The sequence below is a fragment of the Phytophthora ramorum genome (genome assembly GCF_020800215.1).
Source record: "Phytophthora ramorum isolate Pr-102 chromosome Unknown Phyram_PR-102_s0007, whole genome shotgun sequence".
NCBI classification, from domain to species: Eukaryota; Oomycota; class Peronosporomycetes; order Peronosporales; family Peronosporaceae; genus Phytophthora; species Phytophthora ramorum.
In genome coordinates this window covers 1-108,555 of record NW_027150653.1, presented here as the reverse complement: position 1 = coordinate 108,555, position 108,555 = coordinate 1, and the positions used below count along the sequence as shown (strand labels likewise).

Here is a 108,555-nt window from a genome sequence, read left to right as displayed (position 1 = left end):
TTGCGACGTCTGACTCCGTTCGCGTATGTGTCCGTGTAGGTCCAACCCAGCTCCCCATACGGAAGCAGAAGAGGGTACTGAAGAGGATCATACTCCGGGCGCGTCTCGAACAGTCGCAGAAGCTTGTGATCCCGAGTATACAGTAGTAGATCGCGAGGCCTATCCAGGTTGCCGTCCTCGATGAGTGTCGCGCCTACCACAGAAACGGTTGGCAAATGGTATGTCCTAGGATGCGCTATATTTTCATGGAGGCAGAACACCATATTCACGACGTCACTCGTGTTTCGCGAGCGCACTTACTCTCCGGAACTCAGGAACTGCTGAGCAAATAGGTTGTGCTGCTCCATCATTTGATCAATGTCCATCAACGCCACAGGATCCAAGTCAGCAAAACTTCCTCTGCGGCGTTGGGCGCGCTGCTCCATCATTTGATCAATGTCCATCAACGCCACAGGATCCAAGTCAGCAAAACTTCCTCTGCGGCGTTGGGCGCGCTGCTGCATGTCCGGGTCCACAATATAGATCTGCGCGAACTTAGGGTCTGTGCGCTCTCCGGTGGCGGGATCAATATAGGGGAGTAGAGATCCCAAGTAGTGGCCCATTGCACCCTGGATGCGGTACGTGTACACGCCCCCTGTCCCGCTACGCTTGTATCCTGGTTGACGTCCTGAAAGGATCGATTGGAGCACCAAGCACCAATGGACGTGAACGCAAAAGCTTGGTTATACGCTCGTACGTGCTGTCGAAACGCTGGATCCCGATATAGTTGCAACAATTTTGGAGGTGCAGGCCGTAAAGGGGGAAGACGAACCTTGTCTTCCAGACAACAGCTCACTTTTGATTCTCCAGGCCACTTCCAAGCGCCACAATGTTCACAAACAGTGGTGGGAGGAAGCCGATGGCGACCATTCACAACGTCTGCACCCTGGACGTAGGCCACGTCAAAATCCTCATGGTTTGCCAACGCCTCTCACCGGCGAACCGATATACGCCGAAATCGCTCTCTCTCTCGCGTTGCTCAAGTGCTTCTCCCTCAGTCTATTCTCTGCGGCGTTCCGCATATTGCTCTTGGTTTACCCTTCGTGCTTCAGCACGCTCCTCCTGCGTAAGCTGTGATCTGCGCTCCGCGTGTTGCTCTTGGTTTACCATTCGTTCTTCGGCGCAATCATGTAGACTCCTGTGAAGCGCGTGAGAAGCACTGTTGCGTTCACGCTCCGCGGCGTGGACCTCTTCGTTCAGATTATGCCGACGTTCCTGCTGTGCGATCCGGTTTCGTTCTCGTACGTCCTGAAGCTGCTCGGCACGGAGTTGGGCTCGCCGAGCTAGCTTTCGCTCCGCGTCACGCCGCCGCGCACTCTCCCGCTGAGAGTCGGTCATGTTACTTCTTCTGGATCGCGCTCGCTGCGCTTCTCTCATCCGACGTGGATTTTCTTGTGGGTCAGTTGCCCTCTGCCCTGTAGCACCTGCAGAGAGCTGTCTAGTCGCCCCTTGTCCAACGACCGTCGGCACAGGAGGGGCGGTTTTACCCGTTGCAACTGTGACGACGTCCCCCCCCACCTGCGGCCGCCTCTTGTAGACTCAGTTGTTCCATCTGCTTCATTGCCACCCGAAACCGCCTTTGAGCCGCGCGGCGGCGCCCCAACCGTCGCCTCTTAGACGCTGGAGACTCATATCTTTGTGGTGTCGCGTTAGCAGCGAGGGCCTGGGTATGACGCTGGTCCAGCTCATGACGCCGCTCATCACTAACAAAAGAGACCACTGTGCAAGGGACACTTGACAACAACCAAGAAACAGCCGTACCGCTCCCGCTTGCTGCCGACATTTACCATGGTGCTGTCCGCAACAACTGCAACAGCAAATGCAGCGTTAGCGGACTTCCCAATACATGCGTACGCGCATTGCAAAACAACCACCCAAAACTGCAGTCGTTAATAAAAGGACGGTTGGTACCTCGCAATACGCAAGGAGACGCCTTCTGGAGACACACCTGCAGGATACCCGTGTAGCCCCGCCAGTCTTGCACAGTCCTAGCCAGGAAGCCGAGTCCTGCACGGCTGTAAAGCACCTCATTAGCCTTGCCGCGTTTGCTTTTGTTTGTTTCTGGTCCCTTACATCCACCGTTATCCCTTTAAAGCACCCCCACATTGGTGCTGCGTCTCAATACATTTGGAGACACAGCTGCAGGTTCGAGGTGCTGAAGCGCGACTCGGTACCTCAATGTTTTTTTTTTTTTTTTTTTTTGGTAGCTTCCTTTGGCAACGGAGGTCTACAGGTCGCGCTCAATGCCACTGAGCTTTATCAGCTCAGGAAATTAACCGTTTTGGTTGTAAAGGGACACGTGTCAGCTTTTTGGGAATCTTTTTTAATATTTTTTTTTAGCAGCAAGGCATCATAGGCATTAAAGGGCCGTACAAACCCCGAGTTCGAGCGCAGACTGCACCAAACCAACGGTTTTCAACCAGTACCACTGCAAATGGCCACCGTCTAGCGGTCCTCACTTATCACAATAGTACCGACTCATCCTTTTGATTGGAAAGTGTCCGCCACAGCCGTAACTGCTCAGAAACCCAAATATCATGTTACCACACTACGGGCCGGTCCCATTACACGGCATCAAGCCCGGGGCTAGGATGGACGACCCGGCTAGGCCGGCTTTTATCGCCGTGTGTACCCATCCCAGTCCCCCGGATTGGTATGAGACTTCCCACTATGCCGGCGGGCATAAATGGGCGCCTCATCACCGCGGCTCCGAAGAGCAGGTTGGATGACGGACTGTCTTGGAACGCATTTCGGGCGCCAGCTGCAATCTTTGTATCGGACCTCAAACCCGGAATCATGCTTCTTCGAGGTGAAGAGTACCCCAAAAGAGAATGTTTACCAGAAAACCTGAAAATACGGGGTAACCGTCACGATTGCTTCGAGAGAGGTCGACCTGGCTCGCTGGGCCGGGATGCGATCCTCTGGGGACTGGCTAGGCCTCTTCAGTGTGGCCGTCATAGGGTACCCATCCGTCCGTGCAGTCGTGCCCTCCCCACACAATGCACGGCTCCGGTTTTATCCTCCTCTAACACACACGGTTACCCCTCGACTGCCCGGAAGGTACCAGTTATCCGCAACAGGCGGCACTCCCGAAATCGTTGTGTATTACATTTAAATAAGAGTAAGCTATACCTACCCTCCCTGCGGCGGAGACGACCTGCCTGCGTAGCTAGCGCGCCCGGTCCTCGGTCGAGTCCGTCCGTCGCCGGATCGCCGTTTTGAAAATGGGAAGGAAAAGAAACGTTTTTGAAAGCCGCTTTATTTTGTCCAATCATCGTCAGTGATTTCAGTCAGCTAGAGAGGTCGACCTGGCTCGCTGGGCCGGGATGCGATCCTCTGGGGACTGGCTAGGCCTCTTCAGTGTGGCCGTCATAAGGTACCCATCCGTCCGTGCAGTCGTGCCCTCCCCACACAATGCACGGCTCCGGTTTTATCCTCCTCTAACACACACGGTTACCCCTCGACTGCCCGGAAGGTACCAGTTATCCGCAACAGGCGGCACTCCCGAAATCGTTGTGTATTACATTTAAATAAGAGTAAGCTATACCTACCCTCCCTGCGGCGGAGACGACCTGCCTGCGTAGCTAGCGCGCCCGGTCCTCGGTCGAGTCCGTCCGTCGCCGGATCGCCGTTTTGAAAATGGGAAGGAAAAGAAACGTTTTTGAAAGCCGCTTTATTTTGTCCAATCATCGTCAGTGATTTCAGTCAGCTAGAGAGGTCGACCTGGCTCGCTGGGCCGGGATGCGATCCTCTGGGGACTGGCTAGGCCTCTTCAGTGTGGCCGTCATAGGGTACCCATCCGTCCGTGCAGTCGTGCCCTCCCCACACAATGCACGGCTCCGGTTTTATCCTCCTCTAACACACACGGTTACCCCTCGACTGCCCGGAAGGTACCAGTTATCCGCAACAGGCGGCACTCCCGAAATCGTTGTGTATTACATTTAAATAAGAGTAAGCTATACCTACCCTCCCTGCGGCGGAGACGACCTGCCTGCGTAGCTAGCGCGCCCGGTCCTCGGTCGAGTCCGTCCGTCGCCGGATCGCCGTTTTGAAAATGGGAAGGAAAAGAAACGTTTTTGAAAGCCGCTTTATTTTGTCCAATCATCGTCAGTGATTTCAGTCAGCTAGAGAGGTCGACCTGGCTCGCTGGGCCGGGATGCGATCCTCTGGGGACTGGCTAGGCCTCTTCAGTGTGGCCGTCATAGGGTACCCATCCGTCCGTGCAGTCGTGCCCTCCCCACACAATGCACGGCTCCGGTTTTATCCTCCTCTAACACACACGGTTACCCCTCGACTGCCCGGAAGGTACCAGTTATCCGCAACAGGCGGCACTCCCGAAATCGTTGTGTATTACATTTAAATAAGAGTAAGCTATACCTACCCTCCCTGCGGCGGAGACGACCTGCCTGCGTAGCTAGCGCGCCCGGTCCTCGGTCGAGTCCGTCCGTCGCCGGATCGCCGTTTTGAAAATGGGAAGGAAAAGAAACGTTTTTGAAAGCCGCTTTATTTTGTCCAATCATCGTCAGTGATTTCAGTCAGCTAGAGAGGTCGACCTGGCTCGCTGGGCCGGGATGCGATCCTCTGGGGACTGGCTAGGCCTCTTCAGTGTGGCCGTCATAGGGTACCCATCCGTCCGTGCAGTCGTGCCCTCCCCACACAATGCACGGCTCCGGTTTTATCCTCCTCTAACACACACGGTTACCCCTCGACTGCCCGGAAGGTACCAGTTATCCGCAACAGGCGGCACTCCCGAAATCGTTGTGTATTACATTTAAATAAGAGTAAGCTATACCTACCCTCCCTGCGGCGGAGACGACCTGCCTGCGTAGCTAGCGCGCCCGGTCCTCGGTCGAGTCCGTCCGTCGCCGGATCGCCGTTTTGAAAATGGGAAGGAAAAGAAACGTTTTTGAAAGCCGCTTTATTTTGTCCAATCATCGTCAGTGATTTCAGTCAGCTAGAGAGGTCGACCTGGCTCGCTGGGCCGGGATGCGATCCTCTGGGGACTGGCTAGGCCTCTTCAGTGTGGCCGTCATAGGGTACCCATCCGTCCGTGCAGTCGTGCCCTCCCCACACAATGCACGGCTCCGGTTTTATCCTCCTCTAACACACACGGTTACCCCTCGACTGCCCGGAAGGTACCAGTTATCCGCAACAGGCGGCACTCCCGAAATCGTTGTGTATTACATTTAAATAAGAGTAAGCTATACCTACCCTCCCTGCGGCGGAGACGACCTGCCTGCGTAGCTAGCGCGCCCGGTCCTCGGTCGAGTCCGTCCGTCGCCGGATCGCCGTTTTGAAAATGGGAAGGAAAAGAAACGTTTTTGAAAGCCGCTTTATTTTGTCCAATCATCGTCAGTGATTTCAGTCAGCTAGAGAGGTCGACCTGGCTCGCTGGGCCGGGATGCGATCCTCTGGGGACTGGCTAGGCCTCTTCAGTGTGGCCGTCATAGGGTACCCATCCGTCCGTGCAGTCGTGCCCTCCCCACACAATGCACGGCTCCGGTTTTATCCTCCTCTAACACACACGGTTACCCCTCGACTGCCCGGAAGGTACCAGTTATCCGCAACAGGCGGCACTCCCGAAATCGTTGTGTATTACATTTAAATAAGAGTAAGCTATACCTACCCTCCCTGCGGCGGAGACGACCTGCCTGCGTAGCTAGCGCGCCCGGTCCTCGGTCGAGTCCGTCCGTCGCCGGATCGCCGTTTTGAAAATGGGAAGGAAAAGAAACGTTTTTGAAAGCCGCTTTATTTTGTCCAATCATCGTCAGTGATTTCAGTCAGCTAGAGAGGTCGACCTGGCTCGCTGGGCCGGGATGCGATCCTCTGGGGACTGGCTAGGCCTCTTCAGTGTGGCCGTCATAGGGTACCCATCCGTCCGTGCAGTCGTGCCCTCCCCACACAATGCACGGCTCCGGTTTTATCCTCCTCTAACACACACGGTTACCCCTCGACTGCCCGGAAGGTACCAGTTATCCGCAACAGGCGGCACTCCCGAAATCGTTGTGTATTACATTTAAATAAGAGTAAGCTATACCTACCCTCCCTGCGGCGGAGACGACCTGCCTGCGTAGCTAGCGCGCCCGGTCCTCGGTCGAGTCCGTCCGTCGCCGGATCGCCGTTTTGAAAATGGGAAGGAAAAGAAACGTTTTTGAAAGCCGCTTTATTTTGTCCAATCATCGTCAGTGATTTCAGTCAGCTAGAGAGGTCGACCTGGCTCGCTGGGCCGGGATGCGATCCTCTGGGGACTGGCTAGGCCTCTTCAGTGTGGCCGTCATAGGGTACCCATCCGTCCGTGCAGTCGTGCCCTCCCCACACAATGCACGGCTCCGGTTTTATCCTCCTCTAACACACACGGTTACCCCTCGACTGCCCGGAAGGTACCAGTTATCCGCAACAGGCGGCACTCCCGAAATCGTTGTGTATTACATTTAAATAAGAGTAAGCTATACCTACCCTCCCTGCGGCGGAGACGACCTGCCTGCGTAGCTAGCGCGCCCGGTCCTCGGTCGAGTCCGTCCGTCGCCGGATCGCCGTTTTGAAAATGGGAAGGAAAAGAAACGTTTTTGAAAGCCGCTTTATTTTGTCCAATCATCGTCAGTGATTTCAGTCAGCTAGAGAGGTCGACCTGGCTCGCTGGGCCGGGATGCGATCCTCTGGGGACTGGCTAGGCCTCTTCAGTGTGGCCGTCATAGGGTACCCATCCGTCCGTGCAGTCGTGCCCTCCCCACACAATGCACGGCTCCGGTTTTATCCTCCTCTAACACACACGGTTACCCCTCGACTGCCCGGAAGGTACCAGTTATCCGCAACAGGCGGCACTCCCGAAATCGTTGTGTATTACATTTAAATAAGAGTAAGCTATACCTACCCTCCCTGCGGCGGAGACGACCTGCCTGCGTAGCTAGCGCGCCCGGTCCTCGGTCGAGTCCGTCCGTCGCCGGATCGCCGTTTTGAAAATGGGAAGGAAAAGAAACGTTTTTGAAAGCCGCTTTATTTTGTCCAATCATCGTCAGTGATTTCAGTCAGCTAGAGAGGTCGACCTGGCTCGCTGGGCCGGGATGCGATCCTCTGGGGACTGGCTAGGCCTCTTCAGTGTGGCCGTCATAGGGTACCCATCCGTCCGTGCAGTCGTGCCCTCCCCACACAATGCACGGCTCCGGTTTTATCCTCCTCTAACACACACGGTTACCCCTCGACTGCCCGGAAGGTACCAGTTATCCGCAACAGGCGGCACTCCCGAAATCGTTGTGTATTACATTTAAATAAGAGTAAGCTATACCTACCCTCCCTGCGGCGGAGACGACCTGCCTGCGTAGCTAGCGCGCCCGGTCCTCGGTCGAGTCCGTCCGTCGCCGGATCGCCGTTTTGAAAATGGGAAGGAAAAGAAACGTTTTTGAAAGCCGCTTTATTTTGTCCAATCATCGTCAGTGATTTCAGTCAGCTAGAGAGGTCGACCTGGCTCGCTGGGCCGGGATGCGATCCTCTGGGGACTGGCTAGGCCTCTTCAGTGTGGCCGTCATAGGGTACCCATCCGTCCGTGCAGTCGTGCCCTCCCCACACAATGCACGGCTCCGGTTTTATCCTCCTCTAACACACACGGTTACCCCTCGACTGCCCGGAAGGTACCAGTTATCCGCAACAGGCGGCACTCCCGAAATCGTTGTGTATTACATTTAAATAAGAGTAAGCTATACCTACCCTCCCTGCGGCGGAGACGACCTGCCTGCGTAGCTAGCGCGCCCGGTCCTCGGTCGAGTCCGTCCGTCGCCGGATCGCCGTTTTGAAAATGGGAAGGAAAAGAAACGTTTTTGAAAGCCGCTTTATTTTGTCCAATCATCGTCAGTGATTTCAGTCAGCTAGAGAGGTCGACCTGGCTCGCTGGGCCGGGATGCGATCCTCTGGGGACTGGCTAGGCCTCTTCAGTGTGGCCGTCATAGGGTACCCATCCGTCCGTGCAGTCGTGCCCTCCCCACACAATGCACGGCTCCGGTTTTATCCTCCTCTAACACACACGGTTACCCCTCGACTGCCCGGAAGGTACCAGTTATCCGCAACAGGCGGCACTCCCGAAATCGTTGTGTATTACATTTAAATAAGAGTAAGCTATACCTACCCTCCCTGCGGCGGAGACGACCTGCCTGCGTAGCTAGCGCGCCCGGTCCTCGGTCGAGTCCGTCCGTCGCCGGATCGCCGTTTTGAAAATGGGAAGGAAAAGAAACGTTTTTGAAAGCCGCTTTATTTTGTCCAATCATCGTCAGTGATTTCAGTCAGCTAGAGAGGTCGACCTGGCTCGCTGGGCCGGGATGCGATCCTCTGGGGACTGGCTAGGCCTCTTCAGTGTGGCCGTCATAGGGTACCCATCCGTCCGTGCAGTCGTGCCCTCCCCACACAATGCACGGCTCCGGTTTTATCCTCCTCTAACACACACGGTTACCCCTCGACTGCCCGGAAGGTACCAGTTATCCGCAACAGGCGGCACTCCCGAAATCGTTGTGTATTACATTTAAATAAGAGTAAGCTATACCTACCCTCCCTGCGGCGGAGACGACCTGCCTGCGTAGCTAGCGCGCCCGGTCCTCGGTCGAGTCCGTCCGTCGCCGGATCGCCGTTTTGAAAATGGGAAGGAAAAGAAACGTTTTTGAAAGCCGCTTTATTTTGTCCAATCATCGTCAGTGATTTCAGTCAGCTAGAGAGGTCGACCTGGCTCGCTGGGCCGGGATGCGATCCTCTGGGGACTGGCTAGGCCTCTTCAGTGTGGCCGTCATAGGGTACCCATCCGTCCGTGCAGTCGTGCCCTCCCCACACAATGCACGGCTCCGGTTTTATCCTCCTCTAACACACACGGTTACCCCTCGACTGCCCGGAAGGTACCAGTTATCCGCAACAGGCGGCACTCCCGAAATCGTTGTGTATTACATTTAAATAAGAGTAAGCTATACCTACCCTCCCTGCGGCGGAGACGACCTGCCTGCGTAGCTAGCGCGCCCGGTCCTCGGTCGAGTCCGTCCGTCGCCGGATCGCCGTTTTGAAAATGGGAAGGAAAAGAAACGTTTTTGAAAGCCGCTTTATTTTGTCCAATCATCGTCAGTGATTTCAGTCAGCTAGAGAGGTCGACCTGGCTCGCTGGGCCGGGATGCGATCCTCTGGGGACTGGCTAGGCCTCTTCAGTGTGGCCGTCATAGGGTACCCATCCGTCCGTGCAGTCGTGCCCTCCCCACACAATGCACGGCTCCGGTTTTATCCTCCTCTAACACACACGGTTACCCCTCGACTGCCCGGAAGGTACCAGTTATCCGCAACAGGCGGCACTCCCGAAATCGTTGTGTATTACATTTAAATAAGAGTAAGCTATACCTACCCTCCCTGCGGCGGAGACGACCTGCCTGCGTAGCTAGCGCGCCCGGTCCTCGGTCGAGTCCGTCCGTCGCCGGATCGCCGTTTTGAAAATGGGAAGGAAAAGAAACGTTTTTGAAAGCCGCTTTATTTTGTCCAATCATCGTCAGTGATTTCAGTCAGCTAGAGAGGTCGACCTGGCTCGCTGGGCCGGGATGCGATCCTCTGGGGACTGGCTAGGCCTCTTCAGTGTGGCCGTCATAGGGTACCCATCCGTCCGTGCAGTCGTGCCCTCCCCACACAATGCACGGCTCCGGTTTTATCCTCCTCTAACACACACGGTTACCCCTCGACTGCCCGGAAGGTACCAGTTATCCGCAACAGGCGGCACTCCCGAAATCGTTGTGTATTACATTTAAATAAGAGTAAGCTATACCTACCCTCCCTGCGGCGGAGACGACCTGCCTGCGTAGCTAGCGCGCCCGGTCCTCGGTCGAGTCCGTCCGTCGCCGGATCGCCGTTTTGAAAATGGGAAGGAAAAGAAACGTTTTTGAAAGCCGCTTTATTTTGTCCAATCATCGTCAGTGATTTCAGTCAGCTAGAGAGGTCGACCTGGCTCGCTGGGCCGGGATGCGATCCTCTGGGGACTGGCTAGGCCTCTTCAGTGTGGCCGTCATAGGGTACCCATCCGTCCGTGCAGTCGTGCCCTCCCCACACAATGCACGGCTCCGGTTTTATCCTCCTCTAACACACACGGTTACCCCTCGACTGCCCGGAAGGTACCAGTTATCCGCAACAGGCGGCACTCCCGAAATCGTTGTGTATTACATTTAAATAAGAGTAAGCTATACCTACCCTCCCTGCGGCGGAGACGACCTGCCTGCGTAGCTAGCGCGCCCGGTCCTCGGTCGAGTCCGTCCGTCGCCGGATCGCCGTTTTGAAAATGGGAAGGAAAAGAAACGTTTTTGAAAGCCGCTTTATTTTGTCCAATCATCGTCAGTGATTTCAGTCAGCTAGAGAGGTCGACCTGGCTCGCTGGGCCGGGATGCGATCCTCTGGGGACTGGCTAGGCCTCTTCAGTGTGGCCGTCATAGGGTACCCATCCGTCCGTGCAGTCGTGCCCTCCCCACACAATGCACGGCTCCGGTTTTATCCTCCTCTAACACACACGGTTACCCCTCGACTGCCCGGAAGGTACCAGTTATCCGCAACAGGCGGCACTCCCGAAATCGTTGTGTATTACATTTAAATAAGAGTAAGCTATACCTACCCTCCCTGCGGCGGAGACGACCTGCCTGCGTAGCTAGCGCGCCCGGTCCTCGGTCGAGTCCGTCCGTCGCCGGATCGCCGTTTTGAAAATGGGAAGGAAAAGAAACGTTTTTGAAAGCCGCTTTATTTTGTCCAATCATCGTCAGTGATTTCAGTCAGCTAGAGAGGTCGACCTGGCTCGCTGGGCCGGGATGCGATCCTCTGGGGACTGGCTAGGCCTCTTCAGTGTGGCCGTCATAGGGTACCCATCCGTCCGTGCAGTCGTGCCCTCCCCACACAATGCACGGCTCCGGTTTTATCCTCCTCTAACACACACGGTTACCCCTCGACTGCCCGGAAGGTACCAGTTATCCGCAACAGGCGGCACTCCCGAAATCGTTGTGTATTACATTTAAATAAGAGTAAGCTATACCTACCCTCCCTGCGGCGGAGACGACCTGCCTGCGTAGCTAGCGCGCCCGGTCCTCGGTCGAGTCCGTCCGTCGCCGGATCGCCGTTTTGAAAATGGGAAGGAAAAGAAACGTTTTTGAAAGCCGCTTTATTTTGTCCAATCATCGTCAGTGATTTCAGTCAGCTAGAGAGGTCGACCTGGCTCGCTGGGCCGGGATGCGATCCTCTGGGGACTGGCTAGGCCTCTTCAGTGTGGCCGTCATAGGGTACCCATCCGTCCGTGCAGTCGTGCCCTCCCCACACAATGCACGGCTCCGGTTTTATCCTCCTCTAACACACACGGTTACCCCTCGACTGCCCGGAAGGTACCAGTTATCCGCAACAGGCGGCACTCCCGAAATCGTTGTGTATTACATTTAAATAAGAGTAAGCTATACCTACCCTCCCTGCGGCGGAGACGACCTGCCTGCGTAGCTAGCGCGCCCGGTCCTCGGTCGAGTCCGTCCGTCGCCGGATCGCCGTTTTGAAAATGGGAAGGAAAAGAAACGTTTTTGAAAGCCGCTTTATTTTGTCCAATCATCGTCAGTGATTTCAGTCAGCTAGAGAGGTCGACCTGGCTCGCTGGGCCGGGATGCGATCCTCTGGGGACTGGCTAGGCCTCTTCAGTGTGGCCGTCATAGGGTACCCATCCGTCCGTGCAGTCGTGCCCTCCCCACACAATGCACGGCTCCGGTTTTATCCTCCTCTAACACACACGGTTACCCCTCGACTGCCCGGAAGGTACCAGTTATCCGCAACAGGCGGCACTCCCGAAATCGTTGTGTATTACATTTAAATAAGAGTAAGCTATACCTACCCTCCCTGCGGCGGAGACGACCTGCCTGCGTAGCTAGCGCGCCCGGTCCTCGGTCGAGTCCGTCCGTCGCCGGATCGCCGTTTTGAAAATGGGAAGGAAAAGAAACGTTTTTGAAAGCCGCTTTATTTTGTCCAATCATCGTCAGTGATTTCAGTCAGCTAGAGAGGTCGACCTGGCTCGCTGGGCCGGGATGCGATCCTCTGGGGACTGGCTAGGCCTCTTCAGTGTGGCCGTCATAGGGTACCCATCCGTCCGTGCAGTCGTGCCCTCCCCACACAATGCACGGCTCCGGTTTTATCCTCCTCTAACACACACGGTTACCCCTCGACTGCCCGGAAGGTACCAGTTATCCGCAACAGGCGGCACTCCCGAAATCGTTGTGTATTACATTTAAATAAGAGTAAGCTATACCTACCCTCCCTGCGGCGGAGACGACCTGCCTGCGTAGCTAGCGCGCCCGGTCCTCGGTCGAGTCCGTCCGTCGCCGGATCGCCGTTTTGAAAATGGGAAGGAAAAGAAACGTTTTTGAAAGCCGCTTTATTTTGTCCAATCATCGTCAGTGATTTCAGTCAGCTAGAGAGGTCGACCTGGCTCGCTGGGCCGGGATGCGATCCTCTGGGGACTGGCTAGGCCTCTTCAGTGTGGCCGTCATAGGGTACCCATCCGTCCGTGCAGTCGTGCCCTCCCCACACAATGCACGGCTCCGGTTTTATCCTCCTCTAACACACACGGTTACCCCTCGACTGCCCGGAAGGTACCAGTTATCCGCAACAGGCGGCACTCCCGAAATCGTTGTGTATTACATTTAAATAAGAGTAAGCTATACCTACCCTCCCTGCGGCGGAGACGACCTGCCTGCGTAGCTAGCGCGCCCGGTCCTCGGTCGAGTCCGTCCGTCGCCGGATCGCCGTTTTGAAAATGGGAAGGAAAAGAAACGTTTTTGAAAGCCGCTTTATTTTGTCCAATCATCGTCAGTGATTTCAGTCAGCTAGAGAGGTCGACCTGGCTCGCTGGGCCGGGATGCGATCCTCTGGGGACTGGCTAGGCCTCTTCAGTGTGGCCGTCATAGGGTACCCATCCGTCCGTGCAGTCGTGCCCTCCCCACACAATGCACGGCTCCGGTTTTATCCTCCTCTAACACACACGGTTACCCCTCGACTGCCCGGAAGGTACCAGTTATCCGCAACAGGCGGCACTCCCGAAATCGTTGTGTATTACATTTAAATAAGAGTAAGCTATACCTACCCTCCCTGCGGCGGAGACGACCTGCCTGCGTAGCTAGCGCGCCCGGTCCTCGGTCGAGTCCGTCCGTCGCCGGATCGCCGTTTTGAAAATGGGAAGGAAAAGAAACGTTTTTGAAAGCCGCTTTATTTTGTCCAATCATCGTCAGTGATTTCAGTCAGCTAGAGAGGTCGACCTGGCTCGCTGGGCCGGGATGCGATCCTCTGGGGACTGGCTAGGCCTCTTCAGTGTGGCCGTCATAGGGTACCCATCCGTCCGTGCAGTCGTGCCCTCCCCACACAATGCACGGCTCCGGTTTTATCCTCCTCTAACACACACGGTTACCCCTCGACTGCCCGGAAGGTACCAGTTATCCGCAACAGGCGGCACTCCCGAAATCGTTGTGTATTACATTTAAATAAGAGTAAGCTATACCTACCCTCCCTGCGGCGGAGACGACCTGCCTGCGTAGCTAGCGCGCCCGGTCCTCGGTCGAGTCCGTCCGTCGCCGGATCGCCGTTTTGAAAATGGGAAGGAAAAGAAACGTTTTTGAAAGCCGCTTTATTTTGTCCAATCATCGTCAGTGATTTCAGTCAGCTAGAGAGGTCGACCTGGCTCGCTGGGCCGGGATGCGATCCTCTGGGGACTGGCTAGGCCTCTTCAGTGTGGCCGTCATAGGGTACCCATCCGTCCGTGCAGTCGTGCCCTCCCCACACAATGCACGGCTCCGGTTTTATCCTCCTCTAACACACACGGTTACCCCTCGACTGCCCGGAAGGTACCAGTTATCCGCAACAGGCGGCACTCCCGAAATCGTTGTGTATTACATTTAAATAAGAGTAAGCTATACCTACCCTCCCTGCGGCGGAGACGACCTGCCTGCGTAGCTAGCGCGCCCGGTCCTCGGTCGAGTCCGTCCGTCGCCGGATCGCCGTTTTGAAAATGGGAAGGAAAAGAAACGTTTTTGAAAGCCGCTTTATTTTGTCCAATCATCGTCAGTGATTTCAGTCAGCTAGAGAGGTCGACCTGGCTCGCTGGGCCGGGATGCGATCCTCTGGGGACTGGCTAGGCCTCTTCAGTGTGGCCGTCATAGGGTACCCATCCGTCCGTGCAGTCGTGCCCTCCCCACACAATGCACGGCTCCGGTTTTATCCTCCTCTAACACACACGGTTACCCCTCGACTGCCCGGAAGGTACCAGTTATCCGCAACAGGCGGCACTCCCGAAATCGTTGTGTATTACATTTAAATAAGAGTAAGCTATACCTACCCTCCCTGCGGCGGAGACGACCTGCCTGCGTAGCTAGCGCGCCCGGTCCTCGGTCGAGTCCGTCCGTCGCCGGATCGCCGTTTTGAAAATGGGAAGGAAAAGAAACGTTTTTGAAAGCCGCTTTATTTTGTCCAATCATCGTCAGTGATTTCAGTCAGCTAGAGAGGTCGACCTGGCTCGCTGGGCCGGGATGCGATCCTCTGGGGACTGGCTAGGCCTCTTCAGTGTGGCCGTCATAGGGTACCCATCCGTCCGTGCAGTCGTGCCCTCCCCACACAATGCACGGCTCCGGTTTTATCCTCCTCTAACACACACGGTTACCCCTCGACTGCCCGGAAGGTACCAGTTATCCGCAACAGGCGGCACTCCCGAAATCGTTGTGTATTACATTTAAATAAGAGTAAGCTATACCTACCCTCCCTGCGGCGGAGACGACCTGCCTGCGTAGCTAGCGCGCCCGGTCCTCGGTCGAGTCCGTCCGTCGCCGGATCGCCGTTTTGAAAATGGGAAGGAAAAGAAACGTTTTTGAAAGCCGCTTTATTTTGTCCAATCATCGTCAGTGATTTCAGTCAGCTAGAGAGGTCGACCTGGCTCGCTGGGCCGGGATGCGATCCTCTGGGGACTGGCTAGGCCTCTTCAGTGTGGCCGTCATAGGGTACCCATCCGTCCGTGCAGTCGTGCCCTCCCCACACAATGCACGGCTCCGGTTTTATCCTCCTCTAACACACACGGTTACCCCTCGACTGCCCGGAAGGTACCAGTTATCCGCAACAGGCGGCACTCCCGAAATCGTTGTGTATTACATTTAAATAAGAGTAAGCTATACCTACCCTCCCTGCGGCGGAGACGACCTGCCTGCGTAGCTAGCGCGCCCGGTCCTCGGTCGAGTCCGTCCGTCGCCGGATCGCCGTTTTGAAAATGGGAAGGAAAAGAAACGTTTTTGAAAGCCGCTTTATTTTGTCCAATCATCGTCAGTGATTTCAGTCAGCTAGAGAGGTCGACCTGGCTCGCTGGGCCGGGATGCGATCCTCTGGGGACTGGCTAGGCCTCTTCAGTGTGGCCGTCATAGGGTACCCATCCGTCCGTGCAGTCGTGCCCTCCCCACACAATGCACGGCTCCGGTTTTATCCTCCTCTAACACACACGGTTACCCCTCGACTGCCCGGAAGGTACCAGTTATCCGCAACAGGCGGCACTCCCGAAATCGTTGTGTATTACATTTAAATAAGAGTAAGCTATACCTACCCTCCCTGCGGCGGAGACGACCTGCCTGCGTAGCTAGCGCGCCCGGTCCTCGGTCGAGTCCGTCCGTCGCCGGATCGCCGTTTTGAAAATGGGAAGGAAAAGAAACGTTTTTGAAAGCCGCTTTATTTTGTCCAATCATCGTCAGTGATTTCAGTCAGCTAGAGAGGTCGACCTGGCTCGCTGGGCCGGGATGCGATCCTCTGGGGACTGGCTAGGCCTCTTCAGTGTGGCCGTCATAGGGTACCCATCCGTCCGTGCAGTCGTGCCCTCCCCACACAATGCACGGCTCCGGTTTTATCCTCCTCTAACACACACGGTTACCCCTCGACTGCCCGGAAGGTACCAGTTATCCGCAACAGGCGGCACTCCCGAAATCGTTGTGTATTACATTTAAATAAGAGTAAGCTATACCTACCCTCCCTGCGGCGGAGACGACCTGCCTGCGTAGCTAGCGCGCCCGGTCCTCGGTCGAGTCCGTCCGTCGCCGGATCGCCGTTTTGAAAATGGGAAGGAAAAGAAACGTTTTTGAAAGCCGCTTTATTTTGTCCAATCATCGTCAGTGATTTCAGTCAGCTAGAGAGGTCGACCTGGCTCGCTGGGCCGGGATGCGATCCTCTGGGGACTGGCTAGGCCTCTTCAGTGTGGCCGTCATAGGGTACCCATCCGTCCGTGCAGTCGTGCCCTCCCCACACAATGCACGGCTCCGGTTTTATCCTCCTCTAACACACACGGTTACCCCTCGACTGCCCGGAAGGTACCAGTTATCCGCAACAGGCGGCACTCCCGAAATCGTTGTGTATTACATTTAAATAAGAGTAAGCTATACCTACCCTCCCTGCGGCGGAGACGACCTGCCTGCGTAGCTAGCGCGCCCGGTCCTCGGTCGAGTCCGTCCGTCGCCGGATCGCCGTTTTGAAAATGGGAAGGAAAAGAAACGTTTTTGAAAGCCGCTTTATTTTGTCCAATCATCGTCAGTGATTTCAGTCAGCTAGAGAGGTCGACCTGGCTCGCTGGGCCGGGATGCGATCCTCTGGGGACTGGCTAGGCCTCTTCAGTGTGGCCGTCATAGGGTACCCATCCGTCCGTGCAGTCGTGCCCTCCCCACACAATGCACGGCTCCGGTTTTATCCTCCTCTAACACACACGGTTACCCCTCGACTGCCCGGAAGGTACCAGTTATCCGCAACAGGCGGCACTCCCGAAATCGTTGTGTATTACATTTAAATAAGAGTAAGCTATACCTACCCTCCCTGCGGCGGAGACGACCTGCCTGCGTAGCTAGCGCGCCCGGTCCTCGGTCGAGTCCGTCCGTCGCCGGATCGCCGTTTTGAAAATGGGAAGGAAAAGAAACGTTTTTGAAAGCCGCTTTATTTTGTCCAATCATCGTCAGTGATTTCAGTCAGCTAGAGAGGTCGACCTGGCTCGCTGGGCCGGGATGCGATCCTCTGGGGACTGGCTAGGCCTCTTCAGTGTGGCCGTCATAGGGTACCCATCCGTCCGTGCAGTCGTGCCCTCCCCACACAATGCACGGCTCCGGTTTTATCCTCCTCTAACACACACGGTTACCCCTCGACTGCCCGGAAGGTACCAGTTATCCGCAACAGGCGGCACTCCCGAAATCGTTGTGTATTACATTTAAATAAGAGTAAGCTATACCTACCCTCCCTGCGGCGGAGACGACCTGCCTGCGTAGCTAGCGCGCCCGGTCCTCGGTCGAGTCCGTCCGTCGCCGGATCGCCGTTTTGAAAATGGGAAGGAAAAGAAACGTTTTTGAAAGCCGCTTTATTTTGTCCAATCATCGTCAGTGATTTCAGTCAGCTAGAGAGGTCGACCTGGCTCGCTGGGCCGGGATGCGATCCTCTGGGGACTGGCTAGGCCTCTTCAGTGTGGCCGTCATAGGGTACCCATCCGTCCGTGCAGTCGTGCCCTCCCCACACAATGCACGGCTCCGGTTTTATCCTCCTCTAACACACACGGTTACCCCTCGACTGCCCGGAAGGTACCAGTTATCCGCAACAGGCGGCACTCCCGAAATCGTTGTGTATTACATTTAAATAAGAGTAAGCTATACCTACCCTCCCTGCGGCGGAGACGACCTGCCTGCGTAGCTAGCGCGCCCGGTCCTCGGTCGAGTCCGTCCGTCGCCGGATCGCCGTTTTGAAAATGGGAAGGAAAAGAAACGTTTTTGAAAGCCGCTTTATTTTGTCCAATCATCGTCAGTGATTTCAGTCAGCTAGAGAGGTCGACCTGGCTCGCTGGGCCGGGATGCGATCCTCTGGGGACTGGCTAGGCCTCTTCAGTGTGGCCGTCATAGGGTACCCATCCGTCCGTGCAGTCGTGCCCTCCCCACACAATGCACGGCTCCGGTTTTATCCTCCTCTAACACACACGGTTACCCCTCGACTGCCCGGAAGGTACCAGTTATCCGCAACAGGCGGCACTCCCGAAATCGTTGTGTATTACATTTAAATAAGAGTAAGCTATACCTACCCTCCCTGCGGCGGAGACGACCTGCCTGCGTAGCTAGCGCGCCCGGTCCTCGGTCGAGTCCGTCCGTCGCCGGATCGCCGTTTTGAAAATGGGAAGGAAAAGAAACGTTTTTGAAAGCCGCTTTATTTTGTCCAATCATCGTCAGTGATTTCAGTCAGCTAGAGAGGTCGACCTGGCTCGCTGGGCCGGGATGCGATCCTCTGGGGACTGGCTAGGCCTCTTCAGTGTGGCCGTCATAGGGTACCCATCCGTCCGTGCAGTCGTGCCCTCCCCACACAATGCACGGCTCCGGTTTTATCCTCCTCTAACACACACGGTTACCCCTCGACTGCCCGGAAGGTACCAGTTATCCGCAACAGGCGGCACTCCCGAAATCGTTGTGTATTACATTTAAATAAGAGTAAGCTATACCTACCCTCCCTGCGGCGGAGACGACCTGCCTGCGTAGCTAGCGCGCCCGGTCCTCGGTCGAGTCCGTCCGTCGCCGGATCGCCGTTTTGAAAATGGGAAGGAAAAGAAACGTTTTTGAAAGCCGCTTTATTTTGTCCAATCATCGTCAGTGATTTCAGTCAGCTAGAGAGGTCGACCTGGCTCGCTGGGCCGGGATGCGATCCTCTGGGGACTGGCTAGGCCTCTTCAGTGTGGCCGTCATAGGGTACCCATCCGTCCGTGCAGTCGTGCCCTCCCCACACAATGCACGGCTCCGGTTTTATCCTCCTCTAACACACACGGTTACCCCTCGACTGCCCGGAAGGTACCAGTTATCCGCAACAGGCGGCACTCCCGAAATCGTTGTGTATTACATTTAAATAAGAGTAAGCTATACCTACCCTCCCTGCGGCGGAGACGACCTGCCTGCGTAGCTAGCGCGCCCGGTCCTCGGTCGAGTCCGTCCGTCGCCGGATCGCCGTTTTGAAAATGGGAAGGAAAAGAAACGTTTTTGAAAGCCGCTTTATTTTGTCCAATCATCGTCAGTGATTTCAGTCAGCTAGAGAGGTCGACCTGGCTCGCTGGGCCGGGATGCGATCCTCTGGGGACTGGCTAGGCCTCTTCAGTGTGGCCGTCATAGGGTACCCATCCGTCCGTGCAGTCGTGCCCTCCCCACACAATGCACGGCTCCGGTTTTATCCTCCTCTAACACACACGGTTACCCCTCGACTGCCCGGAAGGTACCAGTTATCCGCAACAGGCGGCACTCCCGAAATCGTTGTGTATTACATTTAAATAAGAGTAAGCTATACCTACCCTCCCTGCGGCGGAGACGACCTGCCTGCGTAGCTAGCGCGCCCGGTCCTCGGTCGAGTCCGTCCGTCGCCGGATCGCCGTTTTGAAAATGGGAAGGAAAAGAAACGTTTTTGAAAGCCGCTTTATTTTGTCCAATCATCGTCAGTGATTTCAGTCAGCTAGAGAGGTCGACCTGGCTCGCTGGGCCGGGATGCGATCCTCTGGGGACTGGCTAGGCCTCTTCAGTGTGGCCGTCATAGGGTACCCATCCGTCCGTGCAGTCGTGCCCTCCCCACACAATGCACGGCTCCGGTTTTATCCTCCTCTAACACACACGGTTACCCCTCGACTGCCCGGAAGGTACCAGTTATCCGCAACAGGCGGCACTCCCGAAATCGTTGTGTATTACATTTAAATAAGAGTAAGCTATACCTACCCTCCCTGCGGCGGAGACGACCTGCCTGCGTAGCTAGCGCGCCCGGTCCTCGGTCGAGTCCGTCCGTCGCCGGATCGCCGTTTTGAAAATGGGAAGGAAAAGAAACGTTTTTGAAAGCCGCTTTATTTTGTCCAATCATCGTCAGTGATTTCAGTCAGCTAGAGAGGTCGACCTGGCTCGCTGGGCCGGGATGCGATCCTCTGGGGACTGGCTAGGCCTCTTCAGTGTGGCCGTCATAGGGTACCCATCCGTCCGTGCAGTCGTGCCCTCCCCACACAATGCACGGCTCCGGTTTTATCCTCCTCTAACACACACGGTTACCCCTCGACTGCCCGGAAGGTACCAGTTATCCGCAACAGGCGGCACTCCCGAAATCGTTGTGTATTACATTTAAATAAGAGTAAGCTATACCTACCCTCCCTGCGGCGGAGACGACCTGCCTGCGTAGCTAGCGCGCCCGGTCCTCGGTCGAGTCCGTCCGTCGCCGGATCGCCGTTTTGAAAATGGGAAGGAAAAGAAACGTTTTTTGAAAGCCGCTTTATGTTGTCCAATCATCGTCAGTGATTTCAGTCAGCTAGAGAGGTCGACCTGGCTCGCTGGGCCGGGATGCGATCCTCTGGGGACTGGCTAGGCCTCTTCAGTGTGGCCGTCATAGGGTACCCATCCGTCCGTGCAGTCGTGCCCTCCCCACACAATGCACGGCTCCGGTTTTATCCTCCTCTAACACACACGGTTACCCCTCGACTGCCCGGAAGGTACCAGTTATCCGCAACAGGCGGCACTCCCGAAATCGTTGTGTATTACATTTAAATAAGAGTAAGCTATACCTACCCTCCCTGCGGCGGAGACGACCTGCCTGCGTAGCTAGCGCGCCCGGTCCTCGGTCGAGTCCGTCCGTCGCCGGATCGCCGTTTTGAAAATGGGAAGGAAAAGAAACGTTTTTGAAAGCCGCTTTGTGTTGTCCAATCATCGTCAGTGAGTTCAGACATCCAGTTCCGATGTGGGGTAGTCCACTCAACGCAATTTAATAACCAATAGTGCATAGTCTTCAATATGTAGATAATGAGAGGCCTCGTATTACAATATTAACAAATGGGAGGGGCAGCTATTTATAGTCAACCGAAAGTCCGGATTTGCGTTACTCTGGGGCTACGTACGGAATGATGGACAGATGGACGGACAGATTTCTCTGTTAGTTGTAGAGGATTAGCGCTCTAGGCACCCGCTACGCGGACGCTGTGGGCTTGGTTTGTTGGTGGGGGTAAGGCGATGCCTCCGCTTGCCTGCGGCGATTTATGTTGCTGCATTAAAATTATGTACGAAACCTTGAATATAAAATAATCTTACGTGATTTACTGCATGCTATAACGCTACACTGTGTAGCGCGTATTTACTCACTATCAAGATAGTCGAGTTCTTAGTTTATCTTAGCAACGCGAGTACCAAACAGTAATCTTTCACGGAATTTGTGACTCCGTGCATAACTTCTCTCGTGATCGATACGCCTGCCTTAGTCTTCGTTTGTCCCTGCGTTTAAGGAATTTGTATTATCATAGCGTACTTAATGCGGACGCTTGCGCAAGGTCTACGTGCGTGAGCAAATTGCGCGTGGTTTAATATAGATTACAGTAGCTGCACTCAATGTGCCCAACTACTCCTTAACTGCGTGCCTCGGTGCAGCTGTATAATGTGAAACTGGTAAAGCCATGCCGCCTCGGCACGATTACGGAAACCCACACTACGTGTTAGTCAATTTGACGCACCGTTAGCGCTTGCGCGATACATGACCTGAGCAAGCTTGCAGGACTCTCGTAGCCCGTATAGCTCATTGACCACTTACCTATGACACCTTGCAGGCTACGCCGTAGGTAACGCACAGATCACAGATCACTCGAGTTTATGTTGCCACCTATGTAAGGTCATAGTCCTTCATGACCGCACTGAGTGGCTTCTAAATCAATAGCTAAACCGCATATGCTACCCCAATCACAATGTATGATGCTATTGATGTGGCTTTCAATATGTTGTCGGCATGTATTTAAGAGCGCGTTAACTTCTTTAACGCGCCGTCGTCTGCGCGGTCAATAATATTTGTGCTCTACGCACGCGCGCAATGACGATGTCACCACCGCTTTTGTAGTACGTACAGCGCGCACGCAATGAACACACCACTTGTTACCATGGTCAGCGGTAAGCTAGTGAGTGGTACTTCAGCGTGTAGAAGCGCGCTCTTACAATATATCGCGCATGGCTATATCACACCCTGTCAATGAATAGTGCGCGGTAATGTGTGCAAAGCGGCCGTGACTGCAGTTGACTGCGCTCACACAACGCATACTCGTCGCTGAAGTGTAGGCTTCGTCAACATGTCCTAAGCGAGCGGTACTTCGTGTATACTGTATCGCGCGCGACCGTGTACAGTGAAAATTTGATGTATAGTAGCACTGTCAACATCGAGTTGTGTTCATGCAACTTGCGGGTGCGTCGGTGTATACTATATAAATCACAACGGGCTCGTCGCTGCTAAATATCAATGCGTAAGCAGCATGAAGGACTACAGATCATGGCAGCGTAGGTTTATAGTGTATAGTGCGCGGCCGTGTATAGTATAGGGTAGTCTCTGTTAGTGCTCATGCGTGCGTATAGCGCCCAACTTTGTAAAGTGTATATTGCGTAATGAATAGTGTATAGTGCGTAATCTGATAGTGTGTACTGTATAGCGCATTAATCGACAACGTACAATCACGTATAGTGTATAGCGCCTACAGTCTATAGCACACATCCGTGTATAGTGTATAGCGGACAAATATGTATAGTGTATAGTGGACGACCGTGTATAGAACACAGGCGTGTATAGTGTATAGTATGGTTTGTAGTGTATAGTATACGGGTAACGTTATATCGTTTATGTTGACCAATAGCGTGGCAGCAACGAACGTGAGAGTTCACACAATACTAATATGCGTATGCTGCCAAAATGCTGTACACATGTAGTACGTGCTCCGACTGCACGGTCCTAGCTGGTATCTTGCGCGCGTTAGTCAGCAGTCAGCAGCACCTATCTACTACTATCACTGCAAATAGGGCATTACAAAAAGCACTTGCTGCTGCGCCCGATTTGCAGTCTCCACAGAAGGTTCTGTTATACTTTTGTAATTTGTGTAATCACGGTGGGGTTGGCAGCGGTTATCAGCCAATCGGTTTGTTTGTGCTCCTCCAGAAATATTTGCCTTTTGTCCAATCGGATGCGCGGATACGGTCGGGATTGTGCTACCGATCGCAGTCCGTAAGGCAGTTGTTCGCGGTTAAGTCCGATTTTAAACCGTGACGCTCAACCATTTTTGGAATTTGGATAAGTTATTCGCAGTCAGGAAGGTGGTGGCAGGCGGTTGGGTGGGTGGACATTGTATGGGACAGGGCTGTCATAAAATATGCAAAAAGGCAGGAACAGGCAGGTAGATGGGCGGCGGACGGACACACGGACAGACAGACTGACAGGACTCTAGGTTAAGTGGCGGGAAACTATTAATAGAAGGGTAGATTGTATTCCCCACTTCGATCAACGATGAAGCTTCTGAGCGAATATTCACAGGCGGGTGTCCAGCGTGCACTGCTGAATGAGCCGGATGCCATAATAGTTGTCATGTGGACTCGGTGACGAGGCCGATTCGTATGCGCCTCAAATACGAATGCAAAACCTCTTTTTTTCCCGCAGAAATGACCTTCATACCGCCGGATAGGACGTCGTTGATGAGTTGATTCCATAGCTACCAATTGCCACTTCCACAGTGGCAGCGTCAATACCCGATCGCACAATAAAAAAACGATTGGCTCTACTGGTAGCCGCACTCAAATGCGTGAGCTCTCAACTTTAGTTCATTCCTCAATTTGCGAGATCAAGACCAAGGCCAATCCAAGATGGACGTCCGTCAAGTTCCCGTTGTCGACATTGGAGTCCTCATGACACTCCCCACCAACGCTGAAGTCGACGCCGCATTGCGTGACAACAAGGACCCTGCACTCCACAAAACCATCGAGGATGTTCATGCTGCTGCGACGGAGTGGGGCTTCTTTTACATCGCCAACCACGGGCTGCCAGAGCAGGACGTAGATCATCTCCAGACTGTCCTGCGGTCTTTCTTCCGGTTGCCAAAGGAGGTGAAGCGTACAGTCCGACGTACTCCCACCAATTCGCGTGGATACGTCGAGCATGAACTTACCAAAAACAAGACGGACTGCAAAGAGTGCTTTGACTTTGGTAACGCCAACGAGGACGGCCCACCCAACGCCAAGCATCAGCGACTTGGAGACGATGAGAACCAGTGGGTCGACGATGAAACGCTGCCAGGTTTCCGCAGCGAGATGGAGACATATTTTTCCAAGATGGAGTTCATTTCGCGTCGTCTCCTGAAGGTGTTTGCCGTTGCGTTGGGTGAGAATCCTGCGTTCTTTGACCAATTTTTCCACGAGGACAACTCGAACCACATGCGCTTGAACCACTACCCCGCAACTGAAAACCCGGAGGGCACAATGGGCGTCTACCACCACACGGATGCTGGTGCGCTTACCATTTTGCTGCAGGACGATGAAGTTGCGTCCTTACAGGCGTTCCATCGCGAGTCGCAGACGTGGACGCTGGTGCCTCCGCGCAAGGGCACGTACACGATCAACATCGGCGACATGGTGCAGGTGTGGTCCAACGACAAGTTCGTGGCGCCGCTGCACCGCGTGCTCGCCAACGGCGGCGCTGACCGATTCTCGGCGCCGTTCTTTTATAATCCGTCGTACAAGGCTCAGGTGGAGCCCATTGTGGTGAAGGAGGGTGAGGTGGCCAACTACCGTCCTCTCAGCTGGGGCGATTTCCGCCTGAGGCGCTACCAGGGCAACGTGGTCGACAAGGGGAAGGAGATCCAAATTGGCGACTTCAAGATCCACGGCCCCATCGACGTCGCTAACTTGTAGATGGCACTGTGAACAGTGGGAAATAGTGGCCGTGCGGTATGGGGTCATCGATCGATCAAGCGAGATAAACATGAAAAAACAAAAAAGCGGACGAAATGTCCTGCATATTTTCCTGCATACGAATTAAGCTTGGGCTCATGGTTTCAATTTGCCATTGACAAACAACACAAAGCGTCTGTAAGAATCTGCGAACAGCAAATGCAATGATATTTTTTTTCTTCTGACAAATACAAGGTGCCTATCGCTTTCTTCTGGACAAATAATTGCCCTGAGCGTGCGTCGGCTACGCATTGGCAACGTCGATGGGCCCGTGGATCTTGAAATCGCCAATCTGGTTCTCCTGGCCTGCATCTGCATAGTTGCCCTTGACACGAGCTAGAAGGAACTCACGCCAGCTGAATGGGCGGTAGTTAGCCACTTCATCTTCCTTCACCACAATGGGCTCAACCTGCACGTTGAACGCAGGGCAGTAAAAAAACGGAGCCGAGAATCGGCCAGCCTTGTTGCTTGCCAGCACGCGGTGCAGTGGCGCCATGAATTTATCGTTCGACCACACTTGCACGAGATCACCGATGTTGATAGTGTAGGTGCCCTTACGTGGCAACACATTGACCCACGTCTGAGACTCGCGGTGCAGCACCTGCAACGAAGCCACCTGGTCATCTTGAAGCAGGATAGTGAGCGCCCCAGAGTCCGTGTGGTGGTAGGCACCCATGGTCTTCTCGGGTTCAGGAGCCACCGGGTAGTGGTTCAGTCTCATGACACTGGAGTTGCCACCTTGGAAAAACTTGTCGAAGAACGCTGGTTCCTCGCCCAAGGCCACAGCAAACACCTTGAGAAGACGACGCGAAATGTACTCCATCTTGCTGTAGTAAGTTTGCATCTCGGTGCGAAATCCAGACAACGTAGTCTCATCCAGCCACCGATTCTGGTTATCTTCCAGACGCTCGTTCTTCTCGTTGACAGGACCATCTTCGTGGACACTGGTAAAGTCGAAGCACTCTTTCCAGTCCGTTTTGTTCTTGGTGAGTTCGCCCTCGACGTAGCCACGAGCGTTGGTAGCTGTGCGCTGGATAGTGCGTTTGGTTTCTGTTGGTAGGCGGAAGAAGGAGTGCATGGCAGCTTGGAACTGGTCTAGCTCTTGCTGAGGCAGGCTGTGGTTGGTGACGTAGAAGAATCCCCACTCAGTGGTGGCAGCGCGCACTTCTTCGACAATCTGACGCAAAGCGTCCTCCTTGGCATTGCTCAGTGCAGCGTCCACGCTGGCATCAGTTGGGAATGCCATGAGCGCTCCGATGTCGACGACTGGTACTTGGCGCACGTTCATCTTGACCGGGTTTGGGCTTGAGCTTGACGTGGCAAATTCAGGAATGAGCTAAGAGATCTCCTCGCACGACTGAAGTCGAGCATTGACGCCGCCCTGCATGCAGCAGTGATTGATTCGCTAGTGTTCTTCGGAAGAAGGTGCCAGCTGCTCAGTTAGTCGCACACGAAGGGTGACACGGAGACTCCTTTGCTAAGATTTCATTTTCACAGCATGCCACTATTCACCTTCGAGCTACGAGTTCGCTACATCAATCTGTCCATGGATCTTGAAGTCGCCAATCTGAATTTCCTTGCCGCTGTCGGCGTAGTCTCCCTGGAAGCGCGCCAGACGGAACTCACGCCAGCTGAGAGGGCGGTAGTTGGCCACCTCACCCTCCTTCACCACAATGGGCTCCACCTGAGCCTTGTACGACGGATTATAAAAGAACGGCGCCGAGAATCGGTCAGCGCCGCCGTTGGCGAGCACGCGGTGCAGCGGCGCCACGAACTTGTCGTTGGACCACACCTGCACCATGTCGCCGATGTTGATCGTGTACGTGCCCTTGCGCGGAGGCACCAGCGTCCACGTCTGCGACTCGCGATGGAACGCCTGCAAGGACGCAACTTCATCGTCCTGCAGCAAAATGGTAAGCGCACCAGCATCCGTGTGGTGGTTCACACCCATGGTCTTCTCCGGTTCTGGCGCAACGGGGTAGTGGTTTAATCTCAAGAAACTCGAGTTGTCACCATGGAAGAACTGGTCAAAGAACGCCGGTTCCTCACCCAACGCAACGGCGAACACCTTGAGCAGGCGGCGCGAAATGTACTCCATCTGGTGGTAGTACTGGACCATTTCGTCGCGGAATCCGGGCAGGTGCTTGTCCTGGATCCACTGGTTTTGATCGTGTCCCAACCGTTCGTGCTTGTCATTCACTGGGCCGTCCTCATTGGCCCCAGCAAAGTCGAGACACTCCTTCCAGTCCGTCTTGTTCTTGGTGAGCTCGTCGTCGAAATACCCTCGGGAGTTGGTGGCACTACGACGAATCGTGCGCTTGATCTCCATTGGCAACTGGAAAAAGGACCGCATGGCGGCCTGGAACTGGTCCACCTCCTGCTCCGGCAGCGCGTGGTTGGCCACGTAGAAGAACCCCCACTCTGTTGCAGCAGCGCGGACTTCGTCAATAGTTTTGCGGATTGCTGGGTTATTGGCGTCGCGCAGTGCGGCGTCCACTGCAGCGTCACTGGGGAACGCCATGAGCGCTCCAATGTCGACGACTGGCACTTGGCGTACGTCCATGTTGACCTTGAGCTCGCTCGTTTTGGAATGAGCCATGGCGAGCAGTTCAATGTGCGGTCAGCAGAGACCAACGCGTCTGAGTATTGACGCAGCGGAAATGGCGAGGGCGATTGGGCGGAACTCAGCTCCGATTTGCAGCTACTGTCACCGACGCATGTATACACCTGTATATGCGTATCCGACTGTATTGGAAAAAGTAAGAGACGGGTGCACTAGTATAACTAATGCCCACATCCTGTCGGGAGCATGGCGCGACATAAAAGCGCTGGCTGTCCAGCAAAATTGCCCCACAATAGGTTTCGCCCTGGCTTGAAGCTGCCAGCCTTTATTACTCCTTTTCGATGAACCATTTCCTCGAAGGATCTACTGCCACAGGGGTGGGTTTTGGTGATAGCTTTGTATATGGCCAGGAGCCCCGCGCGCAGTGTAGGTCGTGAGGGTGAAAGCCGCGCGGGTGAGTGGTGAGCTACCGTAATTTATTTTTGCCAGAAGTAGAACGTGTCCTATTATTTAGTGTGGACCACATACTCACCCGTGATAACAGCCAGTTGCATTTGCGAGCAACGTCCCTAATTGTTTACCCTTCTCGAGCGAGGTGAAAACGGCGTCGGCAGAGATAAACCCATCATTGTTGCACGCCTCACCTGTCGACAGTAAAGATTGGTCAGTTTGATTCGCGTTTCTACGTTTGAAATGGCCAAACAGTTTTTAACCAGGCATGCACTACTGTACGAGACGAATCAAGAATACAAAAAAAAAATTGAATGGCCTTCCCTTAGACCGTTTACGTATCCTCTGCCAAGATCTCTTTCACATTTTTCAGTTGTCGATTTTTGTGCCCGCAGATGCTGGCGCAGAAGGGATTAAAATTTGTCAGTGTCGGTCAGCGTCGTCCTTTCGGTCACTCCACCCTTCATTGGCGAGTGTCGAAATGCATTTTCTGTTCGCAGAGGCTGCAGATGAGCACTCTCCAATCGTAAACGTCTATCCCAGCGCTCTCTCTATCGTTGCTGCCAGCGCGTACGCTGTACCTGTAGTTACGACCAACCGCAATCACAATAGCATGTACAGCCGTAAAGTCTTCATTCTTCAGTTCTGCTGCTGTCTGCCAAACCGCAATGCGCCCACTCGGTCACTCGGTCAAAGTTGTTCTAATCATCGCAGCGCTTGCTGCTCTGTCAGTCTCCCACGCTTTCGTTATTGGAGACGCACCGGGCTTCGCCGCTGGCACTACGGGCGGTGGCACAGCTGAACCTGTATACCCCAAGACAATCGAAGAGCTCACGACGCTGCTAGGCGATGCAGAACCTCGCGTTGTTGTACTGGACAAGGGATTCGACTTCCGAGGTACAGAAGGAACCACAACGGAGCAAGGCTGTCGACCCAAGTCCAACGCCGATTGTCTTGCCAAGAACAACGGGTTCGCTGGTCAAGATGTGATCTTGTTCGAAGGAGACACGACGCTCACTCAGACCGGAGGATGCGATCAAGCCGTCCCTGTGGACGTAACTTACGACAATGCAGCCAAGAAAGCGCTCGTCGTCAAGAGCAACAAGACTTTACGGGGTATTGGCCAAGCTGGTGTTTTGACGGGAAAAGGGCTCTGGCTGGACGGAGACAACATCATCATCCAGAACATCCACATCACCGAGCTCAATCCTCAGTATGTCTGGGGCGGAGATGCCATTTACATTCAAGGCACCGAGGACCGAGCTATGAAGAACGTTTGGCTGGACCACGTTAAGGTCTCGCGAGTGGGCCGACAAATGTTCGTGAGTGGGTTTGCCGGAGTCGAGAGCCTGACAATCAGCAACTCGGACTTCGACGGTCGCACGGACTGGTCCAGCTCTTGCGATGGTCGTCACTATTGGACGTTTATTGTTGACGGCACCACAACCCGCGTGAGCTTGCTGAACAACTACATTCACTCGACATCAGGTCGGTCTCCGAAAGTTGTGGGGGCGTCTAGCGAGAGTGCGAACGTCGTGGCGCACATCGCCAACAACTACTGGGCCGACAACTCGGGTCACTCGATCGAGCCGGGAGCCAACGCTTTTGTGCTGGCTGAGGGCAACTTTATCCAAGACACTGCGATCCCAATCCAGGCAGACGACCCAGCGGCATCGAGCATTTCGACGACGGATGACTGTGCCACGGCACTGGGTCGGGCGTGCTCCGCAAATGTATTGGAGAAAAGCGGTACATTCGACTCGGTAAACGGTCCAACTGTTTTGGACACGGCCAAACAGTACAAGGAGATCTCGGGGTATGTTCCTGGCGCTGCCGCCAAACTGATGAAGACGCTCGACAACTTCGGCGTCGGTACGTTGCAGGATGGAGACGTATCGCAGCAACAACAAACTCCGGTTCAAGGGGAAGTGGCCCAAGACTTTGATTCATCAATGAACACGACCCAGGGTGGGAAATGTGCCGTCAGACGGCATTAAAAGTAGATGTGTACGTATGTGTTTGTATTCATGAGTGCTGTTACACGTGTACGTGCAACCAAACCAGTAAAAACGTTTTTGGGGAATTAACGATTTAGCAATCTGTTTCCCTAGTGATTGAAGTTCTCCACACTGCGGAAAACATGAAGCGGGAAGAGTTGTGTGTTCATTGCAACTCGGCAAAGCCTGTGAATACCAAAAAATTGGCGCCCTCGCGTCGTCAAAACGCCTTCGTTCGGGTGTGCATTGCATCAATCGACCGCAGTTGAAGTTTTGGGTGAGAAATAGATTTGGATACACCGGAGATTACTCTCTCGGTGGCGCTCATGAGGTACATGTGAACAGCGTGATGCGAGGATTTGACAGAACGCGTCACGCCATCGTAGAGTAATAATGCATGGGCATAGATAGCTGTCGCCCAAAACTAGGTAAGCGAGGCATTCGGTGCGGAAGTGTTGCGTATGTGCTGCTACAGATCCAGAGCGCACGTCATCACTGCTGTCCGAGCGAAAACAAAAGTACCATGTGACACCCGCGCCAAGCTGATCGTTTTACAGACTCAACTTAGCACGGTTGAGCACTGATCGCTTCTACTGTACAGTAGCACCATTCGTTGTGTGCATGTATTGCTGCCGCAGCAACATACGGTGTTTTGTTAGCCTATCCTATAAACATCTCGACATCAGAATGTGTCGTAGCTCAGCACACTGACGTAAATCCCGCAGTACTGAATTCTCCTGTGAGCACTCCAAGCTCGCTTTACTTGCACCGGGGACGGACAGCACACTCAAAATGATGAGCTCAAACCTCCTGGTTTGCATTTCAGTTGCCATTGCATTATCAACGCAACTAATCGTGAAGGCCTTCATCGTGGGCAAAGCTTCAGGTTTCGCCGCCGGCACAACGGGTGGAGGCTCCATCGAGTCGGTCTACCCTCAAAACCTTCAAGAACTGGAAACGTTTCTAGGAGATGACGAACCTCGCGTTATCATCCTCAACAAGGAGTTCGACTTCCTAGGGTCCAACGGCACGACCACCGAGCAAGGATGCAGACCCAAGATCATGGAACAGTGCATCGCCGAAAACAACGGGTTCAAGGGACAGGATGTCATCCTTCGAGAAGGAGACACGACGTTCACGCAGACCGGTGGCTGTGACCAAGCCGTCGGCGTCGAAGTGACGTACGACAACGCCGCCAAGAACCCACTCGTTGTCAAGGGGAACAAAACACTGCGCGGCATCGGCCAAGCTGGTGTGGTTAAAGGAAGAGGCCTCTGGCTCAACGGCGACAACATCATCATTCAGAACATCCACATCACGGAGCTCAACCCGCAGTATGTTTGGGGCGGAGACGCAATCTATCTCCAAGGCACGGAGAGCGGACCCATGAAGAACATTTGGCTCGACCACATCAAAATATCACGCGTCGGCAGGCAGATGCTGGTGATCGCATTCGGAGGCGCCGAGAGTCTCACGATCAGCAACTCCGACTTCGATGGTCGCACGGACTGGTCCAGCTCTTGCGACGGACGCCACTACTGGGCCTTCATCATCGGCGGAGAGCCCACGCACGTCACCTTCGTGAACAACTTCGTGCATTCGACGTCGGGGAGATCACCGAAGATCATCAGCGAAATGGGGACGAACCCTATCGTGGTGGGCCACATCGTCAACAACTACTGGGCCGACAACTCGGGTCACTCGTTCGAGCCCGGCTTGAACGCGTTTGTGCTGGCGGAGGGCAACCTCATCCAGGACACGGCTCAGCCCATCCTGGCCGACGACAAGGCCACGATTTTCACGGCTGCCGACTCGAACGATTGCACTTCGTATCTCGGGCGTGCTTGCGTGGCGAACGTGCTGGAGAACAGTGGTGCGCTCGACTCCGTGAATGGAGAGCGTGCGATGGAGACGGTGAAGGAGTTCAAGGAGATCTCGAGCTACGCTCCTGGAGCGGCGATGAAGTTAAGCGTTAACCTGGAAAACTTTGGCGTCGGTCTTCTTCAAGGAACGACAACGGAGCAAACACAGGAGAGCGTTACCCAGGAAGAAGTTGTGCAAGACTATGGCCAATCGGAAAGTGTGCTGAGGTCTTCAACGTGTAAGGCGAAGCGTCGAACCTAATCAGTAACCACTAGCCCATTCAGAGTAACTTGGCTCACCAGTACGAAATTGTATTGTGCTTTTCTGCCAAAACGCCCTCCTTTTTAAGGTCCTACGTAGGAGGAGGGGTTTTACGAAAGCTCTTCTAACTGACCTGGTGATAGCCACTAAAAATTACAGGCAGGACTGTTCATGTGGTAGAAATATGACCAAAAACAAATTGAAATGTAAGTATGCAAACTGGGTTACTGATTTGTACATACTGGTATTCGCGAACGAGATGTTGCACTTCCTGTGGCCACTTTGACGACCGCTCAGAAGCCAAATTGTCGTCGCCATCTTGAAAAGCAGGTACCAACGGCGAAGACTTCGGGTGGAAACTCCTAGTACCTCAGACACAACAGTAATTTCAATGTTGTATACGTACTATACAACAATGCCGCGCCAGCAGATATCGGTTGAGTAGCCCCTAGACGCTTTGATAATGCTAGTGGAGACCTCACGAAGGACGAAATGGCCGGTGGATTGTGGTCATTCGGTCATGAGTTTGTAAAAAAATGCTCTTTAGAAGCCTTTCGTAAGACTTGCTTTTCTAACATTCATTGGATGGTATTCACGAAGCTACTGTGATTTGATTGAGTAAATTTGTATTTTGTCTTGCCTCCAGCCATTAAATTTGCGGTGAGGTGTGATTGAGATATTAAAGTGTTCGGGACCATTCAATGCGGAATGGGATACATTACGTAGAGAACACACAGTATGACAAGGTAATGTCATACTTCCTCCGGGCGGGAATTATTGCAAGAATGTACTATCCACAGACCCAAGACTCTTGAAAGGAATTGCAGTAAAATATGATATTATGTAGGTACAACAGTAAGGAAGGCTCTCTGTATATTCGATCATACATCAATTACGACTCCTTCATGAAGAATGGCGTCAGCGTAGCGAAATGCCTCTAAATCGCATGGTAATGATTGGGGGAGCCCTCCTAGACGGCGCATCTTGTCCTTTCCGATGTGAGGAAGCTTGTACTCGTTCGAGCCACTGGCGCGCATTGTACACTCGAAAACCTTCTGCAAGGTGAGAAAGATATTGTCCAGCTTCTCATGTTCGAGTGCGTCGTACGATTTCCTTACCGCACGAATGAGCTGGTCGATGTTGTAGCAGTCCTCTCGATGCTGGAGAGCTTGTATCGAAGAGAAGTATCCCAAATCAAGGGTATTATAATCTGGAGAGTTTGCTGGCTGAAACTCGATCTGAATGTTCCATCCGTCAGCACGCCCAGCGGCGAGGATATCTGGATCATTGGGTTTGCAGTGAGGTGTAGCATTATCATGTTGGATGATGATTGGCATACCTTTCTCACAAATTGGCCACTTGGCCTTGATTGCTGGTATAACATGTTCAAGCAGGTAGCGCTTGTAGACTTTATCATTGACAGAATCCAAGTTCTCCGTCCTGATCGTTCCTGCCAGTCGGTTCTTGCTGGTGCGCTGCGCTGCTGTTTGCTTCGTAAAATCCCAGATGCCAATTTTCCCGTCAAATAAAACCTGTCCATTTGCATCATATCTGCGCATAATAACAACATTTAATATCAGAGACTGAACAAATTGACAAGTTGTGCAGGTTACGTTACTTTGGTCTAGCTATTGCAGCCAGGAAAATTGTCTTGCCGATGAATCGCTTGCTTTTACGCTCGCGATGAGGCACGGTCTCCCCTGGAAGAACGTAGAAGACCCTCTTGTTTGTGTCCTCGTTGAACCACTTCTCGTCCACATGCACGACGTTGTACGTGGGCGAGAAGTGGGAGCCATCAGATCCGTGGACCACGTGGCGAAGAGCGTGCCGAATTCGAGCATGCTTGTTCTCCTTCGTCAAGAGCGGGTGGATGGTGTTGGTGTGGCGCAGGAGCTGGCCCTGTGCGATCGCGTCCCACACCACAGAGCGCGCTACGCCCAGCTCATCTGCCAGACACTGTTGTGTCATGCGCCGACGAAACGGAATGGTGGTGATGTGCGCTAAAAGCGCTTGCCGGTCTTTCTTCTTGCGGCCGGCTGCCCCCGGCATCCTGCTAACCACGCCGTCGATCCCGTCGCTAGCAAATGCCGACTTAAACAGGCCCCAGACTCGGCTAATGGTGCTGATGTCCACACTAAATTTCTCAGCAGCATGGCTCATGGCTCCTGACCGTGCTCACCGTTCAGCAGTAGAAAAATCACAGCATCCGTTCGCTCTCTGTCGGTGAGGTTTGGCTGGGATGGCGTGGTTCGGGCGCTCATGCGGGGGGGGGGGGGGGGGGGGGGGCTGGTTGGTGGTGGTGTGCTTGCGAGATGGGTAGTTTGGGTAATGTGGATGCCCCATGCGTACACTTTCGCTCGTAACTTTCTTGTTTGAAGGAGTGTTTTGGCGCTCAAAAGACGTACGAAAAGTTGAGAGCAAATGGCGTCGATTCGCATATCAGCGGGCTCAAAGCGAGCTCATGAGGGAAAAAAAGATCGAACCGTCTGTTTTTCGTTGCAATTATTTTCACCCAGAGGAAGTATCAAGCTCTACACGAGGTTTATGTGAAGTACACGGAATACGGGAAAGCCAGAAAACAAGAGCACCTTGGGAGCAAGCTCGAAGTATTGTGCCTTTCCCGACTTTTGGACAATCTGACCCAAAAAGAGGGTCTTAAGAAAGAGGGGTTAGGTTATAGGTAGGATTTACCAAGTTGCCCAATTTACCCTCAGTTACATAAGCTGCCTCGCCTCTGCTCCTCCTCTTCCGACGACCTTGACAGGTTATGAGCCCAAATACTGACTCAAGCACCGACGACCACGATTTTCCGTGCCTCAATGACCGGAACTTCGTGATCTGGAACATTCGAGCGACCGCCGCCCTCGAAGACGACTATGCGGGCGACGAGGACTACGACTTCTCCTCGGATGAAGACCTCAACCCGGCATTGGCGGACGTGAGGGACATTAAGGCCACGCTAGACGCCGTTGGGGCACCCAAGGCCAACGACATGGACGACTCAAGTTCGGAGTCTGCCACCGTTGGAGACGACGGCGACGTGGAAATGGGGTAGATACAACCACCCTTGATCCAGTCATTCACTGCTAAAAAAACGTGATGATCTGAAGCGAGCTGAGAAGCTAAAGGCTAAGAGCCTAAAGCTGAGCTCGAGGAATCTACGGCTTGATGAAGCAAAGGCTAAAGCCTTCCTCATCAAAACCATCGATGATCAACACGTTCTCGTGGTGAAGGATAAGGAGTACGAAGTCGCTGCCATCCACAGTGACCCGTACTACATTTAGTCGTACCTGATGGTCCTCAAATACGAGGAAGGATCCGACCTCATGGCTTTCATCATTGACTTGGATGAATCTATGAAGGCAGCCGCGGAAGCCATGAACAGTGTGCTGAGCGACGACCAAAGGTCGCTCTATCTGTACCATTCCTTCCCAACGGAGTGGAAGCCTGAACTAGCAATCTGGAAAGGCAGTCGGAAGTTTATTCCGTACGAAGACCTGAAACGGCACGTCGAGACCAAGGTCCAGAATGAGCTAGCGCGCAATCGCTACATCCTCGGACAAGAAACCCCAGTCTAAGTAAACACGAGCTGAGAGATCTGTTCAAGCCATATCACCAATTCCGATGCCAGCGAATCTCCGAGTCCCCACCAAGATGAAAAAAGTTGTCGTGGCTTCAGTGAAGTTCACGTACTGTCAGCGCGACAACCACGGCACAGTCGACCGCTGCATCCTGCAGCGTCACCTATGTGATGGCGAAATCAAGACTGACACGGTTCTTCCTGCTCAAGGCAACACAAGGCACGCAAAGTCATTACCCTTGCAAAGGCAGCTACAAGGGAAACCATGCCAAAAACCTCGTGGACCAACTACCATGGTCGTGAAAACAACAATCGTTCTCCTAATGGAAACGCCATGATCGCCGTGGAAATCACAGCCGCAACAATCAAGGAAAACATAACGAAATTCACGATCGGCGCAACCAAGACGTCCATGGATCCGACAACAGCGAGTATGGCATAATTGCTATTACAACGCTCGATTGTTGAAGGTGGGTCTCACTGCTCATGTCGGGCACCAGGATCCAACACGGACGATCGATTCCGGTTGCACTCACTATATCACGTCCAACAGGGAATGGCTTATGACCCTAAAATCGACCGCAGGCAAGTCCATCACGGTGGGGGGCAATCACCAGATTCCATTGCAGGAACAGGTGACGTGAGGCTAACTATCAAAGACACGAAGGGAAGAGATCAAGTCTTAACCCTGACCAACGTGTTGTACGCACTTGGCCTCAAGTTTAATTTGCTCTCGGTTCGTCAAGCTGTCGAAACGGACTACAAGATCAACTTCCCGAACGCCAAGAAATGCGTCCTGTTCTACGACCGTGAAACCAAGTTCAAAGACAAGACTGGCAATGGCATTCGCCTCTACCAATTCGAAGCTCTCTCGGTGAACATCGACCTCGCAGCCCATGTGATCAAATCTGGTACGTCCGATAATATTTTACTCTGGCACAAACGAATGGGTCATCCTAACTTTCGCATTATGCAAGATCTGGCTAAGGTGGACATCGCCAAAGATATGGGGATGTCGAAATTCAACACAAGCAAATACAGACAACGACGGAGAAATCCGTCCGACATTAAAAAAAAATCCGGCATTTGAGAGTGGCACTATGTTCCCTCCATACTAAATTAAATCCTAATTTCGACCAATCCGATCGTATTTTAGAATTGTTTAGCCAATAGGTTACCAAAATAAAATGAAGGGCTCGCAGATAAACTTCCCAGGGCTATTGATAATTCGCCGACTCAGCCTGTGATGTGAAGCGCACCAAGCGAAGCCACAGTATCAGGACAAAGCGTGAGTCATTAACACTCCTGGAGTGCATTGGGGTCAAGGCTGCCTCGCAGCAACTCAATATCGCCTGTGGGACGATTTACGATTGGAAGAAACAGAAGGACGCAATTATCAACTTCAGGGGGCACGCCTCGTCGAAGACGTTGAAAGGTCAGGGGCGCAAGGAATTTTTTCCTGGCATCACTGACCTTGTGACGTACGTGAAGGACGTTTGCTGCGACGAAGCCGTAAGTTACGCTTTTAGTTATGCTATTGTTTTGTATTGTCACGCAGGTATAGCCAATTTATAATTTTACGGTTTGTGCTTTATATATTTAAATGCATAGGTTTTATCTACGGCTGGAATGATCAAGTTCATGTGGGAAATTCACCCAGACTAGATGAAGTCCTATTTTAACGGTAAAGAAAAAGGTAACGCTGCGCTCGAGCGTATGGTTCAGTGGAGCGATTGTTTTGGGTCAAATTGGGTCAACACCTTTTCTTGGGTCAACTGACGGGTTAATTTTGAGATTGGTCAAATTGGATCAAATTTTATCATGATAACAAGGGTGGATAGATAATGTTTATAATATATGTTAGAAAATAACGTGGCCAAAGCTCTTTTCTAGAATACACGCAAAACATTCCATTCCGCTGTCACAACATCGCAAAAGTGTTGGTCGGTTCCGGATATTTGCTGCCACCGCCTTCGAGGAAGACCACGCGAAGCTACAAGCAATGCGACAGTTGATGAGAAAGGGCACACGACGTTACGAGCAGTGTCACGATCAGCGTAGTAGCGAGCGATGTGACAGTAACGACAGCTTGTAACTATCATCAAGGAGGAGGGGGCACCTCATACTAGCTCGAGCGCGAATAAACTCACTTTCGAGTCGTCTTCGTACTTCGCAGGCACCAAGTTCAGGGCCTTCAATCCGCTAATCTTCAACTACACTGGCCAGCGACCTATCTCTGACCGATTGCCACTCCGACCAATTCAGTTACGACGGATCTGATTGGAGCGATGCCTCAGATGAGACGATCATCCCTGAGTTGACACCAGACGAAACGTTGCGCTCCACGGGGGGATAAGAGAATGGAGATCGCCATTGTCTGAGAGGAGGAGAGCTTCAACCGCCAGACGTGAACAAGTCCATCACCTATCAAGGGTATTCCTATGCCTGGTACTACACGGGCGCTTCTTCCACGAACTATCGGTGCAGTGTTTACCGGCTGACGGATTGCAAGGCCAAGCATTTTGTGAACGATGCTGGGACCAAGATGTCTGGCGAGCATGAACCAGATTGTCCACCGTCCGATAAGTTCAAGGTCGACTGTCGTCAACTGGAAGGAGCAAATGATGTTGGCGACTGATGAAATTGAATTGGCTGACGTGACGCTCACGCCTCAGGAAGTTTGGCTCACCATTCGCGACAAGTTCTACAACAATGACGATTTGATCGTTCAGGGTGCTTCAAAGAAGCAAATTTTGGGTCGGCTTTATCGCACGAGAACAACCCATTTTGGATGTGAAATATACGGCCGTATCGAGAGCGAACCACTTTGCGGCGTTCAAAACAACCCAGGTTTGAAATTCTTTCAGTTCCACTTCACTTACTACGAAGATGAGGTTTTGCATCGAGTTATCCTCAGCTTGTCGATAGCTAATCTCCCTTTTCTTCGATACCACGCACAGTTGTGTGCCGATGCAGTTCTACCAACTTGTGGTTATCATGGTGTATGACATCATTTCCGACCTGTACTTGCCGTGTTTTACGTTTTGACGACGGGCAAGACTACCGATATCTACGAACATTTGCTACACTTCGTGTTCATTGCAACCAAGAGAAAACTCAAGTCAGCTCACGTTGTCTGTGATTTCGAGTATGGAATGATCAAGGCTGTCAAGAATCAGTTTCCTGAAACCCGCACCATTGGCTGCCTTTTTCGTTTCAAACATGGAATTCGACGAAAAATGCTGAAACTTCACATTTCGGAAGAATAAGTTAACCTGGCAATGCGATAGGGATACTTCGACAGATTGACAGTGATCCGGCGTTTTGATATTACTGGTCAAGGGAAACGTGATGTCAGAGCTCGATTAAGGTAAGACTGCCTGGTAGCTGGCATTTCCTATTCTAAGGAGAACTGGAAGCAATTTTGGAAATATTTCAAGAGGACGTGGATCAAGAAGTTCAAGCCGGAATGGTGGAATGTGTCCGGTCTCCGTCAAGAATTAGCCCCCTCGAGCGCTACAGCAGATCGCTTAACGAGGCATTTTCCGTCGCGCACCCAAATGTCACTCAGTTTATTGGTGACATTGAAGAGCAAAGTCGCGAAAATGTCAGACTTTTAGCGGACATTTTAAACCGCCGTGCTCGCGCACCAAACCACGTTTCTGCACACACTCCGTCTCATCTCGAACCTGGCTTGAACTCAGATTCGGATACAGAGGATTTGAAGATTCAGAAGACGACAACATCTCCTGCACCTCGTCGATAGCGTCCGTCTCCCCGGAGTACTAGCTAAAATGCACTAACATCCGTAAATCCACAAATATACTTGAAAAATGTATGAAGAGCAAACTTCATACTAAAAGTCAATATCGCACTGCTACACGGATCAACCGGCAGCCGCATGCTAGTCTTTCACCCCTAACCACACACAGTCTTCCAACATTTCGCCGGTTTGCCTGTATGCCCACTTCACAAAGCGGGGGTACTATCATACTAATTTTGTATGCCAAAACAACCGTATGTATGCTTGCACTTGATCCAGACTTCCAAAACCACATCGACATTATTTATAAAAACCTGTTTCTTACCTCTATAATTTGATACTTTATCTCATATCAAATTATTGCAGTTGTATAAGAAACTGTTTTTAGAACCTTTGTATGGGTCAAATTTAGGGTCAACTTTTACTAGATACGACTAAGTTTTAGGCTTAAAAGAGTTGACCTTGACCCAATTTGACCTAAAAAAAATGGATATCGGCTCAGCGCATCGCTAATCGGTAATATTTGATAATAATTTATAATGGTTTTTTTAACTTTAAAACGTTTAATTGTTTTTTTCTGCTTGAAATAGCTACGGATATTCCTCTCAGAAGCCCCAAGCCGCCAAAACGTTGTACGCTGACCTAGAGGAAACGCGGGCGAAGTTTGCCCTAGAATTTTGGGCCCAACATGAAACCTTAGAGGGAGGTGGCATGTTGAATGTTGACGAAACTGCGATAATGTTCGACATGCCACCGATCAAGGCTTGGGCTGCGAAAGGGCGAAATGATTCGGCGCTCATTTTGGGTGCGAACAAGCACACCGGTCGCATAACAGCAGTGCTGACTGTACGTGACGATGGTAAGCGTTAATACGTGTGATGTTACGGATTGTTTTATGAACTTTAAAATTGGTTTCATAATTTATAGGAAAGAAATTGCCAATACTCTTCATCCTACGTGGTGTTTCGGGTGGACGAATCGAGAAAAATGAACTCGAGGAGTGCCCTGATGGACACTTCTACGCTGTTCAAGAGAATGCATGGATGAATAGCTCGGTATGGAAATTCTATGTAGAAAAACTATTAAAGTTTGAAATAGACGCACCCGCTGTCCTTCTTGTTGACAATTTCGAATGTCACGTATCGGAAGAAGGACAGCGGCTTGTGGCCGAAGAAGCCAATGCTACGGTGGTCCCATTACCCCCAAATAACACCGCTGTTTGTCAGCCACTAGATGTGGGGGTAATGAGACCACTTAAAGCTAAAATTAGAAACAGCGGGAGTCTACGGACTGGAGGAGCCTCTAAGGGAAAATGCGTCCGTGCTATCCAGTCTACCATTGCTGCTTGGGACGACTTAAAAGAAGCGACAATAATTCGTAGCTTCCAAAAGGCTATTCCTACATATTCGGAGGTAACAGTTTGAATTACAGTCTTTTTCTGCTCATTCATATGATCTTTTGATTTTTATGTGTGCTTTCAAATCATTTTTGATTTACCAATCACATGCACTGTCGGATTTTTTGTCGGGTTCGGTGATTTCTATTTTAGCATGAAGGATGCCAGTGGTGTCGGATTTCTCCGTCGTTGAGTGTACTACTTTTGCTCATCATGCACATACGCTAAAGCACATCGTAACCCATTCAATAAACGTACCGTTCGAAGGGCAAAATTCCCTCTTGGAAATGTTCACACAGATATGACTGGGCTCCTTCCTGCGCCTACACTATCAGGATGTCAATATTTCTTGACTTTTATTGACGACTACTCGCGCTATCTGTTTATCTATATCATAAGGCGCAAGTCAGACCTATACGTCTGCTACGAGGATTTCAGAAAGAAAGCACAGAACATGTTTCGCGCTGATGTGGGCCACTTAGCATACCATGCTAACATGCACGATGAAAAAATCCGGAACCTCCAAAGTGACAACGCTCGTGAATGACAAACTCGAGAAAATTTTCTTCGAAAAATATAATAGACATGCACAGCTCACTAATGTATACACACCACAACAGAATGTCGTGGCAGAGAGGCGTATGAGCACATTTCTTGAAAGAACGTGAGCACTTCTGATTGACGGAGGTCTTGCACAACTCCTTTGGGGCGAATGCATCACACACGTCGCTGATCTCCTCAACATGACCCAGAGCTCGGTCACAAACAACGCTACTCCCCATGAAAAATGGTTCAAAAAGAAACCATCAGCACATTACATTAAAGTGTTTGACTGCACGGCATGTGATCACATCCAGGAGCTATACACCAACAAACTCGAAAATGCGTCAAATAAAAAGGCGACGGCACAATAGATCGCTACAAAGCTCGCCTAGTTATTAAGGGTTTCCTTCTAAGATAGGGATTGACTACGACGAGATTTCCTCCCCTGCCATCCACATGGAAGTCCTACGACTGCATCTTACCATCGCTGCTCCATAAGATGAGGAAATATGCCTGGAACAACCTGAATGGTTCTTTCGCCGATGTAAAGAACACTTCGTATGCGATCTGGTGAAGAGTCTATCCGGCCTTAAACAAGCCCCTCGAATCTGGTACTTGACAACTTAGCTACGATGAAGTAGCATCTTTGTAGGGGAAAATGACGGATAGACATGTTACATTCCTACGACCTTCTCATCATTGCACCCACAGTCGACATTGTCACTTATATCAAGGACGCACTCAAACAGCGCTTCAAAATGTCCAACCTGGGCGAAGCCCATACCTCTTAGGGTGGTCCATTGTACGCCATCGTAAAACTCGCTCCATGTACCTAGAGAAATACGCTACCAAAGTCCTGGACCGCTTCTCCCATCTAAATTCATATCCAGTGGAAACACCCACTGATCTTACTATCAAACTCTCTCTAGATATGTGCCCACAAACTCCTTTGGAACACGATGAGATGAAGGCGATTCCGTACAGAAAGGCGGTTGGTAGCTTCATGTACCTGGTGATGGGCAGACCTAGCCTATTTTCTACGTGAAGCTAATCAATTTCTGGCTAATCCAGGAAAACAACACTGAAATGCGGTTTAGAGAAGCCGTGGATACCTAAATGGTACACGCAACCTCGGCATTATCCTTGGAGGAAAAGAAAACCTAGAGCAATATAACACAAACCGCTACTTCACAGCTTTTTCTGATGCAGACTATGATAACTGCGCCGACAAATGTCGATCTGTAGGAGGATATATTACCTACATATGTGGCAGTCCAATCTCATGGCAGTCTAGGAAACACCACACAGTCGTGCTATCCACAACTGAAGCAGAATACGTCGCACTATGCCACTGCATGCAGGAAGTCATCTTCTCAAAACTCCTACTGATAGTGCTAGACCACAGTAGCCCACAAGTCATCACTCTCTACGACGACAACCAGAGCTGTATTAAACTCTCATATGAGAGACATTTTTTCAAAAGTATCCTTATGGCCATTTTGAGGTTATTAAACCACCGGTATGGTGCGAAACGGATGCATCTTGGCTTCATATACGGCTATTTACTGCCTTCTGACTCGACGTGGAAGCAAAGTTATGCCGCGGTGGAGGCAGATGCCATGACCAGGTGACCAAAAATGCCGATTTGATTTTTTGATATTTTCTAAAACCTCAATTCCGGCGCTTTCGAATGAACCAATCCGCGCCTTCCGAATCGTCCGAAAACAATTTCAAAATGAAATTTGAAGTCGAAACTGACATGCGCAAAAAAAATTTTTGTTTATTCAAAAGTATCACTATCAATATGTCAACAGCCTAGACAACAGCTTCCTTCCCTTCGTCGTCGTCCACTGAAACGCCAACCTCTTCTCTCTCCTTTCGCTTTTTGTCGGCCTTGCTCCGCCTCGATCGTTTGATTTCTTGGGCCGTCTCAATCATTCTCGCTGAAGGCTTCATGTAAATGGGGTCGTCGGTAAACTGTGACGGCACAAAAGGTAGCACTTTACTGTAAATGTCAGAAACCTTTTCAGGATTGAGTGGCTTGTCGTTCGCTTTCGGGACCACACTCCATGCGCTCAGGAAGTCTGCCAGCGACTGTGTCTTCGGTTCCTTGTCTTTGTGAAGTCTTATCCATACGCCTTTTGAAGCAGGGGTTTCTTTGCACTCCACAAAACCCGACTTCTCTCGGGTGATCCTGAAAATGTGATACTTTTGTATACCGGCCACTTTACGGTACCTAGCTGCAAAGAAACTTTTAGACGCCCAGAACGGCTTTTCCTCCTCTTCAAGGTTCACAACGCTCACGTTCGCAGTAGCACGTTCCACAGCTTCCACTAGAGTATCCATGGTCCAGCATGATTCACGACGCATGTGGCGTTTGATAATTCCGAATCCACGATCACATGCATTTTTGGTATGTCCTTTGGTAAAGAATTTTAGATGCGCCTCGTTCAAAACTCCATACTCCACCAAAAACAGTATATACCAGATAACCTGCGAGTTTTTGTTCTGGCCTCCGCAATTATCAGCCCACACAGTGACGCTAGTGTCCATTGCATCCTTGTCTACAGGAGACTTGGTTACAGCATCAAAAACACTATACAGATCCAAAGAATGATGAAGCATACCCGTCACTTCGTTAGCTCCCTTGCCACCCTTTCTTTCCGTGTACATGAAGTGATTGTAACTAGAATCGTTAGCACAGTACACTCCAAACATCGAAACAGAAACGAGGGATAGGAAATACCAGCTCGAGGGCACATCGGGCACGTGCGGCAGCGTTAGATTTTGAGCAAAATCCATGATCAACACTATGTTGTCCTTGTCGCTTTTACTATCGTCGACTTGATAAGCAACTCTATACAAACCAAAGCATTAGTCAGCTCACAAAATTGTAGCACCTAATCAAAAGTAGCCTTTCTTACCGCATCGCTTTAGCCGTTGTCAAATGCACCCCAAAGACCTCTGTCTCCACAGCGTCAACCTCTGGGGTCATCTTATTGCGGTAGATAGCGCACACGTCACACACCTGGCTTCTGCCGGACCGAATGCCAATTTTTGGGCATCGTTTCCGTAGAATTCGCATGAACGCGCTCAGTGACGGACGCGGTGTATCTTCATACACCTCGTCAAGGTGCTTTTTGTATTCACTGCACAGTAAATCCCACGTAAATACAGGCGGTAGCAAAGTATGCATGGCGTACGAAACATAGCGCCGCTGCCTGGATGCGCCTAATGGTTTGCGCTGAACCCGAACTGGTACCACCTCTCTGTAAAGCTCACTAATTGACTCAAACCACCCAACCAATAGATCTTCATCAATTGCCGCTGCATTTTTATTCTCCGTGTTTCCATGCTCCTTAGCAGATATCCAGCCATCTTTCAACCGCTTGCGATGTATTGAAAGCGTCCTATGACTGACACCATAAGCTTTCTCGAATCCGGTCTTACATACAACACCCACAAACGGTAGATAGTAAGGGAAGCGATCGCGACTGCCGCTCGCTTTGTCAGATACTGCAGCAGAGACACTCAAGACGCTGAGCAGCGACACCTGCCGCTCGTTCTTCGTCATACGGGTCAGCGAGAGGAAGAAGTAGATCATTGCGTCGCGCTTGCCGGTGAAGCAACGCTTGGAGCAGCACTCTAGCTCCTCCAGCTCAGCAGCTTGGGTAGCCACGCCCTCCATCTCTTCGAGAAAAGGCCCGCCTCTGGGGAGAGACACTGCATCATCTTCCGCCGATCCTGTAGCGTCGCCACCGTCTGTCGGGGGGGGGGGGCTCCCAGCCGCCGATGCGTCGTCAACTGCGTCTTCCTCGCTGTCTGAAGGCATGCTTTTGAGGTGGGTCGAATTGTTTTTTGCGTTTTTCTCAGCTCGAGGAAAAGCGGTCCACGAACCATCCACCAACTTGTGAGGCCCATTACAAAAAACCTCAAAATGGTCATAAGGATACCTTTGAAAAAATGTCTCTCATATAATCCAGAACTTCATGATAGAAGCAATAATATCCATATTCGCTACTGCTTCGTACAAGAAAATGTAGAGCGAAGATGAAATATTGTAGCACTAAGGAAATGGTGGAAGATATATTCGCCAAGTCACCTGCATAGCCGACTTTTCTACGCCTGCGTAATGGCCTTTGTAAAAAGGTATTAACCCTTCTACAAAAATTGGCGTAATAATTATGTGCAATCACTCATCGTTTCATGTTAACCACACTACATTAATTGCAATAATCAAGAGTATTTAAACAAGCAATCAAGTGAAAGGAAATATATTGTACCAGTTATTGGGTACTCCGTACTGCACAATATCCTCGATAACGTACACGCCGACAACGTGCTCAAAGTATGAGCTAAGCTTCTCTACAGTATTAGGAAAATACATGTAGCTGTCGGACTCAATGAAGAGGTTTTTCTTACCGACAGTGGCTCTGTCAATACAATGCCAAGAACCCTCCTGCTGTCCAGGGCGCCGCCCAATAATGAAGAGAGCATACTTCTTGCACCTGATGGCATTCTTGACAAGCTTGTCGCTCTTGTACTTGAATCTCTTGTTCATGAACACAAGCTGTTTAAGTGCTTCTGCAAAGCTTGGTGCATAGCGTGGGTGGTGTAAGCGCCGTCCCTCTCGCTATCATGGTCCTCATTTGGTCTCTCAGCCTTGAGCTGCTCGAGAATTTGCTTCATCGCAATCCTGCGAAGCATGGCAATCCAAAGCACAGCGTCATCGGCGTCGAGATCTGAGTCCGGGTTGCCAGCTTCATCAAGAACAACCACAGGTGAATTTACAGGTGCGTGGGGAAGTGCCAGCTGAGCAGGAAACGTATCAGGTGGTGAGGCAGGCACAGCGGGCTCCACATCGTCTCGAGGAGGCGACGCCATTCCAGCACGAAGCATCGCAGGGAGAAGGCAACGTCAACCGAGAGACCTATTCAAGCCCTCAAGAATCGGCCGCCCGGTAAGCAGCATGGGGCAGGAGGGTCAGACGAATCCTCAGTAGCAGCGACGACGCGAAGCGATCTCAATGGGGAAATGCTGAAGCCAGAGGGGCGCGCGGTCAGATAGAAGGGTGGGTGCTAGCCGATTTGAAACAGTAGTGCAGACATTAAAGTTTAGTATGATATAGTAAACATACGTGAATACAAGTAGGCAGACGTACGGCAGCTGTGGAAGCTTCTAGAAGCTTCCACCTGCCCGAACCGCGGGGGGCGACACCTCTCTTCTAGCGCGCCTCCTCCACAAGACTCTTTGATCACGATAAACCGAAAGTACGGGTGCCACTAGCAGAACATATCGCCACCACGGGCAATACAGACACGAACAACTGAAGTCATCCAGCTCATTACTGCAAAAGTGAAGGACGTCACGGCCACAGGCCACACACGGGTCGTCACAGTCAGCTTGGCGTACGAGCAGGTGGGTTGGCTCACTTCATACGCCGAACAACAGAGGCTATTGCACTTAATGAAGGGCGTGGAGAATGAGCAAACTTACCGTGGTTTAAGGTGGACAAGTCTGTTGGTGGCCTTGTGCTACTAACTGAGCGCAAGGTACGGAAAATTGCTCAAGTGGTCCTATGTAATGTACCATTCACTCGTGGGGTGACCTCCACTATGGTCATTAGCAACTACGTAGCCTCTCATTCGAGTCAAAAACAAATGAGATAGTACTGATATTACAGTTTAGTAAAGTAACTTTAGGATGGAGCGAAACTGCTGTTTTTAAAATATTATAATATTTTCTGAAAATTACTTCAGAGTCTACCAGGAATTTCAAATAGACTCATTCACCGATGTCGGAGGGTACGACAAGTCTGACGTGAATGTCGGCTATTGTTTGATGAACTCTCGTATATTTCACAGTGTAGGCAAGTGTAAAACACTAGCGAGGGGAGCTGGCCCTGCTCCCGAGGGTTTCTTGCCGAAATGTATTGATCAAAATCAAAAGTGAGAGCTGCTGCCCAGTCCAGACATGGTGCAGTTCTGTCAAGTCTAACCATTGCTGGCCGCACGCATTGTCCTGCTGCATGTACGCACTCCAACATTGTTGTCATGATCCCAGCGCCTGCATCCAATTCGACGGTGTTCTCGACGGTGTTGTTGGGTACTTCACTGCTGCAGCAAGCTCTCACTTTTCATTTCGCTCCGTCAAGCGCACTCGTCCGCACAAGCGCCGTCCTCCGCGGGAGGCGAGGATGCGGAGGAGGAAGAAGATTGCTAAAGGAGTCCCGACAGCCCGCTGTTCGCTGCTGAGGAGCTACCCACCACATCTAAAAATGTTATTCTTGGTGGACCTCCCAGCGCGGACGTAAGGCTGGAGGAGAATGCTGCGTCGACTCGAGAGCTGCTCAACGGATGTCACGTCACGCGACCTGCATGACGAGGCTGAGCACCGTCCAAGTTTGCTTCAATACAAGACGTATCAGAAACGCCTTCTAGTGTCGCCGTGCGCCTATCTGGAGGTGGGGAAGGTTGCATGGTGATAGCCGGCTCAGGCATGAACCCTTTCGGACTCTGTAAGCTAAATACCTATAGGACGCCCTTCGGGGAATAATCTTTGCATGGTTGTGCGTAACTTCTTCGAAGACACGGCGGAACCCATGCTGGCCGAACCAGCCAAGGCGAGTATTTCGACGCGGACGACTGTAGTGCGTCGCTGGGCCGAGCTTGTTCGGCCAACGTCGTGGATACGAGTGGTCTGTTCGATTCGGTGAACGGCGATCGCGCATTGGCGACGGTGAAGCAGTACAAGGAGATAACGGGTTACACGCCTGGCAAGGCTGCTCAATCAGCACTATCATCAAATAACTTTGGTGTGGGGACGATACCAGGTGCGGCGGACGCTTAGAAGTACCATCCCTTTTGCTACACCGGTATCCGATAGCGAAGCACCGACCACAGAGTGCAAGACAACGCAAACGGTACTAGAAACTACGACTACCGCAGCAAAGGGGCTCAATCATTGTGCGGTTGATGTGATTCGAAGAGAGTAGTCAAAATCTCGTTGTATAGATATCAAGTTACGTGCGAGCTTCTAGCGAAAGAGAGACACCGCAATGACCGCCTCATCTATTAGTCGCAACCAGCGAGGGGCCATGCCACGGCACTGCAAACACACCACAGAGCTCAGCTTACGCGGCTACAGATGCCAGACACTTCGGAGCTGCTTAGCTCAGCAGGTTCTCGACGGAAGCGGACAGCCACGACGTCACCTGGTCGGCCGTCACGGCGTCCACGTCAAAGTCAAAGTCGTCGCCGCCCAGCTCGATGATCTTGATGGAACCATCGCTGGAGTTGTCGATGATGGTCACGTACGTCACAGCCGAGTCGGTGGGGCGCGAGGCGTAGTTGTCACCGCCCGCAGACACGCTGCCGTCGTAGAAGTAATAGTGGGTCGAGACCTTGTCCTTGTCCGTGTTGGTCTCAATGACCTCGGCGATGTCAAGCTCACCGCAGCCGCCCTCCGCGCCCTCGCCACGGCAGTTGCAGCCGTACTGGTTCGCACGCACAACCTGCGCGTTCAGCATCCAAATGGCCGGGCGGTTCACGGAATCGCCCGTGGGCATCTGCACCTTGGTCACGAACATCTTCATGCCGCCGTCCCAGCCGTGGAAGCCCATGTCGTCGTAGTAACCAATGCAGCCATCTTCATCGGCGCAGTTGGTCTCAGTCATGATGTTGACTTCACAACCCGTGGACACGCACGGACCGCCACCAGTCACCGACGAGTCCGACGCGTCGGCGAGGGAACCGCCGAACGCCGTGGAGCTCGTGGCAGTCCCAGAGCCGTCGTCCGTCGCGTAGCCCTGAGGACTCGAGTCAGCACCAGTGTAGTCGATGTTGAGGTTGTTCATGAACACCATGTTGTCCTGCGTGCCGTTCTGGCTGTAGGCCGACACCTTGCTCCAGTCGCTGCCAGAGCTGGCGTTGAACACGGCGATGTTGTAGATGCTCATGGGCCCACGGAAGACCAAACTCACCTCCTCGCTCATTGGGCCGACGGGGTCGGTCAGAGACACGTCCTCCGTAGTGCAGGAGGACATCTCCGTCACCTTGCCGTACGTGCCCGCAGCCGAACCAGCGTTGGTGCCGCTATACTCGAAGCTAGAGCTGATGGTCGCGCTCGAGAACGACGCGGCGGTGCCGGTCGACGTCGTGGTCGTCGACGTGGAAGTGGTCGAAGTCGACGTCTGCGTCTGGGTCTGACTGGTCGACGGAGCCGTGGTCGGAGCTGCCGTGGTGCTGGTCGGAGCCGTCGTGGTGCTACCCGACGACGTGATGACGGTGCCCGACTTGTAGTCGCTCTGCACCTCCGGGGTGGCGGTCGTGGCGGTAGGGGCCGACGTGGTGGTCGACTGACTCGACTGTTGCGCCGCAGACGACGACGTGGTTGTGGTTGTGGTTGTGCTGGAGCTTGAGCCGCCAGGGCAGAAGGTCACCGTGAAGGGCAGCGTGTCCGGGCAGCTGTGGGTCTTGCTGTCGTCCGATGGGTACAGGTAGGCGTCGGAGCACTCCTCGCTCTCACACGTGAGCGTGGCGCAGGAGCTCGAGACGGACTTGGTCGAGCTCGTGTCGGGCGCGATGCTCAGGGCCACGTTGTAGCCGGACTTGCCCGTGAGCTCCTTGCACGCGTCGTAGGACGAGCAGCTGCCGCTTCCGGGCGGGATGACGCTGATGTCGTACCACGTGTAGCCGCCCGTGACGGAGAACTCGGCCAGCGTGGCCTCGTCGCTGGTGCCGTCGCGGAACATGCCGTTGTAGCCGCTGGCCAAGTCGCGGCTCATTGAACTGCCGGCCGCGATGCTCTCGGTCTTGCTGTTGTCGTAGAGACTGATGGCGTATGAGCACGAGTTCACGAAGCTCACGGACACGGACGCGGCCACGGGGGCGGCCATCACCAGCGCGGCGCTCAGGGCGAGGAAGACCTTAACCATTGTGGGACGGAGGATGTGAGGCCAAGTCGGCAAATTGCAGAATGGGATCGTGTTGCGTTGCAGACTCGTGTGCCTGGATAAGTCCGCATCGGTTCGATCGGCAATGGAGACAGACGGATGCCATACACATCGTGGCGTGGGCCGAGGTGGCCAGCTTCATGACGACGGGCGCTTATCTCAGGCAATAGTCGCCCCTGGGCCATAGACGCCATCGCCAGCTGGTGGGCCCTGCAACGTCAGTGCAACTAGTTGTCTCGAAATGACTGCCCGCGGTTGACCTGCGAATTAGTATTTTTCATGATGGCAAGGGATTCTGAAGACATCAGAAATGACGGCTTCATAGACGTAGTAACTATTTGCATAATGTGGAGGTCACTTACCTTTGATATTGAATTAAAAGGGACAAAATTAGACGGGGTGGGTGGTCGTCCTGTCGCTGTGGTATTCGTGTTCAGGTGCCACTCTCGTGACTTGCCTTCGACATCTTGTTTTTTGTATGCCCACGCTGAATCGGTGCCCAGCCGATCCACATACTTTACGCCAGAGTCACACGCAGGCGCCGCAACACCAAAACGCCATGCCGAACTTGACTTGATTCGCCTGCGGATATTCGGCCAGCGTGTGTGTCTGCTGTAAGTATTATATGCTAATGGGGCTAACGCTGTGGCGCCTGCAAGTCTCTCGCGCTCTGCTTGATCAGCATGAATCCGTTTGGAGTGGTGCGCCGACATTGTGTGGCTACCTCGCTGTACGAAAGAGATCCCACGGGAGTCAGGAGTCTCATGTCATGCGGGACTGATTTGCCAGCGTTGCGAGCGCACCATGCTTCAGCCAGTAGGCTGTTGTTCGTGCGCCCGTACCCCAGTGGCGACAGCCCAACGTCTTCTGGGTGCATTGATGACTGCGAACCGAGAGCTGCAGGAATTGGTGTCCAGTAGAGTTCAATCCCTTGCAGGGAGCTGCAAACCGCTGCTGCAAACTGCTGGCCGACAGCGACGACCACGACAGATTCGTTTCACCATCGTCTAGCCGATCCAATCTTTCGCGCGCCATGGAGCACGGGGCGGACTGAAGGACCCTCATTGTGTCCACCGCTTCGTAGCGTTGCCGTCGGCTTCAACGCGGCTTTGCTCTCGCCTTGCCCTTCCTCCTCCTCCTGCACCGCGGATAGACTTCAGCGACGCGCGAGTGCCTGCACTGGTATCACCGCGCGTTGACGGCGGTGACTAAAAGCAGCTTTACAGGCATGCAACAACTGATGTACTGATAGTTGCAGCAGCTTCCCCACCGATAGATACAGTGCCACCAGCTTCACACTGCACAATGGCAGCGCTCGCTCGCTGCAAATGCATTAGACAACACAGTTGTATTGCTTGTACGGTTCCCAGTTCATGATGACCGATGAAAACATCGCATTATTTCGGGCACTACACAGCGAATGATACATTATTATCGGGCCAGCACCTTTCTAGAATAACACGGTTATATATTTTTGGGATCGGTTACCGGATTGAACTGGGTCTGGATCAGATTTTAAATAGTCCCAACTGTGATATAGGTGCACACAAAATGGTAAACTCTGATCAACCCTGACCCAAAAAATAATGCGCGGTTTGGCAGCTGACACAAATCATAAGCGGCTTTATGCTGACTTCAGCAATGCTGAGGGAGGCGGACACTCGCGCGTTGGCTCTCGTCTGCGGACTTATAGCCGTGGGCCCGCCCCTCTCTCGCTTCGCTCGGGGGGCGCCGCTGCGCGGCCTGCCCCACCCCGGCCTCTAAGTCCTCGACTCGGCCAGGCGCGGTGTCAAAAAAAAAATAACTCGTTGCAGCGCTCGCCTTGCTCGCTCGCTTAAACATCCCCGCCTGATCGGCGGGCGTTGGCAATCAATGAATGCACACAGTGAGGCTCGCGCTCGCATCCGCTCGCCCTTGCCAAATGCCCGTAAGCATAGTTCACGTTGAAGTCATCAGTGAAGCCATTTTCAATTGGCTAAAAACAATATTATATCCATCTCCTATTGGATAACACGATCCACATCCAAAAATTATGGACTATAATAAAGAACTAGTAAGACATATTATATGGCAACTGGGTGACTATTTTCTGGGTCAGGGTAGTTGATCAGAATATATTGGTTATATAACGGGGTAGTTTCTGATCCCTGATCCAGTTCAATCCGGTAACTGACCCCATATGGAATCTACCAATAACACTGCTATCGTATTATCTCCAGCGCGCGCAGAGAGCGATACTATCTGGTCTGATGCAATACCCATTCATTCCAACATCCAATGCAAAGTCGAGACTTGTCGGCAAGCCACTTAACTCAGCAGGTTCTCCACGGAGGCGGACAGCCACGTGGATACGGTGTCAGCAGAGACCGAGTCCACCGAGAAGTCGAAGTCGTCGCCGCCGATCTCGATGATCTTCACGACGCCCTCGCCGGAGTTGTCGTAGATGGTCACGTACGTCACGGCCGAGTCGGTCGGACGCGTGGCGTAGTTGTCGCCACCGGGGGACACGCTACCATCGTAGAAGTAGTAGTGAGTGGACACCTTGTCCTGGGCCGTGTTTGTCTCGATGACCTCAGCGACGTCAAGCTCACCACAGCCGCCCTCCGAGCCCTCACCACGGCAGTTGCAGCCGTATTGGCTGGCACGCACGACTTGGGCATTCAGCATCCAGATAGCAGGCAGGTTGGCAGACGAACCGGTTGGCATCTCCACCTTGGTCACGAACATCTTCATGCCGCCGTCCCAGCCGTGGAAGCCCATGTCATCGTAGTAGCCGGTGCAACCGTCCTCGTCCGCGCAGTTGGTCTCAGTCATGATGTTAACTTCACAACCGGTGGATACGCACGGACCACCGCCGGTCACCGACGCGTCGGAGGCATCCGCAAGGGAACCGCCGAAAATGGTCGACTCGGTAGCCGTGGCAGTACCGTCAGCCGTCGAGTAACCCTGCGGGCTCGAGTCAGCACCAGTGTAGTCGATGTTGAGGTTGTTCATGAACACCATGTTGGACTGCGTGCCGGCGTCGGCGTCGTACGACGACAGTTTGCTCCAGTCGCTGCCGGATGACCCAGAGAACACGGCGATGTTGTAGATGTTCATGGGGCCACGGAAGACCATGGTCACCTCCTCGCTCATGGGGCCAACGGGGTCAGTCAGAGACACGTCTTCAGTGGTGCAGGAGGACATCTCCGTCACCTTGCCGTACGTGCCCGCAGCCGAACCAGCGTTGGTGCCGCTATACTCGAAACTAGAGCTGATAGTGGCACTCGAAAAGTCTCCCGTGGAGCCGCTGGACGTGGTGGTGCTAGTCGAGGCGCTCGACGTGGTGGTGGTGGAACCGCTCGAGATAGTCGCCGTGGTGCTGGTCGACGTCGAAGTGCTGGTCGAGGAGGACGAATCGGTGGCCACAACGCCGGCACTGTAATCGGCATCCGAGGCAACAGTAGCGGTCGTGACCGTAGGCGTGGCCGTGGTGGCAACCGGAGCTTCGGTCGTAGCAGCAGGGGTCTCAGTCGTGGCAACCGGAGCTTCGGTCGTGGCAATAGGAGCTTCAGTCGTGGCAACCGGGGTCTCAGTCGTGGCAACCGGAGCTTCAGTCGTGGCGACCGGAGCCTCAGTTGTGACAATAGGAACCTCGGTGGCGACCGTAGTGGTCGTCGAAGTCGAGGTCGAGTTAGAGGATCCATCCGGGCAGAAAGCCACCTCGATGGCGAGGTTGTCCGGGCAGTTGCGCAGCTTGGTGCTGTCCGTCGGGTACAGATAGGCGCCGTCGCAGTCGGCACTCTCGCACGTCACAGCCGCGCACTCGGCGTTCACAGAGGTGTTGCTAGTGTCCGGAGTGATGGACATGGCGACGTTGTAGCCGGTCTTGCCCGAGGTGGCGGCGCAGTCCGCGTAGCTCGTGCAGTTGCCCGCTGAGGGGGGCACAGCGCTGATAGCGTACCAGGCCTTGCCGCCACTGATGGCAAACTCGGCCAGCGTGGCCTCGGTACTAGTTCCGTTGCGGAACATGCCGCTGAAGCCATCGGCCAGCTCGCGCGACGTGGAGCCGCCCACTGCGATGGTCTCGGTCGCGTTGTTGTCGTAAAGGCTGATGTCGTAGGCGCAGTCATTGATGAAGGAGACGCTGGTGGCCATCGTCACTGCCACTTGGACAGCCACGGCCAGGGAGCCGCCGAGAGCGAGGAATACACGCACCATCTTAGAGTTGCGGTGGTGGTGGGCTGGTAGTCGATTAGTAGGCCGACGAGCTGCTGGTCGGTCGATGTATTCACAGCTGAGCGTGAATGAGCAAATTCAAAAGTGCTGGTGAGAGTGCCATGCCAGACGCGTGAGGTCACTATTGATAGGCTTGATCGAGCTCCACTGAAGACTTGGCTCACATCTTTTTAGATCATGGGCGTGCTGGCCGATCAAAAATAGAGACGAGCCGCTCTCGGCGTGCACTTTTATCTCAGGCCCCAGCTGGACGACGTGAATAGCGGAGCGCGACTACCTTGCTCCGTTGCTATCAAACGCTCGACGCGTTGTTGCCAACTTGTTGAGCGCTCCTCATGAGATCGACCTGTTGTTGCTGACATGTTCAGAACATTTAGTCAAAGTGACTTCGTTTTGTAAAGAGAAATAAAACTCCTTTTAGGATTAGATGTTCTAAACCGAGAGTATCTTCACGACTGTGGTGGCTTGTGGCTCGGCGCGAAAAAGATTGCCAAGGAGCAGTGCTAGCTCGCGTGACGTGATACCTGACGCCCGTTTCGCTAGGATGGGGAGGCACTTTGCTGCTGTGTCGGTGTTCCCCCAACTCCAGCGAGTGCCAAACGCAGCATCATTGATTAACGCGCTTTGTGCATTCGAGGAACTAACAATGCGTACGTGTCCAGCCAGACAAACGTAGCGGACTAGACGGGTTTCCATGACAAGCAACCCCACTGGGTATCCGAGAGACTCGCTCAACAAATCGGTAACTAAGGACTGGCGCACACGGTAACGAGGCCGCAACGGGATAGCATGAGCAGCCATCCCGGCTTCAGCACCGTGCCGTGTTTTCCCTACGATTAAACGGCGGTTGTAAGTTTTTGAGCCGCACTTTGTTGTCGACTCGACGCTGTGGTGCTTGGAGCATGGCGCACAAAAGAGCACATTTGCCCGCTCAAGTCAACGCCACTGCTGCACTGTGGTAGGAAAGCGATTGAAGTCTTCTCATGGCTCACATGTTGTATGAAGTATCATCCGGCATCTCCCAACCCATTTTTTGTCGGGTATCGGCCAAGTTCTCCACCATGTTTGGAGTCAGTATTTTGTCGTGACTTGACGTAATGTTTGCAAAATTTCACCAGGTAGCAGTTTCCACCTTCCTTTCACCGCGTAGTTGTTTTATACCTACGTTCACTGGTGTTCCTGTCCCATTGTGGATGAACTCGGGAAGGCACCGCTCGTACCCAAGCACGACAGGCTTGCCTCACCACTACGTTGCAGACCAGAGTGAGGGCCACACCACTTGAAAACGGTAACGACGCCTACACAGCTGCATACGACTTCTCTCAAGCTTGACGTCGGTGTTGAGTTAGTCAGAAACCATTTTCGATGTTAGTGCTGGCGCGAACGACTCCGACGATCAACTCGACAGAGTACCCAAAACTCGTGAATGTTGGTGTAGCTAGGCTTGATGACTTCAACATGAACGACCAATCATCACTCAGATCGACACAGCGTCAAGACAATCGGTCTCCCCTGCACATTCGCCCTCCACCGCTCATTTCGGAAATCGCTACGCAAGACCAAGATGGACGTCCGCCAAGTGCCTGTCGTTGATATCGAAGCCCTCATGGCGTTTACTACCAACGTCTCGGTGGACGCCGCGCTGCGAGATGCCAAGGATCCTGCTTTGTACCAAATTGTCAAGGAAGTGCGCGCCGCCGCCAGTGAGTGGGGCTTCTTCTACATCGCCAACCACGGCCTGCCTCAGCAAGAGATTGACGAGTTCCAAGCGTTCGTGAGGTCCTTCTTTCACCTGCCAGCGGAGGTCAAACGCACCATCCGCCGCACCGCTACCAACAATCGCGGCTTCGTCGAGGGCGAGCTCACCAAGAACAAGACGGACTGGAAGCAGTGCTTCGACGTCGCTGGTCCTCACGAAGATGGCCTACCTAACGACACGAACGAACGCTTAGGCGGCGACCAGAACCAGTGGCTCGACGAGTCGATTCTGCCTGGCTTCCGAACCGAGATGAGGACGTACTACAGCAAGATGGAGTTCATTGCTCGTCGGTTGCTGAAGGTGTTTGCAGTGGCACTAGGCGAAGAGCCTGCGTTCTTCGACCAGTTCTTCGGCGAAACTCACACGAGTATGATGAGGCTGAACTACTACCCTGTGGCCCCCGAGCCGGACAAGACTATGGGCGTCTACCACCACACGGACTCTGGCGGGCTCACAATTCTGCTGCAAGACGACCAAGTCGCGTCATTGCAAGTGCTCCACCGAGAGTCTCAGACGTGGGTGAACGTCCCACCGCGTAAAGGCACTTACACTATCAACATTGGTGATATGGTGCAGGTGTGGTCGAACGACAAGTTCATGGCTCCACTGCACCGCGTGCTGGCGAGCAACAAGGCTGGTCGGTTCTCGGTCCCATTCTTCTATGGCCCGTCGTACAATGTCCAGGTGGAGCCTATTGTGGTGAAGGCCGGTGAAGTGGCCAACTATCGCCCGATAAGTTGGCGCGAGTTCCGTGGACAGCGCTATAAAGGCAACTACGCCGACTTTGGCAAGGAGAACCAGATCGGCGACTACAAGATCCACGGCACTATCGACGTTGCTAACTCGTAGACGACGAGTGAAGTTTTCAAGAAAGCATCATGATAACATGACCAAGGAGTTAACAAAAAGAATCATCGAGAAGAAGTTCATCGTGTGGATAAAGTTAAAAAAGAAAGCAGCAGGCGCCATGCAGGGCAGCTGGACGAATCGTATACAATTCGATAACGTAAGCGTGTTACTGGCAGCACTTCGAGGGTATCTTGAACCGGCCAATCACTTTTCCTATGAAAGCAGCGTCAAGACTTCAGAGCTTGTCATGCAAGAAGCGTAAGGCCCTCGCTAGAGCCTCAACGCCACCCTCCCGTGGCACGTTAATAGGCAGACCAACGTTCATTCCGAGATTTGCAAGCTCAAGGCCAAGATGGACGTTCATCAAGTACCTGTCGTCAACATTGGAGCGCTCACGGCGTTCCCCACCGACGTCGAGGTCGACGCTGCACTGCGTGAAGCCAAGAGTGCTGCGCTTGGCCACCTAGTTGAAGAGATCCGCGCTGCTGCGAGTGAGTGGGGGTTCTTCTACATCGCCAACCACGGTCTGCCGCAACAAGAAATCGACGAGTTCCAAGAGTCCATGCGCTCTTTCTTCCGCCTGCCTGTCGAGACCAAGCGCTCCATCCTCCGTACTCCCAACAACAACCGTGGCTATGTCGTGGACGAGCTCACCAAGAACAAGACGGACTGGAAGGAGTGCTTTGACTTTGCTGGTGCCCATGAAGATGGTCCCCCAACGGACAAGATCGAGCGGCTGGGTGAAGACCAAAACCAGTGGCTCGATGAGGCAGCGCTACCTGGGTTCCGCCACGAGATGCAAGCGTACTACAAGAAGGTGGAGCTCATTGCTCGCCGCTTGCTGAAGGTGTTCGCCGTGGCGTTGGGCGAGGAGCCTGCATTCTTCGACAAGTTTTACGAAGGAAACCACTCGAGTTTGCTACGGTTGAATCACTACCCTGTGGCTCCTGAACCAGAGAAGACCATGGGCGTCTACCACCACACTGATTTCGGTGCACTTACTGTTCTGCTCCAGGACGATGACGTCGCATCGCTGCAGGTACTTCACCGGGAATCTCAAACCTGGGTCAATGTGCCGCCGCGGAAGGGTACGTACACCATTAACATTGGTGACATGGTGCAAGTGTGGTCGAACGACAAGTTCGTGGCGCCACTGCACCGCGTGGTGGCTAGTGACAAGGCAGGCCGCTTCTCGGCCCCGTTCTTCTACAACCCGTCGAACCACGTGACGGTGGAGCCCATCGTGGTGAAGGAAGGCGAAGTGGCCAACTACCGTCCGTTCAACTGGCGCCAGTTCCAGTTGGCGCGCTACCAAGGCAACTACGCCGATGTGGGCAAGGAGAACCAGATCGGTGACTTCAAGACCCATGGCCCCATTGACGTTGCGAACGCGTAGGTTGGTCTGACAAGCAGACCAAATTCAAGCAAACAATAAAAAGACAGTGATTTCTGCTTCGAGGGGCGTATCCCTATCTCACCAGAGTGCTGCTTTGTTGCGTTTGCCATAGAGAACGCGTAGTTGGCTAGTCCAAACAACGTAAGTTGGTGCTGCCAACGTTGTCTATGGAGTTCTGGTCCACTATCTTCCATGGATAGAACCTGATAACGTACGGCATGATGTCCTTGGTGACACGCACTTTGCTTCACGCGCCAATGGCTCTTTCCACTGAAGCAGCGTCAGAGCCCAAGAAAGATCTCTGCTGTCTCTGCTGAGCTGAGTGTAGGCCATGCATTCCGAAAATTGCAAGCTCGAGACGAAGATGAACGTGCACCAAGTACCTGTTGTCGACGTCGGAGCCCTCGTGGCGTTCCCCACCGACGCTGAGGCAAACGCTGCTCTGCGTGGCGTAAAAAGCCCGGAGCTGCGTCAGATTATCGAGGAAGTGCGCACTGCTGCCAGCGAGTGGGGGTTCTTCTACATCGCCAACCATGGACTACCGCAAAATGAGGTCGACAAGTTCCAGGAGACCATGCGCTCCTTCTTCCGCCTACCGACTGAGGTCAAGCGCACCATCCCACGCACTGCTAACAACGCCCGTGGCTTCGTCGAGGACGAACTCACCAAGAACAAAACGGACTGGAAGCAGTGCTTCGACTTCTCCGTGCCCAACGAAGATGGCCCGGTGACCAACGATCATGAACGGATGGGAGATGACCACAACCAGTGGCTCGAGGAGACGACGCTACCTGGATTTCGCAGCGAGATGAGGGCGTATTTCAGCAAGATGGAGCTTGTTTCTCGTCGCCTGCTGAAGGTCTTTGCAGTGGCGTTGGGCGAAGAGCCTGCGTTCTTCGACCAGTTCTTCCACGAAGACAGCACGAGCTTGATGCGTCTCAACTACTACCCTGTGGCCCCCGAGCCGGAGAAGACTATGGGCGTCTACCACCACACGGACCCCGGTGCACTTGCGGTGTTGTTGCAGGATGACGAGGTGGCATCTCTGCAGGTGCTGCATCGAAAGTCGCAGACGTGGGTCAATGTGCCGCCGCGTAAGGGCACGTACACCATCAACATTGGTGACATGGTGCAAGTGTGGTCGAACGACAAGTTCATGGCCCCACTGCACCGCGTGCTGGCAAGCAACAAGGCTGGCCGATTCTCGGCTCCGTTCTTCTATTTGCCGGCGTATGATGTCCAGGTGGAGCCCATCGTGGTGAAGGAAGGAGAGCTGGCCAACTACCGTCCATTTAGTTGGCGCGAGTTTCTTTTGAAGCGCGTCCAGGGCAACTACGCCGACAATGGCAAGGAGAACCAGATCGGCGACTTCAAGATCCACGGCCCCGTAGACGTTGCCAACGCGTAGGCCACGTAGATCGGGAGACTGGGTACTTTGAAGGGGGTTCTCACACTCAATACATTTTCGTTCGTGCTTCCTGGTGTCTGCCCTCCTTATCTTCCTATCAACTGTGCATTTCGTGTGCTCTTTTTGATTTTTTGTCTCGCGTCGAATCGCATCTTCGTTTCTGTCTTGCTAGCGCCTAATTCTCAGTGTTTCTCGTCATTCTTCGTCATTTTCCAGCATATCACGCTCGTACCAGCGTGTGTTTCGACATGAGAGTAGCCTTGGGTGGTGCTCTCTCTTCGTCAGTGCCCTCCATCATCCGTCTACCAGGCACCGCCCGACGAGCGCGATCTCCGACGCTCCATCACCGGAAACTTGAGTTCCGGTGCGATCTCCGGTGCCTCACCACCGGTACGACGGAAGCCAAAGCCCCGCGTGCCGTCCGGCCCAATGGCCTGGCGGTACAGCTGGTTGCTGCCGTTGAGTCCCATTCCAGGAGGAGGCGCCAACGCGTTACCCCCGAGGTTACTGGTGTTGTTGTTGTGTACAGGTGACTGCGCCATCCGTGGCGACGACAAGTTCAACTTCGGCCGCGTGCCCGACGACGACGAACGAGTACGGAAGGCGCCCGGCTGGGGTGGAGCGCCCACCGTTGCTGCGCGACTACGCGACTCCCATCGACTCGGCGACGGAGCGAAGTAGTCCTTCTGCCCATTTCCACTTGATGAGCCTCCACTCAGCGCTGCCAGGCCGCTCAGGCCACCGGCGTTGTTGTTGGCATCGCCTGTCAGATTCGACGGCGGGCGGAATTCCAGCTTGACCTTGCTGGCGTACTTGCGGCCGCTCTTCTTGTTCTTCCCCACTGTGAACGACACGTAGTCGCCCTGCCTGATGTCTATGTTGCCATCTTCATCCGGGATAAGGCGGAACGAGATACAGGCTGAATCCTGTCGCGTCGGCGTAATGAGTCCACCCGCGCCTCGGATCGAGTACACCGTACCCGTGTTCACCTTACCTTCACGGAGGTCGTCCAGCCCTTCGCCGACCGATTCCACGTGCACGGGGCGCGTGAGAGCGGACGCCGACTTCGCACGACGGCGATCACCGCCGAGCTCCACAGGGAACATCTTCTGCTTGAGCTTGTCGCAGTTCGTGCCATCAAAGAGCACCACCTGCATCCCTGTGCGCCAATTATACTGGTCCGACAGTGTCAACACGGCGTGCTTGGTCATCTCGTCGTCCACGAACTCGATGATAGCGTACGTCTCGCCCGCCGCGATGGGGGGCTTCAGCACGGCATTGCGACCCGTGGTCGTGTTCTTCTTCAACAGGCGTAAGTACGAGATCTCGCCGCAGCCCTGGAACGTCTCGCGCAGCGACGCGACCGACGCGTCTTCCGGCAAGTTGTACGCAATGGCCGTGCGGGCCAATTTGCCGTGGTAGGTCTGGTTGGGCGCCAGCGGCTCCTTGCGACAGACCATGGACTCGTCCTCATTTAGCAGCAGCTTGGTCGAAAGCTCCAGCGCTTTCTTGATCTGGTCCATATCGGTCGACAGCTTTTTCACGCGGCCGAACGACGCCAGCAGGTCCAACTTGACGTATCCGTCCATGTTCATGTTCTTCAACAGAAAGAGGTCTCCCAGCAAGTTCTCGTCGCAGAAGTAGTACTCCAATTGGTCGCAGATCGTGCGGAGGAATGTGGCCGGCAACGGAGCGCCCATGGCGTCCCCTGTAGTGTCCACGTGAAGTCCTGCGTCGCTGGTCTCCGTCTCGCTCGACAGGCTCAACGACTGCACGGCCTGGCCAATAGCTCCGACAGCGACCTCGTCACTAGGCGGAGGTGGCGGCACCATAATGTTGAGCACCGGAGGCGGCGGACCCTGCGGAAGCGGTGGCTGATGCGGCCGCAAGTTCTGATTCTGCATCTGCATCTGCATCTGATGGTGGCGCTGCGTGGCGGCCACAGCGGCCGCGGCTGACACGGACGTGTCATCTGCGAAGGAATTCCAGGCCGAGCCCAGAGCCGACGGCTGGATGGGCGCCGAGAACGAGCGATTGCGGCTGGACGCGTAGTACTGCGAGGCCAATTGGGCCATAACGTCCATCTCGTCATTGCGATTGCCGCGGCTGTACGGGGGCGAGCCGGCCGAAGATAAGAAGCCATCGGCCGCGAAGGACGGCAGCGGTGGGGGCGGCGGCGGGTTCCCCGAATGGCCCGAGTCTGCGTTGGATGACATTGTAACTTGGACTTGAGACGACGAAGGGAATTGCAAGAGTGAGCTGCAGATATAAAAGCATACAAGCCTAGTCAGTGTCTTATCTCGTGGCCCTCAATACACGACGGGTCTGTACCTGTCTACGGGAGGGTAAGACTGTATGGAAATAGCACAAAAGACTGGGTTAGACTTGTTGAGTACAGCGAGATTTGGATATGACAAACAGTCAATCCATCTCAGCCCGCCGACAGTGTGGAAGCGACTTACCCTTTTCGCGACGGCAACGGCAACTCTGGGGGTGTCTTTCGCGTCGGCTGAGGTTAGGCAACCGCGTCTCCTTTTGTCCTTCTCGAAGGGTTTCCGTGCTCCCTCACTCCGTTCCGAAAAGGGGACCTTTTCTCTCTCTCTTGGCGAGGGGTAAGTTGCTGCTAGCCGGGTGCAGTTGGCGGCGGACGGTTGGGGCCCAACGCGTGGCGAGTCTCTCGGCGAAGAGGGGGCTGGGCGTGGACTGGCGGCCGGAAGCGCTGGTCCGACACTTGACGCTGCGCTTGGGTGTGTTGATCTGTCGTCTCCCCCTTCCCGCGATCTCCCAAGAAGCGGCCGAAAAGTAAAGTTGCGAGAGCGACAGTCGAGCAACGCAAGCCACGCTCAGCAACGTTTTCGCAACGCAAAAATCATACGAAGTTGCTACAGTGAGAAAAACCATTGGAAGGGTTTTCGTGGTCCTGCTGCAACTTAACAACTTCTTCGCGTTGGACATGAACTCAGCTTCAACACGTGTTTTCGCAGCGCTGCGCTCATGGCGCTTAGGCATGGGCGAGCATCGCAGTGTTATACATCGTCATGGATGCTTGTTTGGCCGCTAGGCTAGCGGCTAGCTGAGGAGACCGAGCGGTCTAGGCGTGACGAGAGCCAACGCAGGTCACTGCCGATTACGATGTTCCGCCCTGGGTGGTCGGCAACAACGAAGCCATGTTGCTGCTACCTTCTACAGCAGCGGCCACCACTCGAATCGGATGCATGAATTCGATTGCGTCTAGAGGTGGATTGCTTCACGGCCGTCACTGGATTGATTAGCTTCGGCTTGATGGACAGCTTGGCCGTACAGGATGTAGGATGTAGCTATATATTCCAAAGACGGCAGCTTCGCCACAAACGCACACTAGATTCCGTTAGCTTCATTTTGTCTATGCGTACATCAGATTGGCGGCAACTTCTGGATGTTGCTGGTTGCTGAGTTCGACTTGCCAGTGCGAGCGTTGCCAGCTTGGCCCATGCTGTCGTTGGTGCCGGGATTGGTTCCTATGGCGCTGGGGTTATTCATGCTAGTGCTATTGTTGTTGGATATCTTTGTCTGCATGGTGAAAACAGTGTTAGACCAGGGTACGTCTCGGACAGTGCAAGCTACACGCAAGAGGCTGGCGTACCTGGTCCTTGTAGTTCGACACGATGTAGTCCAGGTCAACGATCCGCGCGGCGATGACCTTGAGCAGGCTCTGAATGTACTGCGCGACGTCCATATCTTGCTCACGCAAAACCGGCAGCTTGTCGCCGAGGTTGAGGCGGCTGTACAGATTCGTCACGGTGAGCACGATTTGGCCCGACTCGCGGCTTCGGTCGTTGGCCACGCGGTCATTGCGCTGCCTGTCTAGGTCCAGTCGTAATGCCTCGGAGCGCAATGTCTCGAGCTGTTGCTGCTGCCCATGGATGCTGCTATTTTGTACCAGCACGAGGTTCTGCATCTCCACCTTCAACGCCCGGATACGCTGGCGAAGCTGGTCGGTCTCGACCTCAGCAGCCCGCACCTGAGCCTTCAGGTCATTGTTCGTATCTACAAGTGTTGCGTGGCGATTGAGAATGTCCCCGATTTCTTCATACTCGCCGTCGGACGCCTCCACTGCCGCTTCGAGGTACTGTCGATATTTGAGCAACTGGTCGCGCTTACGTTCCAGAGCCTCGCGCTCGCTACCGTCCTTCTCGAGTTGCATCACCAGTTGCCGTTTTCGCGCCTCATTCACCTCTCCTAACCGGTGCTCACTCTTGCACTTCAGCTCGGCTCGTGTCCGTTTGGAATCATTTTCTTTGATGAACTTTTCAAAGCGTGTTACTTGCTCCTTCATCTCGGCCTGCTTGCGTTCCAGTTCACGCTGTCGAGCGTCACACGCTTCCATGCGCTGAGCATACTCCTCTTTCATAAAGTCTAACGCATCGTCAATCTCACGCATCTCCTTGCGCTTTTTCATGAGCAACGTGGACTGGGACATCTGCGAGATGCCCGACACCACGGGCTCCATGTCATTGATCTCGCGCAACGGGAACTTGCCACTGCCCAGCAATCACACAAAACGTCAGTGAATGGTAGAACATTGGCATCAAGGAAGCTGATCACCCACTTAGCAATGCGAGCCTCGGTCAAGAAGACACCCGACACATCGTCCAGCGTGCTGCCGGCCCCGGGATTGGTGTCCTCCATGCTTGTGTTTGTGGAAGCTGACGCGAAACTTGAAGAAGACTGGATCGAGCGCCCGTCCTTAGTGCACGCAGATTGTCGGCTGACTCTGTGGCGCTAGTTCATGAACTGCTGACTATGCAGTGGGGATCGACGCCTTAATCGTCTCAACTTCGTTCTCGGCGCCGCACTGTTGGGTCGAAACGGGCACCTCGCCCGATATAAATACCAAGTGCCCACACCACAACTTCACTTGACGTCTCCAAGCCAGTCTAACCACAAGGAGTCAATGTGCAGCATCCCCTCATCCACTTCCCAAGTTGCCTTCCAGCACTCACATGTTGCAGTGCAACATGCACTTCCAACATGGCTACATGTTATGTACGCATGCCACAAGTTGTATTCTGTCTTTCTATTCGTTAAAATACCGCTCGTTGCCACCCGTTCACTGGCTGAAAAGGTCAATCGCTCACGCCCAACCAACAGCTCGGCAGTTGCCTTCCAGACCGTCATTGCATCAACGAAGCCTATGAAGCTGGAATCGGCCATCTCGCTCTGGCGCGGCCGCCCCGCCGACGCCGCCGTCACGGGAGTGACGGTCACCACCGGCAAGGAGAACGCCAAGCATGTGCTCGTGACCTCGGCCGAGGATGTGCGTGAGTTCTGCTCGCTCACGCGCAAGTGCCTCAACCACTGGAGCTTCCGCGCCGGTAGCGCCCACGCGCTCCGCGTGCCGGCGGCGCGTCACCCAAACTTGCGGTCGATCTTCGGCGTGTGTGGGGCGCCCGGTGTGAGCGCTAGCAAGAAGGCGCGTCAAGCCAAGCGTCAGGAGGCCAACAAGACGGCGGCGCTGCCGGCCAATGAGGCCCTCACTGTGTGGTGCGACTCGGAGCTGGAGGTAGCCAAGTGGAGGCGCGCACCGCTGCAATCGACCTCCAAAGCCTTTTCACTGCTGGTGCACACGGGACTGAAGAAGGATGCGGTCGTGGTGTTCGAGGACGGCTCTTTCGCGGCGTACAACGAAGATTTGACCAGGATTTTCCACAGTGACGACGCGCAGGACGCTGTGGCGGAGAATGAAGAGGAGGAGGAAGACGAGGAGGAGGAGACGGTGGTTTGGGCCAGTTTCGACACCGACAGCAGCAACTTGAACAGGGGCTCGCTGTTTATTTCGATCCTCATGCAGAAGACCAACATGAAGCTGGAGCTCATGGTGTACGAGGTGGTGAAACCCAGCACCCGCAATCCGTTCGGCGCGGTGCTGCGCGTGCGTCGTCGTGTTGACCTGCCGGAGAATGAAGAGCTGGGATCGTGCGCTTTCCACGCCTCAAGCTTTTCGTACTCGTTTGTGGGACGATCAGGAAGCTGGAAGACGCTGCGATTCTCGCGTGATGCGCTTACCAAGTCGGTGACGCTCATGTCATCACAGCAGATGCCGAGCTTGGCGTCGGCTCACTCGGACTCGACTGTTCCGGTGCACAAGAAGCGAAAGCTTAAGGCAGCTAGCGCAGCTTCAGGCTTTATGGCGTGTGGACTCACAACCATCAGCTCCCTCGTGAGCGTTGCTTTGGATGGTGCACCCAAAATTACCGCATGGGATGCCAAGTTTGCCGTCCCGGTGTCCACGATTGAGATTAACCTGTCAACGGAGAAGGAGGATAGCAGCGAGGTTGTGGTAGGACGTGGCAGCAACAGCGGTGTCGGCAAGCTCGTGCAGCTTGCAAGCACGCTTCTTGGCGAGGAGGTGATCGTAGCGTACGAGCGCGCCATCTTTTTCATTCAAGTAATGGACAGAACGTCTACGCTGGCTAGTGTGCTGGGAGCCGCAGCACATGACAATGCGCCAACCCCCGCGATGCCGAACAGCGTCGTTCAATGGGAAGGCGTGACCGCGACCAGCAGCGCGAACGGCGACACTCTGGATGCCGAGACCTGGAAATCAAATGTGTGCAGTGACGATGACCGTGAGCGTCAACTGATTGCGGACCTCTCGGATCCAAAGACCACTCCTACTGCTGCCGAGTTCGCGACCCGTTTGAATAACGCACTCAAGAAGAACAAGCGGAAGGCTGGTAAAGTGGAAGGCGAGGATATATCTTACCGGCTGCTGCAGGCGGTGACTCGGCGGTGCTTGGAGTCGACGGACCTCAAACTGTGGGGCCCTCTTGAGGCCATGCTGCGCACCAACCGGTTGTCTGCCCGCGCCGAGCCGACGCTGTTCCCCACCCTCATGAAACACAACCAGTTTGCTCTCCTGCAGTGTGCCATTGTGTACCTCGTCGACATCGATGAGCGCTCAATTGTGCGTCTGCTGAAGTATTTTATTCGCAAGAGCAGCAACGCAGCCTTCGTCAAGTTCGTGACGAAGCAGGTCAAGTCCCAGAACAAGAATGCTGGCGCAGTCGACAGCAGCGCGGCCTGCGAGCGGTTCGCAGTTGCTCTTTTGGCCCTGCCCACGAACAGTGTGTTCCTGCACCACGCTATCCGGGAGTTGGAGGTCGAGGAAGTGTTGCTCTTGCTTGCGATCTGCAAGAAGCTCCTGCTGGTGTTCACCACTGGCGACGACGACTCGGACGACGAGGAAGCTCCGACGAAGAAGTCCAAGAAGTCCAAGAAGTCCAAGAAGAGCAAGCCGGATAACAGCCTGGCGGTGAAGAAGAACGAGCGGCGCTTTACTCCGCTGCCGTCGGCGTCCAACTGCTGTGCGTGGATCTGCGCGCTGCTGGACGCACACCTGCCGGAGTTGGTCCAGCGCGCCTCCCAACACGCCGAGGTCTCCCGCACGCTGCACCAACTGGAGGACCTCGTCCAACTGCTGCTCCACACCAGTGCGCAGTACGAAACAGTACATGGCGTGCTGCGCAACTTCCTGTCTGGCGTGCAGCTGCCGCGCGCTCCCGGCATCCCCGACTACAGTCTCGAGGAGCTGCGCCTGTAATCAAACGAACACAGAATAGATACGTCCAGTGGTTTGAGCTTGCATCCTCCATTGGTTTCAGGCCACTTCAACTTGTCGAATAACAACCAATCAGAGATGTCTCCACCTCCTATTCGTCCAAACTGCACCCTTTCTGCCACACTAAACACACACCACGCGTTTGCGGAAAGGGAGAGCTCAAAACGGAAAAAACGCCCCGAAGATCCCAAGCCAAGCAACAGCAGCGCGTCCGCTGCTCCGTCCAAGCAAACCCCAAGCACCACGCGCCACCTGCATCTTTTTATCTAAGCAGTTCCGTACCTTTGTATCCTCCCAAGAGCAGCGACAATGGCCCAGCAACAGACGACGGACGAGGAGAACTGGAAGGCCTCCCTCAAGCGGCCGGAGAAGGACACGCGCGTGCAGACGGAAGACGTGACGAACGTCAAAGGCAACGAGTTCGAGGACTATTTCCTCAAGAGGGAACTGCTCATGGGCATCTTCGAGAAGGGCTTCGAACGCCCGTCCCCCATCCAGGAAGAGGCCGTGCCCATCATTCTGGCTGGAAGGAACGTCATGGCCCGAGCCAAGAACGGCACAGGCAAGACCGCCGCCTTTATCATCCCGTGCCTGGAGAAGACGGACACGAGCAAGAAGCACATCCAGGTGCTCATCCTCGTCCCCACGCGGGAACTGGCACTGCAGACGTCGGCCATCGTCAAGGAGATCGGCAAACACATGGGCATCGAGTGCATGGTTTCCACGGGCGGCACGAGTCTTAAGGACGACATCATGCGTCTCTACCAGACGGTGCATATCTTAGTGGGCACCCCCGGCCGAGTCATGGACCTGGCCAACAAGGGCGTGGCCGACCTGAGCCAGTGCTCCACCGTCATCATGGACGAAGCTGACAAGCTGCTGTCCCCCGAGTTCCAGCCGCTGCTGGAGCAGCTCATCAATCACACGTCCAAGCAGCGCCAGATCTGCCTCTTCTCGGCCACGTTCCCAGTCACGGTCAAGGCGTTCAAGGACCGATTCGTGGACAACCCGTACGAGATCAACCTCATGGACGAGCTCACGCTCAAGGGCGTGTCCCAGTTCTATGCGTTCGTGGAGGAGCGCCAAAAAGTACACTGCCTCAACACGCTCTTCTCCAAGCTTGATATTAACCAGTCGATCATCTTTTGCAACTCGGTGAACCGCGTCGAGCTGCTGGCCAAGAAGGTCACGGAGCTCGGCTTCTCGTGCTTCTACATCCACGCCAAGATGAACCAGGCGCACCGCAACCGCGTGTTCCACGAGTTCCGCAACGGCGCAACGCGGCACCTCGTGTGCTCGGACCTGTTCACGCGCGGTATCGATATCCAGACAGTAAACGTCGTGATCAACTTCGACTTCCCGAAAAACTCGGAGACGTACCTGCACCGCATCGGGCGTTCCGGGCGGTACGGCCACCTTGGTCTGGCCATCAATATGATCACGTACGAGGACCGGTTCAACCTGTACCGCATCGAGCAGGAGCTCGGCACGGAGATCCGACCAATCCCGCCCGTCATTGACCGCAACCTGTACTGCAAGTAGGTTGGCGGTCGTCGTGGCAAGGAGAAGAAGTCATGGATGTCAAGGAGGAGAGACAAGATGGAAACGGAAGAGTGTGAAGCGAAGGCATGTGATCGTGAAAGTGAAGGCGAAAAGTCGAGAGGAAGTGAGGTTGGAGGGAGGCGGGAGTGGTGGATGGTGGACGAGGAGTGAAGGAAACTTCGCTGATGGAGGACCGATCGTGTCATGGGGTGGAGATTACGACTAGCACCCACGTATGGCCTGATTGCCATGGCTGGATGTTTGGGTTGTGGATGCCACCTTCATGTACTCGGTGGCCTGATGGAGAAAAAGGAAAGCAGCTCAACTACGAGCGTAGGACAATAAACAAGAGTAAGCAAGCTAGCGGGCGCGTGGGACATCGCCGATGTTGCGTCGAGCAAGCGACAAGCAACACATACGCAGCGACGATGTGTGTGAAGAAGAAATGGTAGCGGAGATGATGGCACGCCCACCGACGCGTCTTAGTGAGAGCAGGACGCAGACGGCGGCAGAGTGCGCGCAGAGAGTGCGTTGCGACAAGAGTCGACGAGCGACAAAGTGGAAAAGGCATCAACGACGGGGAACGAGGTGGGCGAACAACGACAGCAGAAGAGAGATTGGAAATCGTGTTAGGCCCTGCTGAGACCGTAGGGTAAGCTTAGTGTGAGCGTAGTGATCTGGTGGTGTGACGTGGACAGATCTCGTAACGATCGTCATAAAGCTGAAGTTGAATGACCACCAGTGCGTGCAGCTGCTGCCGGCATTCATGCGGTGGCAATCTCCTGCCGACTGCTGCTAATCTGATCGGGTCGCGTGCCATGCGAGTTCCTCTGTAACCTTCAACTGCGGTGCCGATGAAGTTCATCATGAATGGCGGCCATTGCTGTCACCAGCGGAGACCGATGGCTGATGGCTTGCTGAGCGCAGGCATTTTTACATGGATCCTTGTGCGCGTTCGGACAGTTGGAAGCCTCGACCAGGCTCTGTATCCGACGGCATGTTCGGGCGCGGCCGCCAAGAGTGCGGAGAGTTGGAGCTCCGTGCGGGACTCAGCCAACGCGCAAGTGCCAAGCTCCACGCAGAAGATCTGCGACAGCATGTTGCCGCCGCAGCAAGAAGATATGAGACCCTGGGTCCCATCCTGCGGGAGCTTTCGCAAAGGCTCACGACGACGGCCGGTCCACTCAAGCCCGCGTCGCGCTGGCTGTCATTGCACACGGGTGCACTCGCGCCACCCAAACACAGCTGGTCATGATCTACACTGGCGCGTTCCAGCCCCCAACGATAGCCAACCGCCTCGCCAACATGCTGCACGACACTCAACGTTCCTGGGAAACGACGGGTAATATTTTAAATACGGGGCCTGCTTCGGCCTACTTTACGATCTATGCCTATGATAAATAGCTTCCTTCACTCCTTCAGAACTCCACTTCAGCGAACACGCGACGCCTCGACGCCACGGGCGCCACCATTCCCATCTTGCTCATGGGGGGCATGGCCCACTCGCGCATGCCGCAGAGCTTCTGCTTAACGACGCGGTCGGTTCCGCTGCGCGTGGGGAACAGGCTGCTGCGCTGCGCCTCGCCGTCCTCGGGACGCATCTCCTCGAACGAGCGCTTGCGTCCGTCCTTAGTACTGGGGGCCTTCTTAATGATAGGCTCGGTCTTGGCTGCGGGTTGCTGAAGGAACTCGCGCACGATCTTGACCAGTTGGCGGCCCACGTGGCACGCACCGCAGTGTAGCAGGCGGCGATCCATGATGAGCGCGGACACGCGCGCCACGAGGAACTGCAGCAGAACGTTGAGCGTGCTCATGGTCTCCTTCTCCTGTGCGCGCAGGTCGCGGATGATCTGTCGGAAGGCGTAGTTGTCCACGACACTGGCCAGCCACTTGGCCAGCAGACTGGGCTTCTTCTCGTCCGTCTCGGACTGGCCCTGCTTGCAGCTGGTTCGGCGTTTGACGTCGCGCGCGAGGGTTTCCAGTGACCCCCAAAGCGCCTCGAACTCGCCCATCGTCTTGTACACGAAGTAGACGCTCGCGGGAGCCGCGGGCCGCACCTGCACCGCGAACTTGTCGTCCTTGCCGCCGATGCAGGACGTCACGGTCGCTGCCATGGCGCGCATGCTCATTCGCTGCTGAAGGTTGGAGTAATTGCTCTGGCCCGAAGTCGTGGCCTCACGAGGGCAAATCGCCTAATGAGGCAGTCGGCGCAGGCGCTGGTAGAGAGCGGCGCGAGAGAAGAGGCGGTCACAACCCTAACTGCTGAACTGACGCGTCGGTCCGCCTCTCTGTCAAGTACAAGTGCTGTTGGGAAATGATTTTTTCGGACTGCTCCGCTCTGCGACGCTGAGCCTGGGCGCTTCCCGGCGCGGGCGGCAGCTTCAGCGCCGCTTCCTGGGCTACACAGCATCGTTTGACGCTCGCCGGTGCCGCCAAGCATGCGTTCTCGCTGGCTGCAATTGCCGATGTGGCTCGCAGTTGCTGCACGGGATCTGGTCGGATCGCGGAGCCCTGGCGGTGACTGCTTGGTTTACCCTCTGTTCGCCGCCGCTGACTTGGCTTCCATCCGCTGTCTGTCGAAAGCAACCACAGCTGGGGGAACGGAAGCGCGAGGCGTGCACCCCCACAAGACGCGGGAGCAAGCCGTGTAAATCCACCTGATGGTTGGGTGCCATGCGGCTACCTTAGCTGGTGTTGACTGCATGATTGCCATCGCAGAGAGGTCGCACGTAAGCGACCACCTGCAGCGCCCGCGCCATTAAGAGTGCCGAGTCAATCAGGTGCGGCGGGTGGATTTTCAAAAAGGTTCATGCTGGACAAGGAGGTAATATCAGGGGTATACAATTTCCAAGTGCATCGAGGGGATGGGTGTCAGGGAGCGCGCGCTGTTTGAGCCACAAAACGTCAGCGCATAGAATTGGCTCATGACACTCTTGTGACAGATATGGAACAGCTGGTTCCGCACGTCACCTCGTCTGCCGTCGATAATAGCTTGCGTTTTGTATGTGGGAGGGCTGGTCAACTGAAGCGCTGTGAGTAACGCCTATCCACTTGGAGGACAACCGCGCCAAATGGGGATCGACACTGGAGAGCAACAGGCCTTTGGTCCCAGCGCGCGCCACATGGACACTTCGCCTCCCAGCTCGAGGAAAAAAAGCATAGCGTCCATATGCTCTCGTCGAGCGCCCACAACTGCAGCGTTACTGCTGGCTTGGCGCTGCGCCAATCGAACCCACAGCGTTCGCGTTGGTCCACCTTGCAGGCGTCCGACGCCGCGGTTGGCTGCGAGGCGGCTCGCATCGTTTCTTGCGGTTGCCGCTCTCTTTCCTGCTGGAGGCCCGACGCCGGCGCCGTCGTTTCATTGTGGTTCCATCAACACATCCGCGAGATTGGCCCGAAAAGGACGTCTGTCCTGCCCCGCGCTCCCTGCGTAGAGACCGAAAGCGACTTGGATAGACGCCACGGAGCGACGGGCACATCGGATGACGAGGTGGCGCGGCATCACGGTGCCGATCCTCGAGTCAAGCCCCCTGCCCAAGTGCGGGCGAGTGACTCGAACTCAGTATACCGCAAATAATTGTAAAACAGTCTGCTGGCGAGACTATCGCCCTGATGGCCGCGCGGCCCAGCTCGGCGCGCTCGCTTCAACGTCCGCCGAGCACGTTTCTCAGCGTGCAGACGCTCGCGTTGGAGAGGCTGACGGTCCCCCCCGTTTCATGCGCATGGGGTGCCCCTAGGGTTTCGAGCCATGCACTTTGCTGGCGTTGGCTGTCACGCCAGTGCGGCTTTGAGCGAGGACGGCCGGACGACGTCTGAAGCGTGAGGTGAGCCTGCTTTAATGGCCTCGACCGCACAAACCACTGCATCACCTCTCCAGAGGCAGCTCCACCGGTCGTAAGTCAAGCGTGTCACCCAGCGGCGCATTGTCGTTTGGCAGGCAGGCTGACCCCTTGACGTCGCTGCTGGACTGAAGTTGAAATGTGGTCGCCACTGCTAGTCGCGAACGAGCCCAGTCTGCACCCGGTGTTGCCAGTTTGGTGCAGGGCGCCCTTGGCGTTGAGGTGAGCTTGCCACCTACTTTGCCGCCCAGGCGTTGGGTTACCGCTGACCCGCTCGCTGACACTCTGCGTAACGAGCATTCCAAACCGCTGACTCAGCAGTGTCTGCAGTCTTGAGTCGACGCAGTCTTGAGGCCGAAATCATCCTCGCTCTGGACGCGTTGGCGCAACGAGCTCGAGTCGCAGCGCTGAGTTACAGACGACTCGGGTCTGCTCTCGTTGATCGTCGATCGCAGTAGCTGCAGGCAACTAACGCCGCCCTCGCCAGTAACAGTGCGGCCGTGCAGAAAGTGTCACCTCAGAGGGGCCACACATGGCCTTCAGCGCTCTACGAGCCATTTGTCGTGCGGATGCCAACGCCAGCGTTGTAATATCAGCGGAAATGGAGCATGGCCGCTCCAACCCAGATTTGTGCTTGTCAGTCCGCCATTAGGGCGGTGCCAGCCCTCAACTTTTTCGTGGACCAAGCCTCACGGACGAGCATATGAGCTATCCATCATATCGTCCAAGAAATACGCTGCAGCGCAGAAGGCGGCCTGTTGTGTATCCCGGGTCGGAAGATTCAAAAGCTGAACACGCGGCGATGCGGGGGCTTAAGACGAAGAGGGAGGCGCACGTCTGACTACATGCAAGCTCAAGAGTCTTTTCGGGGTTGATCGTGATAGACGGATTGTCTGGAGCAAGGACAGTATGCAGACTGGCATACAAAGACCCATGCACTCACCAGATTACCAGACCATGCACAGCAGCACTGGTGGCCGTACGACACAATGTAGCCAGGTGCGGTTGTCTCCTAGCGCTTTACGACAACCAAGAATGGTTATCAGAGTTCGGAGCCGTAAGGCGCTAGTAACACAATATACGTTACCCATTATTATTATTATTGTTGTATCCTAGCGCTTGCCGGCATAGTCCACTCCTTTTTGTGACCAGGATTCCGTACAGCGAGACTTCGCCGTATCCACCGAAAAAGGCAACTTGAAGTTGCAAGAGTGATGGTCGTTGCATCCTGGCTATCTTTGGTGGGCTATAATAAGGGGTGAAGCTGCTGCAGCAAGGACTCGGACCACGCTCGCTGACTGCTGTAACCTGCAGGCCGCTCGCTGATTGAGCTGCCACTGCCGTGAGGGTTTGACTGTCGAGAAGGTCGTCATTCTCTGGTAGCGGAGCAGCAGATGTCGCTGGCTCGAGGCCCGGACCTTTCACAGTCCACTAGTGACAGCTCGCCGCTGTTTCTGCTATCGCCCACAGCTCTGCGGCCCATGACCAGCCATGCGCGGATCGAAGGAGGCGCGTCGTACACGAAAGGCGCGCACGACGTTGCGGATCCGCGCCTGGTCCCGAGGAAGAATTTCCTGCCGCAATTACCATCGAAGACCGAAGCTAACAGCAGTGGCGATGAAGCAGAGGAGGACACGGACAGCGATGCGTACAGACAGAAGATGTGGGCAGGCCAGGCGAACATTCTCGTGGCGGTGCGTTTGCGCCCGCTTCTGAGCCACGATCGCGATCGAGAAGAGATCGTCAAAGTTGTCGGGGAGAAGGAGGTCGCGGTGCTGACACGAAGCCCCGGCGGCTTGGTCGAGCCGATGCTTAGTGCGAATTCCCCTGTGCGTCGATATACGATGCACCCGCTTCGCAAGCCTCGACATGCGTCTGCGTCTCCTTCCATTTCTAGTGGAGCGCGCAGCCGGGAAAAGCGATACGCGTTTGACTCCGTGTTCACGCCGCATGATGGCCAGCAAAAGGTTTACCAACACACCACCAAGTTTTTGATCCACGGTGTGCTCAATGGCTTCAATGCCACCGTGTTTGCCTATGGCTGTACTGGAGCTGGAAAGACGTACACCATGTTTGGCACGCCAGAAGAGCCTGGCATCATGGCGAGAACGCTCGAAGACTTGTTCCGAAACATCGAGCGCGTGCATGCAGATCCGACAGGTCGAGTGCAGTATCGAGTGGCAGTCTCCTTTCTGGAGGTGTACAACGAAAACATCCGGGACCTGCTCTCTGCGAGCTCGTCATGCTCATCTGCGTCCTCCATGCCAACGTCCGAGTTCTTGGATCTGCGTGAAGACCCGGTTCGGGGGTCTGTTGTGGCCGGACTTTCAGAAGTAGAAGCAAGCAATGCCAAGGATGTTATGAAGCTGCTACGCAGAGGAAACAAGTATCGGTCACAGGAGAGCACAGCGGCGAATTCAGTCTCCTCTCGATCGCACGCCGTGTTGCAAGTGCACATAGCTCAGAAAGAGAAGTCGACTCTGAGTGGGTCCACGGCAGACCCGGAGGAAACTGATACTGGGTCTTCAGGCGACAATAAGAGACCCGACAGCATGGAGGTAAAGTTTGGAAAACTGTCTTTGGTGGACTTGGCAGGCAGTGAACGAGCAGCAGTGACGCAAAATCGCGGTCAGAGGCTTCTCGAGGGAGCCAACATCAATCGGTCCTTGCTGGCACTGGGGAATTGCATCAATGCTCTGGGTGAGAAAGGAGCATCGTTTGTGCCGTACAGAGACAGCAAGCTAACGAGGCTGCTGAAGGACTCGTTGGGTGGAAATTGCCGAACGGTGATGATTGCCAACGTAAGTCTCGCTGCGTCGAGCGTCGAGGAGACGTTGAATACACTCAAGTACGCAAACCGAGCCAAAAACATCAAAACAACCGTGAGGAGAAACCTCGTTGAGTCCGACCAGACTACAGTTAACCAGAGCAGCCTCGTGGCGAGTCTTCAGGAGGAGATAGCGACACTCAAGACAGCGCTGCTTCGACAGCAGGAGCAAGGTGAAGCTGAGCGACGTTCTCCAGTAGAATCCGAGTTACGTTGGGTCGAGAACAAGAAACCGTCCTTCAGCAGCAAAAGCAGTGACAACAATTCAGAAGAAGAAGACTGGAAGTCGACCAAACTGCGTGAAGCCCGCCAGTATATCACGGAGTCTTTTGAAGAGCGTCGTCGATTGCATCACGCGCTATTGACGCTTGAGCACCAGGTGAGCGGTTGCCACGTGCGTTGTGTTGATACCGATACGTTGCTAACAAGTCTTACGACACTGCAGATTCGAGTTCGTCTTCGAGAGCTGCAGACATCAGAACAGTCACCTGCTCCCCTAAATGGAGCGCAGTCTCCTGCAAAGTCTACTTCTGTAGCTACCGAACAGAAGCCACAAGAGTGCTCAAGTTCTTTGACTACAATGGTGGCAAGTACGTTGACTACAAGCGCATCTCCAACTAGCGATGGTGCAATGGAAGATCAGCTTCTTGTCTTCTTGTCCCGTGAGCGAGATGGATTGATACAGCAACTGGCAAGAAATGAAGGGGCAATGGACGAATTCCGTCGGGGGATCGAGCAGAGTCCTCTCATGGAGCGCAATGCACTGATCCGCGACGTATTGCTGATGGAGTATCGGATTGGGAACTTGGAAATCGACAAGATGCAGCTACAAACGTTGCGAGATCTCCAAATGGGCGTTGGTCCACGCCTACCGGTAGATGGCCAGCATGGGAACAACGACGATTTGTGCACAGAACCACTTGATGTCAGGCTTCTCTCCGCCGGACACGATCATCATCTCAATCTTCCGGCGCTTGCCTTGAAAATCCCACAGCCTCAAATTTCTGACCGTGGTAGCAGTCGTGTTCATCTACCCGAAATCAAACCAGCTAAAACTGGTCGGGGAGGCTTTCTGGAGGAACTTCGTGAGCATCTGTACCCGAGTAAATCACACAGCCATCGGGACGATCTGCAGCAGGTGGCCCACTCCGTTGCTCCTGTGTCCTACCACAGGCATTGGGGACTTCATCTGAACAATGCCTCTCTTCCCTATATACGCTTGAAAAAGAAAACCCCGGTACCGCTGTACATTGAGCCGACCACAGCAGCAGCGATCGCGTTGGGAAAATCGCCGTCAGCAAAGTCACTGGCAGAACCATACCTCAAGTCTCTCAAAAATCGGCACAAACCTTCGCGGGTAACCGGGAAAAGCAAGAACGTATCTCTAAAATAATGTATCCAGGGCAGCGCTCCCAGCTCTCCTGCACCAGCACACAAATGCGTCTCCTGCTTTGTTGGTTCAGGAGAGAGATCCTCCTCACCCCTTCTGATCGCCACCTGCTCATGTATGTTTCCAAGTCTTCTCGCAAGCACTGGTCGTCCCTTCCTCAGAATCCTCCAACATTCATGGACGCCGTAGGTGCTCCTAGCTTCGTGCTCATTCAGAGGCACAGCAGACGCTGGATGCTCTCGGCTCGCACGTCGCGTATGTGTCCCCCGTCACATATTGCAGCATGCGCCAATATGAGTCCTATCCCTCTCGAATCCGTTCGCCACCACTTCAACGCCACTTCAATTCTTTCCATACCCAGTTCAAGTGAATCTTTCTGTTTAACGAGTCACCATCGTGGGGCCAAGAGAGCTCCTCACTCTTCAAAAAGCTCAGAAGTGCTTGTTGAATATGCGTTCCGTACAGATTATGCGTCGCCTCGCGGCCTCCCGCGCACTCCCGACGGCCACGCGTCGTCTGGCGCCGCGTGCTGCCGCTCCGTTCGTGTCCAACTCGCTGGTGGCCGCCCGCGCGCCGCTGCAGAGCCGCACGTTCGCCACGGATGGCGGTGACTTCTTCTTGGAGGACGACGAGGACGACTCGTTCGTGCAGTACCCGCCCGTGGCTGCGCGTGTGCAGTGCCAGGCGCCCCAGTTCACGGCTCAGGCTGTGGTGGACGGAGACATCACGGACGTCTCGCTGGACACGTACCGTGGCCAGTACGTGGTGCTCTTCTTCTACCCCAAGGACTTCACGTACGTGTGCCCCACCGAGATCATCGCGTTCAACGACCGCGCCGAGGAGTTCAAGGCGCTCAACACGCAGCTCATCGCCGTGTCCTGCGACTCGCCCGAGAGCCACTTGGCCTGGACGCGTCTGCCGCGCAACAAGGGCGGCCTGGGCAAGATGGACATCCCCATCGTCTCGGACATCACCAAGGTCATCTCGGCCAAGTACGGCGTGCTCGTGGAGCAGGCTGGCGTGGCTCTGCGCGGCCTGTTCATTATGGACAAGGAGGGCGTGCTCCAGCAGATCACCGTCAACAACATGCCCATTGGGCGCAGTGTCGACGAGACTCTGCGTCTCATCAAGGCGCTGCAGTTCGTGGAGGAGCACGGAGAGGTGTGCCCCGCCAACTGGCAGCCGGGTGACAAGACCATCAAGGCTACTCCCACTGACAGCTACGAGTACTTCTCCACGGTCAAGGAGGATGCCGAGGACGACGACGCGGTGGCCCTGACGCTGGTCAAGAGCAAGGCCCAGTTCGACGCTCTGGTCAAGAGCGGCAAGCCCGTGGTCGCCGACTTCATGGCCCCGTGGTGCGGCAAGTGCGCCCAGATCCTGCCATTCGTGGAGGACCTGGCGGAGGCTCACCCGGAGGTGACGTTCGCCAAGCTGGACGTGTCCATCCCGGAGGTGGAGCAGCTCAAGGACGACCTGGAAGTTGGCGCGTACCCGGAGTTCCGCTTCTTCAAGGGCGGCAAGGAGGTCCACGAGAAGATCTCGGGCTACAAGAAGTCGCTGCTCAAGAACGCGGTGCAGAAGCTGCTCTAATTTACTGCTCCTTCGGGTGTTAACGGTTGACCGCCCGTGCTAGGCGAGCTGGTCCAGTTTCAGCAACCATTTTCAATAACACGTGCAACGAACATTCACAGTTTTGTTGGGTCTCCATCCAATCCAATACTGTCTTATGCATTGTCGGCTTCGTATCGCGCACGAGCCAGTCGCTGCCGACGCTCTTTGTCCGTAGTGGCGTCCGAGAGGTCCACCGAGGCAGAAAGCGGCGCCTTCAAGCCGAGGCCAGCCGTATCGCTTCGACCAAGTCCTGCCGCTTTTATCGGCGCGGTGATGCCCGTGCCGTGCTTGCCCAGACCCTCTCCGCTCTTCCATCCCATCATCTTCAGCATTTTCCCGCCGATACCCGATTCTAGCGAGGCTGCAGTAGGCTCAGGGCTCGCTTTGGCCGTTGGAACAGGCGCACTCCAGCTGTTGCTTCCAGGCGCTGCGGTGGGCGGCGCATCCTCCTCTTCCCGCTGCTTCTTGGCATCTCGCTCCATCTCTTGTTCGTGCTGCCGGTACTGAGCAGCAATGTGTCGCTTGTTTTGTTTCGCTTTCGCCACGTTGGCCAAATGCAACTTGGACAACTTTTCGTGTTTGTGGAGCATGTCCAGCGAGCCAAACTTTCGCCGACAGAGCTGCCAAACACAAAAGACAGATCCAATCTTAGCAAAGCAGCAGGATTGCAAGCGTGAGGTCTCTACTTACCAGGCAGATCGGCACTTCTTGAGGACCACTCGTCAATGCATCAATAACGGAGTCAGCAGTGTTTGGTGGTGCACCGGCTGCCAACTTTTGCATCGATGAAGCCTCGGGTTTCGAACTGTCGCTTTGTTGTGTGGTCGATGCTGCACGCGCCGTCTCGCCGGGATGCTCGTGTTGCACTGGTGGCGTACTAGAGCCTTCATGATCCTGCATCTTTGCCTTGCGCTGCTGCTGTGACCATTTGGCGATATCGCCGGCACTTTTACGCTTCATTCCGATGCTGGTCGCACTAACAGCACCCGCAGCAGGTGCTGCAGGCCCACCACCCACAGGTTTTGTCTGAGCGTTTCCCTCGAAACCGGAGGATGCTGAGGTAAACGCCGTGGTCTTGATACCGAACGAGATCCCCAGTATTTTCTTCTTGTCTTTCTTCAGTGACAAGCTCAGTCCTGACTTGCTGGCTACGGAAACCTTCGTAGTAGTAGGCTCCTTGTATGCACCATGATCAGCAGGTGGTGGTGGCACAAACACCTGAAACGCTGCTGCCCCGCTGTCCCCTGGATTCACGCACCGATAGTATGTGCCTGTGAATGAGTTATGGTACAGCTTGGTGTGGGCGTCGTAGTAGAACATGCTGTCCGGGTCCCAGTAAAGTCCATACTCGCTGGCGTACACATAGCTGCCCCCTGCTGTCTCGAACGGTGGTGGCCACATTTTCTTGGGCTCCTCGAAGTGGGGGACGACTTCAGCAGCGGCATTATCCAGAAGTGCGCTTATGTCGGCCGCAACGTTGCTCTGCTGGAGACCACAATCAGAAACAATTCGGCCGATGGGCACAGGTTCGTGCATACGTGCAGCAGGAGGAGTGACACCCTTGAAGATTAGATACTTGTTTCTTACTCCCATGACGAGCGTCTCGTCCCAATTCAGCAAACAAAAATGCAACATGCGTTCACCTGTTCATTTTTCGCTGTGTCAGCTCCGCGTCCTTGTGAGAGCAACCATTGAGCTTGCTCCAACGCTGTGACTGCCATGGAATTGCCTGTGTGGGATCCTTGAGCGACTTCAGCCGGGTACTGCGACCTAGTGGAGAGAGTATCGCGCGCAAACGACACCTCCACGTGAGTATTTTGCACAACTAAGCCATCACATCTTTTCAGAGCATTTGTAGCCGCCTGCAACAGTCAACATAGCACACCAGAGTCATCATACCATCCACCAACACCCAGTCTAAAGCGAATCGTACTTCGATGTCGCGGAATTCAACAAATCCGAATCCTCGCGATAGATTCGTTACGCGGTCACGGATAAGGCGGATATCTTGTACGCCATCAAACTCTGCAAACGCCACATGGAGCTGCATATAGTTTCCATCAGGATGCTGCACAGACTCGAAAACAAGCAAACACTCTACAAACCCGCAATCGTACCTCTCCTTCCTCGATATCGGGTGGAAGCATGCGCACAACCAGCACCTGCGATGAGGGGATATTCCGGACATTCTCATTACCTGCACCGCGTCTTCGAGCACCTTTGTCGTCGTCTCTCGACGCAGCATTGTGAGCAAAACACTCCCCAGTATGTCCGGACTCGTTGAACTGCGAATCGTTGTGACTACTCGTATAGTCTTGGCGAAACGCAGCCGTCACTGGAACATCCTTAGTGTGTGCCGTCTTGGATGCATTGCACTGGAAACAGCTCGTTCGACGAGCAAAATTGGTCACATTGCACTGCCATCACCACAAGTAAGCCCAGTCAGAACTGGTCAAGCAACAGCAACCAGATACCATGATTTACCCACTTCATCGCAAATCCAGTCTGGTCGGGGTTGCCATCGTTCTCCATGGCGCTGGCTGTCACTATGCGTGCCACCACTGTGTCGCGAGCCCCAACTTGCGCCTCTCGGTCGACCTGGTTCATTCTCTGGAGATCGTCGACGATACCCATCTGCATAGCTGACACTCACAGCCCTGTGCTGCAACACGAGCGGCCTCGACGCTACAGTCGCATCCACAGTGCAACATCAGAAACTGCACCAGCATTTAAACAATAACTGAGACCCGGTACCAAAAGCTCGCATTGCTTCCACTGCAATCTCCACCGACTCAAAGTCCACGAACGCAAACCCGCGAGACTCCCCCGTAGCCTACCAAACACAAAACAAAGTAGGTAGGGTGCCCTACATCTTCCCCATGGAAGTCTCAGCCTGCTCTACGTACTTTATCGTGCATGGTGCGAGCTTGCATCGGTCGAAATGATTGCAGCGCGTGGAGGATCTGGCGGAGTGACGAGGCGCGCGGTGAGTAAACGTGAAAGCTGCAGTTTGTAGCGTCTCTCGCTTCTGTCTGTCTGTAGAGTCCTATCACCGATCTACTGGTCGCTCTATCCTGCGTATTGTGTTTTATTCAATTAAGTATGTATTATACCATTTCGTCGTCGACAGAGGGCGCCAGGCCGCGAAGCAGCAGCGTGGAGCTGGGAGGGTGCTCCTGGTATGGCGCGTGCGGAGTATGGCGCTGTCCTCGAGGCGGAGACGAGGCCTCGCGGCGACCGAAGTGCGGCGAGTGGCTGGACATGCTGGAGATCGGCTTTTTTAATGTAGTGTCTGCTACCAATGTGTAAGTATTTAGGAATTACAGAAGTAATCATGTTTTACGAATTTTTCACAGCTTGGTCTTTGTTTGGAATTAGTAAATCACGGTGATTTAGTGACAAATGACTGCTGTCAAGTGCTATTAATTACGACGACGAGCATGATGGGACAGGTTCAAATTGGTTGGTATATTGCTTCCTTACACCTTCTTGGAGCCGCCAAAGCCACCGAAGCCCATCATGGCCATCATTTCGGCTTCAGCATCAGGAACTACATCTGCAGCTGCGGGTTTTGTGTCGGCCGCAACGTCCTCCGTTTTGTTGGAGGTTAGCTGTTCTGGTGCCGACTTTCCGAGCTTCTTGGCTTTCTTCTCTTCCTTCTTCTGCCGCTTGACACGAGCTTCCTCCTCCTCAATTGCCTTCAGCTTCTTCTCATAGTCTTCCATAGCATCCAATTTCTTAGTCATCAAAGGGTCCCATTTGCGCTTGGAAGCGCTCTGCAGTCTGTTCTTCACTTGGTCTACCGTGGAACGCTCCACGCGCATGCTGTAGCCGAGTTTGCGTAAGTCTTGAGAAACCACCAGCAACAGCAGCAGAGATCAGCACAACTAACGAGCACACACACAAAAGCACAAGGTGCAGTATCCACGCACGCTTTTTCCCATTGATGTGGTCCAGGTACGCCACCGAGTCCTTGAGCCCGCACTCGCAGACCTCGCAGTAGTAGCCGCCGTTCTTGCTTGCGTCGTCAGTCTTGACCACCTTCACAGTGCCCACGCTGTTCTCCAGTGACATCTTGCTCGTGCGAGCCTTCAGGAACGCACGCGCCGATCCAGCGGGCCCAGCAGCACCGTCATTTGCGTTCTGGAACTCCTGCTTCGAGGACTTGATCACCTTCTTCGTCTGCACCAGTCAACGAATCACCAGTACATCAGCTTGCTGGCATGCAATGCCCTTATTAGCAGTAGCACGCACCTCCTCCTTCTCCAATTGACCGTCGGCGCGGAGCTGGGCGAGCTTCTCGTAGTGGTTGCGGTCCCATGTCTGTCGCGCCACATTAGCCACACCCGCGCCTTTCCTACCGCTAGATTTGTCCTACAACGACATCCGCAACGTGCACACAGAGTTAGAGTCCAGTTTGAAGGCCTCGTGGCTGCGTGAAGAGCACTAGAGGGCGAGGCAGTCGCCGTCTACCTTACCGCCATGGTTGCAAAGTCGCTAAATGCTTACGTTGTGAATGAGCAACTTAATCTACCCAAAGTTGCTGGACGATTGCCACCATTTTTGCGGTCGTGGACGCTCGCAAGACACAAACCCTCGGAATCGGTCGACGACTTCTCTAGCAGCTCGTGATGGTTCTCGCCCACCAGGACGCGTGGCGAAGCCACCCCTTCATCTCCAACTGCGCCAAGAAGCCCTTCACGGGTCTGGGCCTGGCCTCCGCCATCTTCGGCGTCTACCTCGTCGTGGACACCATCAACAGTCGCTTCCCGTCGCACCCCACGGAGAGCGACGCCCACCCGGAGATGGACTACGTGCCGCGCGGCAAGTTCAAGTACGAGCGCAGCGATATCGGCGAGGCCCCGTCGCTCCAGTAGATGGTCACAGCCTCTAGCAGCCGAGCACCTTGTTGGAACACACCTCGGCTCTAAATAAAACGCTAATTGCTTGTTTGCTGAAGAGATACTAAGAGATATGTGGTGCTTTCCTCACGACGTGCAGGAGACGCTTTGTTAAACAGGGGTGTAGTGTGGATACCAGCCAGCTACCTTGGTTGGCTGGTGTGTGTTGGTGTCGTGAGGAAGACAAGGGAAATACTGGTCTACCGCTCGAACGAGGTGCTGTCGTCCTGAGGAAGCTCTTCATCCTCGTCCTCGCTGTCGCCTGTCCCGGCGCTTCGGCGCTTGCTGTTCCTGAAGCTGCGATCTTTCTGCATCTCCAGCACCGACACGCGCGTCATCAACTGCGTGATAAGGAGCATCGTCTCGGCCTTCAGCTCTTCCTGCTCCAGCAGCTGCTGCTGCATCTGCATGTTGCTCTGTGCGAGCTGCTCGATCTGCTTCTGCTGCGAAGCCAACAGACAGCGCAGCTCGTGCACCGGCGAAGATGGTGCCCCACTCAGCCCAGACGCGTGGTTTGAAGTGGTGGCACGCTCCCCTGCTCCCCCGGTGGCTTCACCCGCAGCGAGGATGCTTGATTTCCGAGAGCTCGTTTTGCGCGCAATGGTCGGTGATGTGGTAGGACTCCCAGCACTAGTCGTAGGGCTTCGCGAGCCTCTTCGCGCGGCGCTACGAGCCGGAGCTGCCGTGGACGGAAAGGAGGCAACAGCTGATACGATGCGATCTTCGTTGCTGCCAGCAGTAAGCGCGAAGTGCTGCTGCTGTTGCTGGAAGGGGACGGAGTTCGGCAGCGAGCCTTCACGCCCGGTCTCTTCGAGCTCCTGATCATGCTTTAGCGATCGACTGTGCGTGATCATGGCATAGCAGGTGACACACACGCGCTGAGGGGTCGTAAAGCCCTTCGTCTCCATCGATATCTTCTTGTCCGCGCTGTGCTGGCTGCAGATAGACTTCCCGCAATTCCGGCAGTGGTGTCGATGCTTGAACATGCCGAAACTTGCACGGCAGATCGAGCACTCACCATCGTGCTTCCACTCTGGCGGAGGGTCGAAGCGGCCTCGGCCGTGAGATCCGTGTGAAGCGCGACGGTGCGACCTCCGGAATAAAGGTGGCGAACCTCTCTGAGACCCACCCGGAGTGATCGAGTGGCGAGATTGCACCTGTACTGACTGGAATAGCCGGCCGCGAGGATTGCCCTGAAGACCAGTAAGCCCTCCTGCGGTGCTGGTGCTGTCCCGTGAAGATCCATTGTCGTTCTCTTCGTCTTCCTCGTCGTAGAAGTGGAAACTTGAGTTTTGCCGAAGCTTTTTGTGGCTGGGCATGAGGGGCAACGACATCTGACGATTGTGGCTCCGGCTCGACGCTGCTTCTTCACCTCCAGAGACGGCAGCGTTGGCACTCATAGCTGACACCATGGTGCGCAGTTCCCGTTCGCTAAGAACACCATCGTCTTGCAGTTGGGCTAGCAGCGACGCAGTACGGTGCAGCCGAGCCTGCTGCCGGGTCGTCATACTCTGATCCTGATCCGGGTAGCCGCCCAACCCACGACGACTGCCCGAGCGAAGTCGAACACCAAATGATGATCGAGGGCTGGTGGGCGTCCGCGGATCGTCTTGAGTGCAGGTGCTGGTCGAGGAAGGCGACACGAGATGGTCATGCGGTGAGTCAAGTCCGTCGATGTCACTGAGCGACTGTTCGCTCATCATGCTGATACTATCTTCTGGCTCCAGAGCCGACATCTCGGCGGCGTCCAGATCATCTCCGCCATGTAAGAAGCCACCAAAGCCCACGTTGCCCACGTACGGCTGGGGCCCAGCAGCTTCCGTCCACTCCCTCACCTCCTTGTCTTCATCTTCCAGGCGTTCGACGCCGGACGCTTCTCCTTCTTCCTGACCACTGAGCGTCCGTTTCGGGTCGAGCTCTGCGCTCTCTCGCTCGTACGAGCTGCGATCGTCGTCGTTCTGCTGCTGGATGATGCTGCTCCGTTCGTGCGCTCTCCGCAGCACCTTCAAGCTGTCGGCGTCGAGTCCGACGTCCTCTGCCATCTCCAGCGCCGAGATGCCGTCGGGCGTCTGCTCGCTCACCGCGTCCGGATACGCGCGCACGAGCTTGCGCAGACACGAGGCCTGCACGCCCGCGCGGATGGCGATGTGCAGCGGCAGCAGCTCGCCAGCGTTCTTGGCTCGGACGCCGTCCGGATACGCCTGCAGCAGCTTTGCGACTAGGGAAAGAGGTACGCGATGTACTGTACAGGCCCAGTGGATGGGAAGCATGTCATGATCTCCTCGCTGCTTGGCCACGGCCGGGTCCCGCTCCAGCAGGCGCTGCAGGCCCTTCCAGTCCGAGGCCTGCGCCAAGCGGATGGCCTCCGAGTTGGCACTCGCGTCCATCGCCACTATGAGAATGAGTGAGTGCCTGGCAAGCGGTCGCGTTCGATCGTAGCTCGCAAAAGAGAGTTTGGGCAGGAACACGCGTGGAACGGGAGCTCTCTTGTCGGCGACTTGGTCGGCGGCGCTTCCGTGGTTTTCGTTTTCGTTTTGGGTTCGTATTCTTTGCGAATGAGTTTTAAACTGGGGGCATAGTGAGATGAAGTCAAACGGCAAACAGCTGGAAAAAGGCAAGTTCAACTTTATAGAAACCAAGCAGCAGCGCTGCACCGACAGACGCCAACAATTGGGCTGTAGCGTTCAGAAACAGAAGCAAGGCGTGCCCTCGGCAATTTGTGGCGCAATTGGCTCGGGTCAGCGCCACGGAATGGGCTGGAAGGCGAAACTACTGCAATGGGGCAACACACACCGAGCTCACATCGGGCGAAAGGGCGCTACGCCGCGTCCAGGAAGAGCTGCTGCAGCGCCGGTAGCACGCGGCTCTCGTTGTCTGAGTCGGAGACGCCCACGTCATCCGCGAACAGCATGATCCAGAAGCCCACGAAAGGCAGGAACGTCACCTCCTCGGACGGGTCGTCGCTGTCGCACATCAGCCGAGTCATCTCCGTCGCGATGCTGTTGGCGCGCTCGCTCGAGTGCCCCACGCCCAGCAGCTGGTCCACCACATCCTGGCCAGAGACAGAGCCGTCACTGTCCTGGTCCAGCAGCGCAAAGATCTGCTCCAGTTGCTGCCTTCCTGCCGATGTCCACTCGTAGAAGCACGAGACGGCAGTCTCGACCAGCAGCTCCACATCCGACTTGATGCCGATCGGCGCTGCGATGCCGCTGTCATCATGGCGAACGTATTCGCCAATCGACAGTTGAAGCGCCGCCCTCGCACCGGACGATCCGTCTTCAAGCGCTGCTGCAGTGGCGGCTTGTGTGATTGACAGCGGGTAGCCTGTACGTGCATCAAACGTGAACACGTACGTGCTCTTTTCACCAGTCGCGTGATAAATTCGCTCACCACCGACGAAAATACCCGAGGCAGCGGGCCCCAACGCGCGCACCATGTCCAGCAAGTCGAGCGAGTCTAACACGCCTAGCAGTGCAAAAATCTCCGCCTTGGACGCCTCCTGCATCGTCGTCTCGTGCCGGTCATCGGACATGGACGATAGGAATCGCCCGAGCTGAATGTGATAACCGTCTGCAGTCGTGACCCACGACGTCATCACTCCAGCCCGGTTCAGCACGGAGACTTCGGCCCCAGTCCTCGCCACCTGGTACCGCAGCAAGTACGTGGAGCTGGTCGTAGTGATCCGTAGGGGCACTGCAGTACCCGATCCCACGCCTCCTATACCCAGCATTTCAACCCACAATTGGGCTCGAAAGTTCTGCATCCGCTCGGTCACAGGCAAGTGGTTGACGCTGCGAACTGAAACTCCAGCGTCGCTCAAGTCCTCGCAGCACTCGCTGAGCACCACCCGCAGGAGCTGTCTTGCGTCATCTGAAATCCGTCGTCGCATTGCAGGACTTACTTGCGTCGCCGGCATCCTTCTAATCCAAAGCAATTATACAAATGGCAGCCTCACAGCTCACTTCCTCGCATCTTGGTGGCGATCGTCCTGCAACTCTGACGCTACCGTAGCGTACCAAAAAGTGGTATTAGTAGCGTGGCCCACATAGTAGTACACTGTACCACTTGATAAACATTCTTCCTTGCGCATCCTTCGCATACAAAATCCCAGATCAAAATGCTGCCATTACAGGAATCGCCCGTTGCCCAGCGTTGACGACGTAAGTGATGCTGCGCCGGGCGATTCAACGCACGCGGCTGCACCTGCCGGCGCCCATCGGCCACGATAACGGCGGCTGCTCCAGTGACAACGAGGACGCGTGCGCCAGCCCCAGCGTCGCGCACACCACACTGCGAGACGACGACGCGGTGCGTGACCACTTCCGTAAGCGCCCGGAGGACGTATCGGGCGTCCATTTGCTCTCAGCGGAAAGAGCGATCAAGACCAATGGGGCCCACGTGGCCCAGCTGTCCTCGGACGAGCAGCGGCGCGCAGCAGACGCCTGGGCGCGGCTCCAGACGCTCTACGGACTGTTCCGCGAGCTGGATGCGGCGTCAGACGAGCACACGGAAGACAGCGACACGGAGAGCGTCAAAGCCGAGAAAAAACAGCCAAAACAACCTAGGGAGACTCGACGACGCAGACGTGACGATGGATTGCGGTCGTTGCTGCAGGAGGCGCAACTTCCCCCGGGCGTGGTCCTGCGCGACCTGCAGACACTGGCCATGACGGATGCCAGTGACGATAACGCCATGCCCCAAGGCTTCACGGCTGGAATGTTCGCTGCTCTGGGCAACGCTATTTACAATGAGATGATGGTGGCGGCGGAGCAGAATCGAATCAGCCCCGACGCCTTCGAGGAGCTGGGCAACTGCCTGTACGCAGATGCAGCAAGCGTGACTGTGCTGGCCACGGCTTAGGTTGGATGCAGGCATGCGGTGGATTGTTCCTTTATTTTATTGGCTTTTCATATTAGCGTGGTGTGTTGTATCACTCCAGGATATTGAAAACGTTGTGTTCCTTCAAATGAAGAGTCTGGATGCTGTGGCGAAGAAGGTTTACTGCTCGTTGGCTTGAGCCTTGGCTTGCCAGTTGGCTAGAGCTTTGATCCCGTCGTCCTCTACCTGTTGCGCACCCCGGAAGTCGAGGACTTCGCCGTCGCGACGGATGATCACGAGCGCCGGGATGCCGCTGTTTCGGTGCGTAACGCCCACCTCCGCGTCGTCCTTGCCATTACGGATTCCATACTGCAGTTAAACGGTGGCAACGGTCAGACTGGCGGTAGAATAACGCCGTTCAGGAGTGCCTTACCTTTCGACGCAACTCGTTGCGGAGCTCGGCCTCGCGCGGGACCATCCACCAGTCGCCGTGTTTGGTCGAAAAGTGCTCCTGCTGATCCCCCTCGGACATGTCGGAGCTCAAAAAGACCACGTCCAGCTGCTGCGTGGAGGCGTTCGCTTCGGCGTAGAAGTCATTGAGCTTCGGCTGGAACGCACGGCAGTCCGGGCACCAACTCGCCTGTTCAGAGCAAGAAGCGAAGTGTCAGAATTGGTGCGGACGTCCGTCACCACGCGACAAGAACGCACCGCAAAGTACAGAGCGAGCAGTCCGGTCTGGCCAAGGCCGCCGCCGTCGATGGTCTCGCCGTTGGCGTTCACTAGCTTCGTGCCGTGCAGCAGTGCGTCCGCCATTTTCCAGTCAAGCTCTCGAGTGTTGACAAGTGCTGTGTGCTTGGGAATGATACAAGCAGGTGATTGGCTGGTGTGCCAGTCACCAGATGTGCATGTTTCGCTCGTCTACAGCTGACCGAAGCTCGCCAGTCAGGCACACGGCAACGATGAGTGTGCAAAGTGCTAGGTAAGGTCTTGCCGCGATGATCTGCAGTCTCCCTGCAATGCACCCAACTATAATACATGCACATCGCGGAAAGCCTAGTCGAAGTCAATGCAGCGGGTCCTTTATTATCTGTGAGCAGCTACGACGCCGCTTTACTGCCACTTGGCGAGGGCCTTGATGCCGTCGCGCTCGACCTTGTCGGCGGCGTGGAAGTCCACGACTTCTCCGTCCGCGCGGATCACCACGAGCGTGGGGATGCCGCCCTTGCGCGTGATGGGGCTGAGCGCGCGCACCTCGGCGCCGGCGCAGACACCGAACTTTCGCTTGAGCTGCGATCGCGTGTCTCCCTCGAAGGGCACCATCCACCAGGGGCCCTGCTTGTCCTTCAAGTGCGCAAGCTGGTCGGCGGCCGAGGCGTCCGAGCCCACGAAGACCACGTCCAAGTCGTCCCCTGCCGCCTTGTAGAAGCTGTTGAGCGCCGGCTGGAAGGCGCGGCAGTCCGGGCACCAGTCGGCTGCGAAGTAGAGCGCCAGCACCTTGCCGTCCTGGCCCAGCTGTTCGCCCTGCACGGACTCGCCCTGCGCGTTGGTCAGCTTCACTCCCTGCAGTAGCGTCTTGCTCATGGTCGGAAAATCTACAACGATGATGCAAGTTGGGGAATGCGCCATCCGAGGCATCACCTTCGGCGACGGCGGCGGTTGAAGCGCTGCGATTGGTCCAAATCAGAACATCCGAGTGGCACACACGAATACCAAAACACGGTCCAAAGACTGCATCGTGTTTTGGTTCTTGTGTGCACCACACTGCTCAAGTTCGTCAGCCAATCGTGGCGCGCCGCCGGACAACTTCAACGTCGCAGCCAGCTCCCGCACCGTTCTTGCACGCTTCATACCCTTTGCATCAGTCATCGCGCGGACGTACACTTCCGGCACCCCTTGGCTGCCAGAAAGCAGCTCGCGTCAGTACGTGCTCACCCAATGATACGTGGCTGGCACTCGAGCGGCCGCTGTACGAGCCGATCCAGGGCGCGCGTCAACGCCAGCATTTTCAGCGTTACCTCTCTCTTGGCCTCAGTATGGTTCGTGCCGTTCGGGTACCTACACGACCTCAGGCTGCGACGACGTCATCCGTTACACCCAAAAATAGTCTTGGCTCTGCTGCCATTGGTCCAAACCCGGATGAACACACTGTCATTGGCCGAAACGGCGCACACCAATCTGAGTCGGTTGTCCAAGTCCCAGTCATCAACTGCATCTCGCTGGGGACGAAAGGACACTCGCTGCAGCGAGCTCCGTCCCGCTCCAGGCTCCGCCACCTAGTGCACTCGACAGCGCAGCGCTCGGTCCACCTGCTGGTGCTTTTCCGCTGGCAATCCGAGCTCTAGACGCCCCAGAATCAGGTGCACTTACAGTCCGTCTTTTCCCTCCTTGTCAGCTGGTTATTGTCCCGCGTGGCCGCCACTTGCTCATCTTCTGATTCCGCTGCCGCTCGTGTCCTCCGCAGTCGCCGAGATGATGAACGAGCGACGCCGCAAGCTGCAGACCGTCCGGGTGGACCACTACGACGGCCAGGCCATCTACAGCGGCAACGAGCTCATCTACGAGCTCGGAGGCTACCTCGGAGGAGGCGCGGCTGGCGTGTGAGTTGAAACACGGAGTCTGTTTGGTACATTTCCAGTGTCTAGCGACTTACCTACTGTTCTACTGTGCGCTGCAGCGTGTACGAGGCCTTCTCGACCAAGACCAAGCAGCATGTGGCCATCAAGATATTGAATCCTGTCGGCTACAAGCTCTTCCCCAGTACACTACTGGCGCGGTGTATTGTTGCTATCAAGGGGAAGCCTGTGGTTATACTGCCGTCGGGCGAAGAGGAACTTGGAGGTGACAACGGACAGCGGTCCGACCGACGCGCGTTTTCCGGAGGTAACCATCGGATGCGCTCGAACTTTGGAGCTGCGAGGGCCACGACCGAGCGCATTCGAGTGGAGAACGTGTGGTGGCTCATTCACCCGACGTCCAAGCAGGCGATTGCAGCCTTTGAAGATCCATTCACGGGTCATGTTCGAGAACTTACACTGCCTCAGTGCATCCAAGTGTGGGGTGAGCTGGTGAACCAACAAGAAAGCAGCCAAGGAAGACAACAGGCTGACCCTGCGGACTTGTACCAGGAAGTGCAGGTGAAGAACCAAACGATCAAAATCCCTCGAATCCCGAAGAAGTTTATTAAATTCGCGCACACGCGGCGCTCGATCCATCGAGAGATTTCCAACATGTCGGGGCTTGAATACCACGAAAACGTACTTCGTCTGGATGAAGCGCTGGAGCTCGTGCAGGACAGCAAGTGCACTACGTTCCTGGTGCTCGAACTTGCTGGCGGCGGTGAACTTTTTGACCGCATCAAGCTCGACTGCGGCACTGATGAGGAGACAGCGCGCCTTTACTTCCGTCAGCTCATTTCTGGAGTCGCGTTTTGCCACAACTCTGGCGTCTGCCATCGCGATCTCAAGCCTGAGAACTTGCTTTTGGCCGACAACGAGGAACACTCGACGCTGAAAATTGCAGATTTTGGGCTATCTGCCATTTTCGCCTTCACCGATAATGACGCGGGCGGTGGTGCTAATGGAAACGGTGTCGATCAGCCAGCGATTCGCCGATTGCGTTCGGTGGTCGGTTCTCCTCACTATGTAGCACCAGAAGTGCTAATGGACGCTGGTCAGGGCTACGATGGAGCTAAAGCTGACGCATGGTCTATTGGGATTATCGTGTACGCAATGATTGCGGGCAACTTGCCGTTCGGCAAGGACCTACTCAAGTGTGTGCGATATGACCGCTTCCGCAAATGGTCATACAACACCAAATACAGTGATGACGACCCCACAGACGAGGTCGAGTTCCCCACGTGGTTCTTCCCGGCGCGCTTCTCTCTAGAGCTGAAGTCATTGATCGCACAACTCCTTTATCCGGATGCGTGCATGCGTCTATCGGTGGAGGAAGCTCAGCGTCACGTATGGGTGCGAGGTGAGCAGCTGAAGAAGCCAAGTCCATCCATGCTGGAAGACGATCAACCGCCAAGTAATGACTCACCTCTCAGTACACCCGGACTACCACCACCATCGCCGAACTCTACTTACAAGAATCGTATGGATGTGGCTATTAACACCCTGCAGGACGGTATCGATTTGGGACAGCAGGTGCATCCGAGCCTTCTTGGCTCTGTGTCGCCCCAGGCAATCACCAGGCTGCTGGCAAAGTCTCCCAGCCCTCACGGACACGCGTTTCGTTGCCCACCGTCCCCGCAGCAAGGTCTCCGTGTAAACAAACATCTCGCGGGAGTAGTCGGCTACATGCCCCCAGTGGACGAAACCTCGACCATGTCTGGCCAAACGCCGTTGAGTTCTCCCCACAACGCAAAGAACAACGAAAACTTCGAGTTGGAGCTTGAAGACGATGACGCTTCAGTGCCATCGACCAAGCAGTTGAATGCGTGCAACATTTCCGAGGCTACAGCGTTGTTGAAACAGGAGGCGCTTGTCCGGGAAGCGACAATGACGACATCCGTCAACCTTTCTGGAAGTGCGGCTGCACGAGATCTCGGCGGTAACGCTGATAACGAGAGCGGTGATGTCATAGTACCTACCATCCATTTGATATCGCAGGAAAGTACTGCTCAAAGGCACCAGCACCGCTTCGTGTCGCCCCCGCTTGTCACCGGATCACGAGATACAATGCCAATCCGATTGCGTCGCAACTCACCCCCGGAGTTGTTTCTTCGTGGTTTTGCTCGTGGGAGATTTCGGGAACTCACAAACGGTGACATCGGCAACTGTGGTGCGTTCGAGGGCATCAACATCCTAGGTCGCTCTCCTCCACTTGTTCCGCAGTCGCTAGTGGCGCTTGATGAGAAGCCCGGTCTTCCCTTCCACCGTACGCTGACCGAGCCACTGGCACCAGCTGAAAACCCGGGAGATGATGCTACCAGCAAACCCGTTCAAGATGAGCAGGCGACAGACCTGGTACCCCCTCCGTCATATAGTGACGTTGTGGCCCGCTCCACGCGATTCCTCACGGCACTACCGGCACGTTTGGTGCTATCTAACATTGAGAGCGCTCTGGCAGCCAACCCGTGCCCTCTTCCGTACGAGTACTCCAAGGTCCCACAGAATGTGACTATCGATTGGGACAATTACCAGCTCGAGGTGCGGTATGCTGGCCTCCTGACCTGCACTGTGCAGGTGTTCCTCTTCCAGCGCGGTGTGTATCTCGTGGAATTCCGACGCGGCCACGTAAGTTAAATCTTTATTCGTATTGCTCGTGTCTACATTCTAACAAACTCTGATTTGTCTTGAACAGGTTGATATTTTTCAGTTCAAGCGCTTCTACGAGAAGATCCGTGCGCAGATCTCAGAAGGCCTGGAAGGAGGTTCCGAACAGCCTTCACCAGCTTATCGCAAGCGCAACAACTCCATTTCCGAGACGTTTTGAAGTGAAAGCTTGATGCTGGACCTTCATGCGCTCCATATCCACTCCCAACGTTTTCGTTTTTCACCCACAGCCGACGCACGCTGTACGTCCGTTAGCTTCGAAGTGAAGTATTTCAACTAGGTAGATAATACTACACCATAATATAAAGCAGCGCGGTGCTCTCTTCATTCAACCAATCGACCTAGGATACACAACAATTGTTGTTCATTTGCAGGTCGCAAGAGTTGGGTGGAAAGTTTGAATTGGATACCTTTGTATTTTGGATTGCGTCGGTATCGTTTGTGATAAACCGCAAGCACAACTTGGAATCCGTCGGAACTTTAGAGTCCCCGTTCTCCAAGAGCTGCTGATAGCGCAGCAAACCGTTCACTGCATGGCCGAAGAATAATTTCGTTTGTCGTCGAGAAATAAATCGATCTGTAGTACAATTGAAATCCTGGAGGCAAAGTTTCAGAAAAGTCCTTCCACTGCGTATACTCGGCAACGTCCTTCTTGATCTTGGTCTGCACTGCCATATTCCAGAGCCACCCCCTTGGACCCAGATCTTTGGATCATGTGCTCTTTCAGGTCGTAAAATCTGCACTGTCCGGAACTTCGTAGCGGATCTTTGAATGCCTGCGCGCGCCGTACACATGCCAGTGAACTATAATTTGTCCTCTTGGACTCGCATATCTGACAGAAATTGTCCAAGATCTTGGGGTTGTCGGTCTCACAATCACAGCAGAACTTTGCCAATTCACGCTCGCAATTCGGATACGTGTCCCCTGTCACCGATTGCAACTGAGCCACCCTTTGGCTATTTAGGAAACCGAGAATGTACTCGGACATAGTTTCGTCCAGCCTACGAAGGTGGTTGTCAAGCCTAGCGACTTGGCTTGAGGGACTTTGCCCCTTTGCAAACCAACTGTAACCCCTTGTTGGTTCATGAACTATGCGAGTATCAATCAGGATGCATGCTTCGTGACATTCATCCATAACATCATCAAAAACGATGCATTGTAGCTATGTCTTTGTTCTCTGCATCCTCTAAGCGCAATGACAATTGCTTCGCCAGAACATGCTTTCAGAGAATCTCTTGATCGCATCAACGATCATCTCGCTTGATCTTTTGTAAGTGCGACAGCGGTGCCGGGGTAATGCCTGTACGACTCCTTGTTTGTCGAGGCGGCCAGAATGTCCGGGTGGAAAGGCAAGGCACAACGAGGTATATAGTGTTTAGTGTTTCATGCTTCGTGCTAATGATAAATGCTTCGCGTGAATTGTTTGTTAACGACCACTTCCTTGCTGCTTTCATATGCACTTGAGATCGAATTCGTCAGCGTAGGAATAACGTTGCGAATCTTCTCGTGAAATTGCTGAAGGAAACATCTCCACACGCAAGACATACAAGGGAACAGATCACACCTCGTTTACACTTGACGATATCAATTTCGCGACAGTGACGCGCTTTCCTTCGGATGGACGAGTGCAGCGAACGGATTTCGTTCTGATCCATAGATTTCGTCTACCGTGGGAGGGTTTAATCGTAGCGAGCATTGAGAGATCGCTGGGCTGACTTCCATTAGCAAGCTTGGTTATCGTGTCAGCAGATAAAGCCGACCCCCAGACACGAAATTCGTCGACCAAACCGTTGAAAGGATACCAATCACCCCCAGGTTGCAGGAAGGGGAAGTGGGCATCCCCAGTATCAAGAGAATTTCCACAGTAGCCCGTACCAATTTGCTCGTGGTGGTATCGCGGCCATTTATCGTTCAGAGGGCCCACTGTCGACGAGACATTGGTGCCATCAACGTACACATCTTGCCGCTGGAGCTCCACATCGTAGGTGAGCGCCAAATGATACCAGTAATTTGGCTCCAAGTCTCGGGCCACTGCTTGTTTTTCGTTCTGGACCGAGCAGTACAATCTTTCTAGTACATCAACCAGAACGAACGAGTCCGAATCAACTCTCGACCGAGATTCACTTGCAGATATCGTCTGTAGCCCGTAGATAATCCCGCCTACAGGTTTCTTGGAAGTACTGGGAAGCAGACAAAACCAAACGTCAAAGCTGAAGTTGTCGTGGTTTTCCTTCCGAAGTTGGAATCGTCCTCCAGGCCAAAACACAGGGAGACCAGGACGCTCCAGCATCGCGAAAGCTGTACAATGGCATTGTCCTCGTGATCTTCGATTTAAATGTTGGTTCGTAAAGTGCAGTGATCGCGACTGCATATATCGCTGCTTCCAAGTCCCCTGAGGCAGCAAAGTGTTAACGTCGGTGCCGTTCAAAACGCGATGATGCCAGAACGAGTTATCCGACAGTACGCGTAGCGCAAAAGAGTTGGCGTGCGAGAGGTAGAACACATCGAAGCCCGCGAGGAAGCTGGAAAGCGTCTGGAGGACGTCGAAAGGCAGCAAATTCAGCCACAAGACTCGATTCATACTTAAGATCGATGTCGACAGACAGAGACGCCCCTTCATACGGGTAAAGCCTCTAATCTACGAGTGGTGCTGCTTGCCTACCGCTGCGATGAGGTCGCGCACATAGGTTTCGATGTCGTGTTGTGTGGCCTCTACAGTCTCGAGAACTTCGTTGTGAGAGGCTGCCTCCCGCTCTTCTCCGGGGAAAAGAGCTTTGTTGGTGATCAGCGATAAGCCGACGACTTTCAGCCCGCAGTGTGCTGCCACGATGACCTCGGGCACCGTACTCATGCCCACGGCATCACTCCCAACCAGGCGAAGAAAGCGGCACTCGGTCGGTGTCTCGTACGTGGGGCCGGACACGAAGCAGTACACCCCCTTCCGAACCTTGTGGGCCAGACCGAGGTTTTCAGCCACGCTGAAGGCCAGGTCCTGCAGCTTCTTGTCGTAGCAGTCAGAGAGAGGCGTGAACCGAGACCCAAAGCGGTTGTCGTTTGGTCCGATCAACGGGTGCTGGCCCGACAGTCCTGGGATGTTGAGGTGGTCGCTCATGATCATGAGGTCACCGACATTGAAGTCCGGGTTTAACCCTCCTGCGGCGTTGGTCACCAGGAGATACTTGATACCCAGCAGGTACATGACGCGAATGGGCAGTGCCGTCTCCCGCATTGCGTAGCCTTCGTAGCAGTGGAAGCGGCCACGCATGCACACGACTTGGATGCCGTCCAAGTCTCCGAAGACCAGCTCCCCTGCGTGACCCTCAACGGTGGATTGAGGGAACTGCGGAATGTCCTCGTAGTCGATGACTTGTTGGTTGGACAGGCACTTGCTGAGTCCACCGAGCCCGGAGCCGCACACAATACCGATGAGTGGCTGCGTGGTCACTCGCTCTTGCAAGTAGGCATTGATGACGTCGATGCGCTCTTTTGGCACGACCTCATCGGACATTTGCCCCGTGGAGATACGACGCATGTGGTGCGTGGGCTTGGAAGCGGCGAGCGTGGCGACGGAGCTGACGGTAGCACCTCGCGGAGTGATGCCGCCCACGCTGTGCGCGTGGTGACGGCGGGTAGGCACAAATGGTGGAGGCGACGACGGCTCAGTCGCCGCAGACTTGAGGTCGTTCATCATGGTGGCGTTGGAAACAAGTGATTCGCAGAGCGTAGAATGAAGAGTGAGCGGTCTGCAGGCTGAGAGCAGCAGGTTGCGCCCACGAGCTGCGCGTCATGTTGAACACGAAACGGTGTGCACGCATTCACGCACTCGCATTCAGCGCCGCCATACGTTTTCTTTCCTGAAGCAGAGGGTGGCAACACGGGGTTTTCGCCAGTTGGGAGCTCGCTTGGCTCGAAGCTCGGGTGTTCGTCATGGCCAAAGTTGAAGTGCTCTGCGCGTTTTTCTGGAGGATGTTAAATGGCACCAAGACCACCGAAATGGCTGTATCCCTCGTTGCTGGTGTGGTGTCCTCATCCGGGTGACGTCTTCGATTTGCCCCATTCGCTTGCGTTTCATCCACGGGATAAGCGGTAGTGGTCCTACCGGCATTCCTGGGCCGTCACGTCCAGCCCAATGTAATTCCTCTGCCTCGCCCTCCTCCACATCGATACTCATGTCGAGATGCCTGCATGATGGCTTGTCAATCTCGGAGGTGCAGCAAATCTTTGGCCAGTGGGGTTGCACCGCAGGTATCATGGAATAGTGTTTGGCGGTGCTCAGCATGCCTACGTTTCGCGACTGGAGAATTCATCACCATTGGACGCATGCGCCTCGTCATGGCGAGCTGCAACTAAGCTTACACTGTCGCTGGCCAGTATGCGATACGTTGCTGTTGAAGCCTCCATGTCCTGTCAGGAGAGGGTGATCACAAGTCGGTGGCTGCTTCATCCAAGACCAGCACGAAGTGCGTATGTACACCCTGTTCCGTCATCGTAATGTAAGCAGTGGAGGCCAACGACCAAGATTCGACAACTTTTGCTCGGGATGACTTGACAGGGCTGTCATTCTCATAGGGACGGCACAATACAGCGCAAGCTTAAGCTCACAGTGTGGGCACAACATTTGCAGCTTTGTGCTCACACGTTCTTCAAGATCGGCTCGTCCTCAAATTGCAGTTTTTAGGTGGTTGTGAGTCATTCCAAGACGTTGCCTTTCGACCGGTTTATGATATTGGGTAGTCGTAATACATACAATCATTGAGACCATCCTATTCTATATGAAAGGATGTGCTTTGCAGCAGGCCTTCGAATCTTCTTCAAGCCGGCCATTTCGAGAAAAGCTTCAAAGCAGCGCAAGTTTAAGGCTTCGAACCCGCCATGCCGAAGCGCGTACACGACGAGAACGAGGCGGACAACACCCCAACAGACGATCCGCCGTCCAAGGCCGCGAAATCCTCTGCAGCGTGCGAATTCTGCGGCAAAACGTTCACCACGCGCGGCATGTCGCGCCACCACAGCTCGTGCAGCAAGAAACGGGAGAGCGACAAGGCGGTGGCCAAGAGAACGCGCTCGTACAACTTTATGATCCTGAACGCGGGCGTGTTCCAGACCGTTTTGAGCTTCCTGGGCAACCAGACTCTCACTAAGCTGCAGATGATCTCGGGCGAGAACTATCCACAGTGCGAGCCGCAGTTAGCCCGCTACTGCTGCAAGTGCGAGAACGACAACCCCGTGATCTTGCAGGGTCTTTGTAGACAGTGCGAGTCTCAGCTGGACAGTTACATGCCCCGCACCATTAAGGAGATAGCCAAGAACAATTATGGAGTGAAGGATCAGGACTTTCACTCGATTCCGTGTGAAGTCCGCAAACGGTACACGTTGTTCGACCGGATCACACTGGAGAACCACATGATCCGGACCTGCGGGTCCAAGATGCGGTGGGTAAGGTACCTGGCCAAGAAGGACTGCAGAAAGAAGAAACTAAACGCCACACTGCACCGGAAAGATGAGGAGGCCGACGCTTTTCTCGAGCAATTGGCGCCGGGGTTTGCGGAGTATGTTAGTGCAATTGTGTTTAAGAAGAGGGATAAAGAGCTATTCAAGCCATGCAGTCGACGCTTTGTGGAGTTGAGGCGGCGCTGGGAAAGTGTGGACTCACCATTCGGAGTGACTCTCGTCTTTGCAAGGACTATATCGCTGTGGGCACGGCAATATCGGATCCGTGGTGGATACGATGGAGGAGATGAACCTCTCCACCCACACGGATTATCCAAAGCGATGCGAGAACAAAATCGACCGCATTCGCAGTGACGAGTTTGGCGATTTCCACATGTGGTACCCACGCGTCGAGTACCGCGATATGCTGCAGGGGTGCCGCGACGAAGCCAAGATTGAGCTTTGCGTCGAATATCTGGGGAAGAACGACAAGGGGCTCAAGCTCCCGCAAATGGGAGAATTGCCGTCAACGTTACGAGAAAATAGTCGTGTCAGGCGGAAACCCTCAACACAAGAAGTACAAGATCTACAGGGGGGAACACTTCGAGTCTGAGGTCCTCTTGAAGCAAACTCCTCGGCACTCGGCGACGATTCTGGCGCTCTGGCCGTTCATACGAAGGTAGTGACGACTTTGTGGGCATCGGACGATTGGAGGCGTGGAGGGGTTTTGTTTGGTTTACTAGTGTGAATAGTGCGTGTCTGCAGAACTTAGCGGTTGAGATTAGCAGGGAATGAAGTCCACGTCCGTGCATGTGCGTTCGTGGGTGCATGCTGTCGCAGCAGCACGTTGAAGTTGTACCGTAGTCATCTATTTTGAACATCACATGGCTCCTGATGAAATGGCTTTCAAATTGGTTTACCGGGTTTATTTGTTTGTTTAGAAGGGTTGTCACTTTACGATTGTGGTTGTTATATCGTCGTATCGTTTCGTCTACTTCTGCAGGATTCGCAGTTTGTCATTTGTCTCCTCATGAGCACTACCGACGTTCCAGCACAAAAGCCTGCGCCGCTATCGCGTGCGATCTCAGATCGCTTCCGACACTTCGGTACTGGGTTTGCATCTCAACCAGAATACAGCGCTTTAACTGTTTTGTTTGTGGCATTCGTGCATCTGAAGGCGCAATCCAGGAGGCTCTCAGGTTGGTGGTTGCGAACCTGTCGACTTCCTCGTCCTTGAGGGATTTCTCACCAACTAGGTGCTGTCGCATTGGACAGGAACATGAACCTCGAGTCGTCAAATATGATGTTTGCTGTGGGTACTTCACTGCTGCAAGAAATGTGTCAATACTGACGGTGCTGACACTCGTTTTGTGGTTTCAACATGGTAGATTGACTACACTACAGCCAACCTGGTGCGTGCTTGATGTCGTGTTTGGAAGGATCGATGACTGAAATATGCTATTGCTGTGCAGACGAGCGGAGCGCAGAGTTTTGGTGGCAAGTGCTTGCACGCATTGGACCCGAGCAAAGAGACCCAGAACCCGTACCAGGTGCCGGTGCCAAGCTGGAAACATTTCCTGGCAATCAACTGTACACGGACTAACAGAAATGTATTGGGTTTAATATAATAGGAAGCACTGACGAGACTTGGCCGCGTACTGGTTGAGTTCGACGACGATCGCAGCATCAGGTGTCGGGCTTTGGCGACGCGAAGACGCCGGACAATGCGGTTTTCAGCTTCACGCCGGAGAACCCGATGGAAGGCTGCAAAAGCTTCAACGAGATCTGGCACCGCTACCACGATCTCACGCCGAGCGTCGCACTGGGCACAAACCCGTGAACCTCGGCCCGGTGATTCGTTACGCGACTGCAATTGCGCGTGAAGTCACGGGCTTTCACATGCTCATCGTCCTCGTGAGCAGTCAGTTGGTCAACGAGCACTTGGCCGATACCGCGCAGGCTATCGTGGATGCGTCCATGCTCCCGCTCTGTAAGCGACGGACTGCCAGCGTACCGGCGTCCACGTACTGACGTTGTTGATGGTGTTCCTGCAGCAATCATCGTGATCGGAATGGGGGACGGTCCCTGGGTACGTTGCAACAGATCGATCCCGTCTCAAGGGAACGCTTGACTCACACGCTCACGGTTTGCTTGACGCCGCAGGACAATATGAAGGTGCTGGACGATCAGCTCCCGCAGAGGCAGTTCGATAACTTTAATTTCGTTAGCTTTCAGAAGGTTCGCCACACCGCGACGGAAGAGAGGAATGTCTTCGTCCACCGGATCCAGGACGACAAGGCGGAACCCACGGCGGCCCCGTGCGAGCTCGACCCGATGGACCTCCTCTTCACAATGCAGATCTTGATGGAGGTGCCTGCGCAGTACGAGGCCATGTGCAAGTTGAATCTTCTATAAGCTGAGGATAGCGTACACACCGCTGCCGGACCCGAGGAAATGCGCCATCACGCGCTCCATGTAGTCGATCGCGAAGTCGATCGTTGGGTAGCGACCATGAAATAAAGGGCGAACGGCAATTGCTGCGCGTTGTTTTGCACGTGATCGAGACTGCGCGACAGCGGCACGCCAGCGTGAGTGACTGTGAGACGACAAGGGCTTTGTTGTTCGAGCTCCACCTGGAGCAAGCCATCTTTTCGACGCTGCCAGGTGAGATTTGGAGGTGCGAGGAAAAATTCGTCAGCAGCGCCTTTGCGATGGTGCTGCTCACCTTTGGTGAGCCGCGGAGCACCAGAGCGATGGTCAAGTTGAAGTGCATCCTACTGGGACTGTTCCGCTACAGTGCAACATTCGTGTTGCCTGCTCCAATCCCAGCGCAGTATCGCCAACTGCCGTTCCAACATTTAAATTTCACCGCGCGAACGGGAGGTATAGGCGACCTTCATGTCTGGTCCAAAGTGTCACAACCGAGTCGAACATGGCCTGGGGCCGACGGACTTTGCTAGGTAACATCCTTGGCGGTTGGTTGGTTCCATGCTGCCGCGGTCTTCCCATTGCCCCCGGCTCGAAACGCAGTGGAAAGCGCGTCCGAAACCGTGGGCACCAAACGCTCCCCATGCCGGTGTGCCATCCTGGTCAGAACGCGTGAGAAAAACCAATCGCCAGTGCCGACCACTTCAGCGCGGGTGGGCAATTCTTGGAGCTGAACGCTCTCGGCATCCCCCTTTCGTCTGATTTCGGTCGAGCCGCTCGGCGGATGCATCGCTTGAACGATTGATGATCGCTCCGATGCATAACCCGTGCGCGGGAATCCGAGACACCCGCGGTGGCCAGGCGGGGCCTTCAACCCCATTCTCCACATGTTTAACGAGTGCTGCAGCCCCAGTCACTCCGCACTCCGTCCCATCGTCCACACCCCATCCCAAATCGTCGCAGCACTCGGCCGAGACCCACTTGACTGAAAGAACGGAGCGAGGCCTCGCGGCAGGACGCACAATGACCTCCACGTCGGCCTGCAACGGCGCGGCAATGGGCAAGCGCGTCGCCCACCGGTCGAATTCGCGCACCTCCAGCTCGTCGCACCGCCCAGCTAACAACAGCCGCAGCTCGGTCGGGTCGTTCGACCGAGATGGCGACGCTACACGACGCCAGGAGCGCGCGCTCAGACGCTGGAATATGCTGCGCACCCACGTCCGCGTCACTCGCCGGTCGGTTCACTTGATTGCAACTGCAAACGTTGCAATCGCTCACTGTTTTCGTGCTTTTAATGGCAGGTTGTCCCAAGAACTCGCTCACAAACACGCTCGTCGCTTCTCGTCGGCTCAGCAGTCGCTGGTGGACGCGTGCATCGGCTGCATCTCGGCACCCGCGACCAAGGAGCGTCCTCTTGATACGCTGCTGGCTGTTCGCGAACAGTTTCTGTCGCTGCTGGACGCTGAGCACTGCGTACTGAGCTTTGAGATCCTGCCGTCGTCGTGTTCGGTCATTGAGTTTGACGGCCGAGGCATCCGACAGGTCGTGGAGAAAGCCCCAGGACGTCCGGCACGACGACTGCAAGGCGACAGGCACGAGGGTCTTCACATCACCCAACGTTCTTTTCAACGGCCAACGCCTGTGCCAACGCCCTCGTAGAAGCTCCTGCTGGCTGTAGCCACGTACAGGTAACGCAACTAACTGTGTGACGGCAAACAAGTGGTGATCGGACGCTAACATTTGCTTGTCAGTCCTATGTGTGCGTACCTCTAGTCGACTGTAGTGACCACGTTCGAGCTGTTGTTGAGGTGTTTAACTCGCGCCACGACCCGCAGGACGTCACGACGTGGCTTGGTGACTGTGAGTCCGACTGCTCGCTGGCATTCAGGTCGTTCAAGTCCACAAGCCAACCGCTTCGTGTGTTTTGCGGCTTCGTAGGCGCTCTGCTCCGGGCTGCCGCTCCAATCGAGACTTTTGTCGACAACCCTGGTAGAAACCCTGTCGTTGACCCTCTCTCGAGTATATTTCGGCGCTCAGTCCAGTCAGCAAAGGCTCAGAGGAGATCCCATTGTTACTACTCGACTTCTTGCAGCGAGCGCTCGGTGTCGATGGATGGACAGTGTACGCGCACGACCGCGAAGTCAGCACGTTGTGGGCTCGACTTGCTAGTGCAGGACTCAGGACGACGGTATCTACAGTGCTGATGGGCCAAGGTGTGATCGGTCGAGCGGCTTCGACGGCTGAGCCTCTTTTTGACGGCGACGTCCTCTGTGTCCCGATGTTCGACCAGTGCAGGGACCACCAAGTGAACAGCGTGGTTGTGTTTTACGGGATGCAAGGCAAGAAGCGTGATAGTCGCGGCGCCTTTCGTCAGTGTGATGTGGAGCTGTGCAATGTCGTCTGCCGTCATGTCGGCAGCTCTTTGCAGCGCCTAGCACTCGAAGATGCTGCGAACAAGGCTCAAGACAAAGCTCAAGCGCTGCTAGAGCTCTCAGATCTGCTGTTTCGTGAGCTCGAGCGGTCTCCCAAGCCAGCAGCGATGCTCCTTACAGCAGCTCGGGCCATCGTTCAGAAGTCCTGGTTTCGTATCTCGGAATGCAACGTATACCTGAGAGACCCGCTTACCCATGAACTCTACTCTCCTGGTAACGCTACACAGGGCGAGTACCGTGTCCCGCTATCATCGGGCAGTCCAAGCGCCACGGCAGCAGCACGTACAAGCAGGGTGGTGAATCTTCGGGATGCTAGCTCGGGCTCGCTTTCTCGCGAGAAGCACGCCAAACCGATTCTTGCTGTGCCTGTACGAGATCCGTCGTCTGGAGCGGTGCTTGCTGTCTTGGAGCTGTTGGACAGGCACTCCTCGAATGATAAGGACAGAGATTCACAGGAGAGCAAGCCGCCGTTAGCCTGGACAAGCTCTACTTCGACCAGCACGATGAAGACCTGGCAGAGGCATTGCTCGACAGGTAGCGTCTGCACTGCGGAATACCCAACGACTTGATGCGGCACGAACTGCGCAGCGAAAGAGTGCGGCTCTGCTATCTCTGCGGCTTCCTGCTGCTACAGGCACGATGCCGGGTGAACAGGCTGGGGCCGTGTTTTCCTTCGTTGAGGCTGCAGCATGTCGAGCGCTGGGAGCTTCCCACGGTGCTTTATTTCTCGTTGATGCTCCTAGCCGCTCGTTGTTTGCCCGCGTTGGCGCCGACTGGAGAGGATACGCACTGCCCATCGGTCAAAAGCTACAAGGTCGTGTTGCTGCTACTGGTGCCGCCATGCGCCTGGTTCGCGAGGCGTGCATTCATCCGGAGTTCGATAGCGACTACGATCGCTTGATGGGTATGCAGTCGTCGAGTCTGCTGTGTGCCCATCAAGGCTCAGCCATCTATGTCAGCTTCGTCGTCTACTGCACCGTTCGCATCTTCAGGCGCTTCTGGGAGGTCTGGACGTCGCTGCAGCAGCAGCTTCAGTACGAGCAGCAGTACCGACGAAGACGGCGACGATCGCCCCGTTATCGGCGTGTTCTACGCAGTTAACAAAATGAGCGCCAGCGGCGAGACCGAGGGCTTTGACGCGGAAGACGAGCAAGTGCTACGTGCTATCTGCGTGGAACTCTCGGCTCTTGTGGAGCGTCGTGCCTGGGAGCTTGTGTTCGAGTCGCCGTCGTATGACGACAGCGAAAGCAGCGACAGCGAAGGCGAGAGCCACGTGACACGGACGTTCCTGTCACAGTACACGACGGCGTCTCCCGTACGCCGTCGTCGTCGTCCGCGTTCACGCCTTCCATCCGTCGTGAGTGATCATGACCACGCTGCAGCAGTCGTAGCTGCCACTTCGTACCACGAACGCTGCTTCTTGAGTAGTAGCGGGATGTGGAATGCTCGCCTCGCTTCCCGGTAGCATTGGCCTTGCATCAAGTCAAGGCACGCAAAGCCCGGCCCTACAATGGGACCTGGATCCGTGGCAGTTCTCGCCGGCTCAGCTCATTGACCTCGCAGTGGACATGTTCGAGCTGCACGACCTCATGGATGGATTCGCACTGCCGGAAGCCACGCTACGCCGCTTCCTGCACAGCGTACAGGCCCAGTACCTTGACGTGCCGTATCACAACACGTACCATGCCTTCGCCACGCTGCACACGACGTTCCTCATGCTCACTGCGCAGAGCAAAAAGCTGGCTTCGTCACTGATTCCCGCTTCCACTGCGCTCGGAGTGAGTCCGACCACGAAGGCGCAGGCCACAGAGCGGAGCCGACAGAAACGTTGCGGCGAACTGATACTTGCTCCTCGAGAGCGACTTGCAGTGTTCGTGGCAGCTTTCTGTCACGACATGGGCCACGACGCCAGAACCAACGACTTTCACGTGAGGTGCAGCTCGCGCCTCGCTCGTCGTTATAACGATCACTCCGTGCTGGAAAACATGCACTCAGCTGCATGCTTCGAGACCATGCGCCGACCTGGCAATGATGTGCTGGCTGGCTTGGAGGATGGCTCGAGTGACACTGTTGGAAGCCGTCGTGCGGTTCGCAAGCGCATTATCCGCGCGATTCTTGCCACTGATATGCATCGCCACGCTAGCATTGTAGCCAAGTACACGAAGCTCAAGTCCGTGGGAGCCGGAACGATGACGAGGCCCTGCGTGAACTGCTAGTGAGTGCTGTTGTGCACTCGGCAGACCTCTCGGGCCCGACTCAGTCCTGTGAGCAGCACTTCCTTGGGACTACGAGGCTGCTAGAAGAATTCAATGAGCAGCATGCAGAGGAGGTTGAGCTGGGGATTTCAGCGACGGCTTTCATGGATGCTCGCCCGGATCGGCTGAATTTGCGCGTGTTAACTTGGCGTTTGTCGACTCGTGCGCGTTCCCGCTGTGGCGTGCGCTCGGAGGCATGTTGGCTGGATTAGAAGGCTGCCTCGCCAATGTGGAGCGGAATCGCACGATGTGGGCTACCCGACTCGAAGAGGCCACGAAGCTTGCGGCTGAGGACAAGAAGGAGAAAACCACCGCGAAATCGGCCACCACTACGAACGAGGGCAGCCCTGAGAGGTTGACCATCAAGAAGAAGACGGTAAGCACCGCGCAACCCACTGATTTCCCCCGACGGCAAGCGAAGCGTGATAGCGAAGAGCGGACCGAGCCAAAGGAGTTTGTCACCCCCACGAAAGCGCCTTCCTCAAAGAGGATGAATGACACCCCACGAAAAGAAGGCAGCTCAACACGACCCAAGGATACCCCCAACGGAAGGCGAAGATTGGAAGTGGGGAGTGGAAGGAGAAGCTGGCGTCGGGGGGGAGTTCGAAGAAGTCGTGCGGTACCCCCAAGAAGGCTGTCACCTCCACGCAGCCCAGGGACATTCCTCAACAACAGACCAGGAGAAAGATTGATAGTCGTTAGGGTGATGAAGCTCTGGCACAGCTCACATCGCCAACCTTATCTATTGCTGTTGTATCATAAACAAAGACCAAGTTTTGACAAAAGTGTTTGTGTTGCAGCAATCAAGTGAAAAGAGTTAAAGGTGTTTGTCCACGCCTACCGGTGGAGCTCGAGCAGACCAAGTTCCGTATTGTCTGGTATTGTTCTGCAGTAAACATTGCGTCAAACATGATCGAACCCACATCGAAGCAAACGCAACACGTACCAGGGATTTCCATCAGCGCTTGCATGGCAAAACCAGCTTCCGGGTTTTTCAGGTTGCGCTTGAGCACTTTATTGTACTCGACGAACTGAAAGTTATCAAATTGGCGAGCTGGAAGCTGGTCATCGAACTCTTCCATTATCTCCCACGGACCGTCGCCGACACCAACCATGACGATAGCTACAAACGCCAAGCACCTCAAATGTTAGGAATGGTGCCCAGAATCACAAGTTCCACAGCGTTGGGCGTACAGATCGGATACTTTGAGGCCTCAACAATTGCCTGCCGCGTCGCTTCGCGTTCATTCACGTGTCCGTCAGCGACAATCACCAAAATATGGTAGCCGGGGTCTTCCTTCACTGCTTTAATCGCCTCATGAATCACTGGCGCGAAGCTGGTGGGGCCGTAGAGTTTAACGTTCGGGGTGATTTCGTTGTACCGCGTCAGAACGTCATCAAACCCCAGACACCCTTGGCCTTGAAAAAGCGGGAAGCAGCGCTGGGCCAGCGTAGTGGCGTCGCCGAAGCCAAACGCAGGGATGTTGTCATCGTCGAAAGCTTCCAAAGTGTGTCCAATGATACGGATGACGCTCTGGTAGGGATTCTGTGTCGCTCCAGTTGGATCGATGCAGTGTAGACAGCGACCCCCAAAGCTCTTTTCCCCGTCCACTGCACGCCAGGTAAGTTCAAATCTCTATGACTAACAGTTCCAGGAGATCTTACCGTGTTGGACTCGGTGAAGTCAATCTGAGAAGTACCCACCGGGTTAGCCAATAGTTTAAGAGTACCCAAAGGAAAGCTCAACGTACCCCCAGAATCAAGTTGGACGACTCCAGCCCCGCCTTCCTGTCATGGTCCAATGCTCAATTCCTCTTCACTATCACAAGTGGCATCAAGACAGCAGGCCAACGCACCTTAGGTCACTCTGCACTTGCTCTTTTCAAAATGAACACGATCCAGACCTCAACTGTATGCTCGCCATGTACATTTGCATTTGGAACGCACCGATGGTTTCGTAGCGGTCTGGAATGGGCTGGAAGCCCGATTTCTTCTTGTCCGCCCCAGACGTCTCGCTGCTCGACGACACCCCATGTCGAGAATTCCGTAATGGCCCGTCGCTCTGAACGTTTCCTCCTGGATACTTTTAGTTGATGGCTGCCCTGAAATACCAATAATTAACACGAAGCGCATGGTGCTGATCAAAAAAATTGCGGTACTTGTATGAGTGGTCACGTTAATGCAAGCGTGTTTCGATGTCGAGACCGCTGCGTACTGCGGGATTGCGCTGTAAAACACGCATTCGTACGAGTCCCATTTAGCAGTGGCCACCCGGAACCTCCGGCTCCGAAGTGACGGTGTCAGCGTCCGAGGCCACGGAGCTCTCGGTCGTCGATGGGGCAGTGGTGGTCGACTCGGTGGAGTTGGTGCTGTCCGACGACGTCGAGTTGGTCTGTGGCCACGTGTAATGTCCGAGCCGTTTGGCG

At 54.6% G+C, this 108,555-nt stretch overlaps 27 protein-coding genes across 30 annotated transcripts; 12 read left to right on the top strand and 15 right to left on the bottom strand.

The window, feature by feature from the left end:
• Positions 1–23,693: 23,693 nt before the first annotated feature.
• KRP23_8046 (2-oxoglutarate-dependent dioxygenase 33) lies at positions 23,694–24,737 on the top strand (the record flags this gene model as incomplete). The annotated part of the gene is made up of 1 exon (XM_067893441.1): positions 23,694–24,737. The coding sequence occupies one exon, from the start codon at positions 23,694–23,696 to the stop codon at positions 24,735–24,737; it is 1,044 nt and encodes a 347-aa protein (XP_067742967.1).
• A 283-nt stretch (positions 24,738–25,020) lies between these two features.
• KRP23_8045 (2-oxoglutarate-dependent dioxygenase 33) lies at positions 25,021–26,064 on the bottom strand (the record flags this gene model as incomplete). Its single annotated transcript, XM_067893440.1, has 1 exon — positions 25,021–26,064. One exon carries the CDS (start codon positions 26,062–26,064, stop codon positions 25,021–25,023), a length of 1,044 nt encoding a protein of 347 aa, XP_067742966.1.
• A 231-nt stretch (positions 26,065–26,295) lies between these two features.
• KRP23_8044 (Jasmonate-induced oxygenase 3) lies at positions 26,296–27,375 on the bottom strand (the record flags this gene model as incomplete). The annotated part of the gene is made up of 1 exon (XM_067893438.1): positions 26,296–27,375. One exon carries the CDS (start codon positions 27,373–27,375, stop codon positions 26,296–26,298), a length of 1,080 nt encoding a protein of 359 aa, XP_067742965.1.
• Positions 27,376–43,007: 15,632 nt separating this feature from the next.
• Positions 43,008–45,024, bottom strand: KRP23_8043 (uncharacterized protein; the record flags this gene model as incomplete). The annotated part of the gene is made up of 4 exons (XM_067893437.1): positions 43,008–43,525; positions 43,820–43,878; positions 43,939–44,049; positions 44,117–45,024. The coding sequence occupies 4 exons, from the start codon at positions 45,022–45,024 to the stop codon at positions 43,008–43,010; spliced, it is 1,596 nt and encodes a 531-aa protein (XP_067742964.1).
• A 3,336-nt stretch (positions 45,025–48,360) lies between these two features.
• On the bottom strand, positions 48,361–50,127 carry KRP23_8042 (Protein TOS1; the record flags this gene model as incomplete). Its single annotated transcript, XM_067893436.1, has 1 exon — positions 48,361–50,127. One exon carries the CDS (start codon positions 50,125–50,127, stop codon positions 48,361–48,363), a length of 1,767 nt encoding a protein of 588 aa, XP_067742963.1.
• Positions 50,128–52,452: 2,325 nt separating this feature from the next.
• Positions 52,453–54,345, bottom strand: KRP23_8041 (Cell wall protein; the record flags this gene model as incomplete). The annotated part of the gene is made up of 1 exon (XM_067893435.1): positions 52,453–54,345. One exon carries the CDS (start codon positions 54,343–54,345, stop codon positions 52,453–52,455), a length of 1,893 nt encoding a protein of 630 aa, XP_067742962.1.
• Positions 54,346–55,927: 1,582 nt separating this feature from the next.
• KRP23_8040 (Jasmonate-induced oxygenase 2) lies at positions 55,928–56,971 on the top strand (the record flags this gene model as incomplete). The annotated part of the gene is made up of 1 exon (XM_067893434.1): positions 55,928–56,971. One exon carries the CDS (start codon positions 55,928–55,930, stop codon positions 56,969–56,971), a length of 1,044 nt encoding a protein of 347 aa, XP_067742961.1.
• A 352-nt stretch (positions 56,972–57,323) lies between these two features.
• Positions 57,324–58,367, top strand: KRP23_8039 (2-oxoglutarate-Fe(II) type oxidoreductase hxnY; the record flags this gene model as incomplete). Its single annotated transcript, XM_067893433.1, has 1 exon — positions 57,324–58,367. One exon carries the CDS (start codon positions 57,324–57,326, stop codon positions 58,365–58,367), a length of 1,044 nt encoding a protein of 347 aa, XP_067742960.1.
• A 364-nt stretch (positions 58,368–58,731) lies between these two features.
• KRP23_8038 (2-oxoglutarate-dependent dioxygenase 33) lies at positions 58,732–59,775 on the top strand (the record flags this gene model as incomplete). Its single annotated transcript, XM_067893432.1, has 1 exon — positions 58,732–59,775. The coding sequence occupies one exon, from the start codon at positions 58,732–58,734 to the stop codon at positions 59,773–59,775; it is 1,044 nt and encodes a 347-aa protein (XP_067742959.1).
• A 302-nt stretch (positions 59,776–60,077) lies between these two features.
• Positions 60,078–64,443, bottom strand: KRP23_8037 (Cilia- and flagella-associated protein 73; the record flags this gene model as incomplete). The annotated part of the gene is made up of 6 exons (XM_067893431.1): positions 60,078–62,034; positions 62,107–62,126; positions 62,238–62,262; positions 63,215–63,324; positions 63,398–64,295; positions 64,364–64,443. The coding sequence occupies 6 exons, from the start codon at positions 64,441–64,443 to the stop codon at positions 60,078–60,080; spliced, it is 3,090 nt and encodes a 1,029-aa protein (XP_067742958.1).
• A 505-nt stretch (positions 64,444–64,948) lies between these two features.
• Positions 64,949–67,357, top strand: KRP23_8036 (uncharacterized protein; the record flags this gene model as incomplete). The annotated part of the gene is made up of 1 exon (XM_067893430.1): positions 64,949–67,357. The coding sequence occupies one exon, from the start codon at positions 64,949–64,951 to the stop codon at positions 67,355–67,357; it is 2,409 nt and encodes an 802-aa protein (XP_067742957.1).
• Positions 67,358–67,684: 327 nt separating this feature from the next.
• Positions 67,685–68,917, top strand: KRP23_8035 (DEAD-box ATP-dependent RNA helicase 8; the record flags this gene model as incomplete). The annotated part of the gene is made up of 1 exon (XM_067893429.1): positions 67,685–68,917. One exon carries the CDS (start codon positions 67,685–67,687, stop codon positions 68,915–68,917), a length of 1,233 nt encoding a protein of 410 aa, XP_067742956.1.
• A 1,418-nt stretch (positions 68,918–70,335) lies between these two features.
• KRP23_8034 (uncharacterized protein) lies at positions 70,336–71,046 on the bottom strand (the record flags this gene model as incomplete). The annotated part of the gene is made up of 1 exon (XM_067893427.1): positions 70,336–71,046. One exon carries the CDS (start codon positions 71,044–71,046, stop codon positions 70,336–70,338), a length of 711 nt encoding a protein of 236 aa, XP_067742955.1.
• A 3,104-nt stretch (positions 71,047–74,150) lies between these two features.
• Positions 74,151–78,566, top strand: KRP23_8033 (Peroxiredoxin prdx-2; the record flags this gene model as incomplete). Of its 2 annotated transcripts, XM_067893426.1 has the most annotated exons (3): positions 74,151–75,314; positions 76,269–76,457; positions 77,439–78,566. In XM_067893426.1, 3 exons carry the CDS (start codon positions 74,151–74,153, stop codon positions 78,564–78,566), a joined length of 2,481 nt encoding a protein of 826 aa, XP_067742954.1. The 2 variants fall into 2 exon arrangements, with proteins under 2 accessions (XP_067742954.1, XP_067742953.1); XM_067893425.1 differs by lacking the exons at positions 74,151–75,314; positions 76,269–76,457 and having other exon boundaries at positions 77,442–78,566.
• Positions 78,567–78,700: 134 nt separating this feature from the next.
• Positions 78,701–81,850, bottom strand: KRP23_8032 (SUPPRESSOR OF ABI3-5; the record flags this gene model as incomplete). Of its 2 annotated transcripts, none has more annotated exons than XM_067893424.1 (9): positions 78,701–79,207; positions 79,278–80,072; positions 80,231–80,449; positions 80,521–80,631; positions 80,705–81,004; positions 81,076–81,272; positions 81,342–81,420; positions 81,494–81,550; positions 81,701–81,850. In XM_067893424.1, 9 exons carry the CDS (start codon positions 81,848–81,850, stop codon positions 78,701–78,703), a joined length of 2,415 nt encoding a protein of 804 aa, XP_067742952.1. The 2 variants fall into 2 exon arrangements, with proteins under 2 accessions (XP_067742952.1, XP_067742951.1); XM_067893423.1 differs by having other exon boundaries at positions 79,278–80,069.
• Positions 81,851–82,066: 216 nt separating this feature from the next.
• Positions 82,067–83,071, bottom strand: KRP23_8031 (Zinc finger matrin-type protein 2; the record flags this gene model as incomplete). Its single annotated transcript, XM_067893422.1, has 4 exons — positions 82,067–82,434; positions 82,520–82,769; positions 82,842–82,961; positions 83,066–83,071. 4 exons carry the CDS (start codon positions 83,069–83,071, stop codon positions 82,067–82,069), a joined length of 744 nt encoding a protein of 247 aa, XP_067742950.1.
• Positions 83,072–83,218: 147 nt separating this feature from the next.
• Positions 83,219–83,464, top strand: KRP23_8030 (uncharacterized protein; the record flags this gene model as incomplete). Its single annotated transcript, XM_067893421.1, has 1 exon — positions 83,219–83,464. The coding sequence occupies one exon, from the start codon at positions 83,219–83,221 to the stop codon at positions 83,462–83,464; it is 246 nt and encodes an 81-aa protein (XP_067742949.1).
• Positions 83,465–83,688: 224 nt separating this feature from the next.
• KRP23_8029 (Vacuolar protein sorting-associated protein 27) lies at positions 83,689–85,875 on the bottom strand (the record flags this gene model as incomplete). Of its 2 annotated transcripts, none has more annotated exons than XM_067893419.1 (1): positions 83,689–85,875. In XM_067893419.1, one exon carries the CDS (start codon positions 85,873–85,875, stop codon positions 83,689–83,691), a length of 2,187 nt encoding a protein of 728 aa, XP_067742947.1. The 2 variants fall into 2 exon arrangements, with proteins under 2 accessions (XP_067742947.1, XP_067742948.1); XM_067893420.1 differs by having other exon boundaries at positions 83,689–84,822.
• A 431-nt stretch (positions 85,876–86,306) lies between these two features.
• KRP23_8028 (uncharacterized protein) lies at positions 86,307–87,404 on the bottom strand (the record flags this gene model as incomplete). The annotated part of the gene is made up of 2 exons (XM_067893418.1): positions 86,307–86,812; positions 86,879–87,404. The coding sequence occupies 2 exons, from the start codon at positions 87,402–87,404 to the stop codon at positions 86,307–86,309; spliced, it is 1,032 nt and encodes a 343-aa protein (XP_067742946.1).
• A 251-nt stretch (positions 87,405–87,655) lies between these two features.
• On the top strand, positions 87,656–88,348 carry KRP23_8027 (uncharacterized protein; the record flags this gene model as incomplete). Its single annotated transcript, XM_067893417.1, has 1 exon — positions 87,656–88,348. One exon carries the CDS (start codon positions 87,656–87,658, stop codon positions 88,346–88,348), a length of 693 nt encoding a protein of 230 aa, XP_067742945.1.
• A 138-nt stretch (positions 88,349–88,486) lies between these two features.
• Positions 88,487–89,119, bottom strand: KRP23_8026 (Nucleoredoxin-like protein 2; the record flags this gene model as incomplete). The annotated part of the gene is made up of 3 exons (XM_067893416.1): positions 88,487–88,675; positions 88,740–88,946; positions 89,015–89,119. The coding sequence occupies 3 exons, from the start codon at positions 89,117–89,119 to the stop codon at positions 88,487–88,489; spliced, it is 501 nt and encodes a 166-aa protein (XP_067742944.1).
• Positions 89,120–89,416: 297 nt separating this feature from the next.
• Positions 89,417–89,887, bottom strand: KRP23_8025 (Nucleoredoxin-like protein 2; the record flags this gene model as incomplete). The annotated part of the gene is made up of 1 exon (XM_067893415.1): positions 89,417–89,887. The coding sequence occupies one exon, from the start codon at positions 89,885–89,887 to the stop codon at positions 89,417–89,419; it is 471 nt and encodes a 156-aa protein (XP_067742943.1).
• Positions 89,888–90,442: 555 nt separating this feature from the next.
• KRP23_8024 (CBL-interacting protein kinase 26) lies at positions 90,443–93,745 on the top strand (the record flags this gene model as incomplete). The annotated part of the gene is made up of 5 exons (XM_067893413.1): positions 90,443–90,485; positions 90,550–90,663; positions 90,768–90,903; positions 90,981–93,546; positions 93,614–93,745. 5 exons carry the CDS (start codon positions 90,443–90,445, stop codon positions 93,743–93,745), a joined length of 2,991 nt encoding a protein of 996 aa, XP_067742942.1.
• Positions 93,746–96,223: 2,478 nt separating this feature from the next.
• Positions 96,224–97,276, bottom strand: KRP23_8023 (Purine nucleoside phosphorylase; the record flags this gene model as incomplete). Its single annotated transcript, XM_067893412.1, has 1 exon — positions 96,224–97,276. One exon carries the CDS (start codon positions 97,274–97,276, stop codon positions 96,224–96,226), a length of 1,053 nt encoding a protein of 350 aa, XP_067742941.1.
• Positions 97,277–98,457: 1,181 nt separating this feature from the next.
• Positions 98,458–101,430, top strand: KRP23_8022 (E3 ubiquitin-protein ligase RGLG4; the record flags this gene model as incomplete). Its single annotated transcript, XM_067893411.1, has 10 exons — positions 98,458–99,021; positions 100,019–100,121; positions 100,193–100,214; positions 100,291–100,327; positions 100,404–100,427; positions 100,488–100,565; positions 100,647–100,705; positions 100,779–101,005; positions 101,070–101,104; positions 101,179–101,430. 10 exons carry the CDS (start codon positions 98,458–98,460, stop codon positions 101,428–101,430), a joined length of 1,401 nt encoding a protein of 466 aa, XP_067742940.1.
• A 1,068-nt stretch (positions 101,431–102,498) lies between these two features.
• KRP23_8021 (3',5'-cyclic-nucleotide phosphodiesterase regA) lies at positions 102,499–106,090 on the top strand (the record flags this gene model as incomplete). The annotated part of the gene is made up of 9 exons (XM_067893410.1): positions 102,499–102,677; positions 102,744–103,042; positions 103,102–103,130; positions 103,194–103,302; positions 103,381–103,431; positions 103,563–104,408; positions 104,509–104,778; positions 104,867–105,275; positions 105,340–106,090. The coding sequence occupies 9 exons, from the start codon at positions 102,499–102,501 to the stop codon at positions 106,088–106,090; spliced, it is 2,943 nt and encodes a 980-aa protein (XP_067742939.1).
• An 842-nt stretch (positions 106,091–106,932) lies between these two features.
• KRP23_8020 (E3 ubiquitin-protein ligase RGLG2) lies at positions 106,933–108,262 on the bottom strand (the record flags this gene model as incomplete). Its single annotated transcript, XM_067893409.1, has 9 exons — positions 106,933–107,015; positions 107,076–107,252; positions 107,324–107,663; positions 107,717–107,740; positions 107,795–107,818; positions 107,881–107,917; positions 107,986–108,007; positions 108,077–108,144; positions 108,252–108,262. The coding sequence occupies 9 exons, from the start codon at positions 108,260–108,262 to the stop codon at positions 106,933–106,935; spliced, it is 786 nt and encodes a 261-aa protein (XP_067742938.1).
• Between the last annotated feature and the right edge of the window lie 293 nt (positions 108,263–108,555).